General features: G+C 39.1%; 1 protein-coding gene across 1 annotated transcript; it reads left to right on the top strand.

Annotated features, from left to right (window-relative positions):
- Positions 1 to 31,291: 31,291 nt before the first annotated feature.
- LOC149141810 (uncharacterized) lies at positions 31,292 to 117,874 on the top strand. The gene is made up of 5 exons (XM_089446380.1): positions 31,292 to 31,633; positions 31,727 to 33,165; positions 91,036 to 91,460; positions 115,391 to 115,694; positions 115,966 to 117,874. Exons 2-5 carry the CDS (start codon positions 31,980 to 31,982, stop codon positions 117,243 to 117,245), a joined length of 3,195 nt encoding a protein of 1,064 aa, XP_089302506.1. The 5' UTR covers positions 31,292 to 31,633; positions 31,727 to 31,979; the 3' UTR covers positions 117,246 to 117,874.
- Positions 117,875 to 144,179: the final 26,305 nt, after the last annotated feature.

The following is a 144,179-nucleotide window of genomic DNA, read 5'->3' as shown; positions in this document are numbered from 1 at the left end:
TAGTTATTATGTTGCAAGTGGAATAAATGCAATGTTTTTGACTTAGTCTCATACAAATGTATGAGAAATAAAAATAAATTCCTTTTCAAGTGTGTTTAAATTTGGTAGAGATTTGGAGATGCCATTTCCATAATTGGACATTGGAGATCGGGCCATTATAGTAGCTTCCTCCTACCTTAGTATGGACCATGGATAGTAAAGGCTTATGCTTATAGGTTGTTAGTATTGGTGAATATTGATTTCAAATTAATAGACACGATGTCTTGATTTTTGGAACATGTGACTGACTGTGTATGAATTATATGTCGCTTACATGTTGATTTCATGACACCTACTTACATCCTTGTATGTTAGGTTACATTTTTGAATATTTTAATTACATGCATCAGTCTTGTAGGTTGATTACAAGAATTGATCGCTTATGATTGACTACATGCAGTTATGCGTATTGGTAGTTGGTTTGGCATTGCTTATGCATACTGTTGGTTGCATGTGGCAATGTGAACAATGGAGTAATGGTTGTTGTCATGCTTGAGGTCACGGTTTGTGTAGTTGATATGGTCATGCATTGATGACTGGACTCTAGATGGAATGATGTGTATATGGTTTGATACTCATTTTTTATGTGTGTATATGCAGTTGTTATGTGTGTATGGTCTTGGTTATGATTATGCATGTATAGTAGGTCAAGCATGCCTTGTGAAGTCATTGTATGCAATTTAGGTCATCATGATGCTATTGGTTGTTATGATGCTAATGTGTTGGCTAAGATAGAGCAGGAGATGCAGATCATCATAACGAGGTTGCACCATTGGACTTTGGGGTAAGAGCAGATCGTCATACATGTATTGTATGTTCAACATGCAGGTATGTAAGTTAAGGATTTTTATATGCATTAGGTTTATATACATTAGGTTTATGAACATGTATTTGATGTTATGGTTGCATTCATGATAGATGTTAGATGATTAGTGTGGTTATATGCACATGTGTCAGATAGTCAGGAATGATAGTAACCTGTAGTTGTATGCATTGCTATTGTTGTTTTATATTAGATAACCTGATGATTATGTTGTATGTTGTGGATGAGTATGATATATAGCTTATTGTTGTTATATGCTATTAACTTGATGATTAGGGTCATTTCATTGAGACATTGATGTTATAATTTGGATTGGTCATATGTGTGATGGTTATGTTCATTGCATTGAAGATCTTGATGTTATATGTATTGTGTTAACCTGGTTTGACCTATGCAGATGGTTATGGTTGTGATACTCAGGTATGAGATGACATATTTGTGATGTGGTGTCGTACTAATTTAGACTGATCATAAATATGTGATTATTATGCATGAACGACAGATGCTTATGAGCTTGTAATGTGAACATGTTAGTTAGTTACTATTATGGATATCATGATTTATGTTGACATGTTGTAAAGTTATATCTCGCTAACTAGATTGATTATGTAGACAAGATAGCCTCCCCTGAGGTACACTAAGGTATGAGTTTTCTTATGTATCATACTTGGTGTTTCATAGTTGATTATGTCATCTATTTGATATTTGAGTGTTTGGTGCCTATTATGTCATCTAATTGATTTATTTAACATGGTATGTTTGCAATTGGTTGAATGATTGATGAATTGCTTAATATGAGTATGTGTTCAAATGATTTTGTTTTAAGATGATTGTACTAACATGTATGTGTTGAGACAGTTGATATGTACTTGAATGTAGTTGATAGTTGTAGCATTATGTCTAATGACTATGGATTATGACATGATTGTTTGTAAAAGTTGATTTCAAATTGATAAATATGATTGTCTTGATATTTGGAACATGTGGTTGACATGTGTGAGCATGATGCAGGGAGTTGCATGGCAAGAGAGGTTTCCATGAAATCTTGAAGAAGGCTCAAGTTGAGCTTTCCCTAGGAACCATGGGGATTGAGTCATGGTGTTTATTGTTAGTCTTGTGCTTTTGGTCTTTTATGAATTGTTGAGCTTGATTTGTGGCTTTGTTTATGTCTAGTGTATGGCCATACCACTTTGTTTACGAAGTCATGTTGTTATTGGTTTTTATGGTATTCTTCTTGTTTGTTTCTTGTCTTTCCTTTTATGTTTTGAGTCTTGGGAATTGGTTGGGAAAGAGGAAAGTTGATGGAAATGGGGAGAGATGTGTGGTACCCAACCGATGATATAAGACCCAGATGAAGCTTTGTGCATGAGTAAGCGCAGCAGAAGGTAAGGCTATGACAATCGGTTGAACTGGCTAGGTCCATTGTGGTAAATGGATGGTAGCAGTATAGTCATGAGAAATGTAACCAGAAAAGGTAAAGTAAATGGATCAGAGTTGTCATATGATTTGGCTATGTTGGGAACTGTTGCTCTTAATGCTTGTGCATAAATAAGGAAGTTCTCTTAACCTAGACCTTATGTTATCTGGTAATTATTTTATGATCATGATTATGTTGAAGTTTATATATGTATGCGTGTATGTATGTATGTCGTTGTCTGATAGGATCATGATTGTTTTATGCTAATGTTTATATATGTATGTATGTATCCGTGTATCTATGTTACTGTCTGACAGGGTTGTCAAGGATCATTCTTGTGGAGGAATGGTTGCTTATGCAGGAGAACGACATGAAGAGGTTCCTGGTCTTACGAGGAATCAATTGGGAAGAGTAGTCATGACAAATATACGAGGTCAGTATCATGTGGATATGATTTGGTATTGTATATATGTATTATGCCTATGTTTATGTTATGATGGGTAATGTTTAAGGATACATCAGCAAAGTGAAAGCAGTGTGGTTTGTGGCATGCTAGGATAAGCATGGATGAGATACCGGAAGCAAGTTTTCTTGGTAAGGATAGTGTGGTTTTGGATGTGTGGTACTATTGTTGAGCATACGTTGTATATGTTATACATGTTTCATATATGATGTGTGCACTCGTGGTGTTGTGTATACATAGCATGTGTACATGTTATTTATGCAATGTTATGTACAGGATGGTACAAATAGGGTTGTGTGAATATTGCATATGGGGTGTTGTATACATATTGTACTGTCTTCATGATATATATGCGGTGTGTGTGCATATGGTGCTCTGTGCATGTTGGATATGCAGTGATGTGTACAGATGATGCTATGTACATGTTGGATATGCAGTGCTATGTACATGTGGTGTTGTGTGCATGTTGTATATATGGTGCTACGTACATATGGTGTTGTGTGCATGATTGTACAAGTGGTGCTGTGAGCATGTGGTGCCGTGTACATGTTCTACATAGGGTGCTATGAGCATGTGGTGTTGTGTACTTGTCACGTACACATCGTGCATGTGGTACTGTGTACATGTGGTATTGTGTACACATTGTACAGTGGTGTAGTGTACATTTGGCGTTGTGTAGGTGGCGTCGTGTACATGTGATTTTGTGCGCACGTTGTGCAGGTGGTGCAGTGTACAAGTGATACTATGTACATGTTGTACATATGGTATTAGTGCACGTGTGGTATTGTGTGCATGTCATACATGTTGTGTTGAGGGCATGTGGTATTATGTATGTGCATCATGTAGTCATGGTATTGCGGCATGTGTACTCGTTGTGTGGTACTCTATGTAGGTACATGAATTGGGTGGTATTTCACATTGGGTATAGATGGATGCATTGTATTGTATACATTAGGTGTAGGTGTATGTGTTGTATGTTAGGTGTAGATGCATGAATTGCATGGTGTGGTATGTCGTGTGGTTGTATGTGTTTGATGCACACTGTGTGTCTATGCACATGGTTGAGGAGAAGGCACTGGGTGTTTGTTGAGTGTAGCAACCGATTAGGAGTGTGTATGGAACAAAGACAAATGTAGAAGCTAAGGATTGAGGACAGGATAAGTATCATCATTTTATTTCAATTTTATTATGCATGTGATTTATGGCTATGGTATATGATGATTATATGGGATCTATAATTTTGGTTTATGATGGTTACATGTGATTTACGATTTTGATCTATGATGGTTGTGTTTGAGCTAACGTGATGTGATATCTTTATATATGTTGATTTGGTCAAGTATGCTAGTTTGACTTGTTGTGACAGGAAGCGAACATGATTGCAAATGTACCTTATTGACGAACTACCAATGAGGTATGATGTGAATTTATTTCAATTTATTTTAAATCTAATGGAAGTTATGTGTTTGGTACAGGAATGCATGAAATGCCCAGTTGGGTGATTGAAATCGACTGCAAGAATTGGCAGCAACAACAAAAGAAATTGGAACATGCAGCAACATGCTAGTAAAGTATTCAGGAGCAGGGCCATTGTGGGACATTGGTACCCAATAGTGTCCATTGATTTCCATGAGCATGCTATGATCGGTATGATGTGTTGAGGCAGGTATATGCCTTGGTTTTTGTATCTTCCAATGCGAGGAAGCCTTGCCAAGGGATGGACTGCTCGGGATGGGGGTGCTAGTGGAACTTGGAAGGTGAGTGACAGCATGGAAGAGGTGACCGGATTCCCGAGGGACTGTGTAGCAGAGAAGGGAAGGTCATGGATGGATTTGTTTTGGTCATTAGCATTACCAAATGGAATCAGATGCACATTGGGAGTGCATCCTGGAATAATGAGCCGGTAACTGTTCACTGAGAGAACAAGTGGCGCGGGATTGTAGCACTGGACATTGGATGCAGATTGGACTTTGCAGTGGACTTCCTGGGAAGGAGGTGGATCCTAGTATTACTTTGAGGGTCAAGGTGTGAGCCTCTTGATTCCATTGTTGCGGATTCATATTATTTTATTTGATGGTTGAGAAAATGTACATATGTGTATATGTATATGTGGTTATTGTAAATATCATAATGAGCTATGTTATAAAGCTCCATTACGAGGTATGTTGTCATGTTGTCATGATGTTTTGATTTTGAGCAGATCTTTCATTGTAAATATTGCAACGAGTTGTGTTATAAAGCTCCATGGGCAGTATGTTTTGTTTTCAACAATCATGTTGGTTATAGGTGTCATAGAAAAATGAGGATGGTGTTCCCCCAAGGGGGAGGGTTCTGTAACATCCCTAGTGAAAATTCCATGTGAAAATATATAAATACCATGGATGATGGGACACGTATTCCAAGCTAAATGGTGGGCAAGACATCCTGGGGGGTGTTCATTTGGTTGTTTATAGCTAAAGAAATTGGCAAAGGCAATGGCTAAGGCATTAAAGAGGCAAAGAGGTATTTTGGCACATTTATTTATGAAAATAATGGAAATTAGGAGAAAAGGAAGGTAAAAGGTCACAGGTTGCATGTGAGGAGGAAAATGAAGGAAAATAATGGAAATTAAGAGAAAAGGAGGTGAAAGGTCATATGTTGCATGTGAGGAGGAAAATGAAGGAAACTAATGGAAAATGAAGAAAATAGAGGCCTCATTAATAAAAAGGCTTTTGAGGATCAGTGGGAAGGACTTGGTCAGTTTAGTTTTGGAGCTCTCCCATTATTCTCTCTCTCTCTCTCATACTCTTGGTTACTTAGAGTTTTCTTGGAGCACTTTGGCATTGGAGCAAGAAAGGAAAAGAAGGCAAGAGGAAGCAAAGATCAAGCAGGGAAGGCAGGATCAAGCAGCTACAACAGGCTTCATTGCAGGTATCAACTTGCATGTGTATTTTCCTTGCTAGATTTGGTATGCAGGGGATTGCATGTGTATTTTCCTTGCTAGATTTGGCATGCATGGTATTGCATGTGTTTATTTTCTACCATGGCATGGGTTTTTCCAGGTGTGACAGTATTTTCAGCCTAGCTTTGCCATTTTCTGATAGCTTTGATAAGATGGGTTCTCTCATGCGTTTTGTGGGGCATGGTTGGATTGGATTTGAAGCTGAGTGGGGTGGATCTCCGAATTGAAAAACACATGGTGGCAGTGGTCCCTGAACCAGACTAAGGAGGCACGAAGCCACTGGCCTAGTGACCCCTGAACAGGACTATGGGTTGCGGTAAAGCCAGATTGTGTGCCTCGGTGGGCCTAGGAATCCTTGCCGGTGAATGGCAGGATATACGATAAAGCCAAGAGGTGGATTTTCTCTCTGTTGGTCCTAGTGATTCTGAGATGGAATGCATGGTAAATCCTGGAGAGTATGTCTCGGTGTAGGGCCTAGTGATCCCTGGATTAGAATACGGATGCACGATAAATCCTGAGAGACTAGGAGGCGCTCAAATTCCTCATAGTGTAGGCAGAGAACTCCGGTGGCATCCACATTGATTGGTGTTTTTTGATGTGTTCTATGAGTCCCACATTCATGCTTGGAATATGTCATGGGGGTGATTGGCTGAAGAGAGACTTGGCTCAGCAAATCTATGGTCGGCTGGAACGTGGTAGTCCCATCACCAGTTGGTTCATTGCATTTATCAATGGAAAAAACATTCCCTTGATTTTCATGTGAAAATGTACTGATATATATATATATATATATATATATATATATATATATATATATATATATATGGATTTTGATGGCTGATATGTTTATTGTATTTATGTTTCTATTATGTTGTTTATATGCACATTTACCTCGGAGGGTGTTACATCCTGCCATCTTGAATTCATAAGTTTTGAATCTTTCTAACTTGGTCTTAATCAATTCTATCTTTTCTCTAGCTAATCTGTCTCCATTTGTTACTCTTGAAGTGTCTATAAATTCATCAGAAATAACTTTTAGAGATAGCATAGAAGATGACTTGGAATTTTTGAAATAAGAAAACTTCAGACCCTTACCTTCGACTTCTTCGTAATTGGGAGGAGATCTAGGTTTAGGCAAATTGTCTTGAAAGCTAGACACTGCCTTATTGATAACTCCTAATTGAGTTATGATTTCTTTTAATTACTCCTCTTGGCCACTTTGTTGAGCATACATAGTACCATTTGTCTGGTGTATCATTCTGACATGATTTTTAACTTCAAGAACGTCTTTTGCTAAATCATTTAAGTTTTGAGCCAAACAAGCAGACTGATAATTATTGTAATTGAGAAATTTTATTGGCTCGGAAGGTTCGGCTTCTAAAGATGATCGATAATGCAAAAACTGAAGATTGCTTTGAACATAACCATTTTTGAATTCTGGAGCAGTGTTTGTCGGCTCCAAACTTCTCTTAGGAAGTGTGATTCTATTTGCAGGTTTTTCTTTGGGAAGACTGTACATTTTTATGTCAAATGTGGGAATCATGACACAATCAAGATAATTAGAATGTTGACCATGGTGAGAGTGAGAACTGGATGGAGTATCAATAGTATGATATTTCTTTTTGGGATTTTGTGTGTTATTTTGACAATATACACATGACTGAGAAGAGACGGATTTATGCATTTGTACATGACTACCAAAACTAGTAGCACGTAAAGTAGAAACTGACAATCTCAGAGGAATAGGTGCTCTGTCAAGTCTTGTTGACAAAATTCGATTTAATGGGTTTGGAGTCTGGAATCTGAGACTAGTCTGACCATCTCCTGTGGATACTACTCTCAATTGGTGAGATGTGCTAGTTAATTGGGGATACTTTTGAGATAGAGGCTGGTATGAGCTTGACCATTCTTCAGGAAGAGTTAGATCTAATATGATTGTCCTTAAAGATATGACTTTCATAAGGTCCTTCTATAAATAAGACTTAAAGTGGACTACGGAAAATTTTACACAGTGGAGATTCCTGAGGAGGAACCCATGAAAGCAAGTAAATCTTATATATATATATATATATATATATATATTCAAGTTGTATGTGATTCTCCAAGATTGACTTGTGGATTGAGGAGCTGCGGCCTAGGGGCATCTCAGTCGTCAAAGTCACCTGGGGATTGGACTCAACCTGGGCCACACCAACCCTTAGATGACTGGATTTTTTTAGCATGTCTTCTCCCCCTAGGACAGGGCACAACCATTCCCATGAGGTTTGATCCTGGGTCGCCTTGCTGACGAGGCCAATCCCCAACCAATTGTGCTAGTGGGACTTGACAAAATAAAATTAGAAATAAATGGAATAAATAATAAATAATTAAAATAAATTTGAGATAAAATAGTAAATTTACCAAAGGTTTTTAGGCTTCAGGTTTTTGCAACCCATGATTTTGCCCATGGAATTCTATTCTAATGGCTAAATCACATAAAATAATAATAATAAGAATAATTAATAATTAATAATTTTAATAAAATTGAGAGAAAATCGTAAATTTATGGATGGAGGTTTTTGGGCTCCAAGTTTTCACAAGCCATGGTTTTACATGTGATGTTCTTCTCTAAATGTCAAATTACATAAAAGAAAAAATAAAATTTAAAAATAAAATAAAATAATTAATTAATAATTAAAATAAAATTGAGATAAAATAGTAAATTTACGGATATATGGAAGAGATGTTATAAGGTTATGTTATGTTATGTGATGTGATGTTATATTATGTTATGTAAACATTTTGACTTGGTCAAATTACATAACAATAAAAATAAAAATAAAAATAAAACACAGCTAAAAAATTAAAAATAAATTTAATAATTATAATTATTAATTAAAACATTTTCATTGGGTCAAATTAAATTAAATTAATTAAGCTCATGGGGCTTTGGATTATCAGTGAATGGGTGCACTAGTAAGGCACTCCTTGCAATAGGTCACTGGTTCAAATCCCCCATGGGTCATACTTACAACAACAACAACAAAAAAATTAAAAAGAAGAGATTTGATCCCTCTCGACACTTGGTAGATTCGGAGTTAAGATGGATCTAGGTTGGTTTAGTTAGATCAATATAAATCCTAATTTCCACAACAAATATCATAACCCTCAATAATTTTCATATTCAATTTTGCAAAGAAAACCACTCAATAAAGACAAACTACACGAAGGCTTTATAGCTCAGCAGATGCATGTCTTCCAGGTATAACTTGGGAAAAACAACATTGCTCTTGTTACATAGCCTTCAAAGATTATAATTTTACATATTGTTTTGTATGTTATTCATTTTTATTTTTAATGTTTGAAATTTTACTATTGAGTGTCAAGAGAAATGTGAGCATGAAAAAACTGGAGTTGCTTAGTTTAGACTATGTCAACCATTGGCTTTAACTTCCCCATGAAAAATCGTTGGAATATGTCTCTCAGATGTTCATAACAACTTACTTTAGATACAATTGTTATTGACTTCTATTTAGGAGATTGAATGATAACATTTAAAATTAAAATAAACTATGGATAGTTAATATCCTCGACTTCTGCAGATAGATATATATATATATATACCAACCTAGATCTATCAAGTGCTAAGAGGGATCAAATCTCTCAAAGTGCAAACATTTCCTCAAGTTTTGCACTCAAAAAAGAGGTTTGCACTGCAAGAGATTTGATCCTTCTTGATGCTTGATAGATCCAGAGTTAAGATGAATCTAGACTCGTATATAACAAAGTTGAGACATAAGAGAAGGATTAACTCACATAATGGTCATAATACTTTTCATAATTATGGATGTGCATATTTTATATATAAAATAATTTTTCTGAAGTGGTGAACCTTTCATTGTAAATATCTATTTAGTTAAAAAATGATAAAGGGCAATATTTTTAGGTATATGATTAATTTTTTAAACAAATATCACACTTTTAAGTAAAGTATAAGAAAAGGTGTTGTGTAAGTTTAAATTCTTTTAAATTTTTTTTGAGTGGTAAGAGTAGGAAGGTTTATTTTCAATTTCGACAGAAAAATTGAAATTGAGTATAATTTGAGGTTAGGAAATTGCGCAAATTATGTGGTAGAGGTATATGGATTATTGCAAGGGCTCCTTCTCACCAAAAAAGCAAATATCGAAAATTTGGTGGTGTTGGGAGATTGGCAGTTGGCTATCCATCACCTTATTCATGGATCTTTGACTAAGGATTGCGAGTTGTGAAGCATTATTGATCAAATCAAGAATCTAAAAAGAGCCTTCTCTATTGTTAGCTGCTTTCATGTGTTAAGAATGAACAATTCTATTGCATATGATCTTGCCAATAAAGGTGTAAACCTGGATGTAGGAGTCCTAATGAGAGATGGTATTCCATCCCTCACAACTATTCCTTCACAGTTGGTTTGATATGCAGTGTATTTTTGTCTATATCTACATGTTTCTTGGAGAATCTCCACCTCCAAAGACCCTGTGTCCTTTAGGATAGTAAAACAGCTAATAAATATGAAAATAAGGATTGTCGTGACATTATAGGTATAGTTGACCTCAAAGGATTTTCATTGTAATTATCTGTTATACAGTGCGTAATTCAAACAAGAATTTTGATTTAATAAGATATTGGCTCGCCGCCCGAGTCCCGAGTATTTACTATTGAATAACACATGCATCAGACTAATTCCGACTAATCACTATGACTAATCGCATAGAGCAAGTTCCTATCCCCTGGAGGGTATAGCAAGAAATGACTATTTCAATCATTGAGTTACTGTTACTAATCATTGCTGAATTTACCACTTGACACACTTCCTCAATTTACCACTTTCAAGCTACATGTTCTACTTTTCTTTCTCTGCATGCGGTCTAGTCTTAGTTTGCTACGTTCTCTACTAATCCAAGCTAGCTAGTTGGAACCTAATCTTTATAAGAAGGGTAGTTTTCTTTTTCCAGCTTCCCATCCTTCATCACGATTTAAAATTAATAATAATCATTAAATTATTGATAAAATTGTAATTTTTTATTATAGAAATTGTGTTTTTGAATATATAAATTATTTTTAATAGTAACAAATTATAATATATTTTGATTTTACACATTTTAATTATTAATATTTTTCTAATTATAATATTTTTTTTAAGAAATTATATATATATATAAAATTTAAATTATACATAAATATTGAAGTTAAATATGAAAAAAAGTATAAAATCAAGTGTGAAATTCAAATAAGAAAATAATGTTTATGGGGAGGGGGATAGGGTGTTCTATTAAGATACTTTATGGTGTAAAGGTTACTAGTTCGAGACTTCATGTGAAAAAAACCAGCCATGCTAAGGGTTGGTGTGACCTACTTCAGATGTGGTCCCTCGGTAATTTTGACAGCTTAGATGCCCCTAGTCTGCTACTCAAATCACAAGTGTCCAGGTTAGGTGAAGTATGTGAGTAATTTTGACAACTTAGATGCCCTTAATCGACTACTCAAATCACAAATTAATCATACGAACAATCTCAAAACATACATAAACTAGCAAAATAAACATTTTAGAGATATTTGTAAATTATTAATTAATTTCAACATTCATTTATGTAATATTTTTTCAAATTTTAAAACTTATTAGTAATTAGCTAGATAAAGTGTGGAGATCGGAGTTCAAATTCTCTATATGAAATGAAATGAAATTACTTTAACGTCCATGAGGCTAAAAATAGGCTATGGGAGAGATTGCTACTCCACCTGGTTCTTGTATTCAACGCTTTTCCTGTGAAGTCTCGTAATAAACACTCCCAACTTCTTAACAAACCCCTCGTTGAATAGATTATCCCAAGAGCTAGCTGCCAGAATGTCTGCATAACTTTCCCTGCTATCTTTGAAGGCCTCACATTCTAAAATGAAATGCTATTATATTTCCACTTTTCCGAAAGAGTAAAAACTACATACTCTTTCCTCCCACACTTCTTTTGGCCTTTTCCAGTGCCCTGTTTCACAACGGAGTTGATGAGAATTAGTCCTTAATTGAGCAATAAGAATTTTGGCTCTCCAAGAAATATTGGCCCTTATGTGTGGTTTTCCTTGATGATTATGAGTGGGATTAAACCCTTCAATATAGTACTTCTTCTTTCTCCCTAGCTCCTTCTCCCAAGTTCATTTGTGGAACTTATCTGGAACTTATCCATCACAAAATATTTTATCTCTTTACTATTTGTGGGACACATGCTCAAGCAAATATCCCATTTACTAAACCATTTGTTATTTTGCCGCATCCAAGTCTTCTTTCTTTTGCACAATATGTCTTTGAACACAACCTTAGGTCATTTGCCCTCTTCCATTTGCTTAATTTTTTTTTAAATACCTTATGACTTGCACCATAGCAATTGCTTCAATAGGAGCAACCCCTATTTCACTTAACAAGATAGCATAAGGAACTACACTTTTAATTTTGAATTTGGTTGTAATCATGTGCTTCTGAATTTTCTCAATTTGTTTCCACTGCATCTCGGATGTACTGCTGGTCCATAGTTCACAACTGTAGAGAATCACCGTAATCACTAAAAGCCCAAAAGAGTTAAAGTGGTTTTCCAGTCCCATACTCTGCCTCTCTGCACCTGTTTTGAAAAGCATAAAAAACTTTCCAACCCCCCAAAGTTCTTTTCTTTCTACAACCATTCGAGCTTAGATTTCCATTGAAGTTAATTTCGAGATATGTGTAATCTGCAACTCCTTCCAGAATGTTGCCTTTAAAGTAGAACTTATGCTGGTTATGCTTTCTTTTGTTATAGAAAACCATTACTTTCGTTTTGCTAATATTGACTTGCATCCCCACCTTTCTACAAAAATGCTCAAGGGAAAGTAAGTGCTCTTGCAAACCAAGAGCATGTTTAACAATCAGAATAAGGTCATATGCGTACAAAAGAAGCCTTATAACGAACTTCCCCAAATGGATATTGTCACCCCCTTATGAATTTAGCCACTCTTCAAACTTGTCGATATATAAATAAAAAAGGGTAGGACACAATGGGCTACCTTGCTTGACCCCGCTATCGCTTCTAAAACTTTTAAAAATGTTTGTTGAAGTTCTAATTTTGACTTTCAATTCTTCATACAGCCTATGCACAACTGCTCTCAAATGACTGGGAACCACGAATTCCTCCATTCTGTGCCAAAGCTTATCCCTAAGAACTGTGTCAAAGGCTTTTCTGAAATCAACAAAGCAACAAAAAGCTTCTTCATTTTTCTCCCAGACTTTTTCAATGATGTGCCTTAAAGTTATACTGCGATCAACTGTGGAATGTTTAGGTCTAAAACCTACTTGCCCTTTAGCACGTTAATCTCTTTCTTCTTCCCACTTGCTGATTGTATTTTCTAACATGCTTCCACAAAACTTTGCAAACAAGGGGTTTATCATTATGGTCTATAATTGGAGAGATTATTGATGTCACCACTCTTGAAAAGAGGTATTGCCAAACTAGTTGTCCAATATGTGGAGAACCCCTGTTGTATGATGTTGTTGAAAAATTTTGTGATGTGAGGTGCAAGAGTTTTTAAGCCCCACTTTAGATACTTTGCTTGGAGTTCAACTAATTCTTTTGCTTTTCCAACACCCAACTTCTTGATACCCATCTCTACCTCTTGCACCGTGAAGAGTTTTGAATCAGTTTTGACCAAGGGAGGACCTTGGGATCCTGCTCATAAAGTTGTCTTGCATAATCGAACCATTTAGAAGTTGTAATGTTGTTTTCAGTTTGCACCTTTCTCGGTTGGAGCTCCTTCCAAAATAATTTGGGGTTATTTTTCCCAAGGAAGATTAGTTCTTCTCTCCTCAAAACCATGAAATCAACCTTTTTCTTTCTTAAAATTTGCTTGTAAGCTTTGAACTTTATGTTATCCTTATTTGACTCTTCCCACATTCTCCTTGCCTTTTTGGATTCCCCATCAAACCAAGCATTAATTGGAAAGTAATTTGTTTCAGACTTCTTAATTTTTTCTCCTTTTTCACTCTACAAGTGCCCTTTGAATTAAATGTGTTAATTCATGACTATGAACGCTATGAAATGAGATTTTCTCCTTCTCAAAGAGCCTCTCTAGCATTATTTTGAAGGCATTACAATTTTTTGGAGTCAAAATAATTATGCCATTTGGGAGATTTTGTTGAACACACCGAGTTTTTGACCCTAATTGCTTCTTTCCGGTTCAAGAGAAACTTAAATAAATCGACTTATGATTTGATTTTAAGTCCCAAATCTTATCTCCAATCAAAACTTCCTCCATTTTCTCACACAAACTATGTGGGCAAATTACATAATCCACTACACTTGCTCCATTATAAGTATTGCAAGTGAAATTACCATACATTTTCCATCTAATCGAGCCATTACAAATGGCTAAATCGAAAGCGCCACATAGACTAAGCAATTGTTCACCAAAGAGATTTATAGACTTTGTCCTCTTAAATTCTTTCCCACTGATGATGACTCTCTTCTGTAAGCTAGATAGGGTAACAATCTTCTTTACAACAAAGAATGTTAGCTTGCTCACTTGCAGTCCTAGCACTGAAGTCACCAATTATAAGGACTTCACCTAGCTAATAATATATTGCAATATATGCTTTTAGGGTTGCAAAGTGTCTTTGTGGTCAAGCCATCTACTTTTGTAGATTTTTTAAACTTGCAGCGCAATATAGCATGTTGCAATTTTGATGCGAGTTCCATTTTCTAATATTTTAAACCAAACAAATTGTTTATTTGAGTCTTCTTTTTCTAGTTGAATGAAATGACCTTCTTTTTCTCTCACTAATACCATGATACCCCTGTGTCCTTTACCATTCCCTACTACCTTGTTCCACACTACCATCTTCCATTACCCTTCAAACGAAGGTGTCTTGCAACTTTTATGCTCATGTGTTTCTATGATGCAAATTATGTCTCTATCTTCCACAATAGGCCCTAACCCAATTCCTCGTCTCCATGGGTAACCCTTGTAGCTCCAACAAACTAATCTTAAGGAAACCTGGGTATGACTTGATTGCTATTTGTTTTCACATGCAAGACTCACAATTAAGTCTTTGTCCCTGCTTGCCCATATTGACCTTGCTTCCTGATTTCCTACTAAAGAGTTTGTTGCCTCTTCTTTGTTATCGTCTTGCTGCCCTGTTTTGGAAGGAGGTCCAAATCGCGCTATCACAACTTTACCTTTATAAATCCATGCTCTCTTTCCCTCATCTCTTGCTGCCCTAACCTTTGAAATTTTCTCCCTCCTTTCCTCTTGTTGTATTACAATTAAATCTTCTTCTAGAAACAAACGAGAACCCCTCAAGAGTATCTTCTTGCTTAGAATGATATATTTATCACGCAAGCTAGGCATGATGACTTTTATGGGCCTGGCTCTCTCACCATTAAACTTACCTACTCTCCATGCTTGGCATATTTGTCCTTGCCATAATAGCTTGTCTTTCAAGAAGTCTCTTGCAAGGTCAAGAGTACATTCATTTTTCCCATAGTCTTTCACCCCTTTAATAATTATGTTTGTTGCTCTATCTTGCCTTTCCTTGCTTTCTCTATCTTGCATGTTGCCAACCCGAATGTTTGCTTCTCCTTCCCTATTAGAAGAATTGCTAATAACTTGAGCCCAGGTTTTGGAAACTTTTGTGGAACCTCCTTTCCTTTCTTCTCTTGCTGTCTCTTCATGGTTGTCTATTTGGGCAACCACTTTCCCTTTATCTTGGGATGGTTTCACATTCATCACCTCTGTACTCTCCACTACAAATTTCTTCATGTTTTGCACATCCGCCTTCATGCGTTGCCATTTTGTCTTCCCTATCAGGAGAGCTTCCTGTAGCAATGCCACTTGCTCCTTCAAAACTTTATTGCTTTCTGCTAAAGCCTGGTTTTCAACTGTTATTACATGAATTGTATGATCTCTTTCCTGCTCTTTAGCTTCTAAAACCTCCAACCTCTTTTTTGCACTTAACAATTCTTTCACATAAAGATCAGATGACCAAGTGAGAGGTGTGGATGTGGGACTATAGAAGGCATAATCATCAATGACTTTTCCTCTAGGCCTATTGTTGCCACATGCTTGCAAAAGGGACTTGTTTGAATATTTCTTATTGCGAAGGGCCCGAGTATTTTCCCTTTAAGACCACTTTTTCCTTGTTTGCTCCCATTTTAGATGGGTTAGTATTCGTTTTAAAATGCCTCGATATTGTTTGGCATTGACCCAAACCCACTTCCCAACTTTGGTTGATGAGGCAATTTTCACTTGCCCTAGATCATTTGTTTCCACAGGTTTTGAAATTTCTTGTCCCGTTGTCATGTTTGAATGCATTTTTGATGCAAGCAATTGTATATGTTAAGCTCCAACCCCTTCACTGTTGTAGTGTTATTCTCCTAATTCCACCCAACTTCAAACAATGCCTCCCTCAAACCCAAACCCTCTTTGTGCAAACCCTAATTTTTTCTAAAACCTAAAGAAGAAAAAAATGAAAAAAGAAACCTTTCTCATTCAAGTATTTTAGAACCCATTTCTGATGGTGAATAATTTGAGTTTACCCCACTCAACTCAAAGAAAACCACTGATGAACCCCATCAAGATTTAAAAGCTACAATCTCGAAATCCTGTATTGTGATGCATTGTGATTCATTGTATATTGTCTCTCAAATAAACCCCTGCGAAGTTCAATATGTAATTTTTTTTATTTTTTATTTTTTGGTTGGAGATATATCGTTAACCAGACTTCTAACCCTCATATATAAATAGTATAAATAAAAAATATTTAAAAATAAATAAAATAAATAATTTTAATTAAAAATAGATAAATTTATATTCAAATTTTATAGGACTGTTTATATGTTTGACATGGCTGCATCTTTTGATAACCATTAAACTTCAATTTAATTGAGAAATGTGACCATAATTATTTATAATTATTATTCTCTTAAATAGAATGGCTGTGATCCAATACTTGTGTGGTAGTTTAGTCTTTCAAGTTCAGAAGTTCATTTCCGAGCAGAACTATGCATTGACTCTTCCCTAATTACTGTGAATAACTAGAAGAATAATTATGTTAAAAAAAAAAACACATTTATGCATCAATATATTTTAATAACCTCCCGTTGTAACAAAATATTGACCCACGGTTAACGTAAACCACGTGGATTGAAATGTTGGGTGTAATAGTTGTTTCTTCCGTTAGAAATAATGTGAATTGGAGTGGTTGTTGTGAGAATAAATGAGGCTTAAATTTTACGGATTTGGTGTAACGGTTTTTAAAATTCCGGTTAGGTTTAGTAATAATTTGGAGTGATTGGGATGATATGAATTAGGTTTAATTTTTAATAGTTATGTTGTTTTTGGAAGATTGGTATGATTTATTTATATATTATATAAAATATTATTTTTAATTTATTAAATATTATTATATATTTTAGTTTAGGAAAGTATTGTTTATTTTTCTTTAATTTAATAGGTTACTAATTCATTATGGTTTAATAAAAAGAAATAAAATTAAATTATATAACGCTTTGTTTTCAATCTACACTTCTACCACACAGTTTTATAATTAAAAAAAATTGTACTAGAGTTAATATTCAACTTTAATATCTCATTTGTATGGCTTATGCTTATATTTTTGTAGCAAGTTCTCGCCATCCCTTTGCTTATTTTGATCTATATGAGACATATATCCTGTAATGTACTGCTATGTTTATATTTCTGCTATAAATACAATTATGCTTTTTCGTTTCTGGAAAAACTTTAATATCCCATTTGTAAGGACACAACTAATTTTAATGTTCATTAATTCAATACATGTGGTAAGCAACTCTACCTTTATGTACTTTTCCCCATTGGATTTTTGCTTTTGAGGTATTTTTTTTAAGCGTTTTGGAGTGGTAATTTTTTGGTTTTTTTTGGCAATGGTTTTCTTTTTAAGGTATTATTTATTTATTATGGAAGAGTTTAATTGGAATAATTTTGGTTAATAAGTGTTGGAATTTTTTATAGTTAATAATGAAGTAGGTTAATAAGTAGTAAATTTGGTTGGAATAGTTTTTAAGTGTGATTTTTTGGAGTTGGTGGATTTGTCAGAATCTAGCGAAAATTTTATGGCCAAATCTTGTTTTGCATTGTTTAAACTGGTATGGATTTAACACCCTCAAAAACCCTCAGGCAATTCGAGTGTGAAGAGTTCACCTGTCAAACTTGTGATTTCAATGAATCTTGAGTTCACTTGTCAAACTTGTGATTTCAATGAATCTTTGTCGGATTCTGGATAAATTAGATCACCGGAAAACTTTATAAAAAGTCGCACTCAAAGACTACTGGAATTTGTTTTTCATCATAGAATTTTGTGTTTTTTTAAAGATAATAAATTGATAATATTATTTATAGTAAAATCATGTATTTATCAATCCTTTAAACTAAAAATTCTCTATCTACTTGCTTCTCTTTTACTTCTAGCTTATGTGGGTACTTGTCCCAGGAAAATACACAATACTCGAGCATTTTATCTATATATATATTATGTATGTGATAAATCTTGTGATTTTTTTTGGAAGTAAATTTTTTAATTGCTTGTAATAATAGGTATATATTCATTGTTGTTGAAGTCTTATGGTTGGCCACTAGTGAAACCAAATTAAATACATAAATTCAATTGTTTCAAGATATCGAAAAATTAGAAAATGTTAAGTTTTAAGACGCAAAACATATATTCTATCCATTTTGCCTCTTGAGCCTTTCTCATATAGAAAACTACGTAACTGAAACACAGAAAAACTAAAGGCAAAGAAATAAAGAGACATTCAAGCTGATTTATCTAAATTAGTAGCTTCGAGATGGATTGGCTCATTGTTGTTGCCTGGGGAGCAATCAGGATAAAGTGGTATGCCCATGTGCTTTTATAATCTTGCAAGTCTGCGATCCATTCCTATCATATGTTGTTACATTTGATTAAGAGTTAAGATAATATCTTCCTTGATTTCATTCATGTCTACAAGCACCCTTCCTGAGAGGAACTTGAGATGTCAGTAGATGTCCACGATACACGTGTATTTATTATATCGACCTCTGGTGTGACAAACATCAAGAACCTACTTTGCCACTCACGCAAGAACCTCTATATCTATAAGGGTGCATCTCTCATTGGCTAACGCCCTTTCCACCTAAGTGATTTCCTCTTTTACTGGTTGGGGGGTCAAATCTCTGTATCGTGTGGACGAGTTTTCAACTTGGAGTTTGTGCTCTCGAACAACCTCTTTCGTGATGGTAGGCAATGCCCTTGCACACTCTAGCTTGTTGCCTAGGCATAGTTGTTGACCAGAAGGAGAAAATAGCAGTGAGATGAATAGACGACCCCATAGTTAATGTGGAGTGTTGACTTTGCCCCGAAAGCCAACTCACTCCACTAGGAGCAAGAGCATCTTGATTTTTTGCAACAACGATAGTGGCAACGTCTGGACACAAAGAATGTTGGGATTGAAAACACGAAAAAGGAAAATCATAGCACACTTAGGTCGTCTTGAGCAACTCGATTGTGGAGGAGGCTTGAATCGAATGCCATGAATAATATGAGGCATTTCCATGGCATTTTGTTGTCTAAGAGGATAAAGCAGCACCCTCTAGAACTGGAGACATGTAGCTGCGAGAATAAATTACTGAAAGAGGACGCCAACTGCAATGTGGGTAGAAGAAACAACCTAGTTGGGGTCGAATTTTCCTACCTACACTTCTAAGAGGCTATCCATTTTTTCCAATTAAAATTTCATTAAATCAAGCTAGAATGAAGGGGCTAAATGCCTATCTTTGAGAGCCTATAATGAGAGAGAGCCAAAGATTGGGAGCCAAAATCCTTTTTGCTTAGAGTGATATAGCTATTCTCCACCACAGACCACTCGAAATGAAGTGGTTCCCTTCCTGAGACTTGTAACCATGACCATCCTATATAAACTATAAAACTTTATTCTCAAAATTTTAATTTATTTAAAATCACACACACACACATATATATTATAAAAAATTATGATTAAAAACTATTTTTAAAAAGGAAAATTAGACGAAACCACTTTTTTCACTATATTTTTTCTAGTTAATTTTAACCAAAATTCGATAGAGATTTTTAACAAATTGAGTTTAAATTGTTTAATTTATAGAATTCGAGTGGCCCGAAAATTTTTCATGGTGTTGAATTTATTTATTATTCAAAAAACTATTTTAAGTAATAAAAAATCACATTATTACTTGAAATTATATCACTAAATTGAAAAATACAACTTTATCTATAAATTAAACTAAATCATTAATTTATATTTTTTTAATTAAATTCTTTCTTCTAAACCTTTATAATATGCCTTTTCTTACATAATGCATCTCGAGAATTTCCACTAATGATTGGCAGTGGGCAAATGATTACAATCACATGTATTCATTATTAAAGAGAGCCATTTTCATGATCAACCATTTGAAAGCATAACATACATCTAAGTTGTGCTCATTCACCATAAACTATTGAACAATGTTGGAAGGAAATTGTAAGAGTGCACTTTGAAGAAAAGGATTTGTTTATATGTAATATTTAAATGGTGTCACTATTTGCCATGATGAGTTATGGGAACGACGCCATTGTTTCACCATTGACTCCAAATGCGGAAATGCAATGGTTTTTGCATTTAGATGGGTTCTTATATTTAATCGTTTAATTTTTAGTTATTTATATATATTGATAAAGTAAAAATAAATTAAATATTACTAACAATTGTCCCAAAAGGTACAAAGAGAGGCCGATAGGATTATTAAATTGGAATTGTTGAATTTTTCTAGAAGAATTAATTGATTTGTGGAAAACGTTGTTTTCTCGAACTAGATCATTGTGCAATTACTTTTCTTTAGATGTTTTGTTTATATCTATATTATAAGGAACACATTGAATGTCTTATTTCATTTTTGCTATTCTTACTAATATCTTTTCGGTGTTTTTTCTTGATCAATTTGATGAAATATTCCATTATCCTTTGGTCAAAGTCCTCACCTGCATATTAGTGTACATCCCGGTAAGTTCAAAGCTCGAAAGTCAACCAAAAAAGTCAATGGCAAGAAAATACTCATTTGAAAGATAGATAGCAAAAGGGAATATATTATTATGTATGTATTATAATAATAATTAATATTAATATAATTAATTTTTGTTGTGATGATAAATCATATTAGTTTGAAAGAAATTAATAACTTGAAATGTGATTTATCAAAAATACATTATAAAAATTAATATAATTATCATTATTATTATTAAATATTTAACTACCTAACTTAATTATTTAAGGCCAGGTTTAATGAGTAATTGTGTGAATGGTCAAAAGTGATTGGCCAAAAGAAAATTCAAAAAGGTGTAGTGTTTGAATCATATTTTTTATGGTGAAAATAAATTCAACCCCATCAAAAACTTCCAAAGCATCTAAAATCTTGAAATTTGACACATGTAATCTAAATTTACGAAAATCCTAAAAAACTTTACAAATTTTTATCAAAATCCAGACAAATTTACAAACCATATGCAGTAAGTGAATATCAATAGATATATGTCGCTCTGTGCTTGAACGGTTCAATTCGAGCAAGATGTGTGACGTTTAGTCCGAAAAATATTATGCTTTATTTGCTATTATCTTGCACAGGGAAAAATGATTCCTCCAATTTGCTTGTCGAGATGAGTTCATCTAGGCTCCCAGTGTCAACTCAGCTTTCAATGAGGGGGTGTTAATCTTAAATTAGATATCTTAATAATCAGAAAAATCCATTAAGCTGTCATGCGTGATAGAAGATTAAAAAAGAAAATAATGATGGAATATATTTTTATCATAGTTAATTAGGGTTATTTTGTGGTTTTTTTTAAGGATAGATATAAATTAAAATCTAAAATAATTTATTTAATAAGTAATTATATATATATATATATATATATATGGAACATATATATATATATATGGAACATATATATATATATATATATGGAACATATATATATATATATGGAACAAAAAAAAATTGAAATTGAAATGGTTTATGTATAGTACTTTATTAAAATATAGACCTTATATCTATATATATAAATAAATTGAAATGTTTTATTTAGTTTGATATCTAGTGATTTCTATCAAAAGACTGTTTAATTCATTATGGATTACAGAAACTTGAATACAGAAAAGCCAAGCTGGCTTTTGGCAAAAGCCAGCGAAGATAGAAAAAGTAGTGAAAATATCTTGCCATGTCAAGAAGACAATTTAACTAATATTTGGAAAAAGCAGTAAAAATATATTGCCATGTCAAGAAGGCAACTCAACCGATATTTGGAAAAAGCAGTCACACTTCAAATCAACGGTTGAAAGTGTCTCACTTGATCCAACGGAGGAGGATGAAAGTGTTGACAAAAGCATCTAAAATCTTGAAATTTGACACATGTAATCTAAATTTACGAAAATCCTAAAAAACTTTACAATTTTTTATCAAAATCCAGACAAATTTACAAACTATATGCAGTAAGTGAATATCAATAGATATATGTCGCTCTGTGCTTGAACGGTTCAATTCGAGCAAGATGTGTGACGTTTAGTCCGAAAAATATTATGCTTTATTTGCTATTATCTTGCACAGGGAAAAATGATTCCTCCAATTTGCTTGTCGAGATGAGTTCATCTAGGCTCCCAGTGTCAACTCAGCTTTCAATGAAGGGGTGTTAATCTTAAATTAGATATCTTAATAATCAGAAAAATCCATTAAGCTGTCATGCGTGATAGAAGATTAAAAAAGAAAATAATGATGGAATATATTTTTATCATAGTTAATTAGGGTTATTTTGTGGTTTTTTTTAAAGATAGATATAAATTAAAATCTAAAATAATTTATTTAATAAGTAATTAATTTATATATATATATCTATATATATATATATATATATATATATGGGAACAAAAAAAATTGAAATTGAAATGGTTTATGTATAGTACTTTATTAAAATATAGACCATATATATATATATATATATATATATATATATATATATATATATATAAAATAAATTGAAATGTTTTATTTAGTTTGATATCTAGTGATTTCTATCAAAAGACTGTTTAATTCATTATGGATTAAACTTGAATACAGAAAAGTCACGCTGGCTTTTGGCAAAAGCCAACGAAGATAGAAAAAGCAGTGAAAATATCTTGCCATGTCAAGAAGGCAATTTAACTAATATTTGGAAAAAACAGTAAAAATATCTTGCCATGTCAAGAAGGCAACTCAACTAATATTTGGAAAAAGCAGTCACACTTCAAATCAACGGTTGAAAGTGTCTCACTTGATCCAACGGAGGAGGATGAAAGTGTTGACAATTGTTGATGCATAGGAAAGGCCTATCGACCTAATTAGATATAGTCGTTAGTTAGTTAACTAATAAAATTAAAATTTATCTATATATATATATATATATATATATATATTTATATATTTATTTATTAATTTAAATATTATCAATCTCATCTCTTTTCCATAGTCAAACATAGTCGTTTTTTTCTAGTTATTAGATTGACTTGTCTTCCTATTTAACCCTCTTCTTGGATCTGTTTCTTCATCGTGCCCTGAAGATGAACCACACTTGTTGGTTTGAAACGTGTCGACCCAAATCTTCAATGTGACTTCTTACGAAAAACTCTTTATACATTAGTTTTTAAGTGTGATTTTTTAGAAAGTTTTTTTTTGTTTTTGTTTTTTGATTTAATTTATTTAAAATTTAATATGGATTTATTGAAAATAAAAGTTTTATAGGTGAATTTTTTATAATCAAAGTGTTTCAAAAGTTTTTAAGGGTGGTAAACACACACACACACACACACACACACATATATATATATATATTAAAAAAACCATTTACACAATCCAAATCAAGATTTAACCACAATTTTTTTTGCCAAATTCTAATAAAAAATCTATCCTAAACTTCAAAATTCACACTTAAAAACTACTCATATATCATTTATATATTTGATAAAATATATTTTTAATATTTTTAAATTTATCCAATGAAATAAAAAAATTAATTACAATAAAATAGATTAATACTTTTAATATTATATAATAATAAATTTTAAATTAAAATAAATAATTCAAATTTATATTCGTATATTTATTCAATTAGAAATTTAAATGACATTAATATATATGAAATTGTGCATTTAATGCATTAAAAAAATAAGGAAGAATTTATATGTTGTTTTAGTATGAATATTTGAATAGATAGGTGTAAATATTTTATTTTTATTTATTTTTCTTTTAATAAAGTTGAATTTAGTTATGTAACTGTTTAAGATATTATTTTTTGGGATTTAAGTGTGTGACCATTTCCATGAAAGATAGTGGTATTAGTTATTTTTTCATGATTTTTGAATAGTCCACTTAGCACTCATTGCATCGGGTGATGCTCACAGGGGTGAAGAAGTGGGATTGAAACTAGTGAAGCGAATCAATTTCTGATGATTTTTTAATAGTCCACTAATTTCTCATGATTTTTGAATAGTTCACTTACCACTCATTGCATCGGGTGATGCTTACAGGAGTGAAGAAGTGGGATTGAAACTAATGAAATGAATCACATAGCGTTAATCATCACTTCTGGGGCTTGCACCCAGTAACCAGGACTTCCCAGGAGGTCACTCATCCTAGATAGCCTCTGGCTCAAGCGCGCTTCACTATGGAGTTTTCCCCATAATAAAGCCCACTTAGCTTGATATTGTTAGTTAAATTACAATTTTTATTTTTTAAATTGTATTTTTTTAATGTATAATTATTTTTGTATTTTGGAAAGTTTTTATTATGCTTAGATTATGCATTCTCAACAACTAATATGGGTGATTATAATAGTGTTTCTAATTTTTTTTTGTGAGGTTTTGGACAAAATTGATCTAAAAAATATACCCAAAAATGTTCAAAAAGTAGAATGTTTAAACTACCTACTTTTGAATGATTGCACTAAGAGGTGGTGCTCTCTAACTCAATATGGAAGATATCTTGTAATTTCATGTCTTGTTGTGTCATGTAAACATTTTGACTCGATCAAATTACATAAAAATAAAAATAAAATAAATAAAAATAATTATTATAATTATTAATTATTAATAATTAGACCAACTTGGATCCATCTTAACTCCAGATCTACCAAGCACCGAGAGGGATCAAATCTCTTGAGGTGCAAACCTTATTTAGAGTGAAAAGAGATTTAATCCCTCTCAGTGCTTGGTAGATCTGAAGTTAAGATCAATCTAGACTGGTAAAATATAAAATCTCTCACAATGATGATAATGATTGTCATTCATCAAGGCCATATAATTTCACAACTAAAAAACATTTTGCTATGATGTCATCTGTTATTGTTTACACTTAGTTTCATTTGCAAACACCATTTTTGTATAAGGACCACCATTCACACGAACTCCACGATATTGTGGAACATTCATGTATTTCAACGAGACTTGCAGTTGGTTTCATTTGCATGTACAATTCTTGTATGAGAACCACCATTTGTATCACCTCCACAATAGTATGGAACTAGTGCATATCCATTAACACTTTTCTATATTTTAAAAAGGCTTGTTTAATTACATCATCCCAATAACATTGTAAAGAATTTGTTATGAAACCAACTCACAAAAAGATAGAAAAGATAGATCAAAGACTTACAAATAAGCCTCTTCGAGGGGGCAACCTCCTTTACATTACACAAATGAACAATTCTTGGATGATACAAATGACAAGACTTCATTTCTATATATAGGAGTCTAAGAGGTCATAATATACTCAAAGCCGACATAACAATAATAATGTAAGGGCACAACAGTAACAATAGTGAGCTTCTATGGGGCACAATAATAACAATATGGGGACTACATGGGCACAACAATATAATAAGGGGGTTGCACTAATAACAATAAGGGGTTACACTAGTAGTATAGGGACCTAACAAAATTTATATGACTGTATGTATTGACGTAGTGTATATTCATTAACACTTTTCCATATTTCAAAAAGGCATGTTTAGTTTGCTTATTGTGGAAACATTGTAAAGAATTTAAATGAGATATATGATTTTTAAGATTGTTTTGGTAGAGACCTTTTGAATGGACAAGTCTAAAAAATTTACATTTTGAATTTTTCAATAATTCAACTCTGTAAATATTGATTAAATTGTAATTTTCCATTACTTAAATTGTATTTTTGAATCCATATTCAATATTCTAAAAAACCGCTATTACACCTAGATTGTCTAATCTCAACAACCATATTTGCCATTTTAAAAATTCTTATAATTTTTTAACTATATTATAAACACCATTATAATAAATAAATATACCAAAAAATATTAAAAAAATAAAATATTTATACTACTTCATTTTGAATAGTAAAATATAAAACCCATCAAAACAATAATTATCATTACCATTCATCAACCATATAACTTCACAACTAAAAACCATTTTGCTGTAGTGCCATCTCTTATCGTTTGCACTTAATTTAATCTTTGCACAAGGACCATCATTCATACCAACTCCACGATATTGTAGAACTAATGTACATGCATCCATCATTTTTACACCAGGACCATCATTCACACCAACTCCACAACATTGTGGAACTAGTATACATGCAATGACACTTTTCCATGGTTCAATAATGATGTGCACTTAGTTTCCTTTACAAGCACCATCCTTGTATGGGGACCACCATTCACATCACATCCACACTATTGTGGAAGTGTATATTATTAACACTTTTCCATATTCCAAAAAGGCTTGCCCACTTATATCATCCTAGCAACATTGTAATATATTATTAACACTTTTTCCATATTCCAAAAAGGCTTGCCCACTTATATTATCCTAGCAACATTGTAACAAATTTATATGAATGTATACGCATTTTAACTCTAGATCTCTATTACGCAACCATAGTATCAAATCTAACACATTCTCATTAAATTACTTATGAAATAATATAAGATAGGCAATGATTGTTATTACAATCAATATGGTGTTTGTGTTTTTTATTAAACTATTTACATCAATTTACAAAATAGTAGGTTCGGTATGAGATTTCAATATGAAGTTAATTTCCAATTATGCTGAACAATAGACCATAAAATTGTTTTATCCATTACGATATTTGTTCACGTACAATAACTTATATATTATTAAGATAATCTTCGGCAAAATCACATAACCAGACTTTTGTCGACGCGTTTCGAACCAACCAGTGTGGTTCATCGTCAGGACAAGTTGAAGATCTAAACAGGCTTAGCTCGATTAAATAGAGTGTGCAGAGACTCCAACAGCTATAAGGTAACGACTAATTTGACTTAATGAACCTGGTCAAACTACTCAAATATTTAATTAATGTTTAAAGAAATAGATAAAATAGGTAAATAAGGAGTTTATTTGTTAATTTAAGGATAATATTAATATTTTAATTATAATGGTCATTATCTAATATATATTCAATGATTTAATATTATTCAATTATTATTTAATTAAATTCGATATATTAATAATATTATTTCAAATATTAAGAGGATCTATTAATTATAATGGTCCTTATATATATGTTTTTAATTGATTTATTATTATTTAATTATATTACTAACTAATTATTATTAATAATTTAATAATACTAATAAAATATATATATCTATAATTGAATTCATTTGTTAGTTTAATATTATTTCAATTATCATGGTCATTATATAGTATATATTAAATGATTTACTATTATTCAATTGCTATCTAATTATTGTGTATTAATTCACTACCATTTTTTATATAATTTAGTTACATTGGATAATTATGTAATAATTTCTTAATGGTCCATTGGTAAGTTAGTTATTTATTATTCAAAATATAATAGTATTAAACTTATAATATATGCTTATCGAATAATCAATAACTCCTAAATTAACAAATTGTTAAAACATTATTCTTCCTAGAGTTTTGTTATCCTAGGAAATGCCATAATTAAGGGTAAGGTCCAAGTTAATTCATAATAGTATTATTCCTTTAATGGTCAACTAATCCATATCAGTTCAATATTTTTTATTCAAAAATATTAGAGGTAACTTAGCCCTTAGGTAAATTATTACTTATAGGGTTGAATGATTATTCTTAAGAATATAACTAAAATCATTGGTCAATCATAACTTATCCTTAAAATCTAAGGTAAGGTTCTATTAATAGTCGATATTTATTCAAATATTATTTATCTAAAAGATATTAAAGTCAATTCGGCTATAAGGTCAACAAATTTATAAGGATTAAAAAAGGGGGGGGGGGGGGGGGGTCGTATTAGACAATAGTTAAAGGGAAACTCAATTAATCAAAGAATCCATTATCAAGGTATAATTACTAAATTTAAGAAAATAGAAATGCCTAATAGTATCATAAAAAGGTTAAGGTAATACACTATAAGCCCGAGATTGATTCCACACTAATCAAAACTCCAGAATAATCAGACAAAACTGTTAAAAGAAAATCAAGGAAAGGGGAAGATAGAAACCTAAAACCAAAAGACAGGGGAATGAGGAGGCTAGGAAGATAAGGCTGGGACCCAGCAACTGCTGATCTTCCATCCATCATCCCTATTAAGATTTACTGGCCTTTTCTCGATCTCCAGGGCCTCTCTGAATTTTCGATGGTGAAACTGCGCAACTTTGGCAATGACTTGAGCCTCCTCTATACATACATGATGCATAGTCTTCCCAGCATGCTCAGCCAGGGCCGAGGACTTGGTCCTACCATGTCTTAAATCCGCCGAATGCTCGCTGATCCGTTGATTGATAGAGCGACCAGTCTCACCAATATAAGGGGTCCCACAGGAACAAGGAATGACATAGACGCCCTTCATGTCTTTAGGGTCAATCGGGTCTTTCACAGACCTGAGGGAGCCACGGATAGTATTGAGAGGTCTGAAAGTTGCGGGAACATTATACCTCTTCAGAATCCTCGCAATCCTGTCCGTGGTTCCCTGGATGTAAGGAAGATTCACACCCAAGAAATGATCACCTGGAGCCTTTCGGATTGAAGGCTCCTTCTTGGCCCTGAGGAAGGCTTTTTGACCGAGGTGCCTCTTGTAACCATTCTTCTCAAAGACTTCCAGGAGGTGAGCCTTCTCCGACTCCAAGCTCTCCTCATCCGAAATTCTGACAGCACGGGTGGCAAGCGTGCTAAGAACCCCTATCTTCTGAGCGGGGAAATGATGAGAAGAAGCATGCAAGTATTGCTTTTATTTATTTTTGTTAGGCTAGCTATTATTAATATTAACCTACCATTCTCTAAAGTAAATGTATGATTGCATGTGGAATAATATTTAGGAAATGGAGACTAAAATAGTTAAAACATGTCTTGGTTTTTGCTTCAGAAAATTGTTAGACAATTTTTAGATTATTTAGAAACTTGCATTTAGTTTGAACTATTTCGTTGATAACATAAATGAAAACATATAACATGTGTTTCAGGGGTACCCTTGTGTCTATCTCTCTACACATGACATCAAATTTCTTGTCCAACAACAATCATTTTATGCAACATGACTTGTTGTTGGGTGCCTTTCTCACTCACTATCTGAGCAATAAAGGCCTTTTCAACCAATAGAGCTCGATCAACTTGAAATTTTTGGTGTCCCTTTTTCTAGAGAATCTAGCGTCTAGCTCCCACTCATTAAATCGCACCTCTAGTTAATCCTAGGAATTTTGTCTCCTCTTTTGTTATTTCATGCTCCATATTGTTAACCCTAGCTTTGGTTTCTATAAAGAATTTACAATGGAAATTCATGACAATTCTCATGACTTTAGATTGGACTTTGGTGATGTGTTGGGGTACTTGTTGGGAAGGAGAATGCTTGTTGTACCCATAGTTGCTAGATTTAAGGCTCAATCCTTTACTAGCCATTGTTATTGAAGGGTTTATGTAGTTGATAGAAAATGTAAAGGGTTGGTTGTGAAGAGGAGGAGCAAGGGTGCACAAGGTTTAGGGTCATTGAACATGGATTAAAGTTAAGGTTGTCCTCCTTAAGTTAGGAGCAAGTAAGCGAGCCTCAAGGTAGGCTTTTAGTATTTCGTGGAGAACCAAAGATTAGGCTCGTTCCAAAACATCGAAAGGGGTTGAAGAAGAAATCCAAGAGAGCTATACCCAAAAAAACAAGGTAAATTTAATTGATTCAATTAACATGAGAGGATAACAACCATATATAATTAGGGCCATTAGTGACAAAGTTATTGAAAACCAAAGATCGTAGAAGACTAGGTACGAGGACAGTAACAATGAATGAAGATCCATAGTGAATTCACCTAGTTCTGAAAAGTAGCTAGTCTCAGACTTCCAAGTTTAGCTTGTTGCATAAAGGAATCTAGAACAATAAAACTTTGAAGGGTTGAAAGAGAAGTAGAGAGTATAAAGATGAGACACTGACCAACAAAATTAGAATGGAGCTCTAGAACCCAAGCTTATGATGGAGGCCCCCATCATTGTTACACTTTTAAGCTTCTTTCATTGCCTCAAATCTCGTGCCTCTGTAATCAAGACTAGCTATAAAAGATCAAATCCATGTCTCTTCCATGATGACATACAATGTTGTCATCCTTCCGAAATCACTCCCACAACTATAGAGTAGACATACCATATTGGTGACCTTCATCCTTTTCCTTCTTTTTTTACTCATAACATTAATATGCCTTAATACATAGGGTGAGCTCCTCCAAACACATAAGGGTGTCCCAATCTTAATACATAACACTTCATCCAATTTATTTATCTATAAATTTTTAACATAAAATTAATTTAAAAACACTAAACATCTCCTTCCTTACAATATCAATTCATAATTATATATAAACTTTTAACATAAAATTAATTTAAAAACATTAAACATCAACTTCATAATTATATATAAATTTTTAACATAAAATTAATTTAAAAACAATAAACCTCCGCCTCTTCATTATATCAACTTTATAATTAAAAAACTTCATCAAAATGTTGTTGATAATCAGGGACCTATTTTGTCAAAATCATTAATGTTTAACTTTATCCATAAAAACAAACAGAGGATTGTCTTCTTCATTAAAAATGAAACCAGGAATAAAAACAAACCTAACATTGTCTTCTTCATTAAAAATGAAAAAAGGAAATAGACAATGGAATATGCTTCACTAAACTTTGTATGGAGAAAGTCCAACATAATGAACCTGGGTTGTTCTTAGTTTGCCCATTAAAATTTGCAATGTGGTTAGCTTATCATTTTATTTGTACAAGCTACTTCTATACTTAACCATTGTTTTAGATTACATTAGTCATTATGCCTTTAGTAATAGATGTCTCCATTCATCTCTCAAGACTTTAAAATACATGGTATTATTGACACAGTCAATGAAAGCAAGGGAAAGAATACTCCAACACTACCCACCAAACATAAAATGAAAATTATATTCAAAGTAATAGTAATTCACAAATATTTTTTAATATTTTTGAGAGTTTTGAACATAATATTATAGAAGTTTGTTGTTTGTGACCAACACAAGTGATTTCAATTCAAATGGAAAGGATAACGAGGACGGATGGCAGGGGGAGGCCACGCCTCTTTGGCTGTTGAGTGGCGGAGTCTGAAAGCCAAGACGTGGGGATTGGGATGCGATAACAACAATGCCCATGACGTTTCATCTTCTCTTCCTAACAGTTTGAATGCAATGGCGTAAAGGAATCCCCAATGCAAATGCACTGGTTGTTCTTTTACTAGGGCTTCCTGTAGCCAGTGAGCGAGGCGAAGCGTGGCGTGAATTTGTGAGACAGATGGGATGGGATGGGCTGGCCCGGGCAGCATTTGATATCAGAGGAGATGATCTTCTTCTTTTTGTTTCAGGTTTCATTATTTATTTTTCAATAGGATGGGCTTCCTTTTCTTTGTATCTCTATATTTGACTATTGACTGATAACCGCCTTTTTCTTATGGAAGAGGGAGAGACAAAGGCTGCATCAACGGAAGAAACGAAAGAAATGAAACAAGAACCCATCGCAGACATCAATTTGGAATTTAATGAAATGAAACAAGAACCCATCGCAGACATCAATTTGGAATTTAATTGGTAATAGATATGGTCTATTCTTCATTCAGGGTAGAGAAGGCATTCTTGAGTTTGAATTTCGAATTTGGTTAGTATCTCTGTCTCTGTTCTGCAAAGAGACAGGAACAGGACAATTAGGGAAAGATGGAGATGTGGATGATTCTGGCCGCTGCTGGCTCTGGTTATCTGGCCAAATATCTCCATAATAATAATAATAATAATGCACAGGAAAACAAAGAGTCCATTGCAGCAGATGGGAAGAGTGCAGGCGATTATACGTCCATGGACTTTGGCCACAACTTGAAGACCTCAGGGGCCGGCAAGCGGGCAGATTGCAGGGGGAATACTCAAACTCGTAGAGAAGCACTCAATAAAGCGAGTCCTTATAACGCAATGAAAGAAGAAGGAGAAAGCTCTCCACAATTGGGATCATTCAGTGACCGTTTGGTTGTTGATCCAGGCATTACCTCTAGCTCAGACACAAAGGAAAATAGTTACCATAGATTGCAAAAGCCCAATGCCCATCTCATTGTCAGCCAGGCTGAGAAACTTGATGTCGACGCAAATGCAGGTGGGATTGGCTGTGCCAAACTGGACGATGGAGATCGGTTTGGGTTTCCAGAATTTCGAGGAAAGAGGCTGCATCAACAGATTTATCCCAGGGAGATTGGGGAAAATATTGCAGATATAATTGGACATGATTATGATTATGATGATATGCAGGTCGATTCTGGCTGGGGGGACATGCTGCAACCTGATAGTATTCAGAGACAAAAAGTTGAGATTTCAAGATTTGGCAGGGAGAGAAAGCCTATTGGGAGATCTCTACAAGTATCTAATAAGTCGAAGCCAATGTCTTCTCTGGAAAGCTGTCTTGTTGCCCAGCTTACTGGACAAAATGTAAATTATTATTTTGACGAATCGAGTGTTTCTAGTTCTTTCCTCTTATCTTCTGTTGCAAATCAAAGGCCTCTCATTGTTACTGATGGAAGTAGGATAATTAGCAGAGGGGAGGTCAGTCCATTACTTGGCCTTCAATTTCCCAGTGTGAATTATGGACTGCCTTGTGAAAATAGGAGCATATTTCATGAGGAAGAGCCTGCGTATGGCCTTCCATCTCTTCCATTGCTCAGGGGCTTAAGGAAATCTCAAGGGAAAAGAACAGGGCAACTGGCAAAATTACAGAGTAGAAAACAAGACAATGTGAGCAGTCAAAATTCAAGAACTGATGACCTTGTCATCACACCGGGAGACTCTGCCATGCAGAAAAGAAGAAGAGTGTCTGAATATGGTCCATGTACATCATCACAAGTTGCATCTGACAAACCAGGTAAGCGTAGTCTTATTTTCCCTCAGTTTTAACAGTTGCTGTCAATTATTGTTTTATTTTACTATTTTACATTATAATGCTTCTGTTCCCAATTTCATTTTATATGATACACTTTTAAAATTTAAAAACCAATATTAGATACCTGCTAGTCAAATGATTTTATAATCCTATGTTGATGACAATGACAACAGATAAACAAGGCAAAAATAGGAAAATATCCAGTTTCTGACTAAAAGAACCGGGGAGGGCTTAAAATCTCAAATAGCGAGATGTAACTACATACAACTAAATCAGTGGATTATAAAGGGAACAACTATTTTTGAAACTAGGGAAACAAACACAATAAACTCTGAAAGTTGAACTCTAGATTGCAAGGGTCTTCTGATAGAACTTTTTCGTTAAAATAAAACTTTCCTGTAGCACAGAAGAAAGAGAAAATTCCTGAAAAGGTGAAGAATGCAAACCTAGGCCTAGAGTCTCCAAACTGTAGTATATGCAACAACGGATTAGAAGGGTTTTAGATGCAGCATGCACGGAATACAGGGCCATGCAACGATATGCAATTCAAGCAATGGATTAGTATTATATGTTAATATTCTGCAATGATTGGTTACAGACTACTGTTTTGTAACAACTATTTTTGAAACCAGGAAAACAAAACAATGAACACTGAATTGAGTACTAGATCACACGGGTAAGCAATCTTCCAACATCACATAATTGATAAAATAAACTCTTTAATAGTAAATAAGGCAAAAAGAACTTGGCCAAAGTGGGTCATCCGCAGCTTGCTTACAGCAAAACTTTCTAAAACATAGCCATTATTGAGGCTGATGGTTCTATGCAGTTTCACTTCCCTCTTTCCCCTTTATTACTTGCATGTGGGATAAGGGGCTTCACATTGCTGCAAGTTGCACTTCACAAACATTCTCTAGTACAATGTAAGACTATTCTCTTTTTCTCCTTCTATGAATTTGCATTCCCTCAATTCAAGCAAAGTTTCTTGGAGAAGTTTTCCTCAATTAATCCAAAGTTTTAATCCGGATTTGCAGTTGCAATCCATCCTTGGCTTTGCAAGTGGCCCCACTATTGTTTTTGATTCTTATTTTCTGCCATTGGAGCTTCACTTCTATCATATTATTTGCTGTTATTTTCAGTTACCTTAGCAGTTTTAGTAGTGGTGCTGCTTTTGGATGCATGCACATATAAGTTGGTACCAGTGCTAGGTTGTTTCTCAGGCCATTGGTGAAAAGTAGCACTCAGATTTAGAAGGAAATAACTCATGATGTAGATATTGGATTGACACCAGACCAACACCATTCAAGAGAAAACTCAGAGCTTTTTGGATCCTAGACATGATAGAAATTTGGAGCAGTATCAAAAGAGTTATGACCTGTTATTAACAAGATGGTGGGCAGGAGAAAAAATGGCAAGCTCAAAGTTGCAGGTTTGAGAATCTCTAAGGTTAGGTAGTGGTGAGGACAGTAGAACTGGGAAAAGATTCTGTGGGGGCCGTGGTCTGACACAACAAATTTCAGCCAATCCACCACAGGCCCTGAATATCACATCCTTCAAGGATGTAGTCCAGGGGGTTCGAAGACAATGGCATGTGAAATGGGTGGGGTAGGAAAGGCACAAGTGGATGCTGATGCTCCTGGCAAGGAGAAACAGCTGAGAGGAAAAAGAACAACAAGCTTCAGAGCTGTTGCTTAGCCAAAATGAAAGAGAAGCCAAGATATGAGGTAACTTCTCACAATATTGGTAGTTACATTCAACACATGAAAGATCATGCCATAATAGGCAAATTTATGGGCATCTAGTCCTCAGAGAAATATGACTTGGTGGGTTAAATTGAGATGGAAACCTAAAGCTCAGCTATATCTGAAACTGTGATCCAAGGGTTTCTTTACTGCTATTTTTGCTTCTATCGAGGACAGGGATAGGATTTTGAAAGACTGTACTTTTAAAACTCTGTGGGTCTACATCTACAATTCTGGACTGAAAGATTCAGTCCAGAGAAAGAGGACTTCACAGAAGCACCAATATGGATTAGGGTATATTCCCTAGCATAGGAGTTCTATGAGGAAACCTTGGAGAGTGTAGGGAATACTCTAGGAAACTTTGTTAAAATGTCAGAAATAACTAAAAATGCTAAATATACTTCATATGGGAGAATACATGTTTATATGGAAATTTCAGGATCCTTACCAGAATCAATTTGTTAAAATATTTAGGATTCAGGATGCCAAATGCTGGACATGAACACATCCCATTCAATTGCCATAAGTGCCATGAGCACAGTCATGGTCCATGCAATATGAAGACAATGCAAGGCAAAGCCGAGGACACTACAGATGGGGAGGGTTTTACCAAAATTCCAAGCAAGTGCAAACCAGGGAAAAGGCCTACCAAACACACCTCAGCCAACTAAGGCAAGGTAACCAACAGCTTTCAGATCTTGGCTTTCTTAGGGGAGGCTGAACTCCAAATAGGGGAACCCTTAATGGGCAATGATGAGAAGAATTCCAAGATGAGCTTCCTCAAGGAATATCCCAAATGCAGGAAGACAGAGGCTCAAGATGCGAATCCAGAGAAAAGCAAAAGGAATCCAAAGGACCTAGATATGGACACAGAGGAGGAAGTACATCAGGATTCAGCAGAGGAAATTTCTCAACAATACAGGGATCTGCAATCAGTGGAGATTGACCTACCAGCACTCATAGCAGTGCACGGAGAGCTTCACTTAACCAACCTTCCCGAGGCTCAACTTTGACAGCTCCAGAGTTCAGAGGGAGCTCATGAAGGGAAAAATGAAGCTTGGTGCTTCAGGCCAGAACCATAGCACAGTGGGAGGATTGGGCATTAGAGCTACTTCATTAACAATCTCAAGAAAAATTGGTTGCAGAGGAAAATAAAAGAGGAGGGGAATCAATGAAACAAAAACTGGAAGAGGCAGGAACACTTCTAGAATGAGTTAAAGGGCTCCCAGAGAAGTATTTCTCCTCCCAACCCAAGATTTTAAATGAAAGTGATTTCATGGAATATCAGTGGAATTAATGCTCCAAGCAAACATTTTCTATTGAAGAATAGAATAGGTAAAGAACAACCTTCGATGTTAATTTCTATAGGAAACAAAATGTAATAGCAACACAATGTCAATCATAGCTAGATGGCGTTGGGTAGGATTTGAAGCCCTAGCCACTGGTGCTAATGGATTCGTTGGGGGCTTAGCCATTCTCTCAGGCCTAGGTTAGATCATCCTTGAAGATAGTATTGAAACCCTCAGATTTATTTCAGCAAACTACAAAGTAATTAGCTCTTCAGAGCAGGGACATATCTTTAATGCCCATGGACCAACTAACCCAGCCCTAAAGCAGCCCTTCTTGGACTCTATTTGAGTGCTAGGAGAAGTCATTAACGTTAATTCGTGGATTCTAGGAGGTGATTTCAATATGAGCACTTCTCTCCAATAGAAAAGGGGAGAACACAAACAATTAGAAACTGAACACGTTGCATTCAGAGAAACCACAGACAAGCTCAAACTAGTAGATATCCAAACAATGTATAGGTTTCCTACTTGGAACAGCAAAAGGGGAGGAACACACCAGATAGCTGTAAGATTGGATTGATTCCTAATTGGAGAGTCTCTTTTTCGAAACAATGTATCAATAGAAGTAGAAATCTTACCATGCTCAGGTTCGGATCAGTGGCTGCTATGCATCTCATGGGACAATACCCACACCCCTAGATTCTCCTTTCAATTTTGAGAAATTTTGTTTCCCTAACTTCCTGTGACAGATCAAGATTTGGTGGAAGGAAGCCAATTGGGATTGGAGGATAAGGATGTGTAAGTTCCAACAAAAGTTAAGCAAGTTAAGCAGAAAATTAAGAAATGGAACAAGGTGGTCTTTGGCAATATTTTCTGAGCATAGAATCAATTACAAAAGGAAACGGAAAATTCGGAAGCGGTCATTGCCAAAGAAGGTAGGACAAAGGAATGAGCAGCCCAAGAGAAATATTTTCAAACCTAGATAGCCACCGTAATCAAGAGGAAACCATATGGGGACAAAAATGTAGAATCCACTAGTTCAGAAAGGGGGACAAGAATACCCAATTCTTTTACAACTCTATGATAAGTAGGAGACATCATAATATAATCACCTCCTTGAAGTCAATAACAGGGCAAAGATTGGAAAAACATGAAAACATTCAGAATGAACTCAGAAACCATTTTAGCCAACTATTAATAGAGACTCAGGAGGATAAACAAGAGGCAACTCACAACATTACAAGTTGCATCCCATCTCAAATTTCCCATGAGCAAAATTTCAATTTGATGAGAGTAATTACATATGAGGAGGTATAACAAACTATTGATGAAATGGCATTTTTGAAATCTCTTGGACCATATGGATTCACAATGCATTTCTTTTAGGCCTGTTGGATAGCGGTTGGAAGAGATGTTTGGGAAGTTGTGGAAGAATCCCTCTCCTTGGGGGATTTCTTCAAGCTTTTCAATGTTCCTCTCCCTAATTCCCAAGGAAAATGTAGCCAACACAACAGATAAAGTGTCCCTTTTCTCTCTGCAACGTGATTTATAGAGTAAGAACTAAAGTAGTTTCCAATAGGCTAAAACCCATCATGTTTAAATTTTTCTCCCAAGAACAAAGGGCCTACATTGAGGGAAGGAAAATCCTGGATGGTATAAGATGATGAATTTTTCACAGGTCTTCTAAATTGATAATTACTTTTAATGATCTAATCTTTCTCATATTCTCGTTCATTACTAAGCAATTATACAAAAGACATCAACAATAGAAACATTTATGCCATTAGGATCATAAAGAGACAGCCAAACAAGAGACACACATATTTTACCCTAGGAAAACCCACTTGGGGGAAAACCCAAGAACCTTTTCCTTAGAGAAATCATTCAAATCAACAAGGATACAATCTCATTTTTCCAGTCAAAGACAGAGGTCATATTGACCATGAACAGACCTAGGTCAATCTTGTTCAAACAAAATAAGTAGCCTCAGAAATTTGGACTTGTCCATAAACTCGGTCTGTTGTGCCTTAGAGGGTCGGTTTGTCTAGATGTTAGGTCTGCTTCAGAATTTGGTCTGCTCATACACTTTAGTTTTCCTCAGAAGATGATCTATCCTTAAGCTTGACTTGCTATCTTTCTTCTTTTTTGCTTGAACAAAAGAGTAAGAATGTTGAAGAGTGATCTGAATTGCTTGCTGGAAGAGGAGGATGAAATGACTTTAAATAGTCATTCAAGGAGCTCGAATTAGTGTCACTAAAGGGTCAAGCTGACCTGATCATTAGGAGGGCTGACTTTATCTTTTGGAGCCAAATTTTTAATTTGAAAATTCAAATTTCCTCCTTTGAAGCTGACATGTAAAAACATCTATGATTATTATTTCTCATATGTTAAAATTGGCAACTAGGGCCAAACTCCATGTGGGTCATCTTATTAATGGAAGTTGATATTTTTCTTGGATCCCTCTCATCGAGAGGTGTAGGATTGATCTAAAGATCATCTGATTCCGATAAGTATTCATGGAGATATGAATTTATTTGTGTTATGGGACAATTCGTCAAGGTCGACCAGCAACCAAATAAACCCCACTTGTGCTCAACGTTTTAGTATAAATAGAGGTGGTCTTCAAGTCATTTCAACACACTTCGGATCTCTTCCTCTCTACTTGTCTTTGGGTTTTAGTAAGAGGAGAGAAGATCCTAAGGGATAACGCCGCCCTAATCTAGAGGGCAGAAGCCGGAATTGCCAGAACTGCTGGAATAGCCGGAACTGTTGGGAAAAAATCCGGAACTGCGGGGAAAAGCCAGAACCGCCGGAACTGCCGGGAATAGTCGGAACTGCCGGGAAGGCTGGCGCCAATGTTGCACGAAGCGGGAGCGAAGCGGAAGCGGAAGCGGGAGCGCGGAAGCGTCATTTTCCAAAAATCTAGGAAGCGAAGTGTCCGCGGAAGCGTCTGCTATATATATATATATATTTTTATATTTTTTTGCATTTATACTCAAAACAAACATCCCAAATACCAAATTAATTGTAGAAGACATGAAAACATGCATATTTTTGCATAAATCAAGATAGATATGGCATCCATGATTCCATTGTAGTTACTAGTATGTACAACAATCATCTATATTCTAGCTATTACAAACATACATCAAATTTTTAAGCATATTATAAAACATAAAACATTTAAGCATATTATAAAACATAAAACATAGAGCATATTATGATTTATCTAGCAAGTGAGCAACTGTCAACATTTGTCATGTCCAAAATTCAAATAATAATGTTTACAAAATATGTCACTTGGTCACCGCCAAGCCAAAAAGGTTCAAAATTCAAATTCACAAGTCTACAAGTCTAATGAGTAATCTATGACAAAAAGTAGTAGATTGTGAATATATCTACTAATCTCTCCTCCTTCCACCACGAATAGAACGTGGTGGCGGGCCTCCACGTGGTGGCAATGAAGAAGATGGTGCCTGTGTAAGTCGTGGCACTGAAACTGATGAAGAAGAACCCCCTGCTGTTGGTGTTGAACCATGGAACCTAGGAACCAAGGGACCAGATGGGGGTGGGGGTGGTGGCATATCAACACGGTCATCATCATCCTAGAATCGCTCAAAAAATTCATGCAAAAAAAAAAAAACACTAGTTAACAAAAAAATTAAAAACATGAATTAGAGAAATGCTTTATAAGGGAAAATTGGAAAATTCATACCACAATGGACATACCTGGATAAGAGCATCCTCTAATTGCTCTAGTCGCAACACTCCATCCTCCAAATTGGGCTCCTCTGGATTCTTGTCCCAAATCAACAAGTCTTTATTAGACTTTGCATCTTCACAGTAATGGGACAACAATCGCAAGTTGTAATGAACATAAACCAAGCTCTCTGCCCGGTCTAAATTCAACCTGTTCCTTTTAACACTGTGGATGAAAGAATAAGAGCTCCAACACCTCTCTGCAGAAGAAGTGTTTACCCCCTGTGATAGCACCCGCAATGCCAAACTCTGTAGAAGTGGAGTACCCCCTCCATGCATGTTCCACCACTCAAGAGCAGAAAAAGTCTCTCGATCTTGAATTGCATGCATGCTCCCAAATGGACCAGTGTTGAGCGTATAGTTGCTCACCTGTCTCCGTACCAATGCAGCCTCCTCCTCATCAGGGATTAATTTACTCAATGCAGCCATATATTTTTCGTGAACCTCTCTATCTTGGTGTGGTTTTTTCCTGCTTCCCCCCCCCAGGTGCTGGTGTTGAAAGCCATGATGGATGATAGTATTTAGGTGTCAAAACATATGCTAATGCATGCAATGGAATATTTAGCATTTCCCATCGGTTTTGCACCTCTACACGAATATAATTGTACAAGGTGGTATCTCTAGGCTCAACAATGTCTTTAATCTGCCCCAACATGCTATCCATTTGCTCATACACCTCCCCAATTACTGGTCGATCTGAATCTGCAAACTTGATCATGTAATAAATTGGTTTGGTGAATTGCAAAACATATTTAACCTGTGACCAAAAGTAACTGTCAAGAACAGTGTCCTTGACTGCATTAGCACCATCTGTGTCAGTGTTAATTTCATCCCATGTTTCAGCACACACCAGATTAGTTAAAGCTTGTCTCACCCTCACTAGCCGCCTAAAGGTGAGGTAATAACTAGCAAATCTTGTCTTTGCAATTTTAAGCAATTGCAACTTGGAGTAAGTGCCATAGAAGTAGTTTACCCTTGTATGCCCTGTGATGAATTTAATGAGCTGCTTCCCTTTCCTGTAAACCTCAGCAATCCACCCACAATCTTTGTGTTTCACAATATCATGCATCAAAAGGTTCAATGTGTGAACCAGGCACCCAGACCAATGTTGCACGAAGCGGGAGCGAAGCGGAAGCGCGGAGCGCGGAAGCGTCATTTTCCAAAAATCTAGGAAGCGAAGCGTCCGCGGAAGCGTCTGCTATATATATATATATTTTTATATTTTTTTGCATTTATACTCAAAACAAACATCCCAAATACCAAATTAATTGTAGAAGACATGAAAACATGCATATTTTTGCATAAATCAAGATAGATATGGCATCCATGATTCCATTGTAGTTACTAGTATGTACAACAATCATCTATATTCTAGCTATTACAAACATACATCAAATTTTTAAGCATATTATAAAACATAAAACATTTAAGCATATTATAAAACATAAAACATAGAGCATATTATGATTTATCTAGCAAGTGAGCAACTGTAGGCGTCTGTGCATTAAAATTGATAAATTTCTTGCTTAAATTGTAGTTAGTAAATTTTAGAACAAATTCGAAATTTAATTTGGATATTATATTCTGTTTTGGGCATTACATGAATTTAGCAATTCAATTGTAAAATTAAATGGGAAAATTTTGATTTAAGCATTACATAATATCATCGAAACTCTGAAGTGCCTTGATCGAATTTCTATGTATGTGATGCAAAGTCCTTATCCTTGTAATATCATTGTTATGCGTCAAGACTTTGACAGTGAAACCTTCTCACCGAACCCTTATCATTGAGACTGTGTTAGGTACCAAGATCTTCTTATTGTGATGAAAACTTTCTCACTGTTGTGATACCAAATTTGTATCACTGTAGTTATACCAAAATCTATTGATGACTGTTCTTACTGTTGACTCTTGAGGCACCAAGACTGTGGTAGCACAAAACCTTTAATCTGCATTACCTTACTGTGGTACCCAAATTTTATTTCAGAGATAATTCGAGTTTCTGTGACTGCATCGAAACTGTGATAGGAATAACAAGGTAGCATCGAAACTGTGATAGGAATAACATTGAGTCACTGTAATACATAACAGAACTGTCTCCATTGCAATCCGCATTCTCAAAAACCAGGAAGCGCATTAAAATTTTGGAATCGCGCTTCGGAAAAAAATGGAATCGCGCTTCCTAGGGCGCTTCCGGAACGCTTCCGTACGGGACGCGATTCCGGCCTAGGATCCGGGGGGGGGGGGGGGGCGCTTCCTGCAACACTGACCCAGACCAAAAGATGTGTGGATGAGTACGCTCAATAATTTTTCCTGCTGCCTTACAATTTGCTGCATTATCTGTGATCACTTGAACCACATTATTCGGACCAACATCTTTGATTGATTTCAATAGGAGATCTGCAATGTTTTGTGCAGTTGCACTGATGGAGGAGGAGTCATGACATGCAATAAATACTGCACCACTAGAAGAAACACCAAGAACATTTATCAAATGTTGGTTTCTAATATTTGTCCACCCATCTGATACAATGGATACCCCAGAATCCACCCACTCATGTGTAAAACGTGTCAAAGCTCTTTGAACCTTAGCTTTTTCTCTTTCTAATAACACTGTTCTAGCTTTCTCATAGTTGGGGGCCTTGTATCCTTTTGGGGCTTCATTGATGGCCTTTACCATGTCATGCCAATAGGGAGAGCGAAGCACATTGAATGGTACACCGCAAGCACAAAGAAAACGGACTATCTTTCCATCCACATCATCCCTCCCAGCAACATTAAGGAAATCCCCTATTGTTCTTCTACCTCCAGAGGTTGTAGAAGTACCATGAGGAGATGGGCAACTACCAAATTTAGAGGTTGCACTTGATTCAGAATGAGTTTTTTGTTTCTTGTTTTTTTGTTGTGCAGCCATCTCTATTTGGATGTATTTTCTTCTTTCTTCAGTTGAAATGTTTGGGCAAATATGTACCCCCACAGAACCCTTTTTTTCATCACTGTCCAGCACCCCACAAAGATGCCTCCTCAGACGGGTATATGAACCACAATATGGTTTTCCTCCATGACAACCATGAGGGCACACAAATTTGTAAGATCCACCGCCCTTTCCCCCATCAAGTTTGGTCACATAGTTCCACAAGGGTGTTGATGTACCTTTCCCATCTTGTGCTTCAGTGTCCCCTTCAAGTTCATCCCCTTCCTCTTCAAACCCTTCCTCCTCATCATACATTGGGTCACTACTATTAGGACCAAGTTCATCCCCTTCCTCTTCCCTTCTATTCCTCACCCTTGCCATCATTAAAACCAAGAGTGGAATGATACATAGAAGCCAAAAGAACACCATCTTGGAATATGGATATAGGTGGTGGACAACCTGTAAATAAAGGAGCAAGTAGAAACAATGGGAAAGAGTAGGAGAGGGAGGAGAAAAATACAATCTTTTTTTCAAAAAAACAAGGGAGTTTGGGGTTTGAACTTACCTCTTTAGCTCTTGTAGATGAAGTCCTCCAAGCTCTTGCTCCAAGCTCCTCCTCCTTCTCCTAGCTCCTCCTTCTTCACTCCTCCAAGCTCTCCTCTCTTCTCCTCTCCTTTCCTCTCTTCTCTTCTCTTCTCCAACTCTCATAAACTCAAAGTGAGAAAATGAGGAATGAATGGGAGCTTTATGCTTTTCATTCCTCACCCTAAACTCACCCTAACCCACCCCCTCATTGCTTAGTTAAGTTAACTTTAAAAAAAATTTAAAAAAAATGAAGTATTTTTCCTTGGCCTGCGCGGTTTTTTCGGAAGCGCTCCGAAGCGCTCGTGAAGCGTACGCTTCCGGGCCCGAAGCGTGGCGCTTCCGGAGGCCCGAAGCGCCCTCCGAAGCGCGCTTCGGGGCCCACGCTTCATAAAAACCAGGAAGCGCCTTAAAAACACGGAATCGCGCTTCGGGATTTTTGGAATCGCGCTTCCTGGAGCGCTTCCGTACGGGGCGCGATTCCGGCCTAGGATCCCGGGGGGGGGGGCGCTTCCTGCAACGTTGGCTGGCGCAAAGGGCAGAAGCTAGAACAACCGGAACTACCGGGAAAGCTGACGCAGAGGGCAGAAGCCAGAACTGCCGGGAATTGTTAGAACTGCCAGGAAAAGTCGAAATTGCTGGGAATAGCCGAAACTGCAGGGAAAAGCCGGAACTGCTGGGAAAGTCGGAACTGCCTGGAAAAGCTAGAACTGCTGGAACTGTCGGGAATAGCCGAAATTGCCGGAACTGTTGGGAACTGCTAGAACTGCTGGGAATAGCCGGAATTGTCGGAACTGTCGGGAATAGCCAGAACTGTCGGGAACAGCCGGAACTGCCGGAACAATCGAGAAAGCTGACATAAAGGGCAGAAGCCAAAACTGCCAAACTAGCATGAAACAACAAGCATGCAAAGGACAACAAGCATGCTAGGGACAACAAGCAAGCTAGGGACAAGCAACAAGCAAGATGCAGCCAACACATAGGTTAGTATGGCAACATGGTGTAGCAATGGCATATAATGCAATACAGTTATAGGTACAGTCATGATTAATGAAGCGTGATGAGATGTAGCATAGTGATGATGGGTGCAGCATGGTGCAGCGTGGTGAGGTGCAACATGATGACGAAATGCAGCACAACTATAGGTGAAGGAGTCACCTTGGAGAATCAGTTAAGCAACATGTCTTCAACTGATCTCATGTATCATCTTCTTAGAGATGATCTATGCTCTTATCTAGATAAGTCAAAGTGTTGACTTTTGTTGTAAATGTACTATCTCTCTCTCACTCTCTGCTGAACTATTGAAGAATATATAAGAAGAATTGATCAAGGGTTTCCCCACATTGGGGTTTGTCCCTGGTTAGCACCACATCTTGTGTCCTCTTGTCTTGGCTTGTCTTCTGCGATTTATGTCTATGTTCTATCTGCAGTTTACTTTAATGCTGATGTGATTGCTAATCTGGAAAAGATATTGAGCTAACTGTGAAAATTGAAATAAATATTGTTAAAATTGGCAACTAGGGCCAAACTCCATGTGGGTCATCTTATTAATGGAAGCTGATATTTTTCTTGGATCCCTCTTATCGAGAGGTGTAGGATTGATCTAAAGATCATCCAATTTCGATAAGTATTCATGGAGATATGTATTTATTTGTGTTATGGGACAATTCGTCAAGGTCGGCCAACAACCAAATAAATCCCACTTGTGCTCAACGTTTTAGTATAAATAGAGGTGGTCTTCAAGTCATTTTCAACACACTTGGGATCTCTCCCTCTCTACTTGTTTTTGGGTTTTAGTAGGAGGAGAAATCCTAAGGGATAATGCTGCCCTAATCCAGAGGGCAGAAACCGGAACTGCCGGGAATAGTCGGAACTGTCGGGAATACCCGGAATTGCTGGAACTATTGGGAATAGTCGGAATTATCGGAACTGCCGGAACAACCGGAACTGCCAGGAACAACCGAAACTGCAGGAATAGCCGGGAACAACCGGAACTGTCTGAACAACCAGGAAAGCTGACGCAGAGGGCAGAATCCCGAACTGTTGGGAAAAGCCGGAACTGCCAGGAATAGCTGGCATTGCACGAACTGCTAGGAATAGCCGGAATTCCCGAAACTGCTAGGAACTGTCGGAACAGCCGGGAAAGCTGACGCAGAGGGTAGAAGCCGGAACTGCCGAGAACAGCCGGAACTGCCGGGAATTGCCGGAATTGCCGGAACTGCCGAGAACTGTTAGAACAGCCAGAGCATCTGTCTCTGAAGGAGAGTAGCATGCAAGGGACAACTAACTAACATTGGGATAGTTGTATGGTACTTAGCAGCAAATACACCAAGCATGCAATGTTACAGCTAGCATGCAAGGGACAGCTAGCATGCTTGCTGCTAAGGACAACAAGCATGCTAGGGACAACAAGCAAGCTAGGGACAACAAGTGAGCAAGATGCGGCCAACACATAGGTCATTATGGAAACATGGTGCAACAATGGCACATAATGTAGTACAGTGATGGGTACAATCATGATTAATGAAGCATGATGAGATGCAGCATAGTGATGATGGGTGCAGCATGGTGCAACACAGTGAGGTGCAACATGATGACGAAATTGAACACAACGATAGGTGAAGGAGTCACCTTGGAGAATCAGTTGAAGGAGCATGTCTTCAACTGATCTCATGTATCATCTTCTAAGAGATGATCTATGCTCTTATCTAGATAAGTGAAAGTGTTGACTTGTGTTGTAAACGTACTATCTTTCTCTCTTTGCTGAACTATTGAAGAACATATAAAAAGAATTGATCAAGGGTTTCCCCACATTGGGGTTTGTCCCTGGCTAGCGCCACATCTTGTATTCTCTTGTCTTGGCTTGTCTTCTGTGATTTATGTTTATGTTCTATTTGCAATTTACTTTAATGCTGATGTGATTGCTAATCTGGAAAATATATTGAGCTAACTGTGAAAATTGAAATAAATTGCTCTAAGCATAGAACATACCTAAAATTAACATGGTATCAGAGTTGAGGTGAAGAAAATGCCCAAGCAAGAGTGAAAGAACAATCATCGAAGACAGTGGGGAAAGGACAAAAGGATCAGTGGATTCCTCATCCCTCTTCAAATTTACCGAGGGTGAAGTCAAAGCAGAGAATATTATCAGAATGGCGCAGCGGAAGTTTTTGATGGCCTACCTAAAGATCACTTCATTGGGAAGTCCATATCTAAGGGTGAAAGGAAAGGAAGATACCTTGGTTGCAATAAGTTCGACCATTATGCGAAGGAGTGTCCGAATGGCAGAGACACATGTCTTTATGAAGATAATAATCATTCCAGGGACATCTTCAATGATCAAAGGAATGACAGGTAATGCAGGTCATCAAGGAAATGGTTGACTCTTCAAAGAAAGCAAGGAACCCCAGGGACTTCATCGGATAGAAGGGTGCACTCTCTAATTTGGTAGAGATGGAAACAATCCTGGGATTATACTTGGAGCCGATGCTACCTATCTCGGAAAGGGTGTAGAGAATGTTACCCCTCAACTGAATGAGGGTAACTCGATTCATTTACAGAATCTCTTTTATGTACTTTATCGCAAGAACTTGGTGTCCATTTCGGTAATGGAAGCCAAAGGTTATAGGGTGGCACTCATCGATGGAAAGGTACGTGTTTGAAAATAGAATTTGAAAAGATGTTTTTGAGTTCAGGGTTGTATCAAGTTGCAGGAAGTCCATTGGGGACAATGTCCATTGACACATAGCACTGGAGCTCTGTGAGTCAGATGGTGACAGGGATGCCTGAATTCAAAAGGAGCATGAAAGTACATGTCTGAGATGTATCGAAGGAAAACCTTACAAGGGGACCATTCCCCTCATGTAGCACGTCCACAAGTTTGGAACAACTCGAGGGATTTGAGATTCATGATCAAGAATCTCACGTATGTAGGTGGAAGAAAGCCCTCTATGGCTTGAAGCAAAATTCCCCGGGCGTAGTATGAGAGGATTGATAGTTGTCAGATGAAGTTGAGATTCACTAAGAGTGAAGCCAATCCAAACCATTGTTTGAAGGTTGTGGATGATAGACCTCTCATACCAGCACCTTCTGAGGACGACCTATTTCAAACAGGTGCAGACCCTCTCACTTGCAGAAGTAAGAGGGAGTTGGATTCCGGATGTGGAATGGTAAACTGCAAGCCCGTGACTACCTCGAGGATCTTAACTTTTAGAAGTTATATGGTGATGATGCCGGACCAGATTTGGGAAATGCCTTTGAGTTCCATAAACTCATTTGCATTGATGTTCTTGGTGAACTTTCGTCCGGATATATGTTTTGCAGTTAGCATGGTGAGCTCATATTTGGTTGAGCCTCACTGGATTGGTGCTAAGAATCTTCTGAGATATCTTTGGGGCACAATCTCTTATGGATTGAGATACACTGCCGGAAATATGAAACTGCATGATTATTTGAATGCTGACTGGGCAGGCAGTGTGGAGGATCACTAGAGCACTTCTCAGCATTGGTTCTCTTTGGGCTCTGCCTCGATATCATGGATGAGTAAGAAGCAAAAGTCGGTTGCTATAAGCACCGCCGAGACTGAATACATAGCTACAAGTATGATCTCGTATGAAGCTACCTAGTTGTGGAAGCTCTTCAGTGAGATGTTTGTACACATGATGAATACCACTGTGATTTTCTGTGACAACCAGAGGGGGGATTCGATTATTGAGGAATCCCGTATTCGATGATTGCTCCAGCAGATAGACATCAGATACTGCCTAATCTGGGATGTGGTAAGTCAATGAGCGAGGAGGCTCCATCGCATTGAGACTGATGTACAGGTCGCAGACATTTTGTCAAAGCCCCGGGGAAAGGTCGAATCTGTGACTTTTCCCGAACGACTTGGAGTCGTTGAGAGACCTTCTTATAAGGGTCCTGCTTGTTGCATGCATTGAGCTTTGGGAGCTCTGGGTGGCTTGGGGTACTTATTGGAGCAACATACGACCACAGGGCGACTCATCCTCCCCTGGTGGTGCACTATGTACAAGATGACAGGTTCAACCTTCCCCTGTGATACCTTGTGGTGACTGTGGAACAAGATGATTAGTTCTCCTATGGGCCGGGATGATTAGTTCTCCTGTGGCAACTGTGAAACAGGATGATTAGTTCTCCTGTGGGCCGGGATGATTAGTTCTCCTGTGGCGACTGTGGAACAGGATGATTAGTTCTCCTGTGGGCCGGGATGATTAACTCTCTCGTGGCAATTGTGAAACAGGATGATTAGTTCTGCTGTGGGCCGGGATGATTAGTTCTCCTGTGGCAACTGTGAAACAAGATGATTAGTTCTCATGTGGGCCGGAATGATTAGTTCTCTTGTGGCAACTCTGGGGCAGGATGATTCGTTCCCCTGTGGACAGGATGATTAGTTCTCTGTCGAGGCATCCTACCCATGCAGTCTGGGACTCGTGGGAAGTACCTCTCATCTGATCAATGAGCAGGGAAATGGGGTTAGGGACCATAGTAGTACTATCGATGGACGCATCGTTGTATCTACCATACCCCCTATGCTAGGATGACCTCCATTGATCTGGGATCAATGAAACTGATCTGAGATCAGTATGAGTGGTTTGAGACACTCTCTTGTGATATTGATCTTGGATCAATAAAACTAACTTCGGGCCAGTAAGAGTGATGTGACACACTCTCTTCAGATGAAACTGACTTTGGGTCAATAGAGAATGGTATGAGACATTCTCAATCAATTCTTCTTCTTCATGGTTCAGCAGAGCAGAGCAGAGTAAACTAGAGCTCAGCAGAGCAGAGCAGTGCAGGGCATTGATGGCAGAGATAGTACAGTCAGACATATGGATCAGCGGATGGAGTTCTCCCTAGTTGAGAGGGAGTGTTAAAATTGGCAACTAGGGCCAGACTCCATGTGGGTCATCTTATTAATGGAAGCTGATATTTTTCTTGGATCCCTCTCATTGAGAGGTGCAGGGTTGATCTAAAGATCATCTGATTCCGATAAGTATTCATGGAGATATGAATTTTATTTGTGTTATGGGACAATTCGTCAAGGTTGGCCAGCAACCAAATAAACCCCACTTGTGCTCAACGTTTTAGTATAAATAGAGGTGGCCTTAAAGTCATTTTCAACAGACTTGGGATCTCTTCCTCTCTACTTGTCTTTGAGTTTTAGTAGGAGAGATCCTAGGGGATAATGCTGCCCTAATTCAGAGGGCAAAAGCCGGAACTGCTGGGAATAGCCAGAATTGTCGGGAACTGCTGGGAAAAGCCGGAACTGTCGGAACTGTCGGGAATAGCTGGAATTGTCAGAACTGCCGGAATTGCCGAGAACAGCTGGAATTGTCGGGAACAATCGGAACTGCCGGAACAGCCGGGAAAGCCGACACAGAGGGCAGAAGCTGGAACTGGGAGGAAAATCCGGAACAGCCGAGAAAGCCGATGCAGAGGGCAGAAGTCGGAACTGCTGGGAAAAGCCGGAATTGACGGGAAAAGCTGGAACTGCCGGAATTACCAGAACTGCCGGGAATAGCTGGAATTGCAAGAATTGCCAAGAACAGCAGGAATTGCCAAAACTGTCGGAATTGCCGGGAAAGCTGATGCAGAGGGCAAAAGCCGGAACTGCCGGGAATAGCTGGAATTGCCAGAACTGCCGGAATTGCCGGGAATTGCCGAAACAGCCAGAGCATCTGTCTCCGAAGGACAGCAGCGTGCAAGGGACAACTAACTAACATTGGGACAGTTGTATGGTACTTAGCAACAAATACACCAAGCCTGCAATGTTACAGCTAGCATGCAAGGGACAAATAGCATGCAATAGCAAGCATGCTAAGGACAACAAGCATGCTAGGGACAACGAGCAAGCTAGGGACAACAAGCAAGCAAGATGCGGCCAACACATAGGTCAATATGGAAACATGGTGCAACAATGGCACATAATGTAGTATAATGATGGGTACAGTCATGATTAATCAAACATGATGAGATGTAGCATAGTGATGATGGGTGCAGCATGGTGCAGCATGGTGAGGTGCAACACGATGACGAAATTCAGCACAACGATAGGTGAAGGAGTCACCTTGGAGGATCGATTGAAGCTGCATGTCTTCAGTTGATCTCATGTGTCATCTTCTTAGAGATGATCTATGCTCTTATCCAGATAAGTCAAAGTGTTGACTTTTGTTATAAACGTACTATCTCTCTCTCTGTCTACTGAAATATTGAAGAACATATAAGAAGAATTGATCAAGGGTTTCCCCACTTTGGGGTTTGTCCCTCGCTAGCGCCACATCTTGTGTCCTCTTGTCTTGGCTTGTCTTCTACGATTTATGTTTATGTTCTATCTGCAGTTTACTTTAATGCTAATGTGATTGCTAATCTGGAAAAGATATTGAGCTAACTATGAAAATTGAAATAAATTGCTCTAAGCATAGAACATACCTAAAATTAACAAATATGATCTAAGCATAGAACATACCTAAAATTAACATGGTATCAGAGCTGAGGTGAAGACAATGCCCAAGCAAGAGTGAAAGAGCAATCAATGAAGACATTCGAGAAAGGACAAAAGGATCAGTGGATTCCTCATCCCTCTTCAAATTCACCGAGGGTGAAGTCGAAGCAGAGAATATTATCAGAATAGCACAACAAAAGTTTCTGATGGCCTACCTAAAGATCACTTCATTGGGAAGTCCGGATCTAAGGGTGGAAGGAAAGGCAGATGCCTTGGTTGCAATAAGTTCGGCCATTATGCGAAGGAGTGTCCGAATGGCAGAGACACATCTCTTGATGAAGATAACAATCATTCTAGGGACATCTTCAATGATGAAAGGAATGACAGGTAATGCAGGTCATCAAGGAAATGGCCGACTCTTCAAAGAAAGCAAGGAACCCCAGGGATGAAGAATCAAATGTTGTTTTTGATAAGATAAAGAAGTGTTATCTTGTATTGTCCCTCTCCTTCAGATTCTTTGGGAATTTGGCTTATTGATTGTAGTGCTTCAACGCACTTCATTGGATAGAAGGGTGCACTCTCTAATTTGGTAGAGATGGAAACAATCGTGGGATTATACTTGGAGCCGATGCCACCTATCCCAGAAAGGGTGTAGGGAATGTTACCCCTCAATTGAATGAGGGTAACTCGATTCATTTACAGAATCTCTTTTATGTACCTAATCACAAGAAGAACTTGGTGTCCATTTCAGGAATGGAAGTCAAAGGTTACGAGGTGGCACTCATCGATGGAAAGGTACGTGTTTGAAAATAGAATTTTCAAAGATGTTTTTGAGTTCAGGGTTGTATCAAGTTGCAGGAAGTCCATTGGGGACCATGTCCATTGACACATAACACCGGAGGTCTATGAGTTAGATGGTGACAGGGATGCCTGAATTCAAAAAGAGCATGAAAGTACATGTCTGAGATGTACCGAAGGAAAATCTTACAAGGGGACCATTCCCCTCATGTAGCAGGTCCATAGGTTTGGAACAACCCGAGGGGTTTGAGATTGATGATCAGGAATCTCACGTATGCAGGTGGAAGAAAGCCCTCTATGGCTTGAAGCAAAACTCCTCGGGCGTAGTATGAGAGGATTGATAGCTGTCAGATGAAGCTGAGATTCACTAAGAGTGAAGCCGATCCAAACCATTGTTTGAATCTCTCATACCAACACCTAATGAGGACGACCTATTTCTAATAGGTGCAGACCCTCTCATTTGTAGAAGTAAGAGGGAGTTGGATTCTGGATGTGGAATGATAAACTGCAAGCCTGTGACTACCTCGAGGATCTTAACTTTCAGAAGTTATATGGTAGTGATGTCAGACCAGATTTGGGATTTGCGTTGATGTTCTTGGTGAATTTTCGTTTGGATATATGTTTTGCAGTTAGCATGGTGAGCAAATATTTAGTTGAGCCTCACTGGATTGGTTTCAAGAATCTTCTGAGATATCTTCGGGGCACAATCTCTCATGGATTGAGATACATTGTCGAAAATATGAAACTGCATGATTATTCGAATGCTCACTGGGCAGGCAGTGTGGAGGATCACTAGAGCACTTCTTAGTGCTAGTTCTCTTTGGATTCTGCTTCGATATCATGGATGAGCAGGAAGCAGAAGTCGGTTGCTATAAGCACCGCCGAGACCGAATACATAGCTACGAGTATGATCTCGTGTGAAGCTGCATGGTTGCAGAAGCTCTTAAATGAGTTGTTTGTACACATGATGAATACCATTGTGATTCTCTGTGACAACCAGAGGGGGGATTTAATTATTGAAGAATCCCGTATTCGATGATTGCTCTAGCAGATAGACATCAGATACTGTCTTATCTGGGATATGGTAAGTCGATGAGCAAGGAGGCTCCATCGCATTGAGACTGATGTACAGGTCGCAAACATTTTGTCAAAGCCCTGGGGAAAGGTCAAATCTGTGACTTTCCTTAACGACTTGGAGTCGTTGAGAGACCTTCTTATAAGGGTCCTGCATGTTGCATGCATTGAGCTCTGGGAGCTCTGTGGGGCTTGGGGTACTTACTAGAGCAACATACAACCACAGGGTGACTCACCCTCCCCTGGTGGTGCGCTATGTACAAGATGACAGGTTCAACCTTCTCCTGTGATACCCCGCGGCGACTATGGAATAGGATGATTAGTTCTCCTGTGGGCCGGGATGATTAGTTCTCTCGTGGCAACTGTGGAACAGGATGATTAGTTCTCCTGTGGGCTAGGATGATTACTTCTCTTGTGGTGACTGTGGAACAGGATGATTAGTTCTCCTGTGGGCCAGGATGATTAGTTCTCCCGTGGCAATTGTGGACCAGGATGATTAGTTCTCTTGTGGGCCGGGATGATTAGTTCTCCCATGGCAATCGTGGAACATGATGATTAGTTCTGCTGTGGGCCAGGATGATTAGTTCTCTCGTGGCAACTGTGGAACAGGATGATTAGTTCTTCCGTGGCAACTGTGAAACAGGATGATTAGTTCTCCTGTGGGCTGAGATGATTAGTTCTCTCGTGGCGACTGTGGGCCAGGATGATTCGTTCTCCTGTGGACAAGATGATTAGTTCTCCTGTGGACAGGATGATTAGCTCTCCTGTCGAGGCATCCTACCCATGCAGTCTGGGACTCATGGGAAGTACCTCTCATTTGATTAATGAGCAGGGAAATAGGGTTAGGGACCATAGTAGTACTATCGATGGACACATCGATGTATCTACTGTACTCCCTATGCTAGGATGACCTCCATTGCTCTGGGATCAATGAAATTGATCTGGGATCAGTATGAGTGGTTTGAGACACTCTCTTGTGATATTGATCTGGGATCAATAAAACTGACTTCGGGTTAGTAAGAATGATGTGACACACTCTCTTAAGATGAAATTGACTTCGGGTCAGTAGAGAATGGTATGAGACATTCTCGATCAATTCTTCTTCTTCATGGTTCAACAAAGCAGAGTAGCGCAGTGTAGGGCACTGATGGCAGAGATAGTATAGTTGGACATATGGATCAACGAATGGAGTTCTCCCTAGTTGAGAGGGAGTGTTAATATTGGCAACTAGGGCCAAACTCCATGTGGGTCATCTTATTAATGGAAGCTAATATTTTTCTTGGATCCCTCTCATTGAGAGGTGTAGGATTGATCTAAAGATCATTCGATTCTGATAAGTATTCATGGAGATATGAATCTATTTGCGTTATGGGACAATTCATCAAGGTCGGCCAACAACCAAATAAACCCCACTTGTGCTCAATGTTTTAGTATAAATAAAGGTGGCGTTCAAGTCATTTCAACACACTTGGGATCTCTTCCTCTCTACTTGTCTTTGGGTTTTAGTAGGAGGATAGATCCTAAGGGATAACACTGCTCTAATCTAGAGGGCAGAAGCCGGAACAGCTGTAACTGTCGGGAACAGCCGGAATTGTCGGAACTGCCGGGAAAAGCCAGAACTGCCGGAACCGCTTGGAAGAGTCGGAATTGCCGGAATAGTTGGGAAAGCTGACGCAAAGGGCAGAAGCCAGAATAACTGGAACTGTCGGGAATTGTCGGAACTGCTAGGAATAGCCGGAACTGTCGGAATTGCCGGGAAAAGCCGGAACTGTCGGAATTGCCGGGAAAAGCCGGAACTGCCGGGAAAAGCCGGAACTGCCGGGAAAAGCCGGAACTGCCTGGAACTGTCGGGAAAAGCTAGAATTGCCGCAACTATCAGGAATAGCCGGAATTGCTGGAACTGCCAAGAATTGCTAGAACTATCGGGAATTGCCGGAACTGTCGGGAACAGCTGGAACTGCCAGGAACAACCGAAACTGCCGGGAAAGCTGACGCAGAGGGCAGAAGCCGGAACTGCCGAACTAGCATGCAATAACAAGCATGCAAAGGACAACAAGCAAGCTAGGGACAACAAGCAAGCAAGATGCAGCCAACACATAGGTTAGTATGGCAACATGGTGTAGCAATGGCACATAATGTAGTACAGTGATGGGTACAGTCATGATTAATGAAGCGTGATGAGATGCAGCATAGTGATGATGTGTGCAGCGCGGTGAGGTGCAGCATGATGACGAAATGCAGCACAACTATAGGTGAAGGAGTCACCTTGGAGAATTAGTTGAAGCAGCATGTCTTCAATTGATCTCATGTATCATCTTCTTAGAGATGATCTATGCTCTTATCTAGATAAGTCAAAGTGTTGACTTTTGTTGTAAACGTACTCTCTCTCTCTCTGCTAAACTATTGAAGAACATATAAGAAGAATTGATCAAGGGTTTCCCCACATTGGGGTTTGTCCCTGGCTAGCACCACATCTTGTGTCCTCTTGTCTTGGTTTGTCTTCTGCAATTTATGTTTATGTTCTATCTGCAGTTTACTTTAATGTTGATGTGATTGCTAATCTGGAAAAGATATTGAGCTAACTGTGAAAATTGAAATAAATATGATCCAAGCATAGAACATACGTAAAATTAACATCACATAATTTTGAGGGGCTAAATATGAATTATGAAGACTGACCATAGCTACAAAATTCAACACTCCCTCTTAGCTAGGGAGGAATTCATAATGACTATCCAGATGTTCTCTTGTTGAAAAATTTCTCTAAGAAAAGGTTAAAACAAATCATCATTTATCATGAACATCAACATCATTCGATTACCATAATCTTGGTCAGCAACTCTAACTCATGGTAAATTAACAACATCAATTAGTCACCGTAATTCTGGTCAACACTTCTGACTCATGTCTAATCATTAACATCAACTGGTCACCATAATTTTGTCGGTGCCTCTGACCAATGGTACCATGAATACAAACTAGTCTTAGTTCACCATGATTCTGGTCAACATCTTTGACCCATGGTGAAACCCTAGGGACACACTCAATTCATTTGAGTAATCCTTGTCCCAATCCCAAAGGCCTCACTCAATCTACTTGAGTAATTCTAAGTGTGATGCTAAATGTGCTCACTCAACTTGTCTGGAGAGTAATTTTGAGCTTGATGCTAAAAGGCACCCACTCAACCCTATGATTGAGTAATTCGAGGCTTCTATACACAGTAGATCATTCTCCCTAATCTTGGCCAACATACATGACCTAGGGTGAATGACTGTCCCTGATGTTATCACATCAACCCTCTCTCTCACTTATAGAGGCATTCTCAACTAGTCCAAGCTTGTCCTTGAAGTATACAAACTTCAACTTGGGACAAAGGCTTTGTTAACAACCAACTTGTCTGTAGAATAGTGTTGGAGCCATACTACTCCCCTTTGCACCATGTCACAGTACTAAATGTTACTGTGCTTCGACTTGTCATCATGGTTGTCACTTGAACTTGATCAAACAATCTTGCATGTAACTTTTGAAGCCATACTGCTTTACAACTTGCCAACCAAGCCGCAATATACTTGGCCTTTGTAGTACTGAGTGCAATAGATATATGCTTCTTTCTCATCCAAGAATTCATAGCAGAGCCTAAATTGAACAACATCCTGATGTACTCTTTTTGTCTTCTACACCCACGGCCTAGTCTGAATCTATATATTCCAACAACTACACTTCATCATTTCAATCCATGTACAATTGTACCATGTCACTTCGGCCACTCTGACTGGGTGGTATCTTTCTGCCACAGATCTTGCTGTGACAATCTTGGTTGCTCCCTCTGCCACTGTAGCTTTCTAGTTACTATAGCATACTGGCTATCTAGTCTAACTATCTCAATGATAGTTCATCTGTAAAGTTCTAGGGTAATTTTCACTAGGTTTTCAACAAAAACCTTTTTCCCAATACACAATTAATTCAATACAATGGATATCTTCTTTAATGAATAGTACCAACTTATTCAATGAGGCAATAGACTGAGCAAATGAAAATACCATTTAATGAATTTGATTTCTCCAATCAACAAACAATAAACCCAATAGTGCGATGTATTGTCCATACATCCATACAACAAAGTTACAACATAATCCATGTTTAATACTTTAGCTAGAGATTCTTCTCCTTCTTAACAACTACGCCATATAGACGTCTTTATCTACTAAAATAAAATACCTAAGTTTGACTCAATTCCGCACTGATATCCCAACCTCAGTCTACTCCAACAACCATGCAAAAGTCTATCTTCTTGTTACAGGAGCCATATATCTCATGTTTGCTACAGGAATCATGAATTGACTACTATAGGCTCGACTGGCTGTTGTTTATCACGACACAACCTTTATGATGTATTACGTTCGTGCGCTGAGGAATAAGAACATTGTATTTCCTCTAATTTGACTGCCGCAAAGAATTTCCCAGATTAGCGTGTTTGACGAAGGGTAGATGTGCTGCAGGTTAATCTTAGGATTTCAGAGCCATAAACCTTGTTTCTTCTATCCTTACGTGTGGACCCAATTAAACTTAGAATTGCCATGGGCAATGATCGATTGTGCCATTGGTTTAGACGCCATCTCCGAATCTACCTTAGACGTACAACTTAAACCCAAATTACCTTTTGACTGTGCCCACTGTGCCTCTAGACTAGATGTTACCTTCGATACACACTCCATTGTGTTGTAGACAATTGATAGGTATCTAGAAATAGACCCCATTGAATCAGATTTGTTAGAGCTGCATAACTTTGTGTTGAAAATATTAGTGAGAAAAGGGTTCCTTCTTGTGCATGACTCGAGTTCCTAAAAATTAGGAGATTCCCTATAAATTAGGTCAAGTTCCTATAATTTAGGAATCAATGCCTAAAAATTAGGTCAATTTAGGTAGCTGTTAATTGATGTGTTGAAATTGAAGGCTGAGTTTTGATTTTCTAGTGTGGGTTAATTGAGGAAAAACACAAGTGATTGAGTTTCAAGTGGTTGATTTGAAATAGGATGAGTTACATGAGCAGTTAACTCATGCTAACTCAATCAATCACAAAAGCATTCCTTAATTAGAAAACTCACTAATTTTAACCATTCAAATTGCCTTTAAAAGAAGGAACAAAGGCACAAGTTTAATCATTGTTTTGGTGAGCACGAGTTGGTGAGACCAAGCAATAGGAAACACAAGTTTGTGCATAGGGCTTTTGAGAGGAAGAGTGTGCAAGAGAAGCTTGTGCACCGATTGGTAGAGGGCAGGAGAGATCAACAATTTTGCAAGGGTTTCAAGCTTAGAACAAGCAGGAAAGACAAGTGTGTCTTTCATATTGAAACAATTGGATTTTGTAAGAGATCAATTGCTCAGTTTTTGCTATCAATAAAATTCTCATCAAGTAGAGGGTTTTTCCTAGTTGGGTTCCCTAGTAAAAAAAATTGTCTTAAATTGTGTGACTATGTTTTATTTTTGTTCCTAATTCTGTTGCAAATTGAGTAGAGAAATTTTGTGTTTGTTAGAAAAGTAAGTGTTTTTCACATTGTTCTTCTTAGCATATCAAAATTTCGTGGATTTTCTACATGGTATCAGAGCCTAGATCAGAATAAAGATAGCACATCCAAAGTGCAAAACACATCAAGGAGCCTGCTTAGAAGAGGAAGCCGCAGTGTTTTTGAGGAAATTTGGGCCAAGAATAGGGTTGTACTAGCTACAACAATTAAAATTTCACAATGCAAACAAAAATTAGTACACCAAAGAAATGAGGCAAAGTGTTATGCCATTTTATTAAATTTTAAGCTGGAATTGAGTACAATGGAGTGAAATGATAGAACCTAGGCTTGCTACTGCAAGCATGCAATACCCAGGTGAGAATCTAATTAAAATCTCTAGTTGAAATGGCTCAATTTGTCCAAATACACTGCTCAGAAATTTATGCTGGTGCTGTTGCTGGAGGCAAACTGTGAAATGAACCCTCAAAACTGCTCCAAAAATTATGAAAAATTAGAGGAAGGCTCCTCACACCTCAACTAACAAAACCCATAGAAATCTCACAGATCTCACATACCCAAGTGGTAGAATGGCTTCCACAAATAATTGCGCCCTACTATGGAAATATTGTTGTTGTTGGCTGGTTTCAACCCTTTGTTTTGGCCCTTAAGAGTGCTCAGAGAATTTTACCAAATTAACCGGGGCCTCTCCTCACAAAACCCACAAAAACCCAAAAATCTTTTGGGATGATTCTCGCTGACTCGGAAACAATGTTACGAACATCGACATCGGGATAAAATCGACAAGGCTTTGAAAAACCAAAAAACTGTAAAAATTAGGATAATATTGGTAAAAATCAGCAAACATCGGAAAAATTAAGATACCATCAAAATATCAGTAAAAATCAACAAACATCGACTAGGCCAAAAAACCGTGGCCGAAATTCCCAGCAAATGGGTTCTGCGTCCCACCAAGCCTATCTGTTGCAAATTAGCTCCAATTTCCTCCCTCAACTGCTGGAATTTCTTCTACAAAATTTCTCTGGAAAAGAACAAGCAATCCCAGATCAACTCTTCCACAAATCTCCACTTCAATCTATGCGTTATAGATGGCCCATAAAAACTCTTGTGCAGGCCCTAATGACAAAAATTCAACCCTCCTGATAGCAACTTTCTTTGCCTCTGAAAATCTCTAAGAAAACTCATTCTCCACTGAGGAACCTTTTGGCAAATTTTTAGCCTCGGGATCCACCAAATGCTAGCTCTCCAAAATGCCACGAATTCCACAACTGCGTCCTCCTGAAACCCGCACAAGCTGAAAGATCTCTACAATTCGGCCCTCCAAATACCAAATTCTGCTCACAAATTCTCTTCTAGAGTGACACTCGAAGTTCACTGAAGAAGAGTTGGAATTCTTGCTTGGAAATTCCTTGTGCTAAACAACACTGGTTGACTTGGCTAAGCAACTCAAGCAAACCCTCCAAAATCAGAAATGAAATGCCAAAATAGAATGATCAAAATGAGGCTCTAGCCTTCCTTTTATTATTGCTTTCCCTTCCTCATACCATGGTTCTATTTCTCTCACACTATGCTTTGATACCATGGTTTGATTCTTCCCATGGTTCGATTTCCCATTTTGGTAACCTTTACAACTTATCTTCACTTTAATTTTCTTCCTTTCCAAAGTCCCAAACTTTGCCTTTTCTCCAAAAATTTACTTAACATATCCACAACTTATTTCTCCTGAGTTATATTTATCTAATATTATATTAATTGTCAAAATTACAAAATTGAGAATTTCCTTGACAAATTTTCTAATTGGGGACATGATAGTAGCAGTAGCTACAAGTAGTCCTAACCAGGGCCGAGAATCACAGAAGGAAAGCACAACCTGAGAAGGAGCAGAACAACTAGAGGTATGTTGATTGGTGTTTCATGTTGATGTTTTACTAAGTGGATATTGTTAAGGTTGGACAGTGTGTGTTTGGCATCTTAAGAGCAGTGAGGAGGGCAGTTAGCAAGTGTCAAAAGGAGCCCTAAGTGTAGACCTATGAAGGACTTTTAGGTTTGCTATGAAAGGCAGTTTTAGAGGCCCTAAGCACAGTTCTTGTGAAGGACTACAACACTGTTAGTGGGAAAGCTTTTAGAGAGCTCTCAGGGGAAGTAGGATGACTTACCAAGTGTTGAAAGTAGATCACTATTCAGAGGGAGCAACCTTGAGTAGCAAGGCAGGGAGTTCTCACAATAGAGAAATGGTGGACTCACAAAGCATGGTGCGAAAGAACAAGTCTTCAAAGCACATTCCACATAAGAAAGCAGGGAAGTCTTCTAGTCCAGAGGGAGGAGCTGCAGTGGCGGAGAACTTGGTAGAGTTGAAGATAGATCCAGGTGGATGAGGTTCTTCTAGGAACACCTTCCTCGCTAAGAGGGGGTGTTGAAAATATTAGCGAGAAAAGGGTTCCTTGATTTGTGCCTTAATCATAGGAGCTAGAACAAGTTCCTTCTTGTGCATGGCTCGAGTTCCTAAAAATTAGGAGATTCCATATAAATTAGGATGAGTTCCTATAATTTAGGAATTAGTGCTGAAAAATTAGGACGAGTTAGTTGGCAGTTAACTGATGTGTTGAAATTGAAGGTCGAGTTCTTGATTTTCTAGTGTGAGCTAATTGAGGAAAAACACAAGTGATTGAGTTTCAAGTGGTTGACTTGAAATAGGATGAGTTGCATGAGCAGTTAACTTATGCTAACTTAATCAAAAGCATTCCTTAATTAGAAAATTCACTAATTTTAACCATTTGAATTGCCTTTAAAAGAAGGAACGAAGGCACAAGTTTAATCATTGTTTTGATGAGCACGAGTTGGTGAGACCAAGCAATAGGAAGCACAAGTTTGTGCATAGAGTTTGCGAGAGGAAGAGTGTGCAAGAGAAGCTTGTGCATAGATTGGTAGAAGGCAACAAAGATCAACAATTTTGCAAGGGTTTCAAGCTTAGAACAAGCAGGAAAGACAAGTGTGTCTTTCAGATTGAAACAGTTGTATTTTGTAAGAGATCAATTGCTCAATTTTTGCTATCAATAAAATTCTCATCAAGCAAAGGGTTTTTCCTAGTTGGGTTCCCTAGTAAATTTTTTTCGTGTCTTGAATTGTGTGACTGTGTTTTATTTCTGTTCCTAATTCCGCTGCAAATTGAGTAGAGAAATTTTGTGTTTGTAAGAAAAGAAAGTGTTTTTCAGATTGTTCTTATCAACATATTAGAATTTCGTGGATTTTCTGCACTTTGAACATTGACGTTCCATGAGAGAGGCAATGATATTCCAATTAAGGGTTTCAGTGCCCTATTTCTCCTCAGAATAGACCCTTTTTCATGTTGTATTTAAAGTGGGCTTGCCTTAGGGCTGACCTCTGTTGTTTGATCCCTCCTTAGGTGGAAGACCAGTGACTAAAAACTTAGGAAATTTATAGAGGACACTTTGCCACCTGTGTAGAAAGAACCTTGTCGGTAATGTTCAAAAACATAAATGATCTTCGCTATCCAGCAATGGAACTAATGAATGACCTCAGATCGATGCTTCCTTGTAAAATAGAATTAGACTAGAACTGCTCCAAAGGCAATATGCTATGCTAGAACAAGAAGAATGGGTGACTAGGTGGGGTGGGATCACCTCCATTGAAACTAGTCAAGAAGAGAAAGGGGTCTAAAACCTTCAGAGCCTCAGGCTCAAAGAAAACAAGACAAATAATCCAATCCAATTCATGCCTCAAGTGCTTCTAAGCCTCTTGTATTTATAGATTTTCATGAAGGGGTTTTCTCTTTAATTAATTGAGTAATGTTCACACCAAGCCCCAACTTTGTGCTTTTTTTGCCCCCAGCTACCCCAAAACTTGCCCAACCTTGGGGTATTTTGGGGTTTTCTCCTTTAGCCTACGAGGATTGATAGGCTACTTTGTCCCTTCGGTTACCTAATCCCTTGGGGACATTACAGTCCCCTCGTACTGACATTGTTTGTCCTCAAGCAATGGCAAATCTGAGTGTTGCCAGTTTTCCTCATCAACTCGTCGAAATTTGAATGCAAGATGAATTTCTTATCATGATAATTATTTGTGATTGTTTATGTATGTATTTTTCATTTAGTTTTTACTTCATTCATTAAATCATCAAGCAATTACACAAATACAATGCAAAAAAAGACGAGGGACACAAGAAATTAGGCTTCAAACCAGGGCAAAACTCCACAAAGGGGAAGACCCAAGAAATCCTTTCCTTATAGAGTCTTCATCAACAAGAGAAATCCAAGTCAACCAATTAGTGATCTAAGTGCCAAGTCAACCAACTAGTGATCTAAGTGCCAAGTCAACCCTCCAAATTTTGCCATGATTCACCAACAAGATGTTTAACCAAACTGTTTACTTAAGCCTCCCACGCCACAAAGAACCGCATCATCATTATCACTGATATGTCACAAAGCATTGCATCATCATCATCATTGATATGTCACAGAGATACAACCACAGATAGCCTGAATTATCCACAGAGATGTAGCCACAGGTACTCTGAATTATCCCCTCCGAAGTAGCCACAAGTAGCCCCGAACTGTCACAAAAATGTAGCCTCAGGAAGTCTGAATTTTCTATAGAAAATTTCGCATCAATTCAGAGATATTAGTGTCTTCCTACAACTTGCATCACAGAGGTATTAGTGTCAATACCTCTGTGATATTCAGAGATATTAGTGTCTTTCTATAATTCGCATGACAAAAATCTTGTGCCTTTTGCAATTTGTATTTTAACAAGGAGAAGATGCCACAGAAAACTTGTCTTATTTGCCTTAGATTCCATGCCTCAGACTTGAGATATCTTCTTCAGAAGGAGATCCAAATTTCTGCCAAAATGATGAGGGATAGGGGCCAATATATAGTTGTTCCACATGCGAAGAGACATGACTATTGGGCAAGCTGACTTGGCAACATGGAGGAACAAAATGACGTTTACAAAAATTTAAATTTTCTTCTTTTATAGGGTCATGAAGAACATTCCCTTTGACTTTTTATTTTGACCAAAAATAAAGCATGAAGAACATGCTTGATAATAAAATAATAATAATAATAATTTTTCTTTTTGTTTTTACATGAAATACATAAGTACAATAATTATGAAGACCAAACCTAATTACAATTTCAACACTCCCTCTTAACTAGGGAGGTATTCATAATGACTTATCAAGATATTCTCAGGTTGAGAACTTCTATAATAAAGGATCCAGATTGATAAGCATCAATGATGATTTACATCATCATAGCCAACATTGTCAAAATAGCAATGGCCTCTATCCTAAGTCACCTGACACGGGGATTCGAGATTCGTAGGATTCAGGATTCGTAGTGTTGGATTCGGACACGTTGCCCCCCCAGAACAGGACACATAGGATCCGTTATATATTATTTTATTAAAAATATATATATATATATATATATATATATTAAAAATTAGATATTTCTTACACAAATTTTAATTAATGATACAAATTTATTGGTTTCAAACATAGATCTTCATCTATAGCATGCATAGTACATACAAAATCATCAATGTTGGAGTTAATGTGGCTTGGTAAGATCATCAAGTCAAAAGGTCAAAGGAAAATTGAATAAAGAAAGTTTAATATAAATTTAATATAAGCTTAATATAGTCAAAAGTTAAAAGAAATATTACTAAAATTATATTTCCTTTTATCTTTTTTTTTTCCCGTAGAAAAAATCGTAATTTATATTCATATGTGAAATAAATTACATTTTGTAGATGCTTAGAGCATATGCAGATAGCTGTCCATGAATAGGACAAGTACACTGATAAAAATAAAAAATAATTTTACAAAACCATCAAGCCTATACTTTTCTTCCCTTCTTCTTCTCCACCCTTCGCCAACCCTGTGAGTCAGGTGGGGGAACAATGATGGCCTGCGGGTTCTCTTGTATGTTCACTGGAGGTTCTATTTCGGATTCTGATCCTTCAGATCCATGAGTTCTTTTATTGCCGCTCACTTCCAGCTGTGTAATTTGCTGCTGCTGAAAATGGTCCTCCACTTGAGGGTCTGGTGCTTTGTCTTCCTGTGTGCCCTTCTGTTCCATATTTATATCAGGTTCCTCTTGGTTCACTGTGTTTTCTGGCTGAGTGTCCTCTTCTTCCAGCGGTTCTGTATGCTGCCACCCATTTGGCTTTTTTTGCTGTTTCTTGTTTCCTTTTGGATTCTTTCTGGCCAGTGGGCATGAATTATGGAGGTGTCCTGTTTGCCGGCAGCTGCGGCATCTGAATGCCGTATTTTCATAGTCTAGTGGTTGAGTCCACTCCGTATTGTTGAAGTTTAATGTGATTCGATCAGGCAGCCCCTGACTCAGGTCCACTTCAACGCAAATTCTGGCAAAGGTGAAAATTCCTCTGCTATATCTATCTTCGTCAATTTTTAGGAATTTCCCCAAGGAATTCCCAATGGCAGTTAATACTAGATCGTGCCAGAAGTGTAATGGAAGGTTGTGAAGTCTCACCCAAACAGGCGTTGTTGTGATTTTCATAGTGTTTGCATCAAAATCAGCGAACCAAGGGGTAACAAAGAGGCCTGCATTTCCCCAAAACCAAGGTCCCTCATTGATTATGCTATCCCTTTCTTCCTCTGTATGGAAAGTTACAATGAAAAAACCTTTTGAACATAGATATACGTTACATTCTGGTGTCCAGTGGGAATAAATCCATTGATGTAAGGCATCAGATTTTGGCCAGTAGCCATTAAATCTACATATGACAGAATGTTTTGTGAGGTCAGAGTGTAGTGCAGTTACCTCTGGTATAGTGACTTTGAGCACTGAGTATTCCAGTTTTTGTTCTACTATATATGGACCTGGTTGCTCTAGTGGTGACTCAGGTTTGTTCTGCATTTTTTCTTTCCCCTTGACTGCATCACGAAAGGCTGTGCCCATTGAGCTAGATCCAAAGCTTGTAGGTTTTGTGGAAGCCCCCTTGGATCCACCTCGCAATCGCAGGTTGAGAATGATGGTTGAGTCCTTTGCAACCCCGTAGTGCTGGAGTGTGTGTTGATCCTGTAAGCAGAGCCCTGAAAATAATAGATTTTGTAATGTAACTGGGATTCCCAGTTTGTCCTGGATCTCTTTTTTTAACTCCAATACACTCGTCCATTTCCAGATCTGCACACAAACGTTCCTGCCTTCTGTTGATCTGATAAAAATTTGTCTCAGATCTGCTGAGTCTACCTTGTCTGAGTCCAGTTTTACGGAGATTTCTGGATCTGGCAGGTTTCCACCTATCTTCTGCCTAAAACTGGGCAGATCAGTTAGATCCACCTCGGATTTGCAATGTTTGGCCCGATCTGGTAAGCAATCTTCCAGATCTGGGCTCCTGTTGAAACGATCTCCGCTCTGCCCATCGCGGTCTGCGAGCCCTCTGATGAATCGATGCGGGTGTCCTCCGATCTGCCTCCTGGGTACTTGGGAATCTTTAAACTTGCTTATAACAGATCGCTCCGGCCTGGATCTGCAGGGTTGAGGCCATGCATTTGTGAACAGGGGTAGATCTGCCTCATGCCGTCCCTTGTCTTTGCATACAGGAAGCGTCTGAGTAGGGATAAACCTGACACTTATCAAACTGACAGATCCTGCGAAGATCTGGCCGATCTCGAAAGATTTTCCGCCCCCGGGTTGTGTTCTATTCCCTGCGGGCTTCTTTTCCAATGCTCCCTGCGCCGTATCCAGTCCGTGGATCATTTGAAAACGGCCCCATCGTATGTTAAATCTAAGCTTGGCCCTCAGTGTTATCTTGCAGCTGCGGATGATGGCCAGGGGATCAGATCCTTTGCTTGTCGTCAGTGCAAATCCGCTCCATTTTTGTTCAGAAAGTTCAGGGGTCTTCGCTTTGACGGCGCGGCCTTCAGCAGAAAAGGGGTTTTCTCCTGCCAGATCCACGCTTGTGTTTTCCAAAGTTTGTTCGCCCTTCACAATGTGCTTGAGCTCCAGAGAGCGATAGTGGGACAGGGCAACGCCACCGCAGTTGTTGCATTCGCAGGTCATTTCCATGGCGTCTCGTCTCCTTAATCAAACTTCCTTTCCTTTTATCTTTTATATAGAAAGGATCGAGAATAATTTTATTAATATATCCAAATGTGGTTCGTATCCTAATGTCAAAATCATATCCCGGGGCTTCAACCTTTTTAAATATTGAAAATAGGATTTTTTTTCCTCGTCAAAAACATTAAGTTGGTTCCTTAATCCATGGCTTCAAAAGACTATATAAAGACATCATTTCTAATCTTCTAAAGCGGTATGAAATGAATATCATTTTGAGTAATTACGAGTTCTGAAATTTCACTTCGGACTTGTGGAGCATCGTATATCAGACAAGAGATGTTTGGATTGGAGTTTTGCTTTTCGAAAGGATCAAGGGTTCGTTCCTTTTATTTTTCTCTTGATATGGGACGGTTGCAAAGTCATTCAGTTCTCTTTCTCAAGTGAATCGAACTCCATATTTCTTGACCAAACCCTTATCTCCTTGGAAACAGCTCAAACAATGCAAATACAAATGACAAACAATGTGAAAGAATGAAGGAAATGCGTGCTTTTTAACCCGCGGGAGGCACTTTTCTGGGATACGAATCCTAAAATCAGGATTCGCTAGTCATGCATGGGATTCGTACAGGATTTGTACGAATCCTAATAGGACACGCCGAATCTGATTTTAGGATACGATTTTCAAGAGAATCGTATCGGACACACGGGATTTGGGTTCGCCGGGCTATATGAACGAATCCGATTACTTAGCCTCTATCTCTCCACTAGATCAGAGCACAATGCTGGGAGGCATAAATTTGGACACCACTGCCACTCTAGGCACATACCCCACCCGGCTATTCACTAGGTATGTCCTCATAAGGCTATTTCCTAATCCATTGTCACAATATTTGACACCAAGAAATATTTGTCCTTAAGACTAACCTTATCTTGGATTAATGTACTTGACTTGCGATGGTTAGTCCTAGTCAAAGCACAAATCCTCAAAGAATATCAGTCCCAAATGCTTATCCAATCCACCATTCTCCATACCAGTGCCTTTACTGGGCTTACGACTGTTAGACTCGACCATAATACATGACACGTGGAGAACACTATGTCCATCCTCACTCCCTCTAAACCAAGGAGGATATTCTCACTCCCTCTCAATCATGGAGATTTAAGCACAAGTCTAAGCTTGTCTCAAAAATACTCATCAATGCGTCGACCACTTGTTCTTTCGTAAAGATCCGTTGTATCTTCTTGGCTCCTATCTGCATCATACTCTCGAATCCTAAAGCACTTCGACCTTCCTGGTTTTTTTGACAATCTTCATGCAACTTTGAATCCAACATATTGTCAAGTAGTTCAACACAATATTTTATGGAGCCAAACTTCTTCTCAACTGGTTGTACCAATCACCACATCTTCTGCCATAGAATTTTGCTTCATGTTCTTCCAAGAAATCATATCAGCTTCTAATCATCAATATTATCCCTATTGCCATTAGTACTGTCAACCCAATCAATGTGTTCCTGAATCGAACCAATCAACTGTCAAGACAACAATATCATAACTCTTCAACCTCTTGCTAAAGGATATTGCCCTAGATTTGTCTTGTTTTCTTTTGATCACAAGCTTTTCTGAGTTTTTCTGTCAAACTTCAAGTATCATTATATCCATTCAAGATCTTATAGCTCCCTCTTTCCAGCTAAGGTAAGTGAACTTCCCCTTTATGCTGCCATCTAATCAGCTTCTTTGATGCATACTTCAAACTGCTCCCCCCTCCTTAATCTTCATGCTTTGCCATATTCTTCCAATTCTTCCATCTACTAGTCAAGCTTAGATACATTTTGTCTTGACCTGCAACCTTTATTAGAAGACCATGAGAGAACAAAAAGTCAAAGTACAAAGATAAAATAGCAACAATAATAAGTAAAGAAAGGAGGTGTAGAATACTTCTCTCTTTGAGGAGAGTCAACTCCTTAATCTTGGACCTTTTCATCAACCTTGTCCTCATGTGATGTCATTCTTGTCATACTCAAGAGCTAGGTTTTCTTTTTACAATAGAAACAATTAGTTAGGGTTTTTGTTTCTAGAGTTTTCTAACTCAAACCTTTGTTAGGGTTTACAAACCCTAGATTCTCCAAAGTCTTCAAGATTTGCTATTTAAGAATTGCAAATTCTACAAGCATACTAAAAAGTTAGTTGCAAAACCCTAGAGATGCTATTGACAAGCCATCTATATACAATTTCGTTTCTAGATCATAAAGACTTAGTCTTCATATGCAAGGAGATATTTCAAATGTTATATCAATGATCTCTAATATGCTACTATTTTTTCAAAAGGGCATGAGATTATTAGCTTAATCTTCATAATATTTCACCATGACCTAGAGAACTTAGCATCATATGCAATATAGTTTGCGAGACAACTTTGAAATGAACAAGAATTACACATACCTCTTTTGACCTTACCTTATCCCTATGTTGCAGGGAACATGGGTCAAGGGGGTGTTAGTCCTAGTTTCAGGGCTGAAACACTGAAACGCGTTCCATATACGTTTTAGGCCATACAAGCACATTTCCCGAGGTGGAAATGTGGCCCGTACGACTTGAAACACATTTCAAGCCTATATGGGCGTGTTTTCGGTCAAAAGTGTTTTCATTTAATAACTTTTTTATATTACTATTAAATTAATTTGTGGATGTTTCTAGATGTCTCTCGCAAGTTATAAAAAGACTCTCACCCTATTCCCCCTTCACACGAATTGACCAAGTCATTTCGCTTGGAAAGGAGCAATTTTAGAAAGGAGAAAAGAGGAAGAGAGCAGTGGTTTCAGCTAGGGTAATTTCAATAACAAGCAAAAGAGATTTCACAAGCAGGTTTAGAGCGGGGAGTTTTTGGCTACAACATTCTTGGTTTTTGGCGCAACTACAACCATCTTTCTTTGGTGTTTTTTGGCATTTTGGGGTAGCTTCATGTTAAGTTTTGTAGATGTTCTATGCTAAGAGCAATTTCACTTTTCTCACAGCAATCATACAAGTAGATAAGCAAAATGCAGATAGAACATATAAGCAGATCTTACAGAAGACAAATCAGAAACAAGAAAAATGAATGTGTTCGTTTCGGCGGTCAACAGGATGCTTCAACCAGCAAAGTCTCCTTTGGTCAGCCAGCCCAGCATGTGTCACAACAACCCTCCAACCAGTAGATGAGTCAACCCAAGACGTGGAGAGGAGTTGTGTTCAAATTCTCTCCAACTTTTCCTGTATATATATCCATCAATGAGGGTGTGTGACACATCTGTTGGGCATGTGAGCCTACATTACAAAACTGGCTGACCTTGCACATATAATTTATTAAGAATAATAAATTCAAAATATAAGTTCTGCTCATCGGATTAAGACTATTTTTATATGGATTTTACACCTCTCAGAAAGAGGAATCCAACAAAAATATTAGCCTCTTAATTTGAGCATCAGAACATGGAGTTTGGACCTAGTTGTCCAATTTTAACACTCCCTCTCAACTAGGGAGAACTCCATCTATTAGTTCAATTAACATCGTGAGTCATCCCGCCGAAACTTGCTTTGCTGGCTTCTTTATTTCAGAACAGAAGTGGGTCAGTCACAAAGACATCATTCCCCGACTGACATAATCAGTCCAGAGGTCCCAGACCTCACAAATCTTGATCCCAGATCAAGTGGTTGGACCATGCCATCCTAGATAGAGAGTACGGCAATCTCTGATGCGTCCATCAGTCTTTGCTAATAGTCTCTAGCTTTTCCACACCTCATTGGCCAAATGAGAGGTACTTCCCATGAGCCCTGAACTCAATGGGTAGGATGCATACGGGGCACAGATTAAATGAGTGGCGAACCAGCTCAATAATCACAAGGGTGGGGCAGAAGCATTATGAGTGCTTATAGCTCCGAGAAGCTATCCCCAAAGCCCCCCAGAGCTCCCAGAGCTCATCGTCCAACAGGACCCACATCATAGGGTCTTTCCACGACACCAAGACTCTCACGGAAGGTTAGGAACTTGACCTTCCCCAGGGGCTTAGTGAGAATATCCGCGACCTGCTCATCAGTTCCTATATGATCGAGCCTTACGGCGCCTCGCTGTACCATATCCCGGATAAAGTGGTACCTGATATCAATATGCTTGGATCGGTCGTGGAACATAGGATTCTCAGTCATACGAATCCCACTCTGATTATCACAGAGTATTACAGTGGTATCTAGCACATGTTGGAACAGCTCACTAAAGAGCTTCCTCAACCAAACTGCTTCACAACAGGCCATACTAGCAGCAATGTATTCGGCCTCCGCGGTGCTCAAAGCCACCGACTTCTGCTTCCTGCTCATCCATGAGATCGAAGCAGAACCAAGATTGAAACAGCATCCAGATGTGCTCTTACGATCCACCACACTGCCAGCCCAATCGGCATCAGTATATCCCCGGAGTATCACACTCCCAGCAGTGTATCTCAGCCCATGGTTTATCGTGCCCCGAAGATATCTCAAAAGATTCTTGGCACCAACCCAGTGAAAATGATGAGGCTCAACCATCTGTTGACTCAAAGTATTCACTGCAAAACATATGTCCGGACGGGTGTTCACTAAGAACATCAAAGCTCCTATGAGTTGACGATACTGAGTAGGATTGGCCAAGATAGGCCCTGCAGCGCTGCCACTCAACTTCTTAAAGTTGAGTTCCATTGGTGTCGACACGGACTTACAGTCCACCATCCCAAATCTTTCCAGAAGCTTCACAATATACTTTCCTTGAGAAAGGAAAATCTCTCCAGGTCTCTGCCAGACCTCCAGGCCTAGGAAATAGTGCATCAGTCCTTGGTCTTTCATCTCGAACTCAGCAGCAAGCTCCCTCTTGCATTGATGAATGAGAGGGTCATCACCTGTCAGGAAGAGGTCGTCCACATACAGCACTAGAATGAGAGGCTTTCCTTCCTCAACCTTAAAGTAAAGGTTTGGATCAGCATTGCTTCGAGTGAAGCCCAGCTTCATCAAGTAACTATCCATCCTCTCATACCAAGCTCTGGGTGCTTGCTTTAACCCATAGAGGGCTTTCTTCAACCTGCAGACATAAGTGTCTCGATCTTGAACTTCAAATCCCAGAGGTTGTTCTACATACACCTCTTCCTTTATTGCACCATGCAGAAAAGCGGTCTTGACATCCATCTGATGAAGACTCCATCCTTGCGTAGCAGCAAGGGCTATGATGGATCGGATGGTGGTATATCGACCCACAGGTGCAAATATATCGTCATAGTCAATTCCTTCCTTTTTGAGAGAAGCCACGGGCAACAAATCTTGCCTTAAACTTTTCAGCACTCCCATCAGATCCATGTTTAATCTTGTAGAGCCATTTAGCGGTGACAACAGATTTGTCCTTCGGTCTCGGGACCACATCCCAGACATCATTCTTCATAATATCCTCATATTCTTCATGCATAGCATCCTTCCAGACTTGATGCTTGATGGCTTCCTCAAAAGATCCAGGTTCAGATTGTATAATAGTACTCATGGCAGCTAGATACCCTTGGTATCTACACGGCTTCTTACTTTCTCGGAATGTTCCCCTTGGGGCAGCATGACCCTCAGCATCTTCGGGGGTGTCCCTGAGCCATGATGGCCTCTTTCCTAGAGAAGGGGAAGGATCAATAGGGTCCATTGGCCCTTCAACATCAGGCATAGTCTCATCCTGGGGTTCTTCCAGATTTCCAGGTCTTTCTTCATGGTTTTCTTCAGATCTAGGAAGATCTACTACTTTCTTCAGGGAAGCATCTTCGTCAAAAGTGACATCATGGCTTATCTCTACTTCCCTTTGACCAGGTACATAGACTCTATATGCCTTAGAAGTCTCACTGTAGCCCACAAACATTCCTTTCTTCCCAGTAGCATCCAGCTTACTTCTCTTTTCTTTCGGCACATGAAAATAGACAGGTCATCCAAAAATTCTAAAATGTGAGACATCAGGTTTCTTACCAGAGAAAACCTCTTCGGGAGTTTTGGAGTCCAAAGCGGAATGAGGGCATCGGTTTTGAATGTACACAGCAGTATTTGCAGCTTCTCCCCCCAGAAACTTTGGAAGACCCTGGTCACATAGCATGGCACGGGCAGCTTCCACAATAGTCCTATTCTTGCGTTCAGCAACACCATTTTGCTCAGGAGTATATGCAGTGGTAGTCTCCCTCTTAATGCCAGCTTCTCTGCAAAAGTCTTTGAACTCATTTGACTCATATTCAGTGCCATTGTCAGTCCTCAAAATCTTGATCTTCTTTCCGGTCATATTTTTCACCAAGGCTTTGAAGGTACGGAACCACATGAAAGCCTCATCCTTCTTCTTCAAGAAGTATATCCAGGTTTTGCGAGAGAAGTCATCAGTAAATGTCATCAGTAATTACAACAGAAGTCAACACTTTGACTTGTCTGGATCTGTGCATAGATCATTTCTTATAATGATGAGATCAGTTGAAGACATTCTTCTTCTCTAAGGTGACGACTTCACCTATCCATTTCGTTCATCTGTTACACCTTACCATGTAGCACCATCATGCTGCATCATGCATCTTCATGCTGCTCATGATCACTGTGCTGCCCATACATCAAGCTGTCTCATTCATCATCGTGCTGCCCTTTACTGACATGCCCATGATGCTGCTTCTATCATTATGATCTGAGATTGTTCATCCTTATTATTTCCATTATGTTGAGTCCTTTTACAGGCATACGAAGGATCTCTTGACCATCATAGTTCTATCATTGTTGCTGTTCATCATTATGACTATTATGCCAAGACAGTCATATATATATATAGATATGTAACACTGCGATAATCATTTAGTTGAGACAGTGTTAGAGCATGCTTACCCATATACATTTATATCCATGTGATTAGGTTGTTTATAAGGTAGGTCCGAAGTGGTCTTAAACCGAGACATATTGAACCTGTACTCACCAAATCTTGACTGTAGTTCTGCATGTATATAAATTGACTACATGTATATATATATATGTTGCCATCGTGTATATACATATCTCTGCATTGTTTGCCTGCATATATAAATATATTGCAGCGTTGTATCATAGCTTGCGTACATCATATCTATTTACTGTATATGATGACTGCCCAGCGTATATTCATGACTGCAGCGTATTCATTTCCAACGGCTTCATCATTTTCACTTGACTACAGCTACTTCATTTACTGCGGCTTCGTTATTCCTCAACTGCGGCTACCCCTTTCCTTGACTGCAGCTATCGCGGTTATAATTTCCATATACAGCGTATATATGTATCACGTAGAAAGGCCACACATGTTCCAGGCTTCACGTAGAATAGCCATACCTGTATACCGTATATATATAGCGTATATATGTATAGAATGGCAGAGAGGAATGCGTGAACAGGTCTTGTTGACTCACTGTGTCTTATTGACCCATTGACTGTGTTTATATTTCTTCATAAGCCTGGTGCTTACTGCGGCTAGGGCATTACTGCGTCTAGGGTATCTGGACAGCGTATGAACTGTGTGGATGTCGTTTCATAACTGTATAAACCCTTTATTAACAGCGCGTTAATAAGTCTTTATCAAAACTGCGGCTCACCTTAGTTACGTGGCACCCTTGCACTTAACTGCGGCCTTGCCTTTCCATCACTGCGGCTTTCTGTGGCTTGATTGTGGCTCTCTCCATATCACAGCAGCTGTGGTTACCCTTTATGACAACGGCTTCTTATATCACTATGGCTACCATGTGGACAGCGGCTAAGTGCTCCAGTTGTGCGTGTATAGACTACGTTCCACATATGACTGCGGCTCTTCGTAGCTGCGTTGCTTTTGACATGCGTTCTTCTGCGTATACATGACATCGTTGAGTTTCCACGACCGTTATACTGCGTATACATAACAGCGTTGACCATGGCTGCGTTATTCTGCGTATACATGACATCGTATGAATGTTTCTGTCATTTCACATAGGGTCTTACTACGGCTTCATAAACTGTGTATAAAAGTTTCCATGGACAGCGTATATATGGTTTGTTTTCATCCTCATAAGCCTGCGGCTGGCTAGGGCATTACAACAATTAGGGCATCAAAGCAGTTAGGGCACCATAGGCCAGCGTAATCCATAGTGTATCTCCTTCTCCAAAAACCCAAGACGTGGAGAGGAGATCACTTGAAGTGAGTTTGTCTTCACCTCAGCTCTGATACCATGTTAAGTTTTGTAGATGTTCTATGCTAAGAGCAATTTCACTTTTCTCACAACAATCATACAAGTAGATAAGCAAAATGCAGATAGAACATATAAGCAGATCTTACAGAAGACAAATCAGAAACAAGAAAAATGAATGTGTTCGTTTCGGCGGTCAACAGGATGCTTCAACCAGCAAAGTCTCCTTTGGTCAGCCAGCCCAGCATGTGTCACAACAACCCTCCAACCAGTAGATGAGTCAACCCAAGACGTGGAGAGGAGTTGTGTTCAAATTCTCTCCAACTTTTCCTGTATATATATCCATCAATGAGGGTGTGTGACACATCTGTTGGGCATGTGAGCCTACATTACAAAACTGGCTGACCTTGCACATATAATTTATTAAGAATAATAAATTCAAAATATAAGTTCTGCTCATCGGATTAAGACTATTTTTATATGGATTTTACACCTCTCAGAAAGAGGAATCCAACAAAAATATTAGCCTCTTAATCTGAGCATCAGAACATGGAGTTTGGACCTAGTTGTCCAATTTTAACACTTCAACTACAACAAATTAATTTCGGTAAGAAGCATTCATTTAATTAGTTTTTCCCCATTATTTCTTGTATTTTTTGAGGGTTTATGCTAACAAAAATGTTAAAAACAATTTTTTTTTAACTTTTTTTTTTGCAGCTATGGCTTCCAACCAAGGTACAAGCTTAGCCCCCAAGTCCAACCAGAGGGTTGACTATTATCCTCTTTGGAGGCATGTTCAAAAGCTTTAAAGATGTGCAAGTGGTGGCTCATGGGAATGGCGATGTAATCTTTGCAGTAATTTGTATAAGGGCTCCTACCCAAGAGTGAAGGCTGTAGGAATTTATAGGGGTAAGTTCCTCAGAAAGAACACCAAAAGGACACCGCTCACAACCAGATCACAGATCAATACACCAGTATTTTTGACGTGGTTAAAACCCTCAAAGAGGGAAACAGTCCACGGCCTGTCCCAACGTGGGTACTACAGGCAATTTATTAATCAAAGAATGAAAATTTACATAAGCTTCTCTCATGCACGGATTACCCGAACAATGACCCTCCATGCGCTTTAAATAGAACTCATGGACCAATCGGGTGTCAAACCACGGATCAAGTGTCGGTAATACCGAGGAGAGAATGAACCGTCGGATCACTACATATCGTGACCGTCGGATTGTAAGTTACAATATGTACAACGGTAAAGAAACACACTTTACCTAACTCTATACCTAACTCTAAACTAGACCAAGTTGTACTTAACTATTTCCTATGTGTCGGAATATCCTAACATCCCCCCTTAAGAACAACTTGGGATAGGATTGAAGGATTTACAAATATGACACAATAGGAGAAGGAAGGAGGCACTAGAGCCTATCCCCCCTTAGTGACAACTTCCTGAACTCCAAGCATATATCGAAGTTTAGTGAACTTCGCCTCTGTGAGAGCCTTTGTGAAGATGTCTGCAACCTGATCATCTGTTGAACAATATTGCACTTCAAGAACATGGTCATGAATGAGCTTTCTGATGAAGTGCATGTGTAGTTCAATGTGTTTGCTGCGCTGATGCTGGACTGGATCTTTGCATAGCTGAATGGCACTTTGATTATCACACCAAAGTGTGGTTGGATGCTGCTGCTCAAAGCCAAACTCTGATAGGATCTGACGAAGCCACAAGGCTTCCTTACTAGCTTCCACGGCACCACGATACTCTGCTTTTGCTGACGAAAGAGAAATGGCAGCCTGTTTCTTACAAGCCCATGTAATAGGTCCTGAACCAAGAGTGAAGACATAACCGGCAGTAGACTTTCGATCATCAGGGTCACCAGCCCAATCAGAATCAGTGAAACCAACTAACAGAGGAGCTGCTTTGGCACTGTAATGAATCCCAAACTGTACTGTACCTCGAACATAACGAAGTATTCTTTTAGCTGCTTTCCAATGACTTTCACGGGGGTTTTGCATAAAACGAGCAACAAGGCCAACAGCAAAGGAAAGATCAGGACGAGTATGGGTTAAATACAAGAGTTTTCCTACAAGTTGACGGTATAAGGTAGCATCAACTTCAGGAGAAGTACAAGAGACTGAAAGTTTGACTCCAGACTGAAAGGGAGAAGGGGCTGGCTTACAGTCTTCCATGTGAAAATGACGAAGAATATCACAAGCATACTTGGACTGGGAAAGGAAAATACCCTCCTTGGATTGCAAGACTTGAAGACTGAGAAAATAGTGTAAGTGTCCTAAGTCTGTCATTTCAAATTTCTTTTTAAGGCTGGACTTCACATGGTTTATAAGGTTGGGATCACTACCAGTAAGAATAAGATCATCAACATAAAGAACAAGGATGATAAGAGAGTTGCCCACTTTCTTGGTGTAGACAGTATTGTCAGAATGACACCTAGAAAAGCCAGATTCTAAAAGAAAGCTATCCATTTTGGCATACCAAGCCCGAGGAGCTTGCTTGAGGCCATAAAGGGATTTCTTAAGTCGACAAACAAGGCTGGAGTCTGTTTGTATGAAGCCAATGGGTTGTTCCATATAGATTTCTTCCTGCAAGTCCCCATGCAAGAAGGCAGATTTAACATCCATCTGATGGACTTCCCATTTTAAAGAGGCAGCAAGGGAAAGAACAAGGCGGATAGAGTTCATTTTGGCAACAGGGGAGAAGGTTTCAGTGTAGTCAATGCCTTCAACCTGTGAAAAGCCCTTAGCAACGAGACGAGCTTTATGTTTATCAACTTTCCCATCTGGTCCATACTTGGTTCTGTAAACCCATTTACATCTAACAAGTTTGCGTCCCTTTGGTAGAGGAACAAGATCCCATGTATCATTTGTCATCAATGAATGATATTCTTCATTCATAGCTGCTTCCCAATGTGGATGGCCTGAAGCTTCTGCAAAAGTGTCAGGATCATGATTTACTGGAGCTTGAGCCAGTAAAGAAGAGGCTCTTTCAAACTGAGAACGTGTACGTCGCTGATCTGTAGGATCACCGGCAAGATCACCTGCTGCATCCCGAGTAGCACGAACCCATCTTGGAAGTTGAGGATCCTGAGAAGGTGGGGGAGGATTATCATCCTCGCTTTCATCATCTGAAGAAGAAATGTTTTCAAAAGTAGAAGAGATAGGAAGAGGTGGCACATCCGCCGGACTAGGCTCGCAGGCCGATTTATTTTCATCAAATTTTACATCTCTTCTAATGATAACATTTTTGGACTTAAATGGAATAAGTCTATAACCTTTTACATCTTCAGAATATCCAACAAAAGTACATTTCTCACTCTTAGGTTCTAAAGCTTTATGCTTTTCATCTGGAATATGGGCCCATGCTTCACTTCCAAACACACGAAAGTGACTTACATCTGGTTTAATGGAACTCCAAGCTTCTTCTGGAGTGATATTCTCTAGAACCTTAGTAGGAGTGCGATTGATTATATAATTTGCACAATTAATTGCTTCGGCCCAAAAACTAAGACTGAGTCCTTTAGATTGCAGCATACAATTAGCCATTTCCTTTAAGGTGCGATTTTTCCTTTCAGCTACACCATTTTGTTGTGGAGTGTATGGAACAGTATGTTGCATTTGAATTCCATTTTCGGTGCAAAAGTTGATGAATGTGTTTTTAACATATTCTCCACCATTATCAGTTCTTAGCTTAAGAATTTGATGTCCAGATTGTTTTTCAACAAAGGCTTTGAAGGCCAAAAATGTGTTAAATACTTCGCTCTTGAGTTTTAAGAAGTATACCCAAGTGCGTCTGGAGAAATCATCAATGAAAGTTAAGAAGTACTTGCAGCCAGAGAATGAAGCAACAGGAAGAGGACCACATAAATCACTGTGCACAAGCTGTAAAGGGGCTGAGGCGTGCCAAGAGGCACGTTTGTCAAAACTGTCCCGATGATGTTTTCCGAGTACACATCCGGAACAAACACCATCTCTGCAAGATACCATAGGAAGACCTGTCACCATATTTTCTTTACATAGATGCTGAAGGGAGCGATAGTTTAAGTGACCAAATCGCTCATGCCAAAGTTTGCTCACTTCATCATTATGAGCAACAAATACTGAGGGAAGATTTGATGACCCAAAGTTGTGAAACTTATACAACCTTGTGGAATCATCAGCAAGACCAGTAGCTAGAATCTGTTTAGGATCTTTTAGATCCTTGATTACAACATCATGAGGTGAAAATTCAACAATTTTACCTTCACCTGAATGAGTTATCTGATAGACAGATAGAAGGTTGCAGGATAAGGTTGGAACACATAATACATCATTAAACTGACCATTGTCTAGATGAACAGTTCCAGTCCCTACAACATTAAGAGATCTATCATCACCAACATATATATTTTTGGTGTTACAATCATTTAAAGAAGAAAACATGGCTTGGTTTTTGGCCATGTGATAAGAGGCTCCAGAATCAATGAGCCACTCATGAGAATGAGAAGAAGAAGAAGATACATTTAATGCATAACCAGACTGAGATGATTGACAACGACATGCAGAAAGTGCCATTCCGGAAGTTGAAGTTGAAGTAGGCTCCACATGGATGTTATGTTTCTTCATTGCGGCTTCCAAGGCTTCCATCTTCTTAAAGCATTTAGATTCTAAGTGGCCATCTCGATTACAAAAGTTACAATGTCTATCAGTCTTCTTCCATTTGTTTTTATTGGTCTTATCATTTTGCTGAAATGATCTTTCATTTTGAGGCTGAGTTGGTTTAGGACCATTCTTTTGAGGATATGACTTCTTAGGATTCTTTGAATTTGGTTGCTGCTGGGCGGCTAACGCTTTCGTGGAAGAGTTTCCAAGATTAAGAAGACCAAGGTGTAAGAGTTTTTCTTGTTCTCTTATTAAGGAATCACAAAAGGAGTCAAAGGAAGGGGCCTTGTAGTCTTTTCCTTGACAAATGAAAGCTTCCCTTGTAGAATGGAAAGTGGAAACAAATACAGAGTAGGCTGGTCCCAACTTAGTAAGGATGGAATAAATAAGGTTACCATCTTCTTTCTTAACTTTAACACCTTCCAAGAGATATCTAAGGGTCTTGAATTTGGACAAGAAATCTTCAATGCAAGAAAAATTATTAGGATCCCAAGTAAGCAACTCATTTTCAAGTTGATGGGCTCTAATTTCATTTTTAATCCCAAAAACTTTAGCGAGTTTTTCTAATGCTTCATGAGGAGTCTCAAGTTCTGCAATGTGGAATCTAAGATCAGGAGAAATAGACATCCCTATCAAACCACGTGCTTGATCTTGTCTATTTTCCCATTTTGCAGCCTTGTCTTCATCTTTTGGTTTCTTCTCTTGGTCTGTGGCTATTCTGAAGAGACCTTTACTTCTAAGTAAATCTTCCATGTAGGCTACCCATTGGAAGTAGTTAGTGCTGTCAAGAATGACTTGGCATGGACTTTCCATTTTTTTTAAAAACTGAAGCTGAAGATGCTGAAAGTAAGTGTTCCAATGGATAGATCTCGAAAAAATAGGCGGTTTTAAAAAAAACGGCTCTGAAAAAGGCTTCCGGATGAAGAAGTTATGGCTTTTTGAAAAAAAATTGTTGACGTTGCCGGCAAAGTGCGCGAATGAAAAAATCCGCCCCCACAAAATGGAGACTTGAACCCAAGACCTCTACTCTCTTAAAATAGCTTTGAACCAATTGATCTATACAAAAAATTTGAGAGAGAGAGAGAGAGAGAGGGGGGGGGGGGCCTTGGTTTGCGTGCTTGCCTTGAGAAAGCTCTTTTTCCCTACAAAACACAAAACCCAACACGAATATGCAAAGAAAAACGAACCTTGCGGCTCGAAGTTAGCTTTAGCCAAAAAACTAGAAATTAAAAAAAAAATAAAAAAATCTCAAAGTTAGCTTTAGCCGAAAAACTAAATATTTTTCTCAATGTTTCTGATTTTCCGAGATCACACTAAGGTGCAGGGAAAAGAGCATACGCATGAGAAAAATCCTTCCTTTCTGTTTCTGATTTGCCCAGATCGCACAGAGTCGCAGGGCAAAGAGCATACGCAGAAATGAAAGGTATAGATCCGGTTAAAAAAAAAGGCTAAATAAACCGAAACCGAAATAAGCAGAGAGAAAATAACAGTAAACTGCAAAAAACACTGTATACCTCCCGATCTGAAAAATGACGCAGCTAGGGCTACTGGAAACCTTTTCGCGTGAAACGAAAGGGGTTCCTCACTGGAACAGATGCTCCGAACGCAACAGAGCAGTCCTCTCGGCCCGAAAGCAGTTAGAAACAGTAGATCTAGGAAACGACAGCCGCATGCAGTTCTACCGGCTTCAGATTTGGATCACCAACGGACGCGGCCCTCAAATAGCTCTGATACCATGTAGGAATTTACAGGGTAAGTTCCTCAGAAAGAACACCAAAAGGACACCGCTCACAACCAGATCACAGATCAATACACCAGTATTTTTGACGTGGTTAAAACCCTCAAAGAGGGAAACAGTCCACGGCCTGTCCCAACGTGGGTACTACAGGCAATTTATTAATCAAAAAATGAAAATTTACATAAGCTTCTCTCATGCACGGATTACCCGAACAATGACCCTCCATGCGCTTTAAATAGAACTCATGGACCAATCGGGTGTCAAGCCACGGATCAAGTGTCGGTAATACCGAGGAGAGAATGAACCGTCGGATCACTACATATCGTGACCGTCGGATTGTAAGTTACAAAATGTACAACGGTAAAGAAACACACTTTACCTAACTCTATACCTAACTCTAAACTAGACCAAGTTGAACTTAACTATTTCCTATGTGTCGGAATATCCTAACATCCCCCCTTAAGAACAACTTGGGATAGGATTGAAGGATTTACAAATATGACACAATAGGAGAAGGAAGGAGGCACTAGAGCCTATCCCCCCTTAGTGACAACTTCCTGAACTCCAAGCATATATCGAAGTTGAGTGAACTTCGCCTCTGTGAGAGCCTTTGTGAAGATGTCTGCAACCTGATCATCTGTTGAACAATATTGCACTTCAAGAACATGGTCATGAATGAGCTTTCTGATGAAGTGCATGTGTAGTTCAATGTGTTTGCTGCGCTGATGCTGGACTGGATCTTTGCATAGCTGAATGGCACTTTGATTATCACACCAAAGTGTGGTTGGATGCTGCTGCTCAAAGCCAAACTCTGATAGGATCTGACGAAGCCACAAGGCTTCCTTACTAGCTTCCACGGCACCACGATACTCTGCTTTTGCTGACGAAAGAGAAATGGCAGCCTGTTTCTTACAAGCCCATGTAATAGGTCCTGAACCAAGAGTGAAGACATAACCGGCAGTAGACTTTCGATCATCAGGGTCACCAGCCCAATCAGAATCAGTGAAACCAACTAACAGAGGAGCTGCTTTGGCACTGTAATGAATCCCAAACTGTACTGTACCTCGAACATAACGAAGTATTCTTTTAGCTGCTTTCCAATGACTTTCACGGGGGTTTTGCATAAAACGAGCAACAAGGCCAACAGCAAAGGAAAGATCAGGACGAGTATGGGTTAAATACAAGAGTTTTCCTACAATTTGACGGTATAAGGTAGCATCAACTTCAGGAGAAGTACAAGAGACTGAAAGTTTGACTCCAGACTGAAAGGGAGAAGGGGCTGGCTTACAGTCTTCCATGTGAAAATGACGAAGAATATCACAAGCATACTTGGACTGGGAAAGGAAAATACCCTCCTTGGATTGCAAGACTTGAAGACTGAGAAAATAGTGTAAGTGTCCTAAGTCTGTCATGTCAAATTTCTTTTTAAGGCTGGACTTCACATGGTTTATAAGGTTGGGATCACTACCAGTAAGAATAAGATCATCAACATAAAGAACAAGGATGATAAGAGAGTTGCCCACTTTCTTGGTGTAGACAGTATTGTCAGAATGACACCTAGAAAAGCCAGATTCTAAAAGAAAGCTATCCATTTTGGCATACCAAGCCCGAGGAGCTTGCTTGAGGCCATAAAGGGATTTCTTAAGTCGACAAACAAGGCTGGAGTCTGTTTGTATGAAGCCAATGGGTTGTTCCATATAGATTTCTTCCTGCAAGTCCCCATGCAAGAAGGCAGATTTAACATCCATCTGATGGACTTCCCATTTTAAAGAGGCAGCAAGGGAAAGAACAAGGCGGATAGAGTTCATTTTGGCAACAGGGGAGAAGGTTTCAGTGTAGTCAATGCCTTCAACCTGTGAAAAGCCCTTAGCAACGAGACGAGCTTTATGTTTATCAACTTTCCCATCTGGTCCATACTTGGTTCTGTAAACCCATTTACATCTAACAAGTTTGCGTCCCTTTGGTAGAGGAACAAGATCCCATGTATCATTTGTCATCAATGAATGATATTCTTCATTCATAGCTGCTTCCCAATGTGGATGGCCTGAAGCTTCTGCAAAAGTGTCAGGATCATGATTTACTGGAGCTTGAGCCAGTAAAGAAGAGGCTCTTTCAAACTGAGAACGTGTACGTCGCTGATCTGTAGGATCACCGGCAAGATCACCTGCTGCATCCCGAGTAGCACGAACCCATCTTGGAAGTTGAGGATCCTGAGAAGGTGGGGGAGGATTATCATCCTCGCTTTCATCATCTGAAGAAGAAATGTTTTCAAAAGTAGAAGAGATAGGAAGAGGTGGCACATCCGCCGGACTAGGCTCGCAGGCCGATTTATTTTCATCAAATTTTACATCTCTTCTAATGATAACATTTTTGGACTTAAATGGAATAAGTCTATAACCTTTTACATCTTCAGAATATCCAACAAAAGTACATTTCTCACTCTTAGGTTCTAAAGCTTTATGCTTTTCATCTGGAATATGGGCCCATGCTTCACTTCCAAACACACGAAAGTGACTTACATCTGGTTTAATGGAACTCCAAGCTTCTTCTGGAGTGATATTCTCTAGAACCTTAGTAGGAGTGCGATTGATTATATAATTTGCACAATTAATTGCTTCGGCCCAAAAACTAAGACTGAGTCCTTTAGATTGCAGCATACAATTAGCCATTTCCTTTAAGGTGCGATTTTTCCTTTCAGCTACACCATTTTGTTGTGGAGTGTATGGAACAGTATGTTGCATTTGAATTCCATTTTCGGTGCAAAAGTTGATGAATGTGTTTTTAACATATTCTCCACCATTATCAGTTCTTAGCTTAAGAATTTGATGTCCAGATTGTTTTTCAACAAAGGCTTTGAAGGCCAAAAATGTGTTAAATACTTCGCTCTTGAGTTTTAAGAAGTATACCCAAGTGCGTCTGGAGAAATCATCAATGAAAGTTAAGAAGTACTTGCAGCCAGAGAATGAAGCAACAGGAAGAGGACCACATAAATCACTGTGCACAAGCTGTAAAGGGGCTGAGGCGTGCCAAGAGGCACGTTTGTCAAAACTGTCCCGATGATGTTTTCCGAGTACACATCCGGAACAAACACCATCTCTGCAAGATACCATAGGAAGACCTGTCACCATATTTTCTTTACATAGATGCTGAAGGGAGCGATAGTTTAAGTGACCAAATCGCTCATGCCAAAGTTTGCTCACTTCATCATTATGAGCAACAAATACTGAGGGAAGATTTGATGACCCAAAGTTGTGAAACTTATACAACCTTGTGGAATCATCAGCAAGACCAGTAGCTAGAATCTGTTTAGGATCTTTTAGATCCTTGATTACAACATCATGAGGTGAAAATTCAACAATTTTACCTTCACCTGAATGAGTTATCTGATAGACAGATAGAAGGTTGCAGGATAAGGTTGGAACACATAATACATCATTAAACTGACCATTGTCTAGATGAACAGTTCCAGTCCCTACAACATTAAGAGATCTATCATCACCAACATATATATTTTTGGTGTTACAATCATTTAAAGAAGAAAACATGGCTTGGTTTTTGGCCATGTGATAAGAGGCTCCAGAATCAATGAGCCACTCATGAGAATGAGAAGAAGAAGAAGATACATTTAATGCATAACCAGACTGAGATGATTGACAACGACATGCAGAAAGTGCCATTCCGGAAGTTGAAGTTGAAGTAGGCTCCACATGGATGTTATGTTTCTTCATTGCGGCTTCCAAGGCTTCCATCTTCTTAAAGCATTTAGATTCTAAGTGGCCATCTCGATTACAAAAGTTACAATGTCTATCAGTCTTCTTCCATTTGTTTTTATTGGTCTTATCATTTTGCTGAAATGATCTTTCATTTTGAGGCTGAGTTGGTTTAGGACCATTCTTTTGAGGATATGACTTCTTAGGATTCTTTGAATTTGGTTGCTGCTGGGCGGCTAACGCTTTCGTGGAAGAGTTTCCAAGATTAAGAAGACCAAGGTGTAAGAGTTTTTCTTGTTCTCTTATTAAGGAATCACAAAAGGAGTCAAAGGAAGGGGCCTTGTAGTCTTTTCCTTGACAAATGAAAGCTTCCCTTGTAGAATGGAAAGTGGAAACAAATACAGAGTAGGCTGGTCCCAACTTAGTAAGGATGGAATAAATAAGGTTACCATCTTCTTTCTTAACTTTAACACCTTCCAAGAGATATCTAAGGGTCTTGAATTTGGACAAGAAATCTTCAATGCAAGAAAAATTATTAGGATCCCAAGTAAGCAACTCATTTTCAAGTTGATGGGCTCTAATTTCATTTTTAATCCCAAAAACTTTAGCGAGTTTTTCTAATGCTTCATGAGGAGTCTCAAGTTCTGCAATGTGGAATCTAAGATCAGGAGAAATAGACATCCCTATCAAACCACGTGCTTGATCTTGTCTATTTTCCCATTTTGCAGCCTTGTCTTCATCTTTTGGTTTCTTCTCTTGGTCTGTGGCTATTCTGAAGAGACCTTTACTTCTAAGTAAATCTTCCATGTAGGCTACCCATTGGAAGTAGTTAGTGCTGTCAAGAATGACTTGGCATGGACTTTCCATTTTTTTTAAAAACTGAAGCTGAAGATGCTGAAAGTAAGTGTTCCAATGGATAGATCTCGAAAAAATAGGCGGTTTTAAAAAAAACGGCTCTGAAAAAGGCTTCCGGATGAAGAAGTTATGGCTTTTTGAAAAAAAATTGTTGACGTTGCCGGCAAAGTGCGCGAATGTGCGGGAATGAAAAAATCCGCCCCCACAAAATGGAGACTTGAACCCAAGACCTCTACTCTCTTAAAATAGCTTTGAACCAATTGATCTATACAAAAAATTTGAGAGAGAGAGAGAGAGAGAGAGGGGGGGGGGCCTTGGTTTGCGTGCTTGCCTTGAGAAAGCTCTTTTTCCCTACAAAACACAAAACACAAAACCCAACACGAATATGCAAAAAAAAAACGAACCTTGCGGCTCGAAGTTAGCTTTAGCAAAAAAACTAGAAATTAAAAAAAAAATAAAAAAATCTCAAAGTTAGCTTTAGCCGAAAAACTAAATATTTTTTTCAATGTTTCTGATTTTCCGAGATCACACTAAGGTGCAGGGAAAAGAGCATACGCATGAGAAAAATCCTTCCTTTCTGTTTCTGATTTTCCCAGATCGCACAGAGTCGCAGGGCAAAAAGCATACGCAGAAATGAAAGGTATAGATCCGGTTAAAAAAAAAGGCTAAATAAACCGAAACCGAAATAAGCAGAGAGAAAATAACAGTAAACTGCAAAAAACACTGTATACCTCCCGATCTGAAAAATGACGCAGCTAGGGCTACCGGAAACCTTTTCGCGTGAAACGAAAGGGGTTCCTCACTGGAACAGATGCTCCGAACGCAACAGAGCAGTCCTCTCGGCCCGAAAGCAGTTAGAAACAGTAGATCTAGGAAACGACAGCTGCATGCAGTTCTACCGGCTTCAGATTTGGATCACCAACGGACGCGACCCTCAAATAGCTCTGATACCATGTAGGAATTTACAGGGTAAGTTCCTCAGAAAGAACACCAAAAGGACACCGCTCACAACCAGATCACAGATCAATACACCAGTATTTTTGACGTGGTTAAAACCCTCAAAGAGGGAAACAGTCCACGGCCTGTCCCAACGTGGGTACTACAGGCAATTTATTAATCAAAAAATGAAAATTTACATAAGCTTCTCTCATGCACGGATTACCCGAACAATGACCCTCCATGCGCTTTAAATAGAACTCATGGACCAATCGGGTGTCAAGCCACGGATCAAGTGTCGGTAATACCGAGGAGAGAATGAACCGTCGGATCACTACATATCGTGACCGTCGGATTGTAAGTTACAATATGTACAACGGTAAAGAAACACACTTTACTTAACTCTATACCTAACTCTAAACTAGACCAAGTTGTACTTAACTATTTCCTATGTGTCAGAATATCCTAACAAAGGCACGTTTTTTACATGGAGGAGGACAGGGGATTGCAGGTTGCCCAAAAACAATAGACCCAATGGCGAGGCGAGCATATCAAAGGGAGAAAGATGAGGCTGATCGACTTAAAAGAAGGCATGAAGAGCTTGCTAATGCTACTCCTCAAGCTCCAAACACTGAGCCAAGGATTGTGGCTGAAGCAAGGAAGAGGAAAGCGGCTCAACAACAACTACCACCATCCAAAAATACTAGAGGGGCATTTGCTTCAGTTCAAGAGAGCATAATTGCTAAGTTGGTGAATGTGCAAGCGAGAGAAGACGCTGATTCCAAAGTGGCCAGGTGCATCTTTGCCTGTGGTATCCCATTCAATGTTGTTCTGTTTCCTTATTGGCAAGATATGAAAAGGTCAGTTAAAAAAGATCCCATAGGGTAAAAGGTGCCCAACTATAAAATAGTCACAACTCAACTTCTCAAAAATGAGAAGGAGCTTGTGGAGGATATCATATCACCGATTTGTTCTTTTTCGAGTAGCTTTGGGGTTATCGTAGTCTTTAGATGGATGGACATATACAGGGCGTAGGCCATTGATAAATATCACCAAAAGGAGCAATGTTTTTAAAGACAAAAGACTATTTAGGAGAGGTAAAAGATGCACAGTTCATTGCTGGTATCTTAATAAAATCTATTGAACAAATAGGACCTAACAAGGTGGTGCAAGTTATCATGGATAATGCACGAGTTTGCAAAGCTGCAGGTTTAATTATTGAGGGGAGGTATGACCACATCTTTTGGACACCTTGCATTGTCCATAATCTGAGTCTGATCTTAGAGGAGATTGATAATAAAGTTCTGTGAAAAAAGGAAATCACATGGGAAGCAAAGGAAATTGTTAAATTCATCACCAACCACCACCAATCTCCAACAATATTTCGAGAGTACTCCAAATTGGAGTTGTTGAAAGTAGTTGAGATAAGATATGCCTCAAATTGACTAATGTTGCGCTGGCCTTGTTGAGGTTAAGCAACCATTAGTTTTTATGGTGGCGAGTCAACTTTGGGTTGACTGGAGACAGATAGATTCAGAGCGGGGGTATATGGTGTGTAGATTGTGTCTTGATGAGGAGTGGTGGAGCAAGATAGATTTCTTGCTAAAGTTCACAACCCCTGCATTTGAGCTTCTTTGGAATGCTAACAAAGACCAACCTTTCTTAGGAGAGTTATATGGTGACATGGATACCATGGTTGAGAAAACTATGGAAATCATTTCACAGGAGTCTCCACAACTTTTATTTGTTGATGCTCATTTTGTTGATTTAGTCAAGAAAACCATTGTTGATAGGTGGAGCAATTTCAACACTCCATTGCACACTTTAGCACATGCCTTGAATCCGAGATTTTATGATGAAGAGCTTATTTCTCAAAGCAATGGGAAGAGGAAGGAACCCCATAAGGATAGAGAGGTGGCTAATGGGGTGAAAAAATCCCTTTTGATAATGTTTCCAACTCATCTACACACTGACACAGGGAGGTGAAGGAAGAATTTGCCAGTTTTGCTGCAGGATTAGATGATTATTCAGATATAGCTTCTTTGGAGGAGAGAAGCACCATGAGTCCAGTTAGGAGGTGGATTTGTCATGGAGAAACTGGTGTACATTTGCAGAACCTCGCCATTCGTGTTCTTTCACAAGTGGCAAGCTCTTCATCAGCAGAAAGGAATTGGAACACCTATTGTTTTATTCACTCCATGAAGCGCAACAGGTTGGGTTCACAAAAGGCAGAGGATCTTGTTTATTTGCACTCCAACCTTCGCCTTGAATCTCATAGGGCTCCAAAATATAGTAGTGGTCCTTCTAAAGAATGGGATGTGGATCCAAAAACTCCTGATTTGGAGCTCTCTCTTGCTGCCCTGAATATTGAGGACCGGGAGCCTAGAAGTGGAATTGGCCCATCATCTTCTTCCGCTCCACCATCCACTATTGAGCATGTTTCTTCTATTTTTGACGAGGATTATGATGATGAGGATGAAGATTGAAGACTATTAGTCTTTATTGTTTACTAAATTGAGCTCATGTTTTATTTCTATATATGTTCATTGTCCATAGTTTGATACTTGTTGATGTAGCATTGTACTTGCAGCCTCACATATAAAGGCTGATTTTGGATATATATTTATAATAAACCTCATTTATCAAGATTGTTTTTGGATATTACTACTTTCATTATGTGATCATTCATGAGTAAATGTGATGTTAGTATGTTTCATCATCATGTATCATCGGAAACTCGTATCCCATTTCCCCATGTTGTGCAACTTAGATTTTAATGAAATTAATTTAAAAAGTTGACTGAATAAAAAACTGGTTTTTTACAGTTCCATCTGTAGTGTCTTTCTATTCCATAAGAGGGCTGTACATTTTGATAAATCTAGTGCATTAGTATCCTCAACCTTAAAATTCTTATATTGTTTGTATTTGACCTTCTCTATATCTTTCAAACTTTATTTAGATTCCTGTAAGAAACTAATCTGGGCCTAAAATTTGTTATCCTTCTCCTAGACTACGTTCAACTCTGAATAAAATCTTGACTTCTAAATGATATTCATAAAGATTTGCCTAACTTGGATCACATTGGACCTTTCAGTCAAGCTGAGCATGAATCCCATCCCTCCAGGTTTCTCTGAGTCTCCTATATGCTCTCCATTGTGACGGTTCATTGCTTCTTTTTCTCGACTGTGGTGCATTCTTGGCATTCTGTCCTTTTAGTCTCGATGTCCATACCAAGATTTTGTAGAGTCATATCCTAGTCAATATTAATTCCTTAATCAATTGAAACTCCACGTTCTTGCTTATTTATTTATTTAAAGTTTCAGGTGTTTTAAATCTTTTATCAATTTGTGTCTGGGTTTTAGGTGGAGGCTCTACAGGATCTACTGCTCAGTCTCACATTCTCTTTTCGAACATCCTCCAATATTTTGGAAGCATCACCTTCCATGTTTTTAAAATTCTAGAATAGAAATATTATTTGGAAAGTTTTGGTTTCCTGTTTTTTGGAAGGCTTTTGCAAAGCTGAAGTTCTCTTTCCTGTAAATTTCATGGAAAGGTTTTGCTTCTTAACATATTTCTTCTTCTAGGTGGGAGTTGGGTAGTCCCTTACAAGGTGCCATAACTGTGGCAGAATATTTGGAAAGCAAGGATGAAGTTGTCTCTGCTGCATTGGGGAATGCCAACAGCTGCCTTTTATTTGTTCTCCTGGTTATATGCCACTTGACCCTTTTATGATGTGAAAGTTTGTCCAGGCATTGTTGCAATTTTCAACATGAGCTCAATCATGAAGATTTGTAAGAGAGTTCCGAATTCCTGAATTACTTCAGGTTCCAAAAGGCATTTATGGAAGCTCTTCTCACTTGTCTACAACCTCTGAAAGTTGGCTTAAGGGAACATTTTCTTTTTCCTAACTCCAAAGCAAGGCTTTCATGATGGAATGTGGTTCCCACTCTGCAAACCAAGGGCATGCATTCTTACGAGAGTGAGATGTAGTCTGGCCATTCATGATTACAAGTCATTCTAATTTCTCTCAATGGCATGCCTTTCTTCCCTAATTGTGTCACTTTTATGTATGTATGCCTGTGTGTTCATAAATTTCAAAATTAAACGAAATGTGGACAAAAAAATAAATTATTTCATAGAGAGGATATTTGACCCCTTTTTTATGCTACATAGTGTGCTATATGATAATGGTTGCTCAATGGATTCTGATATGTGTGTGTGTGTGCAGACAAAAAAAATAAATTATTTCAAAGAGAGGATATTTGCTCCCCTTTTTATGCTACCTAATGTGCTCTATGGTAATCATATATATATGTTTCGATTAGACGATAGATTGTTGCAAAGCACCTTTATGTTTTTTGGTCATACTTGGTTCAGTGCTCATGAATGTCATCATACTACTGACCTATATTTTACTGCTTTGCCTTGAGCTTAGACTTGTAGTTACACGTAACCTTGCATTGTCTAAATAAAAAAAGTGTCGAAAAATACATTTATGGTTTTTTGGGTGGAGTTCTTACTCGGCTCAGTGTTCGCAAATATTGTCATACTTTCAATTTGATACTGATTTGAGCCTTATCCTTTTTGCAGATACATATGCTGGATGTCTTCTGTTCAGCTTTGGAATTGGTGTTGGCATCATGTTTGCAATCATTTCAAGCAGGAAGGAAATAGAGAGGCTAAACTATTTATTGAGGCAAACAGAAGAATTGGTTGAGGACCTAGAGGAAGAGCTAAAGATGCATGATTCACTCACTGTGAAGGACCTCACTGGTGAAGCTCATAACTGTGTGGAAACCTGGCAGGATCCTTTTGCTGAAGGACACGGAACAAGGCATACCTCCACTTCTGATAAATTGCCAGAGGTGGGCTGTGAGATTGGTGAGAGGACTACAATTGAAGAGTCTCAGAAAAGAATGCAGAATATGACTAGCGTTGAAGCTGAGCTTGAGGCTGAGCTGGAGCGATTGGAACTTAACTTTAAACATCAGAGAAAATTTTCTGGTCTTAGTGAGGTGAGCTACTGTTATTGTTCAATACTAAAGCTGTAAATGTAACATTTTGTACTTATTTCTGAGAAAGAATACAACTATAATAGTGCATGTGTCACATTTTCTTTGAACACTATCCAAATATGAGATGACTGTTGTCAAATACAAGCTTCTCTCTCAAGCCATGTTGGAGGTTTCCCTGGATCCCTACATCCATAGCATCTGTCGCCTCAATCATGTCGTTGCCCCCTCGCCTTTGCCGCACAAACCCCTAGTATGATGAAGAGTGCGAACTTCTTCATAGACGTTTCTGGTTCTCTCTTTCACATGACCCCTCGTTCATCCCTCACATTTGGAGAGATTACAAGTGTCTTCTCTGTCATAAAAGGCACAATTATCCACTAGGAGACACAAGTTCCTTGAGGGCATCCATCATTCACCTAAAGCCTTTCGGCATGCCCTTTTTCCTATCCATGCTTCTCTCCCACTAAACATAGACCATCATTTTGTGTTCTCATACACTACCTCTCTCTATGTCCCTTCCAAGCCTCCAATCTGCATTGCTTCTCTCCCTGATGGGTCCTTCGTTTGAAAATTGAGTTTTGACTAGTGGACCACATTTTGCCTGGAAATAACCATTGGGAAGTCACGGAGGAGACAACTGGAGCAGAGGAAGGAACCTGACAAAGACCAGCAGCGGCGGAAGGATGGCCAAAGGAATGTAGACTCAAGCAAGAAACAACCGAGCAACAAGGACAGCCGAGTGAAGAAGAGAGCTGACAACCGAGGAAGCAAGAAACAACCGAGCAACAAAGGCAGCCGAAAGGGAAAGAGGCAGAGCATCCAAGAGAAAAGTGGCAGTTCAAGCGAGCGGGAGACTTAAGAAGGGCAAGGAGAAATCCAAGAAGAGGAGGATAGATTGTGGGATACAGGAATGCTGTTGCGGAGCCGTTTGAGCCCGCTCTGTATCTTGTTGCCTTGATCATATACTGTTCTGTTATGTTGATGACTGTCCTATCTAGGGGGCCTTCGAGCCTGATGTAATGTTATATTGTTGTGGTGTTAATGGAAGGAATGGTTACAGGGATATTTGAGCAACTTGTGTATGATTCTTTGTGGCTTTCTAATTTTTTTTAATATGCTTGCATTTGTTTGATATTTCTCCTTTGTATATGTTGGTTCATTAGGATTGGATCCCAACTGTTATATTTTTGAGTTATTGTCATTGTTAGTTCCTTGGGGTTTATCTTGACGCCTGATTCTAGTCCCTCAACTAAGGTCACGACACGCCTTGAGTGAGACACCTTATTCGTCCTGGATAAGGTGAAAATGTCGACGTGGTGCTAGACTACAACGAAGCCTTTGTTGGCCCTTGTGCCTGAACCCTGGGTCTCAACCCATCTATTATTTTTCCACCAACAAATGGTTCTGTTTCCGAGACCTGAAAATTTCCAAAGGGGTCTGGAATATGGTGTCGAGGATCTTTAAGGAGCTTAAAGATTGGTGGCATGAACAATTAGAATGGTTCGCTTCTCAACAAGCTCAACTCCGCTGACAATGTCTAAAGTAGTTGAAAGAAGAGATCTTGTACATGGAGCCTGCGAGTGCTCAATACGAGATCTTCTGGTGCAAGTTCCCAAAGGAGCTCTACAACTAGTTGCGGCAAATAAAGGGAAAAATCAACGGACAAAATCAATCTCGACGTATTTGGACTCAAGTAGATCTAGTTGAGCTACATCGCCTTGACACCGATCTGACGCGAGCTATAGATTTCTGGGTGCAGACCACATTAGAGGGATATATTATTGAGTTTGCTGCGGAGGGTCATTAGTCCTTTTCTAAGGCTGAGGCCGTGTTTAAGTCAGGGTTGCGGGGAAGATTGTTGAGGGAAATTCCACTTTGGGTTAAGGTTCTGATGGTGGAAGAGAACTTGCTAGTGTTCCAAAACCCTTCAATGGAAGCTTATGGGCTACACAGGCCTCGAGGAAGGTACGAACGATGATATGCACTTTACCATGAGAATTATTTTTTCTGAGAATGATGTGTCCTCTAAAAGTCGTGATTGGCTGCCCAACAACTTAGGTAGTCCCTCCCCCAACCTTCCCCTGGTACTTTATCACAACCTTGATCAATTTTTATCCAAGTTAATTAAAGTTATAAAGGTTCATAGTGTGCATGCAACCTACAACACTGGTATCATTAGCAAGAGGAGTAGTAACAATAGTACAGGTATCCAAGGATCATCGCAACCCGGTTCTCAAGGATTTATACTTATTCCTCAAGTTCAATCGGCCATGGCAGGATCCTTTACCCAATATCCTGAGTTCTCTGGTAGGGGAATGAAGATGTAGAGCAACATTGGTACCTATGTGAAGCTATCTAGAGGGCTTGCCAAACTCCAGATGCTACGAAGCTGATTGAATTTCAGACCACGCTTCGGGAAAGAGCATTGAGATGGTTTATCAAATGGTCTACATTGCAACAGAATCCAATGGTAGATGAAGTCAAACAGGAGTTTGTTCAAGAGTTTAAGCTCCCTCAGACTAACTAGCAGGGGTTGTCTAAGTTATGGGAAATCAAGTAGCGAGAAAGAGAGACTGCCTGGGAGATAATGTAGAGATTCAAAGATGCAATTGGTAAGTTGAGCTACTCGATCGACCCTAACCATCAACGAGATTGGTTCATTAAAGCATTGCTACCACTTACTCGCACACCGTTGACTCAACAAAAGATTGATACTCTACAAGACGCTTTGGAGCAAGCAACTTGAATTGAGGCTATGGCCGAATACCCACGTGAACATTTGGGAGGCGCAACTTCCCATGACCCCTTTAAATTGCGGATCTGACAGAGAAGCTAAGGGACCTACAACCAATGTGACCTGCGTGACTGCATGTATGGTGTACCAATTGCCACATTGAGGGGCATCACGCCACGGAGTGCCCAAGGTTGTGAGGCCCGAGCACTCCCTTAGTGTCGACGGGGTCGTCCACATCTTTACCCGCTGCTAGAGTTGCACAGATTGGTACGCAAAGTATGTATACAAGACACACTCAGTTCCATGTGTTTCCAAACCAATAGGGTGTGGCACCAACTGAGTATTGTGAGATATGCAGAACATATGGACATCTCCCTCGCCTCTGTCTAATTCTACAGAAGTATTCCAATATTCCAAACAACACTTGTGAATTTTGTGGCTCACCAACTCACCACATGGATCAATGTAGAGCACTAGATGCCTTAGCAGATCAATTGGATCAGTCTGCTTATCGGATTAATGAGACCCCTCGAGGACAAGGAGGTGGAGGAACAAGGGGAGGAAGAACAAGAGGTAGAGGTCCGATCCGTTGCTACAATTGTGATCAGGAGGGTCATGTTGCAAGAGATTGCCTTTTACCAAGAAGACCTTGGTGCTCCCAGTGCAGGATCAACACACATGCAACAAAAGACTGTCCAAAGATGATTGCCAAGTAGGAGGAGAGAAACTGCCAGAGGGGAGCAAATTTAATTAATGTTGAACCAAGGATGCTTGAGACAACTCCTCTCTCAAACATTAATATAGTCACCCGGGGGGGAAAGAAGACTAGAGTTGACTGGGGAATAGTTGAACAACCAAAAATTATAAAGCCGGCCTCACCGAAGCGTTCATACAATCTTGATCAATAGAAGCAGTACTACAAGGAAGTTGTTGAGAATTTTAATAAATTGACTTTGAGTGGGGAGTCCCAGGGGGAACAACCAGGGGTTTCAAAACCCAGGAGCTCAGACCCACCTCAACTCTATAATTGACCCATAACGGAATGGTTCAAGTTATTTCTACAGATTGTGAATGATGACTAGATGCTTGGGCAGTTGTGGGAAAGCCTTAAAACGATTGTAAAGGATGGGGTGGCGGAAGAAGGATTCATCTCTGCTAATTTGCCTGAGAGACACTCCCGGAGGATGCGCCAGAGTAGGAAGAGAACAGGAAGGGAGTTCCGGATTGATGCTCAAATTGTAGGTTTTCAGATTAAAGATACAATGTTAGACCTGGGATCAGATGTGAATATACTACCACGGAAGACTTGGGAAGCCTTGGGAAGGCCTAAGTTGGCTTTCTCTCCGATTCAGCTATGTATGGCAAATCAATATTGTATACTCCCGGTTGGAAGGTTAGAAGAAGTAGAAGTTGACATAGCAGGGGTGAAAACCTATGCTGATTTTGAAGTAATAGACATCATGGGGGACAAAGACCCCTACCCAACATTGCTTGGAATAGATTGGGCCTTTGAGAACTATGTGATAATTGATCTGAAGAAGGAGACGATGACCTTTGAAGTAGAAGGGACCAAAGTGATCCAGCCCCTAGACCCCTACCAAGGGCCAAGATTTACTGAACCAACAGATGACAGAGAAGCACCTGAGTTGTTGGATCAACTATACCAACTGACAGCAGGGAGAAGAGAGGATTACATCAACCCGATAGCAGGTGGATCGGTCAGCTGGAGGAGCATTCAAAGCTCGGAAGTTGGATCTGAGGTTGCATGGGAAGACTGGCAATAGGGCAGACATGAGATCAACACCAGGCACTACGCTACGATCCATCAGATCAACTGGGTTGGTACTGAGGTACAGGAATTTCCTATCTTCAATGGCATAGGTCTTGTTAATGATTTTCTTAATGAAGTTGATGCAACCGTTCCTAAGGAACACAAAGTGCCTTTATTAGATGTCTCTTTGCAAGCAACACCGACAAGGTGGTGGGGTTCTCACCGCAACCATCTCCGAGAATGGCAGGAAATTAAGACGACAATGAGGGTTAGATTTGAGCCTTCGAAGAATTCTCCACAGAATTTGCTTAAGTACCAGGGGAGCTCTGACCCTTGACAACATCTACAAGCTTGTGAGGCCAGGTGGACCCGCGAAGGGCTTCCAAAAGACTTGTGGGTACACTACTTTGTACACACCCTGGGAACAATTTCGAAGGCATGGTATGTAAGGGAAGAGATAAAGAACATGCGATTGGAACTGCATAACAACCTAGTTTATCAGTGACTTTTCCTTCACAGATACTGATGAGAGAATGACAACTGCGCTGCAAGCTGTCAGAAGAGTTTTGCTCACTGCAGGCAAGCTGGTGGAGGGATGTATAGACTAGAACACTCTTGAGCACATATATGAATCCAAGTTCCATGAAGTCGTAGCTTGCAGAAAGGTAGACCAAGAGCCTGAGGAAGATGACTTGGAGGAGTTAAGGCATCTAATATTCAAAGAGAATGAAGGAGAACGAGGTGTTGAAGATGGGCTTGTGACCAATGGTCCGCAATTGCTACCCCTGAAGTTGTGGAAACATAACATTGGCACTAAAGAAAATCTGAAGCTAGCCTTGATTGGAGATTACTGGGATGAGCAGAGTACCAAGGAGATCTTCGATCTTCTACGAGAATATGAAGACTTGTTCCCTTCATCGGTTGTGGAGCTAAAAGGAATTAAGGGGGAGCTAGGAGAGATGAAGATTGTACTTAAACCTGATGCAAAACTAGTAAAACATCAACCGTATAGGTTAAACCCAAGGATCAAAGAAAAGGTGAAAAAGGAGATAGATAAGATGTTGGCAACGGGGCTTATTTTTCTAGTAGACGAGGCTGAGTGGGTCAACCCAATTGTAATACAAAACAAAAAAGAGGCTGAAGAAATCTGGGTTTGCATGGATTATCGAAGTTTAAACAATGCCTATGTTCATGATCCTTTCCCCACCCCCTTCAGTGACGAAGTGCTAGACAACGTGGCGGGGAATGAAGCCTACTCTTTCACAGATGGATTTTCTGGATACCATCAGGTCCAGATTGCAGAAGAAGACAAGAAGAAAACTACATTCACTACTGAGTGGGGATCTTATGCATATCATGTCATGTCGTTTGGACTCAAGAATGCACCAACGATATTCTCAAGGATTGTAATTGCTGCTTTCAGAGATTATATTCACCGATTTCTAGAAGTTTACATGGATGATTGGATCGTCTATAGTCTACTGAAGAAGCATTCTAGTCTGCTCCAAGTGATGTTTGATCGATGTAGGCAACTGCAGATTTCTTTGAACCTGAAAAAGTGCATATTTGTTGCCCCCTTCAAAACACTTCTGGGTCATATTGTTTGCAAAGAGGGAGTATGTGTTGATCCCGCTAAGGTCATGGCGATCCTAAACATGACCCCGCCAACAAGTGTTCGATAGTTGAGGTCCACCCTTGGTCACACAGGATACTACAGGAGGTTTATCCACAACTATGCCTTGATCACCGCTCCCCTAGAAAAGCTGTTGAAGAAAGCTGAAGGTTCGAATGGACAGATGATTGTGAAGTCGCTTTCAATGTGCTTGTTGACCACTATGTGTCAACAACCCATAGCAGTACACCTCCTTTTTTCGCAAAATGGATAACACCTCATAGATGTGTCTGTGCCGTTCAACTATCGTCATTAACCTGATATCCAAGATGTTATAATATAAACCCTTTCTGCATGTATATGATGTAAATAATCTTAGCAGATCCGTGTCATGTATGTAATAGTCTAGGTAAACCTACTTTTCTGGTGATGATCTACATTCCGAGAGGTTTTTTGTCTCACCGATCCATTCTCTGATGGTCTGCAGAGTTTTCCTTCACTCTTACCCCAAAGCCAGAATGGATTTTGTCTTGGGATCTTAGGTGAGTCCTAGTGTTCTAGATCGAGTCTATATAAAAGTGATTTGGGAATAATCCTAACTATTTAGTTAGGCTATTTTATTACAAATTGCTTAGTCTGCTGGATTATATTTGTGTCGTAGAAATGGGTAGTCTGTGAGGGTTTATTATAGATGGGTTTTCCCCCTTATGATGTAAAAAAATATGAAAATCATGATGTAAAGTGTCTTGAGGGTTGGAAAAATAATTTATCCCCTCATAGGTTAATTAATTAAATTTTTTGGCCAAAAATTAATTAAAATCCTAAGCTAGAAATTTAATTAGTTCTAGGTCTTAGGTAAATTTAAATTCTCCAAAGGCAAAATTCGTCAGTCCTTAAAAATTAAATTTTAAGAGGTCCAGGGACTAAGGTAAATTAATTATTTTGATAAATTTTAAGCCTTTGATCCTTGGGGTTAAGTCAAAGTAAAATTTTTGGGGAAATTAACTCAAAAATTTATATTTTGAGTGAATTAAAATACATTTAATTGAAAAATTCGAATTTCCTCAAGAATTAAATATTTCGACAAATGAGATTAAAAGAAATTTTAATCCTCATCAATGGTTGAGATTGCTTTGACGAGGATCACTCGAACTAGTTGTTGGATGATTTATTTTTAAATAGGAAGTTATTTGTTAGTCGAATGATCCGACCTTTAAGTCATGTGCTAAGCGAAAAACTCTTGTGTAATCTTTTTCTGAATAATAAAGAAAGACTTTGGGGTTAATTTTCGCCGGTGTTACTCTTCATGGAAATACTGTAAGATGTGTCGTTTTCATGTGTAATTTTTTTTTTTAGCCATTGATGATAACTTTGAAAAGTGATTTGAGTACAGGTATCTTGCTCAGTTGCTGGGGTTTAAGTGATAATTTAAATTTTGAATGTAATAGCAGGTATCTCTATTTATCTTAATTTTATTATCATTTTCTTACTCTATTTTGATGGCTGGATTGAGTTTTGCAGGAAAATCTTGATTTTTAGATCATCGGGCATTCAGGGAAGTTTTCAGTTGGACCAGCCAACTCTCGATCTGTGTTTTCTGAAGAACCCAACTTAATTTAATCCCAGGCTTATCATAAGATTTTTATTGGTGATGCATGAAGGGTTTTGAGCTAAGCACCTCCTTTAAAATTTAAAAATTTAATTTTTATGTGCGAAGTTGATGAATCTGGCTGTTAAGAGCCTTAGATTATCAGATCTGGGAGCGGAGTTGGACTCACACTTCTCAGATCTGATAGATCTGCCATTCCTGTGCATAGATCTATAATTTTTTTTGGGTTTTATTTATTTTTTGTATATCTGGGTTCTAGGTGTTTTTGTTTTCAGGTACAGGTTGCAGATCTGAAGGTGAAGTTTGATTAGAAGCCAAATCTAGGCCTTGGAGGGTAAGATTTGGCCTCAAAATCATTTTTGTAGGAATATTATCGATCCTTTTGTTGTCTAAAGGTTTTTTTTTTTTTGTTAATTTGGAAATGATTTAACGAGGGTTTCATTGATAAATCTAAAGCATAAAAATACATTGGTGTGATATTCATTTTTCTGGGTTTGTCTTCAGTTTTGGGCTACAGTTTCTCTGCTGCTTACTCGCTGTCTTCCATCCATCAACCTGGGTCGTACCCTTGCTTCCCACCTTCCGCTTCTCCTTTATCATCTGTCTGCAACCCTCCTCTGGCTGCCATCTTCGACCTGCAAAATAAACCTCTGCCCTAACTTGCAACAGAAAATCCCTTTACTTCAAACCTGCGATTGCCCACATCCTTCTTTGCTGCTGCCATCCACCGTCCCTGCAACAAATCCACGTCCTCTCCTCTCTTCCTGCGTTTATCTTCTTTCGCTGCCACCTACGTGCTGCCTTCTACATCTGCGTAAAGCTCTTCTCCCCACCGCTGCAGCCTTTCACCCCTTTGTTGTTCGTATTACCTTTGCTCCTGTCGCCATCATTCCCTTTCCGTTGCCTTCTTGCCGACTGCCCGAACTGCAAACCCTGTCCGTTGCTCTCTTCTTTCCACTGTCTCGTGCTCCCTGCTCCCTCTCAACTTTGCTTGCTGCATCTCCCTTCTGTCGTCAAGCAAACCTCGAACCCCTCCGCCGTCGAGCCCTGCAAAAACAAAACAACACTAACACAATTGATTTTTTTATTTTTCAAATTTCATTTGTTTATATTTTTTCACGATTGGGTTTGTAGGTTTTCTTTATATTTAGAATTCAATTTCATTTTATTTGATTTTTGTTTGTTTGTTTTGGTTTCATTTGTTTTATTTTAATGTATGCATTAGGGTTTAATTGGCTTCTTTTTTTTTATTATTTTGTTTCAATTTAAATTTTTGTTTGATTCTCCATTCTTTTGATTAAATTTATTTCATATAAAATAAAAATTTAAAACATTTAGAAAAAAATTAAAAAAAGCCTTTTTAAAATTTTTGTGACATTTGATTTTTTTTTTTGTTACAAAATTAAAAAATCATAAAAATTTCTAAAATTTAAAAATTCAAAAAAAATCTAAAAATTAAAAATGAAACAAATTAAAGGGATTTGCGCTTTCACATTAAAAATTTTAATGATGCCTATGGCCCATAAAAATTTTAATTTTCAACCCTTAGATTCATTTTAATTTCGTTAGATTAAAAAATTTTGATTTCTTCATTCTGCTAATTGCTTAAGGAATAATTAAAATACTAATTTAAAGTTCCTTGGTGTTATTTGGTGATTAAATGCATTTTTGTGATTTTTCTATTGTCAAGGTGCGATAAATGTTTAAAAATCATATTGACTATTGGAGAAAGATTATTTTGGTAGATCATCTTGCATGTAAAGTTTTGGGCATTTTACAATTAATTGTTCATGATTGTTACTATTCGTCACATTTGTAAACTGCTCTAGATAACTTGTTTTTTTTACTTAATCTATGGTTAATCGAATACTAATGCATTGGTTTGTAATTATTTCTATCCTGTGGTTGTGTCTTGTATTTAATCTGTTCATCTCAATTGACCAAGATTTGTTATAAATTCATCAGGTTGTCTATCTTCAGGTCTCTTAGATCCTGTGTTCCACAAGCTATTCTCATTCATTCACCGTAGGGACTACCCCCCTTGACTTGTCTAGGAGAGTCTAAACGAAGTAAGGATTAGAGTGACAACCCTTACTTTGAGCATTGTCGCGATGCCTAGACACTTTGTGCGACAACTATGCTAAAAGAAAAACTGGCGAGTGCGTCTATTTTGGTTTATCCCGATTGGAACAAGCAATTCCATGTTCACATTGACGCATCGGGTATTGCTTTGGGGGTTGTCCTAGCTCAGTACGGGGAAGGAAACCTTGATCACCCCATCTATTTTGCTAGCAGGAAATTATCCACAGTAGAAAAGAATTATACCACAACTGAACGTGAAGCGCTTGCGATGGTATATTCATTACAGAAGTTCCGACACTATCTTCTGGGGGGCCCATTCAAAATTTTCACTGATCATTCTGCCTTGAAGTATTTAGTGAAAAAGCCTGTACTTGAAGGAAGGATCTGTAGATGGCTGCTACTATTTCAAGAATTCACATTTGAAGTGATTATTAAACCTGAAAGACTGAATGTGGGTTCGAATGATCTTTCCTAGCTAGAGTTAGGCGAAGCTGGAGGGCCATTAGATGATCAGTTGCTGGATGTTGATTTGTTCCGAGTTGAAGCCATACCAGACTATCTGGAGGACATTGCAACATTTCTCACCACTGGTAGGTGCTAGGAGGAATACACAACGACACAACAAAGACACATGGTGGTTTGCGCTGCAGATTACCAGTTGATCGCAGGACAACTGTACAAGTTGGGCCTTGACCAGATCTTGCGGAGATGTGCCTTGGACCATGAGAGACCAGATATATTATGGGAATGTCATTCAGGAGTTGCAGGTGGCCATATCAGAGGGAAGGCCACCGTGAGGAAGGTATTGCAGGCGGGACTCTGGTGGCCAACACTTTTTATGGATGTGAAGGAATATGCGAAGAACTGTGATGTTTGTCAGAGGATGGGGAAGCCATCACACCGGGATGAACTTCCTTTGCAACTAGTACGAGCCCTCCAAGCCTTTGAGAAATGGGCGGTCGACTTTGTGGGACCTATCAACCCACCGACATGACACTCACATGCTAGGTACATCATTACCGCCACTGACTACCTCACCAGATGGGCTGAAGTTGCAGCAGTTCGAGACTGTACCGTAGATACTGCTGCCAGATTTATCTTTGAGAACATCATCTCTCGATTTGGGTGCCCTTGAAGCCTCACCATTGATCAGGGGACCCACTTCATTAATGAGATGGTCGCTTCATTGTTGCAAAACTTCATGATACAACACCACAAAAGCAATCCATATCACCCTCAAGCGAATGGTACGGTGGAAGCCTTCAACAAAATCCTTGAGAGGGGACTCACAAAAATTTGCTCAGCCAAAAAAGACGATTGGGATGAACGGGTGCTAGCGACACTATGGGCTTATTGTACAACCGTCAAGCGCTTGCACAAGTATACACCATTTCAACTTGTGTATGGTCGGGAAGCCGTGGTACCTGCCGAGTTTACCATCCCCAACCTGTTTATTGCGCAGGTCACTTAGATGATAGAAGATGAATTGATTCCAAAGCGATTAGAGGAACTCTGGGAGCTGAGGAACTTTGGGAGCTGGATGAAGCTAGATTTCTGGCAGACTTCCACCAAACTGTTGAAAAGTAGAGGCAGAAGGCGTGGCATGACAAACACATCAAATGGAAATCCTTTACAATTGGAGGACATGTTCTGCTCTATGACAGCAAGTTCTTAAAGCATCCTGGGAAGCTCAAAATGCATTGGATGGGACCATTCATAGTTGCAGAAGTGAAAGAATCAAGAGCTGTCAAGCTCACACAGTTGGATGGAATCCTCTTGCCTGGTTGGGTGAATGGTGCACGCCTGAAACCTTTCCACGACTCAAACAAATCTACACCAAGTTGAAGGTTGATCTCCGAAAGGGGATCGTAGGTAGGTAGGTAGAGTCAGTCAATTTTCTCCTTATTTCCTTTTCCTTAGTAGTTAGTTGCGTCAGGTAATGTAGTTGGTCAGTTGTTCCAGTCACGTCAGTCAAAGAATCAAATTCCGTCAGTCTTTTAGTTGCGGAAAAAGTTAACCCCACCACAACTGCTTGTGGTCGGGGGAGTGGCACATGTCAGCCATCATATCTGTAATAATTATGCAATAATTCCCTATCAGCTCGAGTTTGGGCTAAATATTTTCTATAATATCCCTGACATGCTTTGTTCATCAACTCCTAGGTGTCTGCCATCATAACACCATAATTACCCATCATTTCCACCCTCCTTTTTCAGTTTTTGCGTCATTCGAGTCATGTCTGGCTCAACCGTCTTTATAGCTGCCACGGTTGGGAGCGAGTGGGGAAAGTTAACGTCTTAATTAGTTAACGAGTCTAATAAAAAATGTCGTGTCGGGCTTTTGTATTTAATTTGCATGGTAGCGATAAGTTTCCCAGAACGAAAAGTCAAGGTGGTAGAGTTTCCCAGTCTGGAGTTTGTATCCAATTTCACTCATTCCCAGCCTAAGTTCAAGCCCCCTGTGTTCTTTGTTTACCACCGTCGCTCTACAGCAATGACGAAGGCTATCATCTCTATTCCAGATGTTGAACCAAATGTAAGGATTACAAAGAGAGAGCCTCTTTATGGCAAGTATGACAAAGCTCAACTTGTCGACAACAACCTCTCAGATTCATTCAGTTTCCTGCAAGAGGGAGGTCTCTACAGAACTAGTTACCAAAGCCGACAGGAGCCAATTTGTGAAAGTTACAGAAGATTTCAAGGGAATACAGAGGTTGACATTGTTGAATTTGAGGAACCTTCTTGTATTCGGAACGACAGGAGAAACAATGCAATGCACAAAGTTCCTCGTTAGCAGAATGCATAACGGGTCGTTATGGCTAGACAAGGAATACCCCATCCATGCGGTGGATATTCAAAGACTCACAGACCTATATGTTGCTCACCCCACCGTCTCAACTACGTTTCAAAATGCTTCCAAGTGGGGGAAGAAAACATGTGACGATAGTTATTATAACCGGTATGGAACAAAGCGAGGAGGCAAGGGTGCTCTGATAGAGCCAATCAATAAGCCCAACATCAAATTCGCTTGCTACATAATCGCTGGGAAGCTGATGCAACATTTTTCGAGAGGGGAATGCACGTTGGACACCATTTCGGTTGCGGAAGCTTGTGTGCAAGGCACGTAGTTGAATTGGTGTAGTTTCTTGCTACAAGAACTTTTTGACGCCTACGAGGATGTGTATAAGAGGGCCACTCACTTTATTTATGGATACCTTGTTGTTATACTGGCCATGTGGAAGTGGTGCCCACCAGAGGGTCGGGAAATGGTAGTGATTACTGAAGAACAACCCCTTGCCTTGAGGTATTTGCCATGGTAGACATCTGGGATTCCTAACAACAAGGAAATCAATGAAGCCTCCTTTGCCTGCTGGTATAAGAAGATGCTGGAAGCAGTCTTGCGAAAATTGCAATAACATAAAAAAATCACGACTTTTTCGAATTGCCGATAAACTCGCCCAATTACTATTTTTTTTTTTGTTGGTTGTCCAAAAAATCGTCGGAAAAATCGCGATAACTTAAAAAAAGCGCGATTTTTTCGAAATTATCGTGATTCGATGGGAAGTTATCGTCAGGGTGAAGGACAATGCGTTTTATAAGGGAAAACATGATTTTTTTTGTCATTTTAAACAGACAGCGATGTGGCTTGATAGTTGAGGAGGAGAGGAACCCTGGAAGGCGTTTACTAGGGTAGAGGAGGAGGAAGCCTGGAGATTTTAGCATCTCAAGCAAGAGAACTTCGTCTTTAGATCAAATTTCTTCAGCAAACCGTGGTTTCCAGGTATGGGCACCAAATTTGGCCATTTTGTTTTGGTTTTTTTCTTGTTTTTGCTTGGGTTTCTATAACCCATTGATTATCAATGATTTTTGAGTGGATTTGATGGTGTTTTTTTTTCATTTTTGTTGCATAGAGTGGAGAGAGTTCATTTTGGATTGAGTTGAGGTTTTTTTGTTTGTTTGTCAAAAATTCAATGTGTTGTGTCATGTATGTAATTTTTTTTTTAATTTTTGTAACTTGCAATTCTTATTGTGCCATAGGTTCAACTTCAAAGTTCAAACTTCATCTTACATTAAAACTCAAGAGTTCAACCAAGTTACAAACATGCCAAGGAAATTGGACCCTCTGTGGGAATTTGGTGAACCTGATGGAGGGTTTGATAGATTGAACTTGTCTTGCAAGTTGTGTGGGCAGCATATGTCGGGGGGTTTATAGATTGAAGTATCACCTTGCACAAATCCCTGGACATGATGTAGGGCCTTGCAACAATACAAATGCGGAAATCATCCGAAGAGCCATGAGATCATTGGAAGAATTAGAGCAAGAGAGAGTGGCCAAAGCAGATCTGAAGAAGCAACTAGCAGGGAAGGTGTTAGGAGGTGAATATGGAAGTGGCACTGGTTCTACTTCAGCATCAATGTCTACAACCAACCCTATAGCTGCCTCATCATTTTTTGTTCCTAGAACCACGCCTGGTTCACAACCATCTATCACTTCAATGCTTAAAAAAAATGAGAAAGAACAAGCTGACAAGTTGTTGGGCAAGTTTCTCCTTTGGAGTGATATTCCTTTTAGCGTTGCAAGGAATAATCCATTTTTCTAGCTTGTTGTTGATGCTATTGTAATTGTTGGCCCAGGGTACAAAATCCCTTCTTATGATGACTTTAGAGGCCGCATTCTTCAAGATGAAAAGGTTGACTGCACCAAAAGATTGGAGGAGTTTAGGGCATCATGGGCACGAACATGATGCACTATGATGTCAGATGGTTGGACCGACCAAAAGGGGAGAACCCTTATAAACTTCTTGGTTAGTTGTCCCAAGGGGACAATGTTTATGAAATCTGTTGATGCATTTTCACATATCAAAGATGCAAAATTATTATGTGATTTGCTGGATGTGTTTATTTTGGAGGTGGGTGCAGAATATGTTGTCCAAGTCATAACGGATAATGCTGCAAATTATGTTGCTGCTGGTAGGATGCTTATGGAAAGGCATTCTACTTTATTTTGGACACCTTGTGCTGCACATTGTATTGATTTGATGTTGGAGGACATAGGAAAAATTTCTTTTGTCAAAGATATTGTTGACTCATCAAAAAGCATTACAAAATTTATATTTAATCATGCAGCTGTGCTTAGCTTGATGGGAAAATTCACCAACAACAAGGAGTTGGTGCGCCCCGCCATTACACGGTTTTGCCACCAGTTTCATATCTCTTTAATCCCTCTTGAATTTTATGTGGGATGTGAAGAGAATGTTTCTTTCAGAGGAGTGGCATGCTTTGACAATGAGCCGCAAACCAGAGGGAGAGGCCATATGAAGATTAGTTTCATATCAGTAAGACTTTTGGGCGGGAGTGCAAGAGGTATGCACCGTTACTGAACCTTTGGTAAAGGTTCTTCGATTAGTTGATGGTGAGAAGCCCACAATGGGCTATTTGTATGAGGCCATGGACAGGGCTAAAGAATCCATTCGGGCCTACTATGATGATAAGGGAGATGAGGGGTTTCAGAAACAATTCCTTCTATGGGAAGTGATTGATGAACGATGGAACAACACATTCCATCATCCCATTCATGCTGCAGGGATCTACCTGAAATCCGCATTTTCTTACCCATGTGGGTTCTTATTTGATGTTGAGATCATGGATGGATTCTTAACCTGTGTTCAGAGGATGGTGTGATCGCTAGTAAAACGTGCAGAAATCTCCAAAGAAATGGAGATATACAAGATGGCAGGTGGCACATTTGGCTTTGAGATGGCTGTAACTGATAGGAAGACTACAATGCCAGGTATTTTCAAATTTCATTGTCTCTTCAAGTTCATAACTTCATACTTTGCTTCAACTTTCAAATTTCATTTTTTTTCTTATGTTTATCTTATTTGTATTTTTGTTGTAGATGCATGGTGGACTCGCTATGGTGCCAGAGTACCCCATCTGCAAAAGCTTGCCATTCGAATCTTCAGCCAAACATGTAGCTCCTCAAGATGCGAGTGCAACTGGAGTGTATTTGAAAAAATACACAACAAGAAGCGCAACAGGTTAAATTTAAAACTTAAAATATTCCAAATTTGCAATTAATTTTTTGAATTCATTAAATAACATTTTTTTTTATAATTATTATTTTATGATCTTTGTACAGGTTGGAGAACCAGCGACTTAATGACATGGTCTATGTCTACTACAATCTTCGATTGTCGGTGAAGCAACTTGAGAGGATACCTGATATGGAGGCCATCTCATTGGATGGGATTGACACCACTGCTGCATGGAGAGTTGAGGCCGAGAGGTCTCTCATGGAGTCTGCAGATGATTGGTTAGAGCAGGAGGTATTGGAAGGCGTAGAGGGGGAGGAGGAGGAGGAGCAATAGGAGGAGGAGGTGACACCGCCTACTCAGGCTACCCCTGCCACTAGTAGAGGACGTGGTCTACCTCCTACAGCTCCTAGTTCTTCAGCTTCTAGAGCACAGCAGAGTCCACTGCCAATTCCATCGGCATCTACATCTAGAGGGAAAGGGAAAGCTATTGCATTTTCTCGCAAGAGGGGCAAAGGAAATCAATAGTATTAGTTATTTGGTTCATTTCATTGTATATGACATTATGACTCATGATATGAGATACATTATTATATTTTTGGTTGATATTTTGAGGCTAACTTGGGACTCAGGATAAGAACTTATTATTCCGGACATGATTCACTGTTATGTGTGATGTAGCACTAGAAATGATATTACACATCTTATATATTAGTTCTTTTATCATATTTATGTGTCAATGTATTTATTTTATGTTGTAGATGATTTAGATATAAAAAAAATTGAAAAAAATGAAGTTAGGACGGCCAGGCCATGAATCTCGACATCACTCATTGACAACTACTCAAAGGATATTTGGTTCGGTATTAGCCATGGCAACACTTGATTACGACCGAGGTGTGTTAATCTTGACACATTTCAGATGCACAACCAAAAGTTTATGCTCACAAAAGATGCTTTCCATCTGGAAGTCTCGTCTTGGCTGAGAGTTGTTGGGGAAATTTGGGAGGGACACTGTAATTATTTGTTTGAGGGAATGGTGCCTCAACCATTACCAGGAGAAACTCTAGTGGCGTCATGGAAGCGGATGGCTAAGGAGACACTGAACCCAGTCATTAAGCGACTTGAGACGCAGATGCAATCCCTGCATGAGAACATGGTGAATCTTGGTGCCTCAGTAAATCCTTTCCTTACTTTTTCTGAATTTCATAGTTCAATACCGCCTGGTTCTTTGGCTGGTAGCCCTCTAGTTGATTTGCTTCTCGTAGTGGGGCCCCATTCCCAATTTGAACCAATAATTCCAAAGCCTCGACCTCCAGTGGGGCCCAAAAAGAAGTCAAAGACCCCTTCTAGCTAAGTCGTCAACCTCATTGATGAAGAACCACAGTGCGCCCATCATCGAAAAAATTCCATTGTCCACATCCGCCACATCACCACAGTCGCCAAATCCATCCTCGCGCACTGTCTCCACATCCGCCACATCACCATAGTCGCCAAATCGATCCCTGCACACAACCTCCACATCTGCCACCATTTTAGATATTCTGCCATCTGGAACCCTGCTTGGTACAAAAATGTAAATGGAGGTTGACTCCGTTACTGATTCAGTCACTGGACACACGGACGTGACACTCACAGACCACATTCCAAGCACAAAGACCGTTCAAACGTCCATGTTATCTTTGTTATTTGATTCAAATCCACTCACAATCACAGGGCAGTTTACTGGCCCTCCCTTTCTAAGTCCCACCACGTTCCTTGCATTGCCCATCCCCACTGATCCCATCCCCTCATCAACACCGAAACCCTAACTTGTTCACATTGATCCACAAACAATTGAACTCTCCCAACGAGAGACATCTCCCCAAGGGCATTCTGACAAATCAGTTGCCAGTGGAAAACCATTGCAAAGCCGATTCCCAGGACCATCCATAATGTCCCCAGCTGATCTCCAGGCTGGTCCTCAGCCCAATTGTTTACCTTCATTTAGCAGGCTGCACACCAAGAAGAGGCGTTGCACATTGTTCTGGCTATCGAGCATGAATAGCAGCAGCAACAGGTCCTCGCCCTGGCAGCCGAACAGGTCCAACTTCTCCAGTAGAAACAGGATCTCCAAGGTCAGCTTGATTAGATCACTGGGAAATTCCATGACCTCTGACCTTCGGTCGCAGAGATAATTACAGAGGCCCTAGAAGACTTCTCGGCCTGCACTCTTTTGGAATGTTGCGACCATGTTAAAGCCACTTGCATTCAACTAGTCTCAACTAATTAGGAGCTCAAGAGAACTATTGTAGCCACTCAGAGGGCACTACTGGATTCAGCCACCCAGTATGCTGGCGAAATTGAGCAGAAGATCGCAGAAGCAACAGGCCTCAAAGACTCTATCGTCAAGGTTGTAGAGGAAGCTCAAGGCCTTTTGGCACAAGTTCACGACTGGTCTGGATTTTTGGCGAAGAGGAATCTACCAGTTTACCCTTTGTGCAACCGTGCTAGTCATTTGTTCAACCAAGCCATGGGTACCTGGGACAAGAACCAGCAGAAGGAAATTCTGGCACAGGTGGAAGTCCTTGAGACCCAAATCCAGCAAATTGAAGATGAATCAGCCAAGACTAAGAAGCTGGGACCTTAAACCGCTAGCACAAGCTCACTTGGGGACGTTGCAACAGATCAACGAGGAAACAAACATGCAGTGGAACACTCTCTTGATGACACGCCCTGTGAATCCTACTACCGAGCTCACAACTCAGTTCCTCGAGCAAGCGGGAACTCTCACAAGCCAATGGAAAACAACTCTCGATGCATTCACGTAGTTCAAAAATGCAGCCATGAAGTCTGTTCTGGAGTTGGGTCCTTCGTTGGAAGGAACCAGCCAAAGCGAAGCAGCATAGGAAGGAACAACACAGCAACAGGAAGCACCAGCAACAATCGCAACACCACTAGCATCAACAAAGGATTGACTCAGGGACGAGTCAAGGAACTGTGGTCGGGGCCTATTGGGTCCTTCGTTTGAAAATCGAGTTTTGACCAGTTGACCACATTTTGCCCGGAAATAACCGTTAGGAAGTCGCAGAGGAGACAGTTGGAGTAGAGGAAGGAACCCGACAAATACCAGCAATTGTGGAAGGATGGCCAGAGGAATCCAGACTCAAGCAAGAAACATCCGAGCTACAGAGACAACCGAGGAAGCAAGAAACAACCGAGCAACAGAGGCAGCCGAAAGGGAAAGAGGCGAAGCATACAATGATTTCTCTCGCAAAACTTGGATATATTTCTTGAAGAAAAAGGATGAGGTATTCTTATGGTTCTGTTCTTACAAAGCTTTGGTCGAAAATCAAACATGGAAGAAGATCAAAATATTGAGAACTGATAATGGAACTGAATATGAATCAAAAGAGTTCAATGACTATTGTAGAGAAGCTGGCATTAAGAGGGAGACTACTATCGCATATACTCCTGAGAAAAATGGTGTTGTTGAAAGGAAGAACCATTATATTATAGAAGCTACTCGTGCCATGCTTCATGATCAAAGCTTTCTGAAGTTCTTATGGCTGAAGTTGCCAACACTGTTGTGTACATTCAAAATAGATGCCCTCATCAAGTGTTGGACTCCAAAACTCCCAAAGAAGTTTCCATCGTTAAGAACCTTGATGTTTCTCACTTTAGAATTTTTGGTAGTCCCGTATATTTTCATGTGCCGAAAGAAAAGAGAAGCAAATTGGATGTTTCTTGGAAGAAAGAAACATTTGTGGGCTACAGTGAAACTTGTAAGGCATATAGAATCTATGTGCTTGGTCAAAGAGAAGTGGAGATAAGTCATGATGTCACCTTCGATGAAGACGCTGCTTTTGAGAAGATTAGTAACCTTCCTATTCCAAGGAAGGACAAAGAAGCAGATTCAGGAAAACGGGGAGAACCACAGGATGAGCCGATGCCCTATGTTGAAGGACCATTGGATCCCATTGATCCACCTTCTCATGAGTCCTCGAAAAGGAGACCCTCATGGCTTATGGAAACTCTCAAAGATGCCGAGAGACATGTTGCTCCAAGGGGGACATTTCGTGAAAGTAAGAAGCTGAATAGGTACCAAGGGTACTTAATTGCCATGAGCACCATTGTTCAATTTGAGCTTCGCACATTCGAAGAAGTTGTGAAGCACCAAGTTTGGAAGGATGTTATGAACAAAGAGTATGAGTCGATTATGAAGAATGACGTTTGGGATGTGGTCCCTAGACCCAAGGACAAATCCATTGTCACCTCGAAATGGCTCTATAAGATCAAGCATGGATTTGATGGAAGTGCTGAAAAGTTCAAGGCTAGATTTGTTGCTTGAGGCTTCTCTCAAAAGGAAGTTGTGGACTATGATGAGATATTTGCACTTGTTGCCTGATCTACCACCATTCGTTTGATTATAGCCCTTGCTGCCTCGCAAGGATGGAATCTACATCAGATGGATGTCAAGACCGCCTTCTTACATGGTTTAATTAAGGAGGAAGTCTATGTAGAACAACCCGAGGGGTTCAAAGTTCAAGATTGCCAGACACATGTATGCAGGTTGAAGAAAGCCCTCTATGGGTTGAAGCAAGCTCCCCGAGCTTGGTATGAGAGGATCAACAACTATTTGATGAAGTTGGGATTTATAAGAAGTGAAGCTGATCCAAACCTTTACTTTAAAGGTTGAGAATGATGGACCTCTCATCTTGGTACTTTATGTGGACGATATCTTTCTGACAGGTGCAGACCCTCTTATTCATCAATGTAAGAGGGAGTTGGCTTCCGAGTTTGAAATGAAGGACCTAGCACTGATGCATTATTTCCTAGGGTTGGAGGTCTGGCAAAAGCCAGGTGAGATTTTCCTTTATCAAGGAAAATACATTGTGAAGCTACTTGAAAGATTTGGGATGGTGGACTAGAAGTTCGTGACTACTCCGATGGAACTTAACTTCAAGAAGTTATGCGGAAGTGCTGCTGGGCCTGATTTAGAAAATCGTTGTGAGTATTGTCAACTCATGGGGGCCCTGATGTACTTAGTAAACTCCCTTCCGGACATATGTTTTGCTGTGAATACATTGAGTCAGTTTATGGTCGAGCCTCATCACATACACTGGATTGTTGCCAAGAATCTCTTGAGATATCTTCGGGTTACAATCATCTATGGACTGAGATACACTGCCGGGAATGTGAGGCTCCATGGTTATTTTGATGTTGACTGGGCTGGCAGTGTGGTGGATCGTAAGAGCACATCTGGATGTTGCTTCTCTCTAGGTTTTGCTTTGATATCCTGGATGAGCAGGAAGCAAAAGTCAGTTGCTTTGAGCACCGCTGAGGCTGAATACATTGTTGCTAGTATGGCCTCATGTGAAGCTGTTTCGTTGAGGAAACTCTTTAGTGAGCTATTTGGACATGTGCTGGATACCACTGTGATCTATTGCGACAACCAAAGTGGGATTCGTCTTTTTGAGAATCCCATGTTTCATGACCGCTCCAAGCATATTGATATCAGGTACCACTTTATCTGGGATATGGTACAACGGGGAGCAATAAGGCTCCGTCATATTGGGACTGATGATCAAGTTGCAGATATTCTTACAAAGCCCTTAGGGAAGGTCAAATTCTTAACCTTTATGAATGACTTGGAGTCGTGGAGAGACTCTCTTATGAGCGTCTCGTTTGATTTGGATATTGAGCTCTGGGAGATCCAGGGGGCTTGGGGTACTTCTTGGAGCGATGAGCGACCATAGGGTGAGTGGTTCACCTTCTCCTAGTGGTGCGTGATATACAGGGCGAGTGGTTCACCTTCCCCTGTGATACCCCATGTTGATATATGCATAGGATGAGTGGTTCACCTTCTCCTATGGCATATGAGCAAGATGAGTGGTTCACCTTCTCCTACTGATACATCCTACCCATGTAGTCTGGGACTCATGGGAAGTACCTCTCATCTGGCCAATGAGTAGGGAAATGAGGATAGGGACCAAGTACTACCGATGCACGAATCGTTTACCAACGTACTCCCTATGCTAGGATGTTTGATATTGATTTGGGATCAATGGAGACTGACTTTGGGTCAATGGAGAGTAGTATGGTACACTCTCAATTATTGGAGACTGACTTCGGTCAGTGGAGAATGGTATGATACATTCTCGATCATTTCTTCTTCATTATTTCTTCATGGTTCAGCAGATTAGAGCAGGGATGACAGGGATGGTATAGATTGTTAGATGGTTTGGCAGGTGGAGTTCTTCCTAGTTGAGAGGGAGTGTTAAATTTGGCAACTAGGGCCAAACTCCACCTTGGACAGCTCATATGATGCAACTGATATTTTTATTGGATTCCTCTTTTCGAGAGGTGTAGGATTGATCTAAATATCATCTCATTCTGAAATGTACAAATGAAATTATGAATTTATTTTGTTTATGGACAAATTGTCAAGGTCGGTCAGCAATCTAATGTAGGCTCAAAAGCCCAAAAGACACGTCTATTCATCCTCAACATTGCATATAAATAGGAGCCTCTTCCTCATTTTCTCACACATCTCTCTCTCCTCATCTGATTGAGTATGAATTTTTGGGCAGCCTCTCTCTCCACACGTGCGAGGAAGAAGACTGTAATTTTCTGTTTGGACGTTGACCGAATTGCAGGAGTATTTGACCAGCGTTGACCGGGCAGCGGTTGACTTGATTTGACACATTTTTCTTGTGGATATTTCCATTCGGGCAGGACACATTTCTAGGCACATAAATTGAGGCAATCCGAGCTGTTTGACCACCATTGACTGCAGGAGGATTTGACCGCAGGTTTGATGCTGCATTGACCAAGTTTGACTGAGTTTTTCAGGACTGTTTTGGGCTGATTCAGATGACTGTTGGAGGCCGAATTGACTGGGTTTGACCGAGCTGTTTTGGAGGATAAATTCTGCCCTGTTGACCAGCGTTGACTTTCTGGTTAGGGCTTCCTGTGGCTGCTGTTTGTCTGGACAGATTTGACTTTGATTGTGCAAGTGAACTTTGCATATTGTACTGTCTCTCTCTGCTGAACTTTTGAAGAATAATTAGAAGACTTGATCAAATGGTTTCCCCACATTGGGGTTTTTCCCTGGCTTCTGCCAAATATTGCGTACTCTTGTCTTGGCTTGTCTTCTATTGTTTTTATTTATGTTCTATCTGCATTCACTGCCATGTTAATGTGATTGCTAATCTGGAAATTGATATTGGGCTAATAAGAAAATTGAAGTAAATTGCTCTCAAGCATAGAACATACCATTGTTAACTAAAATTAACAAGCTTTCTATTCCAACAGTCTATCTCTCCATTTACGGAATCTGGAAGATTTCAGGTGCTAAGCGCTGATACCATGATGATTTCTAACACCATGGTTCAGAGATTCTGCACTGCACTCTGTATACTGTTTCTACAGGAAACTAAAAGAGTCTGAATTAAGTGCTGCCCAAAACAGCAATCTGTAATTACACTAGAATCTATTAAGACATACAGTTATTGAATATAACGATAACTCATTTAGGTCATTGTGAACACCTGCTATACTATTCATTAATGCTGGTAACAGAAAATCTGCTACAGGAAGAAAACAATAATCTGTTTCTTTTTTCTTCCAAAAAAATAACAAAAACTCCTTATACAGATCAGGATCCTCACCCGTCTCGTATAGACTATAAGATGGGTTGCCTATGGTTACAAAAAGTAGGATTCTTGTCCTAGTGAGAATTTCAAGATTGTGTGGGTGGCTATAGGATAGGATTCTTGTCCTAGTGGTTACTTCCCCATTAAGGTTTTATTCTCGAACAGTGAAAGCCTGAAAACTTAGAAGAAATCTGAAAATATTTTATGTGCTTTAAACATTCATCATCGAGGGCTGGTATTTATTAGCTTGTAGTTGTATTATTTTAATTTTCTCACATTTAAAAGTTCATTAAGAAAAGGCATACTAATGGGGCTTTCATCAGTCAACCTCACGATTGTGCGGGTGGCTATATAATAGGATTCTTATCCTAGTGGTTGCTCTCTCATCTAATATCTCAGCAAGGTTTTATTCTCTAACAATGAAAGCCTGAAAACCTCTTTGGTATTGCAGATTGATCCAGATTGCATTGCAGATGTTGTTCATGGAGAATTAAATGGGGACAACTTGACAGGTAACACAGAGTCAGATGAAGATAATAGTGCTTTTATACATGAAGACATACATACAGGAAACTATGCTGTTTCACCAAGGGATTTAGCAAAACGTTTGAACGAGGTTCGAGAATCAAGGCTACATGAACGCATCATAGAGCTTGAGGCCGAGCTTGAAGCTACTAAAATCAAATTGCGGGCATTTGAATCAGGGTACAAGCAATCAAAAGGGCTTAATCAGGACATCCGATCCTTTATTTCAGGCATTTACTTAGCTCATCTGTAATGTTTGTATTATTTCTTTTCTGTCTGATTCAAAGAAAACATCTGTATTGTAGGTTTGTAGTAAAATCATAAATTCTAGGTTGACCTGGGAAAATATTTGGTTGACTGTAGGTTTATATTGAGAGTAATCTTCCTAATGAATCCTTTTGAGACAGCATGTAATATTTTTGTTCTCTTAAATTGTATTTAAGTATGCATGTACGATCTCACTCTCTCTCACTCTCTCTCTCTCTCTCTCGATCTGTACAGGTTCTGAGGTACCTGCTAGGAGACCTAATTGTTTAGAAAATCGAAGTGATCATTCAGCAGGCATGAGGAGTTCCTTGAAGGCATCTTCCAACATCCCAGTTAATCAGAAAGAATTTTGTCATCTTATCAGTAAAGAACTATCAGAAGGTTCAGGTTTTCAAGCTGTGGACCTCAATGGGGTTTGCAGTAAAGCTGAAGAGAATCAGAGCACTGATGACAGAGAATCCAAAGACAATCAAAATATGCCTCTCTTTTTAACCCTTTCAGGTGATGCTCTTTCTGCATACAATGAAGCATATGAAGAATTTATGAAAGTGCCATCAGAAAAAGAGGTGACTATGCTTGACTCTGCTGAGATTAAGGATGTTCCACCTACTAAGCAGTCGATTGTAGTTGACAATCAAACCCCCAAATACCTTTTTTTGGATGATTCACTTGAAAGCAACGACACACAAACTTTCCATTGCTACAAGGAGGATGACCTACAGCAGAAAGATGGTAAGTGTATTTCACACCCTGATCCATTTCTGTTGCTGTCTGCAAATTGTTGGAATATGATGGGTTCTCATCGACAGTGTGCCCAAGGAAGCTGTAGTTCAAGTGATATTCACAGTTTGACATCTCCAAATCATTTGGAGCTCGGTTCAGAGGGGATTGGCTTGAAGAATCCTGATTTTCCTGATTATGTTCTTGAAGACACTTCTGGAAGCACACCTTGTTCTATTAAATTTGTTGATACTAGTTTGACACAAAGTAATTGCAATCATGACAAATCTTTGGGCATGAATATAGATCTGGAACCTGCAAACCTCATGGTAAATAAGGGTACTTTATGTAGGAAGGATGGATTGCTGATTAATACCACAGCACGCACTGTAGACAAGTGTGGATTACAAATGCCTCCTGTAAACCTGATTCACACTGGAGGGAAAAAACAGTTATTTTCTGTTGTGGGTGAATTGCCTGAAGTGAGCACATCTGTGCTTGATAAAATAAGATCCTGGGATACCGTTTCTATGGAGGGAGCATCAGAATTTGACACACATAAAACTTTGTGCCGTGAAGCAGGCCATAGCAAGATGCCTGATTCTGAACCACATTTATTTCACCAGTCAAACACCGCATCTGATGACTCTGACTATGTCTCCGAGGTTGATGATCAGTTAGGCAAGTTATTAATAGAGCGCATTATTGAGAAGAAAAGACAAGGTTCTCCTATAATTGAGAAAGCAGAAAGTATATTTGCGTTATTGGAGAAAAATGATCATAATTTTTACTAATTCAGATTACATTTGAGCATGCTGATTGCAAGATTATAAATTATAGGATGCAGTTGATTCTTTTTCAGGTAGAGTCTCTTTTGTGAAAGAGGCCACATGTCACGACTCAGAAGAGAAACGAGTGACACGCGTGCCTACCCATTATAGTACCTTATCTGAGACTTAGTGTCATGGGTGTGATGCTGCACTTCCTTGATCACTTAACTCTGTGATATACTACAGAGTCGAATTTGCCAGATGTGAGCTGAATAAAAGCATGTGGATCAGGAGATAGATAAAATTTCAGTCTGCAAGCTATCAGTTGGAGGCTGAACTTTGGTCATGGATGCCTTACACGAAGTTCATGTGTTAATGAAGATTTTGCTGCTGGAGGGAACTATAGAAACATTTTTGGTGCCAGTTTTTTTGAATATAAGCTAAACCACTTGAGGTCTCGTCTTTGTAAAATGGTTTATGTAATAGGAAGAATATCATATATTTTGAATGAAGTTACTATTGTCATACGATCTTCTTTGTTGTGGCTTGAGAGGTCATAAGGTATCATAAGGTAGTGATTATTTTTCCATTCTCAAGACACCGTCTCTGTAAAGTGATTTTTTAATAAATGTTGTCTATTTTGTGTTGAGAAATCCAAAGTGTGGCAGTTAATCGATTTCTCTTATTATGACATTATCTTGTGATGTTTTGATTATTATTATTAGTGTGATGTTTTGATTATTATTATTAGTGCTTTCAAATTATCTTTTCTTATCATCAAGACTGATGTCAAGCAACAAATAGAAGAGCACAAAATGTAGGCACGCTACCAAGGCAAAACCCCACTCTAGGGGAAAACTCGGTCAAAATTCTTCTTTCAGTAGATTCAAGATGAGACGACCAAGACCCTCACAACTTAGACCCAACACTTCCTCCATCAAGTCAACCTTGCATCAGCTTAGCAGTAGCTTATAATTCAATGCTATGTTGCAGGAAATGTGGGGCAGAAGGGTGTTTCCGTACGGAAATGGGTACGAAACGCTGAAACGTGTTTGGTACGGCCCCGAAACGTGTTTCAGGGCCGTACGGCCCACGTTTCAGCATTTACTTGTTTTTTATTTATTTATTTATTTATTTTATTTGTTTTCTAATCTATTCTTACGTTAGCCTAGTGACTTCTAGTTGCTTCTAGATGCTTGTCTAAAGTTATAAAAGTGAACTTTTGCCCTAGTGTTGATATGCAGTTCATGGTAATGTTAAGTTCTTAAAGTAAAAGTGATATTCTCCTTTATTTTTCAGTTTCATCCTTTTAACTTAAATTTTTAACATTACCATGAAATGACTCAGGATGTTTGAGAGTGGTTTTGCCCTCATTGGATTTCATATGGAGAAAGTAGAATTTTAGATCTCACTCAAAATCCAGCAGACTTATCTGTTTTTCAGGATTTCAGGATTGGAGGGATTGCAATGTTTCCATTGGATTTTATCATGTACTAGGGTATGGAACTTGTATTTAATCAAGAGAACCAAGCCCTCTATGCAGGGGAGACTCCCAATAATCAAGAGAATATAGGGTACTAGGGTATGAAACTTGTATTTAATCAAGAGCATTAAGGTCGTTCGACTATGTAGGAGGAGACTCCCAATCAAGCACGAGACAAGAAATTAGAAATTTCTCGTGGCTGATTTTGGATATTTCTATTTTCATTATGTGATTATTCATGAGTAAATGTGATGCAAATTTAGATACTTATAGTTTATGCATTGACAATTGACAGTTTTATCATAATGTAATAAATTAGAATGTATCATATATGCTTTATGATTGCACATATTTCTTAAATTTCCTAATATATAAATATATAAATATATATATAGATATATATATATATATTCGCGTTTCCCTGTTTCCAAAATTTGGGGAGGTTGCGTTTTGTATCGCTTCCCGTTTTGGAAACTCGTACCCATTTCCCTGTTTCGTGCAACCTTGATTCAATGTCTTCCTTGCACCAATGAAATGCTTTGTTCCTTCAATAGGATTTTGTTTCGATCTGAGGCAACATTCTTATCATACTTTGATGCAATACGAACTGTGGCCCTCCTTCATTATGATCGAACTGTATCCCTTCATCAAAGAGTACACAGACTTTGATACTGTGGTACACCGAGACTGTGGTAACACTGAAACTTGCCCACTGTTATAACACCGAAATGTAGGCACTGTGATAGTACCGAAACTTAGCCACTGTGATTTCCGAACCTGTCTGCAACTAACCTGAGCTCTCTCGCTGTAACAATACCAAAATATATCCACTGTGATAACACCGAAATGTGTCTCTGTGATTTGCGAGTTCATCTCTATAATTAACTGGAACTTCTGTGGTAGTACCAAAATTTATCTCTGAAATTTCTGCAAGTTATTGTTCTGTTATAGTTGAGTGAAGTTTACCTTTATATAGTTGTTTCCACATTGAAATGAACAGACATGAGCACTTTGAACAATTGTGTCTTCATAAGGTTAGGCTAGGCCGACTTGAGTTCATGAAGAGAAGTATCTTTAGGCCGACTAGATGAGGACACAGATTTAATTCTGATTTATTTGACAAGAAGGAGATTTTGATGAAGGAGTCTTTGACCAAACAAACTTTGAATTTTGACTCAAGTAAACAATCCTAAAGCCTACAATGGAGGCTTGACCTATGACAATTGACCCAAGCGTGAAACCCATGCTTTAACAAGTCAATTCAATTTAATAATAAAATTCTTTTTACTTTCTTTTGACAAATATATTACATTTTGACTCATGTACAATCTATGAAGACCGAATTTAGTTACATTCTTTGACACTCCCTTTTAATTAGGGAGGTATTCATATTTACATATAACCATAGAGGTACATCGAAGATCTCAAAACATGTCATATATGAAGAAGTTTAAGTATCGCAATGCCACGGACTAGATTCTTGACTAGGGAAATCTATCCAAGTGAGGCTAAGATGGACTAAATCATTCAACCTCTTTAGGTACCATTAGACTTATTTTCTAACCATCAACCCAGGGCTCTAGGTGTGTATCCGAGGTCAGAGCTCTATGACCAACATCTCCCTCCCAACTTCGGGACCTAGACATCAACACAAAGTGCTAGCCACATGTCCTCCCAGGCAATGCTTCACTCACAAAGCCTCAACACTCCTTGATTCAATAGAAGGACAACAAATCTCCCCCGATCAAACTGATCGGTAACCAACATGCTATCAAAACTTCGAGAGATTTACCTGTACAAACACAACCCAAATCAATAATATATTTTCACATGTTCATAAACAAACACAAACCTCTGGGGTCTTTCAAACAACTTGATGTTGCTTCTCAACACAATAGGACTATCAATCGAATCTTTGACAGAAGATTCCTCAATCATACACTTTCCTTTCCTACTTCACATGCAACAACATATCCTTCAAAATGCATTCTCCAATCAAAACTATGTTATGCCCTCCCTCTTAACCAGGGAGATTTCTTCTATCCAGGCTCCCTTTAATCTCAAGGGGATCTCTTCTATCCAGGCTCCCTCTTAACTCAAGGAGTTCAACTTCTTATTATTGGAGAGCTTTCATGGCTTCCATCCTTATTATCAGAGTCATTCGTATATCATGCTTATCACATCAACTTTACTTACAATCATCTTCACCATCTTGAAGATGATGTACCTGCACAACTTAGATAGCAAGTACAACCAAAACTATAGAAGCATGAAGTTAGCCATATCAAAATATTATAATAACGGAAGCATTAGACTTTACAAACATAATCAACAAGAGACTATATTTAAACCCTAAATCACATCAACAACTCAAAATATTAAACTCATCTAGGGTTTCAATATTCTTTCAATGATATGACAAGTTTTTTCATATAGAAAACCCTAGAAACAATTCAAACAAGTAATATGTCTAACAACTATCATAATTCATATGTTAGACTCACTAGGATTTCATACATATCCTAGATTTCATACATGAGCTTCAACAATCAAGACCGATCACAACTTAATCAACAACATAACTAGCTTCTACTAGGGTTTGATGTACACCCTAGATTTCTCATTTACACAATCTCAACAATCACTATATAGATTCATAGATTTCAGATTGTCATATCACACATACTAGAGAATTTAAGTACTTGTAGGGTTTAGCTGCAAAACCATAGATTTCCCAAGCAACATCATCGTAGAATATCAAACTCAGACAAGGGCTTAGATTAAACCCTAAGACTTATGACCATCAATAATTAGGTCAACACACATCTAGGAATTCATTATCATGCATAAGCATATCATATGCCAGACAACATTAATACATTAGGCATATACTGACCTAGCCTAGGCTGGGGATTCAACCAAATGGACACATACCTAGGGTTTCATTCCTTGGACTTTAAATTCATAATAAGGGTTTTGCTTATAAACCCAACCAAACCCTAAAGATCTAGGGTTTCATAACATAGCAGAGCAAACCCTACTATACCAAAACTTCAAAGGTTTGGGATCTTAGATAGCATCATTCAACATTAGCAAGTTAGGGTTTTCATGATCATACCAAAAACCCCAAACATGACATCATCAATATATCAAACATAACAACAATTTCTTTAGACTCCATCAATAACCCTAAGTAGGTTAGGGTTTCATTCATTTATCATTAGCACCCTTAAGTTAGGGTTTTCCAGAGAACCTTTCTAGGGTTCTTATACAAACAATCAAAGATATCTATCAAAAGATGAATCACTCAAAATAATCTTTATGATTCAAGACAACTAGACATAACGATCTTAGTAATATAACACAAATTTAAAAAATAAGATATGCATACTTTTAAGAGAATTTTGTCAGGTGCATAGTCTAAGACATATCTAGAGATGTTCCTTCACAAACTTTATAAATTCCTTGAAGTGTTCTCCGTGTATTCATCCATGATCTTTTATACTTGTAATATATACTTTCAAACAAAACATGTGATACCAAGAACATGATTTAATTTCTCAAATTAGATTTTCTATGTAATCATGGAGGATGGAATCCTATGATATTTTAGTATGTTATTTATGGAGTACAATTTTTATCCTAGACTAGCTATAAACAAGGATTTTAGCTATAAACAAGGATTTTATGAGCAAATTAAGATTAGATATTTTGAAAATTTAAAAGATTATGAACATATGTACCTTTAGTTTACATCTAATTTCATTAGACTTGTTGCAAGTGCATTCTATTAAGTGACAATACTTACTTGATTTCCTTGAGCTGGTACTTTGTACTTGGACTATCAATTCAGATCTAGAATTTTCATGGGACAGACTTCAAATTCCTTTAATAGTATTCAAATGAATGTTTTAGTTCTTAGATTAAACTCATAACATAGCTCATAATTTTAGACCAGACATTATATATGTAGTTTGGAGGAGGGTGAGGGAAGGGCCAAGGTGACAGAGGGGAAGGGTGCAGGGGCTGTGGTATTTTGTAATTGTTTTTATTTTATTTTTTATTTTTTAAATTGTTTTTTATTTTTTATTTTTTTTAATTGTTTATTTTTATTTTTATTTTATATATATATTTTAATTTTAATTTAAGTATTTTTTTTTTTTTGTTTGTTTTGAAATTTTATTTTATTTTTATTTTTTAAATTTAAATATTTTTATGTTAATTTTTAAATTGGTTTTTTTAATTGTTTTGATTTTTTTGTTTTGTTTTTATTTTCTTTATTTTTTGATAATAATTTAACATTTTTAAAGTGATGTTCGTTTGTTTTTTTTGTTTTTTGTTTTAACTTAAAAATGGTCTTTTTAAATTTTTATTTATTTTTCTTGATGATGATGATGCTGGTTAATGTCCACTGAGATTAAACCCTACGGGACCTAAACTTTGATTTAAGAAACGAATTATTTCTATGACCATCTTATATATATATATATATATATATGTTTATTTAAATTTTTCAAATTTACAAATTAATTTTGATTTTCTTTTTACATTTTTTTTTTTTTTTTTTTACCAATGGAATTTAATTTATTTTTGTCATGAATCGTCCACTTGCCACCGTCAGTTGGGCCTCGAGGTCGGCGGCTTTTTTTTTTTGAAGTTTCTAATTTTTTTTTTAATGTTATATTTTATTTTTGTTTTTTTATTTGGTTTTTATTTTATTTCTCTTTTTTTTTTTTAATTTATTTTATATGGTATGGTTAATTTTTTTACATTTTATAGTTTTTTGTCATTGCTATATATTTTTTATATTTGATTTTTTTTGTCATGTTTTTTTTTTTCCTTCAATATTTGAATTTTTGTTTTCTTCTGATTTTTTGTGTTTTTTTTTCTTGCCTTTGTTTTTTTCAATATTGGAATTTTTGTATTTGTATATATTTGATTTTTTTTGTCATGTTTTTTTATTACTTTTATTTTTTAATTTTTTTTTTCAATATTTGAATTTTTGTTTTCTTATGTATCTTGCGCGCGCACACACATACATGTATAAATTTTTTTGTAGGATATGTGTCGATGCTTTTTTTCTTGGAAAGAAAAATCGTAATTTTCATTATCAAGAAAATTACATGTTGTAAATGCCCTTGGCATATGCAGTAAGTTGACCATGGTCAACAGTAAAATGTTTGCAGAAACTGAATCAAAATTTACAAAAATCCCCTGCTCGGGTGTACTGGTAGAAGTTCATTACATAAATATTTACATATCCATAAAGTTGTATATATATATATATATATATATATATATATATATATATAACAAAAAATCATTGTAACTAGGGCCCGTCTGCCCTCTACAAAACTTGGTCTATATACAATCTATGGTAGTATTGATAAATCCATGCCTGAGTGTTCTCTCTGATCAACCATTCTTCTCGAGGATGATTGATTTGTTGTCTTTTTCGATAACCTGTCTGCGACTGCATTATGTTCCCTGTATATATGAGTGCAAGAAACAAAATCAAATTGTGATTTTATAAATAAGACATCATCCAAAATTGTTTTGAGTGAGAAGCATGGCATGTAGAAGTGCAGTTGAACCAGTCTATGACCATCTTAGAGTCCCAAAATATTTGTAAGTCTCTGTAGTTTTTGGAAGTAGCAAAGTGTAACAGATGGCGAAGGGTCATGAGTTCCGCAAAATTTTTAGTGCCATTTCCTAGCCCCAGACTAATATAGAAAGAATGTGATTCGGATGTGTGAAAGATGATGCCTCCACTGCACCCCTGATCTTGGGCTGCGCCATCAAAATATGCCCAGGGTATCCTTCTATCAATGACTTCAGGGGTAATGTGCCTTGTCCGGGTAATCTGTGACTCCTCCGGGATCTCAAAAAAACTCATACATATCTTTGGGATGATCAGAGCCCAAATAATTTGTTTTCCCTGAAAAATATTGTTGTTCTTGCATATCCAGATGTACCAAGACACGATCAACGACATTGTTCCACCAGTTATTCCAGGCCATATTCATATCCTCCCCTGACCAAGTATGTGCTATCTTAAGGATCTGTAGGATTTGTGCCCAGACATTCTGAGTTGTCGGACAAGAGAGGAAGAGATGATTGGTAGATTCCTCCTCATTTTTGTAGAGGACACACCAAGTTGGTCCAGGAAAGCCTGCTTCCTAAGATTAGTTTCAGTCGGGATTTTGTCCTCAATAATGTTCCACATTAGTAATCGGGTACGAGGAGGGCCCTGAAGCTTCCAGATGTTCCACCACCAGTTCTTTAATACTTCAGGTTTGTGTCTTGCATGAATTGTTATGTAGCCCTCCTTTGGGGAATATTTCCCATTCTGTGCTAGTCCCCATAGCAGTTCATCCGGCTCATCCCTTAATCTAACATGTGATTCAGTTAAGGCTCTCAGGTATGTCCCCCACTCCAAGTGCCATCTATCAGGGATGTCTAGAGTTGTCCCTGATAACCAGGCTTGCTGATATACTATAGTGTTTTGGGGGTCTCCTATATGAGCTATAGAGTAGATATATTTTTGTTTCAGATTGTCTATCAGGGCCTGTGGTAGTAGATGTGAGTTCCCACATCCAATCCATGGATCTATGCCTATACGGGCTTCCTCTCCATTGCCAATCCTCCAAGTGAGTCCCTTTCTAATAGTGTGGAGGGTATTCAACACTGCCCTCCAGATGACCGAGATGCTCTTTCTGTTCCAGGTTGGTAGTCTTAACCAATCCAACAATGGTGTCGGCCAGATATATTTGTAGGTGATCACTTCAGTCCACAGGCTTCTTTGTTTTAGGAGTAACCAGCCCAGTTTCGCTGCTAGAGCCTGGGCGAAGGCAGATAAATTTTTTAACCCCCACCCACCCCACTTTTTGGGGATAGCTATGCTGCTCCATTTGACCCAAGCATATAGCTTCCCCTCTTTATTTCCTTTCCATAAGAAGTTGCAGCATATTCTCTGAATCCTTTGTATAATTCCTTGTGGAATCTAGGTCAGGGACATCCAATAAACCAGTGTGGCTTCGAGGACAGATTTAATAAGCATCAATCTTCCTGCCCTGGATAGTAACCTGTGGCTCCATAGATTTAGTCTTCTTTCTATCCTTGTGATCAACCAAGTCCAGTCTGCTATTTTGTATCCATCTGGTTTTATCTTAAATCCCAGGTACTTCAACCCATCCTTGAGGGCCTGAATTTGAAAGGGGAAGTTTTGGAGAGCAAGATTGGATTCCTGTTGAGTACATCTTGACAGGGTTATGGTGGATTTAACTTGGTTAAAATCCATCCCAGTGGCCGAGCTGAAAAGCCTCAGTATCCCTGTGAAGGTAATTATGTCTTGTATGCCTCCATCCAAAAAAATGAGGATGTCATCAACAAAGAGGAGGTGAGACAGTGAGCATTGGTATGTTATCCTTAGTCCCTTGAGGTTCCCTTCATTCTTCTCTGAGGCAATCCTTTTGTTGAGGCCTTCCATAACCAAGAGGAAGAGTAGGGGGGAAAGGGACATCCTTGTCTGAGTCCCCTCTCGGCCCGGAAGGTGTGGGAGGCCGATCCATTGATTAATATAGCAAAGGAGACCGAAGTAATACAACACATGACCCTGTTGGAAACACTGAGAGGGGGGGTGAATTTGTATTTTTTTTTTTGTTCTAGTGATTGCCAAAAGCATAAATAGATATGTATATGTATACACAGAACAAAGAAATCAACAGTTGGAATAAATGCTTTTATTAAAAACTCAAGACAATGCAATGAAATAAATACAATATAAGTATAAATCTGATTGTGAATAGTTGCCAAGCTCCAACTTGGACTTCAGTGAGGCTCCAACCTCCAGAGCATGAACTTTGTTTTGCAGTGGTTCTGCACTTAGGAGCACCTACCCCCAATAAATTCAGTCCTGTTCAATTTTGAGGCTCCAACCTCTTGGGCTCCAACCCAACTTTGGTATACATTGGTATGTTGCTGCACTCTATTCCGCTTCTGCTGCCCCTTTTGCCTCTACTGCTCCCACTATCTCATACTCAGGTTATTCAACACAACAACAACAGCAACAGTTCTCTATTTTTACTGTTTTATACATTCTCATGCTTTGTCCATTTGTTTCCGCTTACTCCGCCTCTTAGGCTTCCTCCTCAGTCGCTGCGCCTTCCTCTGCGCTGTGCAAGTTCACTGAGACGTTATGCTCCAATCGCAATCATGACGTTATGCTCCAATCGCAAGTTCACTGTGCAAGTTTTCCAGTTTAACGGACCTGCCGCGTCCAATCGCAATTAATATTGCCATGAATCAACCCATTTACCTGACGTTCAACCTTCTAAAAAAAACCACCGGAAACAGCCATCTTAAGCCTTTCGGCTTAAAACCACCCCGCAAGCAGAAACACAGTTACACAGGAAAATTATGAAAGAACAGGCGAAAAACACTAACAGTGGAATTCAAATTTACTTTACTCGCACCTATTCCTGTATCGGGTCCATGCTTAAATCGCAATCGACGATTCGTGACTCCCAGGGGTCCTTTATATATCGCAACCATGACTTCGCCGATGGCCGATGGCCGATCCTCCACTGCTAGACGCGATATTATATAAACTGCAGTTGATATTCTCATCGGGTCCACAACCATTCATCGCAATCGGGGTTTGCCCTTGGCCGAGGTCCGATGCGATATCGCTATCGGCGATTGCAAGTCGCATATGGTCAGGGTCTTACCTCCGCTCCGATTTCCTGATGCGATAATCGCTATCGGTGATCGCAAAGGGGCCGCTTGACACACTGTAATGCCCGCTTCCGAAGTGCCGATGCGATGTGCCGGACTCGATAGGATCCCAGATCTCCCGTGCATATATTTTTCAAGTCTGGTTTCCGCCTGTGATAGTGTAATGACATATATTCGTGAGTTTTGCCGCCAACAGTGTAAATACATATATATACAAGTATTTCTGCCTCTGTTTGCTTTAAATGCATATTTATATGGTTTTTGGCCTCCGATAGTATATTTGTATACATATAACTCTTTGGTGGACTATACGGCTCCCGATGGCTCTGTCTTGGCATTGTGACTCTGTGTGCTCCTCTCGTCTCCATTGTGGCTCCTCTGGCTTGGTCTTATCCTCTTGGAATATATATGGCATGTATATATGTGACTCCTCCTATTGCTCCTCTTGCTCCACTGTGGCTCCGTCCGCTCCTCTTTACACTGTTTGCTCCTCTGGTGGCTCTGTCTCCTCCTCTCGAATATTGGCATATTGACATCAATGACAATCTGTGTCCAACAATCTCCCCCTTTGTTATTGATGGCAATATTCTTCTGCTCTCTCCCCCTTTAACATCAATAGCAAAGGAATGCATACGAACTCCCCCTGTCAAACTGCTCCCCCTGTCCTGCTGCATCTTTATGAATGAACTTGAGTGATGATAAAGAAATAACCCCCATCTTTTGACACAGATGTTCGAATGCTTCTTGAGGAAGAGGTTTTGTGAAAATATCAGCTATCTGCTCCTTATTACTGATATATTCCAGGACGATATTTTGTTTAGCTACTTGCTCACAGAGGAAATGATACTTGATCGGTATGTGTTTGGTTCTTGAGTGCATCACTGGATTTTTGCTGAGACTGATAGCACTTGTGTTGTCACAATAAATGGTAATTGGTTGATCTGTACATATGTCGACATCTTTTAGAGCTTCCTTCATCCATAGTATCTGAGTACAACAGTCTGCTGTAGCAATATACTCGGCTTCGGCTGTGGATAATGATATGGATGATTGTTTTTTGCTGAGCCAGGATACCAAACAGTCTCCTAGGAAGAATGCATTTCCACTAGTACTTTTCCAATCATCTATACTTCCAGCCCAATCAACATCGGTGTATGCAGTTACAGTAAGTGTTGAGTCCTTTGGGTACCAAAGACCGAAATCAGAAGTTCCCTTTAGATATCTGAGAATTCTTTTTACAGCTAATAAATGGGATTGTTTGGGAGCAGATTGAAATCTTCCCACCATTCCTACTGCTTGCATTATGTTTGGTCGTGTAGCTGTTAAGTATATAAGGGCTCCAATCATTGACCTGTAATGAGTCGCATCCACTAGAGGGGAGTCATCATCTTTGCTCAATTTGTAGTTTGTGGTCATAGGTGTGCTCACGGGTGCACAATCCTCCATTCCATATTTTTTGAGAATGTCTTTTAGATATTTGGCTTGAGATATACACAATCCTGCTTTGGTTTGAGATACTTGAAGTCCAAGGAAGTGGGACAACTCTCCTATCATTGACATCTCAAACTCTTTTTCCATGCTTTGAGAAAATTCATGAATCATTTCATCATTATTACTAGCAAAAATCAGATCATCGACATAAACAAGAGCAACTAGTAACTTACCTTGATCTGTCTTTATGTATAGATTGCTTCCAGCCACTCCCTTTTTGAAGCCTTGTTGTTGTAGATAGTTATCCAGTCTTGCATACCAAGCTCTAGGAGCTTGTTTCAACCCATACAAAGCCTTTTTTAATTTACAGACTGTCCTTTCCTTCTGTTAGATCAAAACCTTCTGGCTGCTCCATGTAGACTTCCTCCTTGAGTTCCCCATTTAGAAATGTTGATTTCACGTCCATTTGATAGATTTTGAATCCTTTTGAGCAAGAAAATGCCAAGAACATCCTGATAGCTTCCATACGGGCCACTGGTGCAAATGTCTCTTCAAAGTCAACTCCTTGAATTTGTGAATAGCCTTTGCAGACAAGTCTTGCCTTGTTTCTGAAAACCTGTTCTTCCTCATTCATTTTATTTTTGAACACCCATTTGGTTCCTATTATGTTTTTGTCCTTTGGACGAGGTACCCGTTCCCAAGTCTTGTTCTTCTCAATTTGGGACATTTCTTTTTCCATGGCTTTTACTCAATGAGGATCCTTACTTGCTTCTGCAAATGTTTCCGTTCTGTCATAGATAGGAGGGTAATGACTTTTCTCTTGGGTGTGATTGATATCCTTCTTCGGGTCTGCACACCTTCATCTTTATCTCCAATGATCTGCTCTTCTGGATGATGTCTTTGGACATACTTCATCTTTCAAGGGGTATTAGGTGGTTCTCTTTCCTCTTCTTCTTCTTCTTCCTCATTTCTTCTTCTTTAGGTTCTTCTTCTTTAATGAGAGAGTCATCTTCATGTTCTTCAATTTCCCTTCCTGGAAGATCTTCATCAACCTTTACATCAATGCTTTCCACTATTTTCTTCAGTCGACAATTGTAGCACTTGTAAGCCTTGCTCCGTGTAGAGTATCCAAGAAATATCCCTTCATCAACACGAGAATCAAACTTTTCGGGTGAGCCATCATTTATTTTTATGAAGCACTTGCTTCCAAAGATCTTGAAGTACTTCACCGAAGCAGGTTTTCCTTTCCATAGCTCATAAGGGGTTTTTTCACAATTTGGTCTTAATTGAGTTCGATTCAGTGTATAGACAGTTGTCCCTACTGCTTCTCTCCAGAATTTAGGTTGTAAGTCCACTGCTAATAACATTGTTCTTGCTATTTCTTGGACTGTTCAATTTCTTCTTTCAACTACCCCATTTTTCTGAGGTGTTCTAGCAACCGAGAATTCCCTTTTAATTCCATGAATATTACAGAACTCACTAAACTCGTTTGATGTGAATTCTCCTCCTCTGTCTGTTCTGAGGCACTTAATTTTTGAATCTTTTTCATTTTCTGCAAGGGATTTTAGATTCTTAAAACACTCAAAAGTTTCAGATTTATACTTTATGAAATATATCCACATCATTCTAGTATAATCATCAACAAATAACACAAAGTACCTTTCTCCTTGGAGTGCTTGATTTCTAGTTGGCCCACACACATTAGCATGGATGATCTCCAAGCGCTTCGATGTACAGTGTTCCTTTCTCTTGTGGTTGGTTCTGGTCTACTTTCCATGTTGACATGGACCACACACTGCTTGATTTGGTTTGAACAGCCTTGGGATGTCTTGTACAACTTTGATCTTGCTAATATTGATCAGATTTTCGAAGCTTGTATGTCCAAGTCACTTGTGCCACAACCAACTCTCATCTGTTTGACTCAAGTAGCATTTATTTTCCTGAATCTTGTTCAGAATGTAAATGTTGTTTTGTGTTCTCACCGCTTTTGCCACCATGGTTTGAGTCGATTTCCTTCCTGGGAATTACTTCTCCCTCGTTCTTTGGATTTGTGATGGGCCCTTGGTGGAGTACAGGTTTGTATTTGCTGCAGTGTCCATGATTCGACTCCACATTCTTCTTTGGAGTAATTCTCTCTTCATTCTTGGAATCTGGGATGCACTTTTGATAACATACATTTTCATCTTTTGGGTTGCAGGAAAGTGCATCGGCATAGCTTTTCGCACTATTCTTAGTGCTTGAGTATTCTCCTTTGAAACCTATTCCAGACTTGTCATGTTGAGGTTTTTGATTTTTTAGAATAGTCTCAAGTATTTGAGAGCTTTTACAGCCCTTTTTAATTTGCTCCAACTCCTTTCTCAGAGACACTATTTCGGTCTCACGTTCTTCACAAGTCTCTTCTCTTTCTTTAAGCTTTGCTTCCAAGAGATCTTCTCTCCTTCTTATTTCCTCGTTTTCCACTTTGAGAGAAATGATTTTGTTTTGTAGTTTCTCATTTTCTTCAATGGCGCTTATTAATAGTTCATCTACATTTCCTTCCAGCCCTGAGTCATCATCATCTGTGAGTGCCATGAATAATGCTTCTTGGCTTTCATCATGATCACTTTCCTCATCTGATTTCTTTTTGATGACCATAAACTCATCCTCATCAGACTCATCTTGCTTGGAGAAGAAGTTTTTCTTATTGAACCCTTTCTTTTTGTATGCCATTCTTTTATAATTTCCTTCATCATCACTGTCATGTTTATGAGGACATTTTGCTGCATAATGACCTATTTTACCACATTTAAAACAAATAAGAGGATACTTGCCTTTAAGCTTAGATCCTCTCTTCAGATTTCATACAAATTGAGCCAATTCGGCTTCCACATCGGACTCATCCCTACAATCATTCCTTTCTTTCCCCTTCTTTGACTTTGAGGCCTTGAATGCTGCATCTTTGGAGCTTGGGCCACCTTTCCTCATTTCATAAGCAGTGAGAATTCATGGAGTTCATCCATTTTGAGGGTTTCTAGATCCTTTTCTTCTTCTATAGCGCTTATTTTGGAGTCAAATCTGTCTGGAAGAGACCTTAATACCTTTTGAACAATGGTACTTTCTTCCACTTTTTCGTCCAATCCTTTCAGGGAATTTACCACTTCAGCTTCTCGGAGGAGGTATGCTGCAATATCTTCTTCATATTCCATCCTCAAACTTTCAAATTGTCTTCTGTGAGTTTGAAGCTTTGCCTTTTTGACTTTTGAGTCTCCATCGTACAAACCAACTAGCTTCTCCCACATTTCTTTAGCAGAGTTACAGTGCATGATTTTTGTAAACTCGGAATCAGTGATTCCACTAGTGATGGAGTTCATGGCCTTTGCATTTCCGATGTAGGCTTTCCTGTCGTCTTGGTTTGTTGGAAGAGTGGAATTCGTTTGGTATTCATTTTGAACAAAATGCCAGACTTCAGGTCCAAGGGACATTAAGTAGTAGGTCATTCTTTTCTTCCAGAAACCAAAGTTAGTGCCATTGAACAAAGGAGGTATTCCTGATGCTTCGTGATTTCTCATCATGGCTGCGGATCCTTCTTCAAGCTGTTAGGCTAGTATGAAGAAGCCTGCTCTGATACCAATTGTTGGAAATACTGAGAGGGGGGGTGAATCAGTGTTTATTATTATTTTTTGTTCTAGTGATTTCCAAAAGCATATATAGATATGTATATGTATACACAAAACACAGAAATCAACAATTGGAATAAATGCTTTTATTAACTCAAGACAATGCAATGAAATAAATACAATATAAGTATAAATCTGATTGTGAATAGTTGCCAAGCTCCAACTTGGACTTCAGTGAGGCTCCAACCTCTAGAGCACCAACTCTGTTTTGCAATGGTTCTGCACTTAGGAGCACCTACCCCCAATAAATTCAGTCCTGTTCAATTCTGAGGCTCCAACCTCTTGGGCTCCAACCCAACTTTGGTATACACTGGTATGCTGTTGCACTCTATTCCGCTTCCGCTGCTTCTGCTGCCCCTTTTGCCTCTACTGCTCCCACTATCTCATACTCAAGTTATTCAACACAACAACGGCAACAACAGTTCTCTGTTTTTACTGTTTTATACATTCTCATGCTTTGTCCATTCGTTTTCGCTTACTCCGCCTCTTAGGCTTCCTCCTCAGTTGCTGCGCCTTCCTCTGCGTCGTGCAAGTTCACTGAGACGTTATGCTCCAATCGCAATTTCACTGTGCAAGTTTTCCAGTTTAATGGACCTGCTGCGTCCAATCGCAATTAATATTTCCATGAATCAACCCATTTACTTGACATTCAGCGTTTTAAAAAAAACCACCGGAAAACAACCATCTTAAGCTTTCAGCTTAAAACCACCCCACAAGCAGAAACACAGTTACACAGGAAAATTATGAAAGAACAAGCGAAAGACACTAACAGCGGACTTCAAATTTACTCTTCTCACACCTATTCCTGTATCAGGTCCATGCCTAAATCACAATTGGCGATTCGTGACTCCCGGGGGTCCTTATATATCGCAACCATGACTTCGCCGAAGGCCGATGGCCGATCCTCCACTACTGGACGCGATATTATATAAACTACAGTTGATATTCTCATCGGGTCCGCAACCGTTCATTGCAATTGGGGTTTGCCCTTTGCCGAGGTCCGATGCGATATCGCTATCGACGATCGCAAGTCACATATGGTCAGGGCCTTACCTCCGCTCCGATTTCCCGATGCGATAATCGCTATCGGCGATTGCAAAGGAGCCGCTTGACACACTGTAATGCCTGCTTCCGAAGTTCCGATGCGATGTGCCGGACCCGATAGGATCCCAAATCTCTCGTGCATATATTTTTCAAGTCCAGTTTTCGCCTGCGATAGTGTAATGGCACATATTCGTGAGTTTTTCCACTGACAGTGTAAATACATATATATACAAGTCTTTCTGCCTCTGTTTGCGTTAAATGCATATTTATATGGTTTTTGGCCTCCGATAGTATATTTGTATGCATATAACTCTTTTGTGGACTATACAGCTCCCGATGGCTCTTGATGGCTCTGTCTTGGCATTGTTTGACTCTGTGTGCTCCTCTCGTCTCCATTGTGGCTCCTCTGGCTTCGTCTGCTCCTCTTGGCATATATATGGCATGTATATATGTGGCTCCTCCTATAGCTCCTCTTGCTCCAATGTGGCTCCGTCCGCTCCTCTTTGCGCTATTTGCTCCTCTGGTGGCTCTGTCTCCTCCTCTTGAATATTGGCATATTGACATCAATGACAATCTGTGTCCAACAGATCCATCTGATGAAAACTGGAGGGAACCCCTGGTGGGTGAGTAACATCTGGAGATATAGCCAGTTGACCCTATCAAAATCATTTGAGAGATCAATTTTGAGCATCATTCCGTTAAGGTTCTTCAACTTGATGGAGTGGAGGGCCACTTGTGCCATGCCTATGGCCTCATGAATTTTCCGGTTTTGTAAAAAGGCAAACTGTTCCAGGGAGATATGCTCCGATAGAATAGGTTTGATACGATTAGCTATGATCTTGGCAATGATTTTATAGAGGCAATTGCAGAGGGATATAGGACGGAAGTCATTAAAGGATAGAGGAGAGTCCAATTTGGGGATAAGGGCTATGAATGTGGAATTTATGGGATCATGTAGTCTACCCTAGGCGCGAATTTCTTCCACAGCTGCTAGAAGGTCAGGTCTAAGAATGTCAAAAAAGGTAAGGTACAACTCCACACGGCAGCCATCCGGTCCCAGGTTTCTATCTCTCTTGAACTATTTCAAAGTGCTCTCCAACTCCCCCAAGGAGACATGTTTATTGAGGTCCTCCAGTCTCTTAGGATCCACGAATCTGGGGAAGTGCCAAACAATACAGATAATATAGGGTAGTGTAGCATCTGGAGGGGCTTTGAACAACTATTTGAAGTGAGAAATGCCTAATTGTGAAAGTAGAGCGTGAGTGTTTTTCGGCGATCCCTGATTCGATGGAAGCTGCCATATCGTATTGCTAGCTTTTCTTCCATTTGCAAATTTGTGGAAGAATTTAGTGTTGCCATCCCCCGCTTGTAACCAAATGGCCCTGCTTCTAAGTTGCCAAGTTTCTTCCCGGGCCAGTAAGATCTTAGATCTCTGGGCTTCCATCTCTACTAGCTGCACTTTTGACTCAATAGAGTTGTAGCCCCTGCCATGTTCATCCGTTAGATTGGCTATCTGGGATTCTAAATCAGATATGACAAGGTCCTCCCTGGCTTTCTTCTTTTTGGCCCAATCAATCGAGAGTCACTTGAGGTGGTACAAGTTATTGCAGAAACCTACAACCTTCCACCTCTCAATTGTAAGGGGATGGGATTTCCAGTAATCTGTGACCATCTTGAGGTAGTCTGGGTCCTTTAGCTAGGTTGATTTGAACTTGTAAGGGGCTCTTGGTTTGGCTGTGGATCCTACCAATTCCAAATATATTGGAGAGTGATCAGATATGCCTCCTGAGCCCACCCATTGTCTAAAGTTGGTGAGAGTCATCAGCAGGTCTTCATGGATAAGGAACCGGTCCAGTCTTCTCCCTAAAGCTGCCTCACCTATTCTTCTGTTATGCCAAGTAGGCATCTTCTTATTCATAGGTACATCAATGAGGCCATGCTGATCCAGTAGAGAGCTCAGCTGATCCGAGAGTGGATCAAGTTGTGAGTGATGGCCCCAAGATTCTTCATGACCAATGGAGAAGTTAAGGTCACCCCCCAGAATAGTTGAGGAATTGATCATCGGGTTATCTAGAAATAGCTTCCAAAAGTCCAACCTATTTTGATAGGGGGCATATATATTGATAATACAGATATGTTTTCCCAAAATTGTTGAGAAAAGATCCATACCAAGGAAACCGAGACCACCCCATGAAGCAATCACCCTAATGGTACGAGGATTTATCCCAAGGGCGAGTCCCCCTGATCTTCCAGCAACATCCACAGCTTGAAAGTGACATTCTGGCATGATGCCCAGGAGGGCTTTTACAATTTGGTCTGAAGGCCCCAAAGTTTCCTGTAGTAAGATTATTTTACAGGGCTCGCAGCTCAAGAGTCTCTTGAGGGCTAGGCAGGCCCCTGCAATTGAAGGAGAGCCATTTCATTAGGAAACCTTGGTTGGGGTGTTTGTTTTGACTAATTTAAAGGGTCTCCCTCTAGTAGGCTTATGGTCAGATGAGACGAGGGTGATACCCAGGTCCAGAGTATCGGGGGTGGATTGCCTACGGGGTCGGAGGTTATAGGCATGAAGGCCCGAGGGCGTGTGCTCAGATGACAATGGGGGATCGTCCAGACCAGAAATCAATGGTGGGGTAGTGGAGAGTAAAGGGTGCAGTGGTATAATAGAGAAAGTAATGGGAGCAATATTAAAACAAGGGGAAGGAGCAGACGATACCATAGAGATTGAGAAATGATTTAAATGCAAGACAGAGGAGCAGGGAGCAGAGACAATACTCGAATTAGGAGTGGCTTCCGCTGTAGATCTGGATCTGGTCTTAGGAGGAGATGGAGGTGGCATTTGGGAGGCACTGGAGGTTTGAGCAGTGTTCCCAACATCTTCCTTTGTACGATCCGGATCTAGGGGTAGCACATCCACCATCGACTCTTCTGATAGCCTATGCATCGAACCCTTAGCTGCAATAGTCGAAGTCGTGAGTAGGGGACAATCTTTGAAGAGGTGTCCAACCTTGTGGCAGCGTCTGCACCGGAAAGGCACACCCTCATAGTCAAGGTTTTGCCTGCGAGCAAAATGTCGCCAGAGCAGGGTGATCTTCTCCTCCAGCCTGGCCCTAGTATCCAAGTGCACCAGTATTCAGGCCATGGTCATGATCCCGGTCGATTCGAAGGATTGATCATGATCCAGGTAGGTTCCCAGGGCGTCCCCAATTCGCTTGAAGATTGTAGGGGTCTATTGTTGCAGTGGGAGACCCAGCAGCCGAACCCAGATAGGACCGCCCCCAACTATTCTCTCTCGGGATCGAACAAAGGATCCCATCGCTTCAGCAATACTGGCGCCATTTCAATGTGCCAAAATCTGGAAAGGATCCAATCTGTGTATTCCTCTTGGTGGAATCGAAGGGAAAACCATCCCCTTTCCAAAACATGGATGATAGGAAGATTTTTAAGGAGGGAGCCCCAAATTTCCTCAGTCCAGAGTCGTAGCCATTCTACAGTGTAATTACTCCCACAAACGCAATTGGCCAGAACCTTCTTGGCGGTATTGTCCACCTCTCCCATTGTGAGATCCTCACCCACGACGAGCTTTATGTCTCTGTCTCCAACCCTAAGACACCTGCCCTTTTTTTGCTTGTTTGAGCGTCTGGCCATCGGGTAGTCCTTTAGCAATCCGCGAATTCCTTGGTTCACTGTCTGCGGGGTGGATGGGGTAGATTTGGGGGTAGGGATTGGGGAGCTAAAGCATCTGGAGCGGATGGGAGTTCTAGTGTTAGGGTTAGGAGCAGTGGGGTTAGATGGGCCGCCAGAGGGATGAGAGTTTGTGGGAAGGGTTTTAGGTGACGAACCAGAGATGGGTGCGAAACCAAGCGGGGTGGAGACGTGGGGTATCTATGGGAGAGGCACATCAAAGGATGGCAAGGCTTGCAAGTAGGAACATAATAGGTTCAGGGTTGTAGGGGAGAGTGGGGGGCAGTCCAACCCAGGAATGTCTTCGAGGTGAACAGTGGAGGAATGGGGCACAGATGAAGGTGGTCGGCCTTGAGCAGAGTTGGAGGATGCCAGAGGTCACCAAGGAGCAACGAAATGACTCGGGTTCCACATGACGCTGTGAGAAGTCCTGTTGACCTCGTGGAAATGAGGGTCCGTTGATTTGTCCGCCCCCTCCATGTTCTTGGAACCGCTAGTGAACAGGGTAATTGCTGTCAGGAGAAACGGGTAGTCCGCTGTAATTGTGAACCTGAGTAAACTGCGAGGGGAGAAGGTGCGACAGTGCCGTTCCGGTGCCTTCAGGACAAAAGAACCAGGGCGTCAGCTGTCAGGCGGTAGGGTCAGGACTGCCATGGTAGAAGCACCGCCCTTGGTTTAGCTAGGGTTTCGCCATCGCCGGAGCTCCCCACTCAGTGAATTTATTGTTAAGTTCGTATGTGTCGATGCTTGTCTAGCAACCTGATCCCATTATGTGGAATTCGATTTTTGATTTTAAATTTTTTGTTATAATGAATCGAGTCTGCCCCACAATGTGTTAATTTCATGGTTGGTCTTTAAGTTTTCATTACCATGGGTTGAACTCACCTACACTGTGTGTCAATTTGATAGTTGATTTTTTTTTTTTTTTCACAATGTATCAAGTTGTCTTAGGCTAAGATTTCAAAATCGCTATACATTTAGCATTTAAAAAAACTACTCTTTGTATAATAATTCTTTCATTTAGGTGTTCATTTTTAAAGTTTTTTTAGTCATAAAATTTTTCCATAATGTCATGCTTAAAATATTTTGAAAATTTAAGATTATTTTGTAGTCATAATCTTTGGTTTTAATTCCATGGTTGAAAAAATGTTTAGATTTTTAATGTTTTTTTAAGTCGTGATATTTTATATTTAATGTTGTGGTTGAAAACAATTATAAATAATTTTTCTTAGCACCATGCTTAAAAATTGTTGGAATTTTAAGGTTTTTCAAAGAAGTGATATTTTAAATTTAATGTCATGCTTAAAAATCGTTGGAATTTTAAAGGTTTTCAAAGACGTGATATTTTATCATTAATGTCATGCTTGAAAATCATTGGAAATTTAAAATTTTTCAGAGTCACGATATTTTGATTTTAACATCATTACAAAAAAAATGTTGAAAATGTACCCTGAAATATATATATATATATAACTTTTCGATTTCAAGGTGTTTTTTCATGTTTTTTTGGGACTTTTGGGCTTGAGTACCCGTTTTGAGGTAATAGTTCCCATTTGATTGGTAACTATGTTTCTACCAGAATACAATGCTCTTGACATATTTCACTATCATGCTATAGTTCCAAGGAAGCCTTCATTCATCACTACTTGTGAACTATAGGTGTCCGAACTCTTCTATTTACATTTGAACTTGTCCAATCCTCATTTTGAAGATGATATGAACAACTTTCACTTTGGTATATTAGAACCCATCATTAATACATCTGAATCGCCTCCTCCTTCTTCAAGGCGTCTTTAATATGATGAATACAGACTGAACTAGCTCACTGTAATCTTAGTTCCATTAGCCCAAAAGTGTCCATCTTGATCTTAGTCTAACTGACATGTTCTTCAAGACAAATGCAAACAAAACCTTTCATCGAGAATACTTCAAAGGTGTATGAGTGGTCTCCAAACTGCCTTTGATCATCACCTTAAATCTGATACCATGTTGAGAAATCCAAAGTGTGGTAGTTAATCGATTTATGTTACGATGACATTATCTTGTGATGTTTTCATTATTATTCTTTGTTCTTTCGAATTATCTTTTGTTATCATCAAGACTAATGCCAAGCAACAAATAGAAGAGAACACAAAATGTAGGCACGTTGCCAGGGAAAAACCCCACTCTAGGGAAAAACTCAGTCATGATTCTCCCTTCAGTAGATTCAAGATGAGACAACCAAGACCCTCACAACTTAGACCCAAGATTTCCTCCATCAAGTCAATCTTGCATCAGCTGAGCAGTTGCTTATACTTCAATGTCTTCCTTGCACCAGTGAAATGCTTTGTTCCTTCAATAATATTTTGTTTCGATCCGAGGCAACATTCTTATCATACTTTGATGCAATACGAACTATGGCCCTCCTTCATTATGATTGAACTGTATTCCTTCTTCAAAGAGTACACTGACACTGTTATTACACTAAGATTGTGGCACACCGAGACTGTGGTTACACCAAAACTGTGGTACACCGACACTGTGGTACACCGACACTGTGGTACACCGACACTGTGGTAACACTGAAGTTTTCCCACTATAATAGCACTGAAATGTAGGCACTATGATAGTAACGAAACTTAGCCACTATGATTTCTGAACCTGTTTGCAACTAACCCGAGCTCTCTCACTGTAACAATACTGAAATATATCCACTGTGATAACACCAAAATGTATCTCAGTGATTTGTGAGTTCATCTCTGTAATTAACCCAAACTTCTGTGGTATTACCAAATGCATCTCCGAAATTTCTGCATGTTACTGCTTTGTTATAGTTGAGTGAAGTTTACCTTCCTTTATATAGTTGTTTCCATGTTGAAATGAGCTGACATGAGCACTTTGAAAAATCGTGTCTTCATAAGGTTAGGTCGACTTGAGTTCATGAAGAGAAGTATCTTTAGGCTGACTAGATGATGATGTTGACTTAATTCTGATTTATTTGACATCAAGGAGACTTTTATGGAGGAGTCTTGACCAAACAAAGTTTGACTTTTGACTCAAGTAAACAATCCTAAAGCCTACAATGGAAGCTTAACCTATGACAATTGACCCAAGCATGAAACCCATGCTTTAAAAAGTAAATTCAATTTAATAATAAAATTCTTTTTACTTTTTTTTGACAAATGTATTACATTTTGATTCAAGTACAATTTATGAAGACTGAACCTAGTTACATTATTCAATATTTTGAATCACATTACCAACAAGATAACAAGTTTTTATGGTATGATAGCTTGCAAGGGATTTTTTGCATCCCATTCTTGATAAAATCAAGGTGGATTCCTGTTGCACCTTAGATGTGTGTTGTCATCAACATGCTGGTTTTGCTTTAATATAAAATAAAAATGTTTGTGAGTTGTGTGCATGACAACTTCTAGTTACTCTAGGGCATATCAATGCAATATGCCATTAAGGAGGGATTGGGACATGTAATAACCCCTTATCATATTTACTTATACTGACATTTCTATTTAGGTGGTAATCACAAGAGGTCAATTATTGAAGGACAATAGCTTGAATGGTTGGGAGGTAGGTCTTTCACTCTCCCCACATGGGTTCAATTTCATGATGAGACATCTAGTCCATTGTAATAAGGCTAGAAGAGTAGATTCTTCTTAGTAGCAGGGCCACCACGTGTGCCTCTAGATGATTCGGCCCTTGCTAAGTCATAAGTTATTGACATTAGGGGAATTTTGAGGTCTAAAATGGGCCTCCTAAGGAAATTATAGAATAATAGTGGAAATAATAAAATAAGATTAGATTACATCATCAAATTTTAGAGGGGCAAAGACAAAACTATTTTTTTCAACTTATCTCCCTATGGGTTTACTCAAATTTCGAGCGGAAATTCTCGTTGGATGTAGAATTTGATTAATCATCCAAGGAGTACCCATGCTTCATACTTTCAACAAACCCTGCTACACGAAAAATGAGAAATACATGAAAAACGTGGTTGCGATCACATTTTTTCTTTTTATGTATTTTTCATTTTTCGTGTAGAAGGGTCCATATAAAGTATGAAACATGGGTACTCCTTGGATGAGGAATTAATTTTTTCATCCAATGAGTATGCCCACTCGAAATTTGAGTAAAACCTTAGGGAGATAGATTGAAAATACGAGTTGAAAAAGTAGTTTTATTATTTTATTATTTTATTATTTTTTAATATTTTTACTTTTTACTCCAAAAATGGTGAATCATCCCCATGGTTGACATCATCATCTTGAATCCTATTGGTTCTTACAAAGTTTATTTTGGTTGTAAATTTTTCTTAGGAGGCCCATTTTAGAGCTCAAAATTCCCCTAATGTATATCTAACTTGCAGTATTTTGGATATACTCTTGTGTTATAGTGGTTGCTAGTTGGTTTGATCCCGCATCTAGCTCTGGTCACTCTAACAAGTCATTGATTTCCAAATGTTTAACAAATGGTGGGAAAATGTGATATTCCCACTTAGCATTTTACTAAGTGGAATATCAATTTTGATTAGTTTTGCTATGTTGCACGGTTTCACTTAGGAAATGTGGGTTTAGAGGTCCCACACATGATTTTTGGCTTAGAGAACACCCAAATATTAGAGCTGGAGGAAATATTGTGGCCTTAGTGGAGTGTGGGTGCCACCTCATGGGAATTTCGACCCACATGAGGAGTACACTCTCATTGGAGAGGATTTGGTGTGGGAAATTTGAGTTGGGCCCGCATGGCCATTTTGGAGGCATCTTGACAAAAGGAGGAAGAGACACTCAATTTCTCATTCAATGATTCATCATTTGCAATATTGTCAAGTCTGCAAGTGCTGTTTAGCACATAAGTGTCTCCGAGTGGATATCTCAGCCCTTTCTTCGGTGGATTTTGAGTGCCAACCCAAGGAGGGAGTTTTACCTTTATCATTTCATACTAACAGCAGGAGGTTCGATTTCAGGGAGAGACTCAACTACAACAACACAGGAATTGCGTAGTTCATGGTGGAGGCACTCCGGGTGGTTGAGGAATGAGGTGTGGTTGAGGCTGAAACTTGGAGAAGGCCAGGAAGTATTTTGGTGAGGATTGTAGCTATTTTGGAGGCCATTCGCCACAAGATTTACAGGTTGTGCGAATCACCCAACAATTGAGCCATTGAGGGAAAATAGGTCTGAATTTTCGAAGTCAATCATTGGCCAAATCCTTCGTGGGTTATTATGGGTATTTGGTGGAGAGGTCGGGATTAATTTCCTAGAATCTTCTGAGCACCAAGGAGGGCCCTAGCAACAATTTCATTCATCCAGTAACGTATTTCTGACATCTTCGGCCCAAAGCTAGAGCAACATAACAACATATTGGAGAGGGGTGACTTATCTATCCTTTGGGGCTTTGCTAGCTTGCCTTAAGCAAGCCCAAGTGTATTCCTTCCAGCACCATATTGTACACCCATTATTTATCAATAGAAGATCTCAACAACACAATTTTTGGTGCAGTTCATGGTCTGATTGTGTGTTCATTATTTATCGATTTTTGTCTATGTTTACTTTGTATATTTACTGTAAAATTTCCCTAGGAATATTAAAGTGGTATTAGAGCTCATATACTTGGCACAACCTATGGTAGCAGCACAGTCTATGACATTGGAGGATAGGAAAAACATGACATACCGAAGGGAAAGCTATAGGAGCAGAGAGAGGCAGTTGTAGATTACCCCTAACCCTATGACAACCGAACTTGAGGTTTTAGAAACAAACATGGGGGGACAATGAGGGAGTAATTTGGGGAGCTAAGAAGGCTCAAGCAGATTGAGAGTGATAAAGCATACATTTCAGAGTTTCTGAGGTTATCTGTGATGGTGCCAGATTTGTCGGAGACTAGGATGATCTACATGTTTATGGAGGGGCTAGCAGAGCCATTACGTGGGTTAGTAAGGTCTAATATGCCCGCTACATTACAAGACACAATAGGGAGAGCCTGTTACTTACAGGATGTCCTACCTAGTGCTGGAGCATCACCACCCCCCATACATGGTTTCCAACAGAGGGGAAGAGACACTAGGGCTCCACCACCGAGGGCCAATCAGGGGCATGGGCAGTTGGATGAGGAGACTCAGAGAGACATCTGGAGGAGGAAATTGTGTTTCACCTGTTAGGGGATGTGGGCACCCGGCCACAAATGTGCAGCGGGGAAGGCCCATTATATCAAGGTATTTTCTGATAGCGATGCAGAGGATGAGACATATTTTGAGTTGGGTGGAGATGACAACTCAACACCTCAGGAGGGAGGACCACCACCACCACCACCATCGATAGGGGGAATTTCCTTTGCACCTTCTGGAGGGGTCCTTGCATCACTGCATGGGGTACCAAAGTTTTTGACCCTGAGGATAAGAGACACTATTTAGGGGCAACATGTATTAGTTCTGGTGGACAATAGGGCTACCCAAAATTTAATTGATGCCCAGTTGGTTCAGAGGAGGGGCATCAAATTGAGGAGTTTGAGGGATTCTCAGTTCTTGTGCTTGGGAATAGGACCATGCAGTGCACACGCTACGTGCCAACCTTGAGAGTGACCATGGGGAACTACTCCATGACATACCACTTCTTTGTAGTGGACGTACCAGACACAAACGTGGTGTTGGGAGTCCAGTGGCTCTATTACTTGGCAAAGTCATGACTGATTGGAGGAAGTTGGAGATGGAGATTGTAGGGTCAGATGACAAGCTAGTGTTTCTATGCGGAATGCACTCATACCCACCACAGAATATTTCGGCCAACAGGATGGAGGCTGATTTGAGACATGGGGACATTGAGTGGGCTATGGAGTTGAGGATCTGAGAGGCTTGGGGCTTGCCCCAAGCCTCCACATCTAGAGATATAAGCTATTCTGGATAGGTACCTAGTAGTGTTTAGAGACATACCACCAGGT

This window comes from Pinus tabuliformis, chromosome X, assembly GCF_031772625.1.
Source record: "Pinus tabuliformis cultivar Carrire ecotype Pingquan chromosome X, CPIR1, whole genome shotgun sequence".
Taxonomy (NCBI): Eukaryota; Viridiplantae; Streptophyta; class Pinopsida; order Pinales; family Pinaceae; genus Pinus; species Pinus tabuliformis.
This window is presented reverse-complemented; position numbering and strand designations above follow the sequence as displayed.

Excerpts from the sequence above, each read along its gene's own strand:
- LOC149141810 (XM_089446380.1), top strand. The coding sequence starts at position 31,980 with ATGGAGATGTGGATGATTCTGGCCGCTGCTGGCTCTGGTTATCTGGCC. Across the intron at positions 33,166-91,035 it reads AGTTGCATCTGACAAACCAG|ATACATATGCTGGATGTCTT; the intron begins GTAAGCGTAGTC and ends TCCTTTTTGCAG. Across the intron at positions 91,461-115,390 it reads AATTTTCTGGTCTTAGTGAG|ATTGATCCAGATTGCATTGC; the intron begins GTGAGCTACTGT and ends TTGGTATTGCAG.